At 35.5% G+C, this 144179-nt stretch overlaps 6 protein-coding genes and 2 non-coding genes across 12 annotated transcripts; 4 read left to right on the top strand and 4 right to left on the bottom strand.

Moving 5' to 3' along the window:
- Positions 1-8470: 8470 nt before the first annotated feature.
- On the bottom strand, positions 8471-14667 carry LOC108998094 (alpha/beta hydrolase domain-containing protein 17B-like). The gene is made up of 5 exons (XM_035685777.1): positions 13863-14667; positions 11233-11269; positions 10207-10443; positions 9951-9998; positions 8471-9160 (listed from the first exon to the last, which is right to left on the bottom strand). Exons 1-5 carry the CDS (start codon positions 14186-14188, stop codon positions 8633-8635), a joined length of 1176 nt encoding a protein of 391 aa, XP_035541670.1. The 5' UTR covers positions 14189-14667; the 3' UTR covers positions 8471-8632.
- Positions 14668-42595: 27928 nt separating this feature from the next.
- Positions 42596-77568, bottom strand: LOC108998102 (glycerol-3-phosphate acyltransferase ATS12, chloroplastic). 2 transcript variants are annotated; one of them, XM_018974548.2, is made up of 13 exons: positions 77123-77568; positions 70586-70683; positions 68641-68727; positions 68431-68528; positions 65552-65609; positions 64661-64762; positions 64513-64574; positions 64300-64410; positions 47376-47454; positions 46970-47089; positions 46780-46893; positions 43772-43926; positions 42596-43037 (listed from the first exon to the last, which is right to left on the bottom strand). In XM_018974548.2, exons 1-12 carry the CDS (start codon positions 77439-77441, stop codon positions 43786-43788), a joined length of 1389 nt encoding a protein of 462 aa, XP_018830093.2. In that variant the 5' UTR covers positions 77442-77568; the 3' UTR covers positions 42596-43037; positions 43772-43785. The 2 variants fall into 2 exon arrangements, with proteins under 2 accessions (XP_018830093.2, XP_018830095.2); XM_018974550.2 differs by having other exon boundaries at positions 42610-43037; positions 43772-43923.
- A 1887-nt stretch (positions 77569-79455) lies between these two features.
- Positions 79456-92696, bottom strand: LOC108998103 (dolichyl-diphosphooligosaccharide--protein glycosyltransferase subunit DAD1-like). Its single transcript, XM_018974551.2, has 5 exons — positions 92446-92696; positions 92322-92369; positions 82333-82420; positions 80444-80487; positions 79456-79716 (listed from the first exon to the last, which is right to left on the bottom strand). Exons 1-5 carry the CDS (start codon positions 92527-92529, stop codon positions 79633-79635), a joined length of 348 nt encoding a protein of 115 aa, XP_018830096.1. The 5' UTR covers positions 92530-92696; the 3' UTR covers positions 79456-79632.
- A 2156-nt stretch (positions 92697-94852) lies between these two features.
- On the top strand, positions 94853-100154 carry LOC108998091 (uncharacterized protein At1g32220, chloroplastic-like). Its single transcript, XM_018974539.2, has 8 exons — positions 94853-94895; positions 95826-95935; positions 96035-96132; positions 96280-96335; positions 97162-97308; positions 99044-99169; positions 99511-99785; positions 100026-100154. The coding sequence occupies exons 1-8, from the start codon at positions 94853-94855 to the stop codon at positions 100152-100154; spliced, it is 984 nt and encodes a 327-aa protein (XP_018830084.2).
- A 10497-nt stretch (positions 100155-110651) lies between these two features.
- On the top strand, positions 110652-124398 carry LOC108998096 (inactive poly [ADP-ribose] polymerase RCD1-like). Of its 4 annotated transcripts, none has more exons than XM_035687414.1 (8): positions 110652-110856; positions 112531-112646; positions 113719-114977; positions 116731-116972; positions 117370-117470; positions 120319-120504; positions 120629-120724; positions 124018-124398. In XM_035687414.1, the coding sequence occupies exons 3-8, from the start codon at positions 113836-113838 to the stop codon at positions 124066-124068; spliced, it is 1818 nt and encodes a 605-aa protein (XP_035543307.1). In that variant the 5' UTR covers positions 110652-110856; positions 112531-112646; positions 113719-113835; the 3' UTR covers positions 124069-124398. The 4 variants fall into 4 exon arrangements, with proteins under 4 accessions (XP_035543307.1, XP_035543308.1, XP_018830089.1 ...); XM_035687415.1 differs by having other exon boundaries at positions 110654-110856; positions 112537-112646; XM_018974544.1 differs by lacking the exon at positions 112531-112646 and having other exon boundaries at positions 110654-110856.
- LOC118347791 lies at positions 121759-121861 on the top strand. The gene has a single exon (XR_004800938.1). It is a non-coding gene; the product is annotated as a U6 spliceosomal RNA (small nuclear RNA).
- A 5650-nt stretch (positions 124399-130048) lies between the features above and the next one.
- Positions 130049-133720, bottom strand: LOC118347691. Its single transcript, XM_035687719.1, has 3 exons — positions 133397-133720; positions 132899-133288; positions 130049-132757 (listed from the first exon to the last, which is right to left on the bottom strand). Exons 1-3 carry the CDS (start codon positions 133718-133720, stop codon positions 130049-130051), a joined length of 3423 nt encoding a protein of 1140 aa, XP_035543612.1.
- A 70-nt stretch (positions 133721-133790) lies between these two features.
- On the top strand, positions 133791-133897 carry LOC118347810. The gene has a single exon (XR_004800957.1). It is a non-coding gene; the product is annotated as a small nucleolar RNA R71 (small nucleolar RNA).
- The last annotated feature ends 10282 nt before the right edge of the window (positions 133898-144179 follow it).

Genomic DNA, 144179 nt, shown 5'->3' with positions numbered 1-144179 from the left:
TATTTGAGAAAAAATTAAGATTCACCATTAAAAATAAGTTTTCTCATGTGGATCACAGATTTATTTATTTGAATGTGTGAGATTTACACTCTTAAACTGTACAAATAATTTCCTTAAAAAAAAAATCATAGTTGATAATGGTTAAACATTATTTATGATTGGTAAAAAATAAAGAAAGAAGGAACACTCTTGACTTGAGATTTGAAGTGGTGATTATCACCAATATTAGATCATAGTGATGATTTTGATCATGTGAGTGGTGAAAGATTAGTTAGTTCATTGGCTAGCCAAACGTGCAATATATAAAAAAGTTGTGAATTCCGGCCATACTGATAAGTTGAAATGATGTGAAGTGTGTTTGCTTTATTTTGAAATCTTGGCTTGAAATCATTGTAGCATTGAATTTTACGAGTATTTTAAATTTTTAATCTAATCATTATTAAAATATAAAAATTAATATAATTTTTATAAATTCTAAAATAAAAATTATATTCAAATAATTTTTTAATTTTTATCTATTCACTTTCACAAATTCTAATATAATATTTATTTTTAAAAATATTCTTATTCAATTTTTTTTTTAATTTAATAAAATATTTTTTTTTAAATTATTTCGCAAACTCTTGAGATGCTTAAAATACATCCAAACATCTCCTTAAGTTTGGTTGAACTGTTCAGTCCTTCACAGATGAATTGTGTCTCGTTATAAATGATCTGTTTTATATGGATTCGAGCATATGGATAATGAAGTATTTTTTGGCCTTCTGTGTTTCAAAGTCCGTACAAACATGTCCGAACACTTATGTTTTAAACAAGATGAGTTTGATATTTAAATCATGATCATGATACATGATGCAAGGCAACCAGGCTGCAGCCGACTGCCCACCAAAACTCCAACCCACAAAAGTATTTGGAAGTTTGTAATTGCAATTAATGTCTGTCGCTCCATGTTTAAAGCGATATGTGATGGACCAAAATCAGCCGCTTTTCCATCATTTTTCCTGGGGATGTCAACCTTAATGTAATGTGCAAAGCACTGTGTGGTGTGGTGCTTGGACGGTTGGGCCATGTGCTAGCTAAGCTAGCAGCTTTTAGCCGAATCAATTGCCGCCATAAAACATTAATAATACCAACCTTTTTAGTAGTGACTGTATATCCAACTTCTTTACCATCATTTTTAGCATTACTCATTGTGTCCCTAGTTTTACATGTCCATTATTAAGAGTGAGTTTTTTTTACATAATAATGTTAGATATAGGTATAGATTATATAAATGTCGCATATTTTTTTAAAAAAATAATGAAAATTAATTTTTTTTATATAAATTTTATATTAACTCATTTTTTTTCAAAAAGAGTTCATGATTCTTGCATATTTTATAACTATAAATATAATTTTCTTTTTACATGAGTTGCAAATTTACCTTTTAAAAAAAAAAAAAAAAGAATAAGCATATACAAATCGTTTCACTTTATTAAATGGGGTTGGGGTTTCAAGTTATTTTTCTGATATCGTAAATATTATTGCCAAAAAAGAGAGAATATTTATCACTTGCAATTGAGATCCACACGGAAAGTAAATATGGAAAAATATCATAAAATTGACAACCTGTTAATTTTTGTAAGATCTCATATTAAAAGAAAAAAAAAAAACCGAGTACTCGGTAAAGAAGAGTCATTGGATTCGCCCAGAAATAAATAAATAAATAAATGAGAAAATGAGAGCGATTGGATTATTAAATATTAATAAAAGAAGTAGAGAATTGAAGAGGCAAAAACAGCGGAGGGATGTCGCGAAGGGAATATCTTCTCTCTCAAAAGTTGCCGAGGTTGGACAGTGTGAATCCGAGGGAATACACGTGTGGGTCCCAGCAGACCGCGTGGGTCCCATCATGCTTCTTTTCACATTTGTGTCTCTCTCTTCTTCTAATGATGATGACTGCGTCCGTTGTTTGTTAACACACGAAAAAAAGATGCTTTTGTTGGTTGGCGTGGAGGAATTCGTCCGGCGTGAATGAAGGAAAATGAGACGTTGCGTAATTCCCCATTGTTAACTTTAAACTTTAAATACCAATACAAAGGATTTTTTTGTTTACTCATCATCTCAATAGAAGAATATTATTCATTATCTCATATTATATATTTTAATATTATTTTTTATTTTTATTATATTTTATGTTATTTTGTTCTTGTTAGATTAATTAAATTGTTTTATTTATTATATATACACCATATATTTGTTATAAAAAAAAATTAAAATAAATATAATGTGTGATATGTGTGGATGATAAATAGAATTATTATTTACATTAGACGCTGATTTGTTAAGCAGAAGAATTCTTTGAGTTTATCCTCTCTTGATTTGATATTGTGATCTAAATGGACTCCTACGTGTAAGTAGGACTCGTAGATGGTAACAACGAACTGTAAAAGGTTTAAATTTTAAATTTAATATTTTCTAATCTAAGATGGAGTTGTAGTTGTACTGCAAGAGTAGCTAATTGAAAAATGAAATTTTGATTATTAAGATGATTTGATATTATTTATTAATATTTAAGAGTTCATCTCATTCCATTTCATCTCATATCTTCTCTAAACATTACTCAAATACAAACACTTTTAAATTTTAAATTTTTAACTTTTTCAAACCTCAAAATAAAAATAATACAATATTTTATTTATATAATATTTTTATTTAATTTTTTTCTCTTATTTTTCAAAATCTTATAAAACATCATAATTCAAATCATTTTGTTATTATCATAAATTTTTTACCTCATCTCATTCTCAAAGCATCTCTTTAATAGTATTTAAATACAATATTTGTAGTTATCTCATTATTTTGAGTTATGAGCTATCCCTGAAGATTTTATTTCATTTAATAGTTCTTATAAGCCCATTTAAGAGGCTAAGATTTTATTAGTAAATATACTGAGAATGAATTATTAAGGGTGTCAATATGTGACACGAATTGTGAATCTAACACGAACATAACATAAAATTAGAGAGTTTGAATTTGATGTTAACGAGTTCGAGTTAAAACGGATTAACCCTTTGGTAGGGTTGCGATGACGGGCTGCCCCCAGGGTCAGCAGCTATGAAAGTTTTACACTACACACGACTTTCACTTAATCAACATGTGACTTTTTATTTTTGACATTCTATCTCAATGCTTAAATATGTACCTGTGCGTTATGACAAAAATAATAAATCACATGTTGATTAAGTGAAAGTCATGTGTGATGTAAAACTTCTTTAAAACATTTCTCTTATATTAATAAGACAGGATAATATTAATTTATAGTGTTTTTTGAATAAAACATATAAAATCTCACGAAAAAAAAAAAAAGAAAAAAAAAAAGCATTAATTAAACGGGCCTTAAATATCTTTTTTAAAGTAAGTAATATCTTTACTACTATTTAGATTTGCTTTCCTGACATTCAATTATATTTATGTTGTTAGTTGTACTTTATGGAAATTATCTGCATTTTCCCATTTTTCATTTTTTTGTACTCATTTTCATTTAATTAATACGATCGAGGACATAGCAAACATCAATTGATTCAATTCTTTGGTTCCCACATCCATGAAATCAATATTGCCCTCCTGGTCCAGATTTCCCACACCACCAAACCATGCATGCATGATTCAATGCGAGCAAATAAGAAGACAGACGCCAAGAAAAAAATAATAAGAAGAAGATCGAAGACAGACATCTTCTACATTTATAGCTAAATAGGAATAAGAAATTATAAAGATAATCTATACCAACAATGCATGGTGCTTGAATGCATATATAGCTTCCAACTTCCAAAATCTTGAGAAATTTAATTAGGTAGTACCTAACTACAACCATGAATCATGCCGTGATAGAAAAATATATCGTTTATATTTTATTATAAAAATCTTCCGAAGCGAGTTGTTAATCCGTGTGAATGGTGTCACATCCCCGTAGTTTATGTCACAATTTGCATGTAATGTCTCCAGAATTACACGTATTAAAATAAGCTTAAAGCAAGGTTAGCTAGCGTAAAATATTCGTAGTTTGCTCATGACACACATGTAATATCACTACAAGAGATTGGGCTTTTTGAGACAAAATTTAAGACTTCTTAAAGATTCAAAAAATCATTTTTAGAGATAAAATTGGACAAAACTAGTCAAAACTATTCTAATAGGACTTTTTTTTTAGATTAACCAATTTCGTCTCAAAAACCTATTCGAATGGAAATATTTCAGTTCGAATTGAACGAACAACTGACACGTTTGTTCGATTCGAACTAATAACCATATTTGATCATGTTCAAATGTTCAAACAAATTTTATGCGTTCGAACTAATACGTTTTTCAAATGACTTTTGTTCGAACATAAATTATGTTCGTTCGAACAAACATTTTATTTTGAAAAATTCTATTTGTTCGAATTGGATTTTGCATATTAATGTTGTTTGAATAAATATTTTATTGTTTGAACGAACGTACGGACTGTATTTTTTTGTTGTCGTTCAAATGAGTTAGTTTTTATTCAAATATGTCTATTTTTGTTCGAATGGATTTATAAATAATAATTTACCATTCGAACTGGTTGTTTACTGTTCGAACGGTATTAATCATACATAACAGAATTTAATTAAAAATACCATATTAATATTACACATATTGTAATTCTAACATCAATTGTTCAAATGTTTTGGAACATCATAATATAAAGGCAATTGAAAAAATAAATTTTAAGATTATAGTGGTGGCATAGAGTTTTGGGATATTACGATTGACTAGAACTATTCAAACATTTTTTTGTTATTTAATTGCAGCCTCTCTTCTAATCTTGCCTCTAAATCTGCTGCTTGATTTAATTAGGTCAGCAACTCTTTTTCCTTGGACCTCAATTGTTCTATCTCAAGTGTTGGCTCCTCCAATTCCTTAGTCTTGTTGTCATTCAATCTGGCTCGAGAATAGGATGATGATGTTGATGATGGCTTCACACAACGTCCTAGGCCCCTCAATATCCAGAACGTGATCCAAGAACTTGAGAAATGATCTGAGCATCATTCATAGATGATTCATCAGATAGATCCGTAGCAGTTTCCTTAAGAGATATCATTTTTTCCTACAAAAACAAAAATATTAAAGTTAGTTTAAATTTCTTTAATTCCATTCTCTAATAATATTTTGTTACTTATACTTATATAATTTGTCTTTACTTCGAGACTGGTCCAAAACACCATCACGGTTTTTATGTGCTTTAGCATATAATTGGATTAGATCATAGTCAATAGGACTTTCTTCTTCCTGTAAAAGGAAAATCTATATTAGAACTTAAATCAGAAAATTGTATTATATGTTAATATTAAACATGGACTAGAATAACTTTCTATTTTTTTAGACAAACGATGAAAATATCGAGAACCCGCATGATGGTGTATCGTTAATTTTGATCTATATGCTTGGTTCACAATATTCCGTTGCAAAAAACAAATATTATGTATGTTTAATACATTTATCATATACTATTAGAAAAAATAGCAGTAAAATTACCTAATAAGCAGGATGTTCAAAAGGAAAATATTGACTGTGGTAATGAATTGTTTAAAATCACTAAAGTCATTAATTAGCATTTAGACTCTGATGAAGATGGTTAGTTGGGCTGTCCCTCTATGTGCATGCTGCTTATGTTGAATACTATGTATTTTAAGACCAAGTAGATTGCTTGAATCATATATATATTTTTCCTAGGCAATTTGCCTTAATTATATGCTGAAAGTGTGAAAGTTTTGCCTTGGAAAATGTCAAAGAAAGACTACTCTCTATCTGTAAAGGTAAAGATATTGTCAATGCATATTTTAATATTTTTACATCTTCTTCAGACATTATATATATATATATATTAACAATTAGATCAACACTAGTTTTTTAAAATGATAAATTAAAGAATAGATAGATAATATCGAATCATCACAGTGTAATAAGAGTGGAACAAAAATGTAGTATATAGCATTTGAAATTGCTATAGATCATGAGTTTGAATGAATTTATAATGTCCACCTCCTCCTCAAGGTGGACAGTCAAAAATCTTCTTTAGTCACTAAAGAAGCAAGGCCCAGCTGATCCAGTAAGCCATTTTCAAGTTCTGGCCCAGTCTTATATCTATTTATTTCTATATGTTGTTATTAGTAATGGTGCTATGACCTTTGCGAGAGCTAAAAGGGTTGGCCCAATTCGTAATCTAAAGTTCTATGTATACCTTTTGGATCAATCATTGGGTTTTTGACAAATGGGCCTGTGCGATGCTCAGGAAATATAAAGGTCTCGTTTGTTTTCGCAGATGAAATGAGATGGGTTAAAATTAAAGTTAAATTGAATAAAATATTATTAAAATATATTTTTTAATATTATTTTTATTTTAGGATTTGAAAAAGTTAAATTATTTATTTTATTTTGTATTAGAAGTTGAAAAAGTTGTAATGATTAAATAAGATGAGATGAGATATTTTCTGAAAACAAACGAGTTAAATTAACTTCAATTGTCAAAGTTCTGAGTATATATGAAGTATATTACAAAGAGAATCAAACCTTAATTTTTCCCAGATAGTAAACTCGCCTTCTTGTTTGACTTGGGCTTAAAACGGCCGTACTCAAATGGACCATGTTCAGCCCAAACTACGGGAAGTTTATGCTGCTAATCAAAACCCACAAGTAATAACAATGTCTATAATATTTAGATTTATATTAGGTACAAGTCTTAAATAGACAAGTTCAGTATAAATTTTTTGTAAAAAAAGTGAATCCCATTAAAAAAGAACATTTTACATTTTTTTTAATGTGGGATCCACTATTTTACGAAGGGATTGTACAGGACTTGTACAAATCATTTCTCTAATATTTAATCCGAGTGATACTACTTATCATCCTTGATTTTATTATTCTTAATCACAATAGTTGATTTGATTTTATCTTTAAATGGTTTTATAAGTCAACAACCTAAATTTAAATTTACTTCAAATATGATACGTTGGTTGGTACGACTAAGAATGAGAAAATTCAAGATGAAGAAACAATATTTCTCTTTTTTTAAATGTGTCACTCTACCATTGTTTATATTATGCTACAAAATCATCAAAATATAATCGAGCAGATGAATTCCTTTTCCAACCAATATGGAGTTCAACAAAATAGTATGTGCAACAGGTTCAATATAGATCATATATCACATTAAATCACATCATTTTATAAATTATTTCTATATATACCAAAAATTTCTTTTCAATGTATTGAATTCCAAGGATAAGAACATGGTCGTGACCTTCATAGATATCTATGATTCAACCTTCCGATAATATTATTGGTTGAAGTAATCGTTGACATAGAAAATTATTTGTGCTCTTCAGTGGCTAGATATGTTTTTTTTTTTTTTTTTATATAAACGTGGGTGTCCGGACTAGCTTACACGCACCTCGACTAATCTCATGGGACCTTGAAGTTAACGACTAGGTAAACCTCTAGTGGCTCTAAGGGGACTCGAACCAGTGATCATTGAAGAGCAAAGCCAACGCCGAACCAGCTAAACTATCCCTCAGGGTTTAGATATGTGAGGCTAGGCTCGAGTTCATTTTTTATTTTTTATTTTTTGAAATAGCTAGGGCTCTTGAGTTGTAAAAGAAAATCAGAAATCTTGGATGGTGATGTTACACTTGCATGCTTTCTCTGCATCCATTTCATAAATAAAGGGGGGTTGGCTTAATCTCAACTTGTTCTTAAAATTTAAATTAATAGAAAAAATAAATTGTTATATTTATAATAATATATGTTAAATCATTACTTGTCACAAAAATTTATTTATAATATATATAAACACATTAAAAGCTACGATGAGCAATTAAATCAGGTTGTAAATACTAAACTTGAAAGGTCAGAGTTTCGGAATTATTCATCTAAGTTTGCACATTCAGAAATTAATGTCAAAAAGGTTTATCAGCAGAAATATATAAAGAATAAACCAGTATCAAGAAAAATATAGAATTATATCAAATTTCGCTCAGTATCCAACTAATTCCTCCTTTAATTCCGTAGGCAAATGCACAATATTATAGGGATGTTAGAGCATTCTCGATGGATTGATCAAATTCATTTTTAAAATTTAGCCAATATCACACTTTTTTACATTTATCTATTCTATTTAAATTCAATCTCCACATTAGATTAGCCATCCACTCTCTATATAATAATAAAATATTATTAAATTAATAATTTTTTATTTAATTTATTTGTATCACATTTTATAATCCTACCAATTTAATATTAATAATAATTATATTCTAATTAAATTAATATTAAAAAAATCATATTTTCAAATGTCATTTAATGCTAATAAAAAAATTGAGATTAAACTTAATTGGAATGAGAAATTATTATTTTAATGTTTGGTGAACCAATTATGTTCTCTATATTTGGCTAATCACTGTAGCAGAAATTCAAATTATTTTGGAGATTGTCAATTCAATGTAGAGTCTTTTTAGTACAAATTATGTAAATTTTAATTAATCTCATTTGACCAAGCCAACGAGAATGCTCTTAGAAAGTTACGGTAATATACAAGCACATAATCCCCATTAGCTATCCTCCTCGTTCACTCTTAGCCCACACTGTGTGTTCCCACACAACATAGCCACCGAAAACATTTCATGCAGCAGCCTAGTCTCAAACATTTTGGCCATTTTGGTCTCCAACAACATCTATTGCACCTCAGTCTCCAACATTCAGGACAGCTAGGACATTCTCCACACCTAGGTCTCCAACATTCTCTGCTGCAGCTAGGCTTCCAACATTCTAGGCATCTGGGCCGCCATGAACACTTTATGCAGCTTGGTCTTGAACAATGAGGCCATTTTGGTTGCCGGACTTTGATTCTACAGCACCTGTTAGCAGTAACTGTGGACCTTGTTTGTAGAAGAAACTGGCTCTGCCGAATCTTCTTAAGGCGGATTTCTGTGGTTATATTCTCCATCTCTTGGATAAATCTGCGAAGATGGCGGATGTAATCTGGGTAAAGCTCCAAGTTGCAGTGCCCACCTCCTTTAATCCACAGAGGAACGTATGATTCCCTTGCCATTTTCCACAGTCCATTGCCATGCAACACGTTGACAATATCATCTTCTGTCCCCTGTAAATTTATCCAACCCCATCTCAACACATGTCATGCATAGAAATTTGACAAAGATGGTTTCCTATAGGAGAATTATTAGTTAATTTCGGCATGGCACATGCATCACATAGCAGCACTTAACAAAACCATAGAGGTTCTTCAAAGGAATCTTCAACAGCAAAACTACAGAGTAAAAGAGCTGGCTCCTCTTCCATATTTGGTGATTGGAGAATGATACCAAGTTACCAACATCTCATTTGGTTGAGCCACTAAGGAAATCAATTTTTTTTTCCTTTTTCAGTCCGTAGAGAAAGCAAAGAAGAAGAGGGTAAATTAAAGTGTTTATTACTTGGTGAGAACACGGTAGTTGATGCAAAACCAAGACAGAAAAATACGATTTTTTTTTTCACCTGAGAAAAAAGACAATGGGGGATGGCTAGTTTGAAGGTTTTTTCCTGGAAAGAATTTAGAGTGCACAAATCACAAAGAACTTGTGCCGCTTGGTTTGTTGGGACACGAAATCAAGATGAGTCCCTATGGTGCAAAACCCAGAGAAACAGTTCACATGTTGTCTACACTTGAGGCGTGTTCCTTGAGTCGTGGGTATAAGTTTTAGATGATGCTAAACCCATTTTCTTATAACAGATTTGTTTGGATTATCTTGTGGTTTTTCCCTTTGTATTGGGACTGTAGGGCATACATACGGTTGTCTTCTCGAGTCACTAATTACAAACAATCATGAGAAGGGAGAAGAAACTACTGGGAAATGAAAGCTCTATACCTGTTAAAGTTGTCAAGAAACACTTACATGTATCACAAGCACAGGACACTTCACCTTCTCAATTTTGTTGATGTTCTGTGTAAAATAGGACGGTTACTATCTTGAAATGCAGCAGAAATAGCAATAAGCCAGTGCACAATACTCAATCTAGCATACTGGTGCTTGTAACATTCTAAGTTGACCAATGAAATGGATTGGAAGCACACTTTATACTGACATTCCATGGGCTTCTAATGATCATCTAATTCACATCTCTGTAATAAGAAACAAGAGACTTCCTTACCTTATAAATGTCAAAACAAAATGTGAACTTGACATGACAGAGCACACGAAGACCTGAAAGAATCGCACTGTGTAGAACTATGCCTCTGAGCCTTGGCAGTTTAGCTGCCAAGTGCAATGTTGGCCCACTTCCAACTGACTGCCCATACAAGATCAAGTCTTCCTGGCTAACTCCATACTCGGTCTCAAGGCACTCATAGACTGCTTCGATATCAGCATATGTATTGGATTCACTAGGCTGCATTTGATAACAACAGCACGATTAAGTACTTCAACATTGATCCACAAGGCTCACAGATTTTCTACAGTATCAAATCTGACAAGCAGAACCAAATAAAAAATAGTATGCATACTAGGAAGCATGTTTAGAGTGACGATATAGAAGGAAGATATGATCTCTAATGTCCATATCTACCAACTAAAAGTTAAAATGCCAACCTGATTAGATGATTCAACATTGTGTACAATGAATGGTACACGTATTTGGTCTAGATGATATCAGTATTGACTAACCAAATCAAGATCAGAATATCCTAATCTATCCACATTGTTGGTAATGTTCTGAAGTATACATACACAAAAAGAAAATCTAGATGCACCAGAACTTTTAATCGCATTACTCATTAGCTTACAAAGTGTTTTCAGACATCATCAATTCCAAACTTTTCATAAACCAGCTCCATATATGATATATGTTGATTGAGAATGTATGCCTCCTTCCACTTATGCATGTTTTTTTCTTGGTGAATTATACAAGACAAATTTCAACATTCCAATGTATTGCCCATTCCTCTCAAGCTACTCGCATAACTATTTGTATACGGTACTAATTGATCCAAAACCCAAAATTACTTCTATAATATTAATCAGGTCTCCTTATCTGAAGAGATATCTATTCCTCTAGTGCACCTCATAAATCAGCAAACCATTACCAAATGAAGTCAATGCGAACACGTAACAGAGTACGAATGAGGAGTATATTGATACTGCATAATATAGTACAACTCAGGACCAAATCATAGCCTACCTTACCAGCAGAGGCTCCATAGCCAGAATAGTCATATCTGCATCATAAAATCCAGATGGAATATCTTAAAATAAAGCCAATTGGCAGTTTAATGAATCACATTGTGCCGAAGATCAGTCCCACACACAAAGCAAATCAGTCGAAAACAAGATCATCAATTGATTCTTTTTGAAAAAACAAAAGGCCCTTTCAAACAGAAATCAAAGTATCAATTCATACTAGAAAAAAATAGAAAGAAATTTAGGCACTTCTAATATTTTCGTAAGTCACAGATTCACAAGAAAGTTAAAAAGTTAAAAAGATAAGATGATAAGAATTTTTAAAGATCTTAATTACGGTAAGATCATTCATCATCACTGTAGATAAAAAGTAGATCTTGGAAAGTTCTACGCCATTCGAGTTGGCCATTCACGCCACAAAACCTCACAGAGCCCCGGAAGCACAGAACTCCCCAAAAGAGTGGTATAAAGTCAGGTCTCCATAGATGGGGAAAATTGAAACCAAAAAGAGTCAAAAGAGAAGGAGAAAAAAGACATAGGACTAAGTACTAGTGACTATAAAAAGGAAACAATAAAACCGACCTTCTTTTGCTTTTTACCTTTTCATTCTAAAATACATTACCCATCAATACCTCAAGAAAAAAAGTCATATTAGACAGAAGAATATAGAACAAACTACTATCTTTACTAATAATAGATTTAACCCCAATGCACCAAAAAATAAAAAAATAAAAAATTTAAGAGCATTAGTAGTGGACTCAACAAAATTTGACCAAAATTTGACTAGAGAATTAACTTTTATAAATTTAACTAACCAATTTTCAACAACATCAAATAACAAACTCTCCAAATCTATCACTATTATATTAAAATATTGATTTTGACTTTTTCATTTATTTTAATTCTAATTATAATTTGAATATTTATTCGTTATTAAAAAAATACACATTAATTTTCTAATGTTCATATATTTTTTTTATAAGTACCTTTTGTATCCATACATACAAAATCTAATCACAGGTAATGTAAGTAATGCATCCCAACCTCCCATTTGATTAAAAAATTAGGAACAGTCTGGTTTGAACAAACCATTCCAGGTCAAACCAGACATACAATTAGGGCTGTACAGAAACCGACAGCACCGGCCGCCACCGACGCGAACCGACCGGCCGCGTCAGGAACCAGCCGGAACCGGTGAAGAACCGGTCGGCGTGCGGTGGAAATAGCTAGAAACCGATGTTCAGCGGTTCGGTCTCGGTTTGAAGCTGGACCGGACCGCTGAACCGACCGATATAATAAAATCCTTTTTTTTTTTAATATACCCTTATCAAAACGGCGTCGTTCCACTTAAGTTTAAGTGGAACGACGCCGTTTTAGTTAATAAGTACTGCAACTGATACTGGAAACGACGCCGTTTGGCATTAAACCAAACGTCATCGTTTTATTAAGGACGTAAGAAAAAAATAATAAGTCTGAAACGACGCCGTTCCACTTAAACTTAAGTGAAACAGCGTCGTTTCGTTAAGAGCTTTCTTCTTCCCCGATCTTCTTCTTCCCGAAAGTCTCTCCTCTGCAACCCTCTCTCTCTCTCTCTTCTGTAACTCTCTCTCTCTCCTATGCATCTCTCCCTCTCTCATTCTCTCTCATAATTATCTCACTAGAACTGCCAAAGAACCGACGCCGACCGAGAACCGGCAGAGAACTGCCTCGATCGGTGTCCTCCTCGCCATCGACCGGTTACGGTCGGCATCTCATCCACTTTTCCAGACGTCGGTCGGCGTCGGTTTTGCCCAAAAACCGCGCCGACGACGTCGGTTTTCACCCCTACATACAATTGCATCTCCACCACAAACTACATACTCCAACACACCTCTAAGCGCCCGTTTAAAATAATTGTTTATGGTGAAAATAATATTTAGCCAGTCTAAGGGATTGGCAAAATTTGGCCAGTGAATAAATCTTGGACTAAAATTACTACTCATTTATTAAGTTCATTATAGTGGATTTTTGTGCAACCACTAAATTTTGGTCAAAATTTGGCTAAGTTGAGTCCACTACTAGTGAGCCCAAGAAAACCGGCTAGCTCTAGAATATGTCTCTTGAGAAGAGAAATGGGTAGTGCTAGTGTGCTATCCAGTTTTGACCGTTGGGCATGCCTATTAGTACAAATTTCATTTTTTATTTTTTATTTTTTTTATTTTTATTTTTTTAACATATTTAAATATCTTTAAAAAATAAAAATATATATATATTAATATACTAATAGATACTTTCTTAATCAATAAGTAAAATAAAAAAAATTAAATATATGGTTGGTCAAAATAAAGAGACAAAATGAAGCGATATAATATCATTATTCAAGAGAAATATATGAAAAATCAACGTCAATCACACAAACCATCACATTTAAATAACAAACAATACAGGGGTGGAGAGGTGCAGAGCTCTTATACAGATTTTTCCTTATCAGAGCAGAGGTACAAAAATGTGAGATTTGTGAAGTGTAAACCCCATTAGATTAGATAGACAGCCATCCAAGACAGAGAAAACCTAATCTAAAATCTACCACATGAATAAGATAAACCATCATTATTACAAAAGAAGTGAATATTAAAAAAGAAAAACACTTACCCCACGAGATTAACTCTGAGATTGACTTTGAGCTGCACAAAGAGGTCATAGAGCTGGCCAAGGTCAGCAGCATTGCCATGAGAGTAAAGCAAAGTGAGCCGAGCCAATGGGTTCCTCAGATAAAAAGCAACGATCTTATAGCCACGCTTAGTGTCAATCAGCAAGACGTCCAAGGAATTGTCATCATACTGAATAATCGGCATCGACGGTGAAGACGATGACACCACGGTGAATTTGCCATCGTCGCGCTTCTTGATTTGGTACGTGGGTGGCGATGGCGGAAAGAACGCAAACTTGGCCGCCAGTTGAGAGACCATGCAACCCATTCACCCCCCGCCAAGATGGTGAGCAAAAGCCAAACTCATTAAAGGAGGAGCAATCTTGAGTGCATGCGTATACACACACAGTGCGTGGGGTTTCTAGCTTTGGTATGGAAGTGAGAATGCGTGACCGAATGACCTTTCGGCCTTTTGATTAAGGGGTTTTGGGAATGAGTTGGAATGGAGAGTGAGCTGGGTCTTGGTGGTGGAATAATGGGGAAGTGTACTAGATTTGGTGGATTGTTTTGGATGTGTGGTGGGATGGGAGAGAGAAGGAGAAAAGCAGAGAGTCGAATCGAAGGGTGGTAACGATGGGAAGCGTAATTGCAGCTAGTTTCTAGCTAGCTAGGGAACTGCTATGTGTTCGTGTCGCCGGATTTCTGTAAGATCAGCTTGGTTTTCATGGGTAAATGACATTGCACTATTGCAGAGCGGTGCGTTGGCGCTTGTGCATGAGATAGAGGACTCTGCAGCTGGGGCTATTGGTTTAGGAGCAGTGCTTGGGTGTAGCACGAGACGGGTCGATAAGGGTAAAATAGTTTTTTTAGTTTTTTTAATTTATTTATTTTATATCTTTAAATAGTTTTAAAAAAAATCACAATATTATATTTAATCACTAAATAAATAAAGAAAATGCTAGATATCCCGCTGAGGACTCTCGTTGGGCTCTAGTATTTTTTTATATGTATTTTTTTTTAATTTTTATTTTATATAGATATTTTTAATAATTTTAAATATTTAAAAAAAAGTAAAAATTATAATATTATTAAAAAAATATTTTCTTAATCACAAAGTAGAATAAAAAATAATATTTATTCTACTTCGTGATTAAAGAAGTATTTTTTAATATATTTTTTTTACTTTCTGATTAAGAAAGTATTTTTTAATGATATTTTAAATTTCTTTTATTTTTTAAAAATATTTAAAAGTGTAAAAAAATCTATATAAAAAATAAATTAAAAAAATACACATAAAAAAGTACATGTTAAGCCCAATGTGAGCCCCTAGCGGGGCTGTAGCATGACCATTTTAAATATTTAAAAAAATCATAATATTATTAAAAAATACTTTCTCAATCATGAAGTTAAAAAATTATAAAAAATATTTTTTTATAATTTTTTATTTTATTTCGTGATTAAAAAAGTATTTTTTAATATATATATTTTTTTTATTTTTTGATTAAGAAAGTATTTTCTTAATAATATTTTAAATTTATTTTATTTTTTAAAAATATTTAAAAATTTTAAAACATCTATATAAAAAATTATTTAAGCAAAACATATATAAAATAATACTATACTCCAACAGGTGCCCCCAGCGGCAATTGTAGCATCACCCAGTAAATAAATAAAAATTATTGAGACACAATCACCCAACTGTAGAGTAACATTTTTCGGGATTTAGTGTGGACTATAGAGTGAGTTGTAAAGTGTTGAGTGTAGAGTGAGGTGTTGACACGAGACAACCTAATGAACATGCTACTCCTTGATGACACTTTACCTTTTTTTTTTTTTTTAAGTAATGTTAGGTACAGTCTTTAAATAAAAATTATAATATAAGTCTAAGTTATTTTAATTTTAAAATTTTTTAAAATTATAAAATTATCTCTCTTAAAATAATATTTTTTTTTATTTAATAATGTGCATGCATATGCCGTCCTTACTTAAAAATTGCGAATAAAATTTCTCTTTTCTTTTTGTTTCTCTAATGTAAGTTTCAATTTTTCGAATTTTTCATTTTAAAAAGAAAAAATGAGGAACGTGTTTTTTCAACTCTGGAACCTTGAGTAGATATAAAGGAAGAATATAAGGATGTCATGGCACCCCTGATGATTTTTTTATTTTTTTATTTTGAAAGTAATTGATTTCTGCCTTGATTTCTAAGAAGTCATCAATTTCATGGTTGATTGATGAAGATGTCGGTCAGACATAATCATGCTAATCAGCTATTATTGATCCCAAAAAACGATAAGAAAAATAGTGATGCGGATAGATTTTAACACCAATAATTTTATATACAGTTGTAGAATGTATAAATATTATACAATTGTTTTAAAAAATAATAGAATTTATTATTAAAAATTAATTTCTTTTTACGTATATCTCATATTTTTTTTTTTAAAATAACTATATGACACTTGCACATTCACAATTATAAATATTATTTCTCTATTAACACATGGTGCGTACTTGCAATTGCATGCCTTCACAACACAGCAACTGGTTTTGGTTTTTGATGCAACTGTCCTTTACATATTTTAGTATTTAAGACTGACTACATCTCACCACATGCCCTTCTTTTTTTTATCCACCTCATTCATATCAATCCTATTCCTTTTTATTCTGAATTTCCAAAATACTGTGCCTTTATTTTCCTTTTATTTTCTTACCATAATACACACATATGTGTGTTGAGAATGTCAACCTTCTATTCAACACAAAAGAGAAGCTAGCAGCCAATTAAACTCAAGCAAGATGTGCTGAGGTGGCAGGAAAAAGCTTTTGTTTTCAATGTGCAACTTAGTTCAAATGAGAACTAAAAATACGTGAGATGTATTGTATTGTGGAGGCACGTGAATGAAAAGTTGAGAGAAAAATCATAGAGAGAAAAACAGAGCAAGGAGAGATCAAGTCTGAGAGAGGTTGACAGATTCTTGTTTAAGAATTGTGTAAACTAAAGAGAGGGATGATGATCTTGTAATCTGGAATTTGTGATTTTCAATCCTCAATAAAGCTCTTAGATTGTTCTTGCCGTGGATGTAGATCACTAGGATCGAACCACGTAATTTTCTTGGTGTTCTTTATATTGTTCCACCATTGCTTCCATAGTTCCTACACTCTTCTTGATAAGTTCTTGGCATTCAAGCACTAAGATTGATCACAAAGTAAACTCAGAATTCTAACAAGTGGCACTAAGGTCGATGGGGACAACCAAGTTTGAAGTCGAGAAGTTCACTGGAAAAAATAATTTTGGCTTATAGAGAATCAACATGCAAGCTCTTCTTGTTCAACAAGGTTTGCAGAATGCACTTCTTGGAGAAAAGAACATGGGTTCTTTACCAAATAAGGAGAAGACTGAGATCTTGCAGGAGGCTCATAGCACCATAATTTTGTCTCTTGGTGATATGGTCTTGAGAGAGGTTGCCAAGGACGAGACAGCAGTAGGTATATAGCTGAAACTGGAAAATCTTTATATGACCAAGTCCTTGGCAAATCGCTTGCACAATAAAACCAGATTCTACACATTCAAAATGATCACATGTATGTCTATGGAAGAGCATCTTGATGAATTTAACAAGATTATTTTAGATATTGCAAACATAGACATAACATAGATGATGAAGATCAAGCTATTCTTCTACTAAGTTCTTTAGACACTTCATATGCATATTTGAAGAAAACCATAATGTATGGTAGAGAAACATTAACCTTGGAGGAAGTACAATTTGTCTTGCACTCAAGGGAATTACAAAACATGGCAGAAAATAAACTAGAAACTGGGGAAGGTTTGACTGTAAGAGGAAGATCAGAGAAACATGTTCAAAAAGGGAAGAATAATAAAGTTAGATCAAAATCAAAGGGGAAGCAACTAAAATGTTTTGTATGCCACAAAGAGGGATATTTCAAAAGGGATTGCCCTAAAAAGAAAAATTTTACAAACAAATCTAAAGAGAAAGGGAATGTTGTTGTTGTATTAGATGGATACGACAGTGCTGAGGTGTTGAATATATTTGAGGTAGATTCAGGTAAAGAGTGGATCTTAGACTCAAGCTGCTCATTCCACATGTGCCCTACGAAGTCATGGTTTGAAACCTTCATTGAGTTAGATGGAGGGAATGTAATCTTAGGCAATGACAAGTCTTGTAAAATCCTGGGCATAGGGTCAGTCAGAATACTAAAGGAGGTGAGATACATACCTGAACTGGAGAGAAATTTAATTTCTCTCGGAATGTTGGATCAAATTAGGTGTACCTTTAAGTCAGAATCAAGGACATTGAGGGTTGCTAAGGGCTCTCTAACACTGATGAAGGGAGTAATCAAGAATGGCCTTTACACACTTACATGAAAAATAGTTATAGGTGAGGCATCAAATACACAGGCTAAAAGGGAAGACAATGATGTGTTATGGCACAGGAGAATGGGGCATGTCAGTCAAAGAGGCCTACAAGAACTTTAGAAACAAGGCCTATTGGGTGAGAAACATCTAGGAGAACTGCCATTTTGTGAAGATTGCAAAGTTGGAAAGTCTACAAGGGTCAGTTTTAAAGTTGCAATTCATCAGACTAAACATGCGTTGGACTAAATTCACTCAGACTTGTGGGGTCTTGCAAGGGTCAGTTCTCATGGTGGAAGAAATTATTTCTTATCCATCATAGATAATTACTCAAGAAATGTATGGATTTACATACTTAAAAATAAAAGTGACACTTTTAATAAGTTTAAGGAATGGAAAACCTTAGTTGAAAATCAAGTTGGGAGGAAGTTGAGAAAATTCAAAACATATAATGGGCTTGAGTTTCTATCAAATGAGTTTAATATGTTTTCTCAAAAAGAGGGAATAGCAAGGCACAAGACAGTAAGGAAAACCCCTCAACAAAATGGCCTTGCTGAGAGGATGAACATGACCGTTTTGGAGAGGGTAAGACGCCTACTGTCAAACTCAAGTTTACCAAAACAATTCTAGGCTAAAGCTGCTACCACATCAGTACATTTAATTAATAGAAGCCCCTCATCTGCAATAAGTTTCAAAACCCCACAAGAAATGTGGTCTGGAAAACCCTCAAAGTATGATTACTTAAGGGTGTTGGATGTGTAGCCTATGCACACTCAAAAAATGACAAGTTAGAACCTAGAGCACTTAAGTGCATCTTTGTGGGGGTTTCCTGAAAGGGTTAAAGGGTATAAACTATGGGTGGATGAACCTGGGAAACAAAAGTGCATAGTCAATAGGGATGTAACCTTCAATGAACTACAGATGGCTAGAGTACAGAAATTACAGACTAAACCTATACAAATGCTTACCTCAGAGAGATTGCAACTTGAGGTGGAGCAAGAAGAATGCTCACCACCTCAGCTGGAAGATCAAGTTGATAAAACAGAAAAAGCAACCTCAAAGAACAGAAATCAAGGTGATATCAATTCCTACAACTTGGTGAGGGACAGATAGAAAAGGGTAATTAGACCACCTCAGAGGTACGACCAAGCTGAGCTTACTGCCTTTGCACTAACAGTTGCAGAAGAGGTTGTCTATATGGAACTAAGGTCATATAAAGAGGCTATGGCAAGCAAAGAGGCTCATAAATAGATATTAGCCATGCTGGCATGATATCCTCGGGAAGAGTCTGGTTCTAGCGGCCTTGGTGATGACCCTGCGGGGAACGATCCCGCCTGTTGAGGGTGTACTTTCCGGGCAGATCTTCTTTCTCTCCAACACTATTATTGCCCGAAACCCCCACGGCCTTTGCTTGGTAGATCTCCTTGCCATTCCTCTATTGTTGGGGTCTCGTGCCCTTTCTTCTCGTTCTCGTTCTCGTCCTTTGCTTATTGTGCCTTACTCTTTCTTGTCCTTTTGCTTAAGGGGCTCGGCTTCAAAGCCATTCCCACCCGGCGTCTTCACTTCTTCCAATAGTTTCTTCTCCCTCTCCCTAGTTGGTGGATGGTTTTGGCTGGCTCCAGGGTGATGGTCATCACCGTACGACTCAATTAGTTGCCTCATTACATCCTTGTTGGTTCTTAGAGGTAACTTCAGGTGTTATTGACACGTCGTAATGATGGAGATCTAGGTCTATAGCTTGCATGGAATGTATAATTTGATTGAGCTCGGTTGTGGCGATCCCAACTTTCGTTCGGTAAGCGGTTCCCAACGTAGAAATAGGAAATGGAAACAAGACTTGGGAACTGGTTTCTAAACCAGAGAAGGTAAAACTGGTTGGATCTAAATGGATCTATAAAAAGAAGGAAGGCATACCAGGGGTAGAAGGCCTAGATATAAGGCAAGATTGATTGGTAAGGGATTTACTCAAAGTGAGGGGATAGATTTCAATGAAATCTTCTCCCCTGTAGTCAAACACAGCTCTATAAGGCTACTGCTATCCTTTACTGCCTATGAAGACTTACACTTGGAACAATTGGATGTAAAAATAGGCTTCTTGCATGGAGAACTCAATGAGGTCATATACAAGCAACCACCAGAAGGTTTCTCAAATGAAATCAGTAGCAGTTAAGTGTGTTTACTAAAGAAATCTTTATATGGACTTAAACAGTCCCTTAGGCAATGGTACAAAAGATTTGATTTACACATGATTGAAAATGGATTCAAGAGAAGCGGGTATGACAGTTGTGTGTATTACAAGCAATCTAGTGAAAATATGGTTTATCTACTGTTGTATGTAGATGACATGCTTGTTGCTTATAAGGACTTAAATCTGATTGAACAAGTCAAGTGTATACTAAAATCAGAGTTTGAAATGAAGGAATTAGAACCTGCTAAAAGAATTTTTGTAACCCCCATTCCCGAGGGTTCGGAGAGCTAACTCATGTTACCTGATAATCAACTCCAACAATGCTAATAGACTTCCAAACGCTCCAAATCAATTATAAACACTTCAAATTTAATTAACCGCACAAATTCATATATCAAATCCTCGATACAGTAATCCAAAAATATCAACTTCTGTACATGTCACTTAAACTCACATTTCAATAATATAATTATAGACTCCAAATTTCCAATATTATAAAGAAACTTTGATTTGAATTAATTTTCTCAATATAATCAATTCTTCAAAATGCCAAGTTGTCGGAACACAATGAAATTTCTTAACAAAAATACCAATACTCATCATAAACTTTCTATTCTTAATCCAATATTCTTAAGTCATCTCACCTAATGTTTCATAGTTTTGATCCTCAACTGAAATATCCAAAATCATCGGAAAAATCTAATGGAGATAAGGAGTTAGTTATCAACAACTCAGTAAGCAAAGAATATATACTAATATGTAAATATGAACATTTATCAAAATTTGGAATACTGAACAAAATATTTTTTTTCAGAATGAAGAGTCAGAATACTTGTTTTCAGAATGCAGAATCGAAACATGTTACCAAAAATATAAGAGCGAAACTCTCAAAAAACATTCTTATTTAAAACTCCCTTTGGTAAAGTATAACTGAACATCCTCGTCTTATCATATCATATCAAAATAGAGACCATGTTTAACCCCCGTGATAGTGTTGTGCATTATGCAGAAAACCATTGTATCCCGTGATTGGACTAAAAACAGAAAACCACTATTATATCTCGTGGTGGGCCAGATGTCACTATTGTATCCTGTGACAGGGCCAGATGTCACTATTATATCCTGTAACAAGGTCAGAGGTCACTATTGTATCCCGTGACAGGGCCAGAGGTCACTATTATATCTTGTAACAGGGCCAGAGGTCACTATTATATTCCATGATAGGGCCAGAGGTCACTATTATCTCTCATGACAGGGCCAAATGTCACTATTATATCTAGTGACAGGGCCATAGGTCACTATTATATCCCGTGACAAGACTAAAGGTCACTATTATCACTCATGATAGGGTCACATTTAAAAAAAAAATAGAATCAGAATTATATCAGAATCAGAGTCAAAACAGAATCAAAACATCATGCCAAAGGTTTTTCAGATGCAAAATCATTCCAAAACGGAGTACTGAACAAATTCAGATGACTCCACATTTTTCAAAACAGATTCAGAATATCTTCATGTCACATGCAAAAATTATAAATTTTCATATTCGCTCATATTTTTCTCAGTTCTAATACATAATGCCAAAAATAAGTTCATGTCTACATCAGTCATGCCAGAAAATACTTTATTCTTATACAGAATCTGATGAGCAATGCAGAATAAATAACTGAAGTTGTTTCACATTTCTTTTCATAACACAACATGCACATTTTCAAAATTATCTCAGCTCATTTTATTTTTATGCAAAGTCTAGCATATGAATCTCGCTTACCTGACTCTTACGGAGAGTTACTAGAGCCTTGAACTTGAACTCTATCAATGTCACGACAGTGCTAAGAGGCAATTTCTAAAAGATCAAGCACACAAACACCCGGTTTAACAAAGTGATATTTTTGGAATAAAAGGACAAATTAACTAAGATAAATCTAGAAGATAATGGCTGGAAGATGCAACTCACGGCAAGCACCAAAAATCACCAAGAAACCGAGTGCAGCTCACGGCTTTTATGGACAACACAGGGCACGGCAAAAAGGGCAAAACATAGCAATGGAAGACCAATCAAAAGGGAATGCAATGGGAATAAATCATAAGTATGAGCCACGAAATTAGTAAGGAAAAATTAAGAGAAAGTACAACAATGGAGTCTCACGGACAGACCTGTAAATGGAGAGAAAAATAGATGAAAAATAAATGCTAGAGAGGAAGAGATATGCATTGTTTTACAGCAAAAGAGAAACCGAAAATTAAAGAGATAGAAATGGAACCATTACCAGCCGAAAATTGATGAATGAGTGGTGGCGTTCATTGACTTGCAGAGGGTAAGAACTGAAACTAAGATGGGGAGGAAGAAGGAACGCAGCAGATGGCATCCCAATGAAAAACAGAGGAAAGAAACGACATAAAATGAAGAAGGAGAAGAAGAGAAGTAGCAGCCGCACGGATTGAAGAAAGAGATGAAAACTGAAACAGAAAGGAGGTGAAGAAGCAACGACGCGCAGGTGAAGAAAAGAATAGATGAAGAAGCCCTAAGGGCTTGACCAAACGACGCCTTTTTGGGGGATTTAGTGGGCTGGGTTGAAGGCTTATGGGTTGGGTTAGGGATTGAATAGGCTGGGCCCAAAAGAAAAATAAAACACACTCAAACAAGTCCAGTCTGAAAATAGAAGTGTTCAACAAAAGAAAAAGGCATAATAAAAATAAATAAGAGCCAAATAAAAACACTACAACTCAATATTAATAAAATAAAATAGTTAAAGTCCAACAATAAAATAAATTAAAGCAAAGAGCAATTTAAATGCAAACAATAATTAATATCAAGAAAGCACATCAAAATAAATTTCACAACTTAAAAATCATAAAACAAATCTAACAAGAAATCATATAAATTTAAAATAAGAGAATCAATATTTAAATTAATTAAAATAATCTTTCAATTAAAAAAAACTAAAATACGGGATATCACAATTTTGGGTATGGAAATACTAAGATATAGAAAGAACAGAATACTCTATCTATCTCAAAAGTCATACATCTCAAAAATTCTGTAAAGATTTGATATGGACCAACTGAAGTTAGTAAGTACACCCATGCGGCAACATTCAAAACTTTCAGTCACCCAAGCACCTCAAACAGAAGAAGAAAATGAGTTTATGCTTAAAATACCATATGCCAGTATGGTGGGAAGTATAATGTATGCAATGGTTTGCTCGAGACCTGACTTATGATGTTAGCAGAATCAGTAGATTCATGAGCAATCCTATAAAACCCCATTGGCATGCCATTAAGTGGGTATTTCAGTATTTGTCTAGTTCAAATTGCTTGGGACTAAAGTTTGGTGAAAATGTACAAAAGGGAAGTGAATTAAGAGGTTTTGTGGACTCAAATTATGCTAGGAACATAGACACCAGAAAATCCTTAACCAGCTTTGTGTTTACAGCTTTTGGATGAGCAATCAGTTGGAAGGCAAATCCACAATATGTGGTTGCCTTATCAACAACTGAGTTGAATACATTGCTATGGCTAAGGCAATCCAAGAAGCTATATGGTTAAGAGGTATATCAACTGAGTTAGGCATGTTTACAGGAAACATTACAGTTCACTATGATAATCAAAGCACTATCCACCTTGCAAAAAATCAGGTATACCATGAATGGTCAAAACATATAGACATAAGACTTCATTTTTTCAGGGACATCATAGCAGGTGGAGAAATTAAAGTGGAAAAAATTCCTATTGAAGAAAATCTATCTGATATGATGACCAAGTCATTGCCAACTATCAAGTTCAGACATTATCTAAATTTGATTAACATGGGAAACTGTTAAGTACCCCTCATAGGGGGAACAATGCAGGAACAGTCTTAAGAGGAGAGGAGCAACTTGCAAAGAATAAAAGCTTGCCAAGGTGGAGAATTTTTGTGAATGTCAATATTTTATTCAATACAGAAGAGAAGCTGGCAGCCAATTAAACTCAAGCAGGATGGGCTGAGGTGGCAGGAAAAGGCTTCTGTTTTCAGTGTGCAACTTAGTTCAAATGAGAACTATAAATATGTGAGATGTATTGTATTGCATGGCAGGTGAATGAAAAGTTGAGAGAAAAAACACAGAGAGAAAAACTGAGAAAGAATAGATCGAGTCTGAGAAAGGTTGACAGATTCTTGTTTAAGAATTGTGTAAACCAAAGAACGGATGATGATCTTGTAATCTGGAATTTGTGATTTTCAATCCTTAATAAAGCTTTTAGATTGTTCCTATCATGGATGTATATCACTAGGATCGAACCACGTAATTTTCTTGGTGTTCTTTATATTGTTTTACCATTGCTTCCAAAGTTCCTGCACTTTTCTCGATAAGTTCTTGGCATTCAAGCACTGAGTTTGATCACAAAGTAAACTCAAAATTCTAATGCATATACGTGTGATGTTTCAAATTTAATACAAAGCGATTTCGTGAATGAGATTTCATATTATTTGAGAGAAATTTGTTTGTAATTTATAATTTTAAAAAAATCAAAATTCTTTTAGGCCGTAAACTTATGATATTTTTTATTGAAAAAAATGAATAAATATGAGACACAAATGACAAATTTATTTTTTTAATAGTGAATATGGGTGTAAATTTCAACTGGAAAACCGGTCCGATTCCGGTTTCGTGGTTTCCGGGACTGGACTGGCCCGGTTGGAGAAAAAAAATATAAAAATTAATATTATATGTATAAATTTTATACAAAATTAATATTTTACAGAATATTTTTTATATATAAGTTTTATATATAATATATAATTATATATGAAATTTTAATATATAATATATATAATTACTAATTATATGTAATTATTAATTATATATCATGTATGAAATAATTTCATGTTATAATTTATAAATTATAACATAAAATGTTAATTTTAAATATGAACATTTTTAATTTGTTTGATCATATGTTATTAATATAATTATATATAAGATATTGTTATTATAATTTACAAAATAAAAGTTTAATCTTAAATATGAAAATTTAATTGATCATATGTTTTAAACATAAAATATATATTTAAATTATTAATAACATTTTATTTATAGCTGTACTAATATATAACTAATACTAATATATTATATATAGTTATAATAAATTAAACTCACTAATATAGACTATAGTTATACTTATACTAATATAGTTATACTAAATCACTATAACTAATACTAATATATAGCTATACTAATAGTCTAATATAAACTATAGTTATACTTATACTAATATAGTTATACTAAATCACTATAATTAATACTAATATATAGTATACTAACAGTGTAATATTAATACTATTATATAGTATAATATATTATATAGCTATAACTAATACTAATATTTATTTTAATACTAATAGTCTAATATAGACTATAATTATACTTATACAAAATTACTGGTATAGTTATAGACTTATAGTATAAGAGTTTAGTCTAATTAGACTATTAGTAATAATTTTGATATTATTACTAAACGGCGCCATTGCACCTCCAGTCTCCCAAACCCTAAGACCCGCCCCTCTCTTCCTCACTCTTTCACTCTACCTCTCTGCCTCATAGCCTCTCTGCATCTCTGCCCTCTCACGCGGCCACGGCCCACGCCTAAGCACTGTGCACATCTCCTCGTCGCCCCCTCAGCTTGAGTCCCCTCCCTCTTGCCGTTACCCCCTCAGAAACATAGACCAGTTCTCTCATAGTTGCACCTCCCCTCACGACCTCACCTCTCGAGTCGTTCCCATCGCACACACAACCCCTCGGCCCTTCTCTCAATGTTGTGTTGCCTTCTCTATCTCTCACCGTCTTGCGCAGCCCTCTCATCTCTCACGTAGCCAGTGGCCCCTCTCCCAAGTCTCTCTGTCTTCAACGGCAATTTTTCTTGGAACAATCTTGTGTGTGTATATCGTTTTTAATCTCCGTTGGTTTAATTGTTACGGGAACTTTAGACATCTTTGAGAATTTTCGTTTAGGTGTTGCTCGTTGGACTTAATTCCTATACAAATTTGTGCATCTTTCTTTGAGGTCATGATTGTTTAGACATATGCTCCCAGTTGTTAAAAGAAAGCATAACAGAGAAACTATTTTACTTTGGGTTGTCGATTTCAAACACAACACAGAAAGTCTAATACTTCCAAGTTGAGTGAGACTCTTACATCTGCAATGATATGGTTGGGTTGCAGACTTCCTAGGTTTTTTTTTCTAAGGACCACGTTAGCCTAAAATTCTGTTTGTTATGTTTGATTAAGCATTTGAGTTGAATGAAAGCTTTCAAGTGGCTTTGCTCCATTGCCTTCAGCCCATATCTCTTGTATGACTTCCAAATATAAAATCTCGCATTTCTACAAAGTCAAAAATGAAAAATAAAACATCTACTGAATTGTAAAAAAAACCTACTTACCAGTTGGATGCCCGTTTGAAAGATTTATTTTCTCTCATACATAGATTTTTTAAAAGTTAAAAAAAGAAGTTAAAATCATCTTCTTGAGGATCTTTGTTTGTCAAACGTAAATAGTGAAGATCATTATTTTTTATAAACTTACTCAATATATTATATTCTTTTCTAGGAATTTGTATTATAAATTTTTTAAAATGTTTGTGTTTCTTAAATTTACTATTATTATTCCTTTCTTAAATTATTTTTTATAAATTTACTAAACATATCATTTTTTTCAAAAGGTTTATGTAAATGTGGGGCAAATAACAGCCTTTTACCTCTTAAGATAGGATATATTCCCAAGCATTGTATTGGGCTCTCATCCATAAATGGTACTGTTCCCTAAGAGCACCTGCTTTCATATATAGTGATGAATCTGACCTGTAATAATATTCTAGCTAGGTATCCTTTTGATGCAGTTTCAGATTCCATGTATTTGTCTTCAGCTATTGGTCTCTCTCACACACATATATTTGTTCCAAGTTCTAGAGTGCTAGCTAGTTTCAATGCTTCTCTCTCTCTCTCTTACAAATCTCATGCATTCACTAAATTAAAATCGAAAAACCGGTCTAGAACCGGTAAAACTGGATGTACCGGTTTATGGGGGTAACCAGTGCGTAATCAATTTTTGAAAATAGAATACTGGTACATACCGGTTCGGTCCTAAATTTTGTCCATAACTGAACCGGTTACACCCTTAATAGTGATCCTATTTTTTTCAAAGAGAATGCACAGAAATTACACATTTCATTACTCTAAATATCATTTCTCCATATTGAGTGTCTAAATATCATTTCTCCATATTGAGTGTCAACAGAAAAGTAAATAGGTGAATGTTATTAACTTATCACTATAGATGATATAGAGCTTTTTGTTTGGGGGTTAGAGTTTAAGTTGATGAGAAAATGTAGATTTAATTATTTATATTTTATTCTTAATACTCCCATCAAGTATAGGCTAAACTCTCACTCAACGAGTGATCTAACACGTAGAATATTTAATTAAATAGGTAGAGTGTAGAGTCAGGTTTCAAATTTAGGATCTTTACTCTAATATCATATAAAATCACTACTTATCCAAATGTTTAAATTGATGAAAATAAATAAAATAAATTATTTATATTAAATTATTAACACAATTTTAATTAAAACTGATTCTGTGGACTTTTATTTGCACCATCAATCTCCAATAAATTGAGTCCTTGGAACCCGAAAGCTCTCTCTCGAACTCGTCTCTCTCAAAACTCCCGTTTACAGTTCTGACTCGAGGGGGTGGGAGCTTCAGCTCCTTCCCCCTCCCTCCCTCTCTCTCCACCCTCTGTAACCTCTGTGTAGTACTCTATTTTGTGTTTGTTGTGTTTTGCAGGCTAAATAAGTGAGAATCGCGGATCTAGATCCTCCAGCAACCATAGATCAGCACGCGCCTCTCCATGGCGTTGCCCAGTCGCCGATCTTCAAGACTATCGAAGGCGGCGCCAGACGGAGCGGCAAGTTGCTCTCACTCGCGGCCAAAATTTATCGAAGACGTTAGGCAAGTGACTTTCTCGCGCCGCCGGGAGGCCCTCTGCAGTCGTCACGCGCGGCGCCACTGGGTTCTGTGAGTCCGGATCCTCCAAGATCGGTCGACGATTTTCTCCCAGGGTGGTGCGCTTGGAGCAGTGTCCTTTTCCTTTGTTACAGTGCTTTTTCCATTGTATTTTATTTCATGTCTTTTTTTTTATTGAAAAATAAAAATCTAAAAAAATTTGTACCTTCCAACCTTGGTCCGATCGGTGTGATCTCCCCTCTCCGTTTAGGCGATGTACGGGGTTTGGTGCATCCTACTCTGTGTAGTAGAAGTATGGGTTTTGTCACCTGGTTACTATTACTCTGTCGGGGATAGAGATATACACGACAGATCCCTTCGACTTAGGTCTTTAGAGATCTGTCTTCTGGATTAGACCATGTCAACTACGAAAGTGTGCTTGGAAATTATTAATATTTGTAACTGACTTTTTTAAATCATATTTGTATGTTCTGTATTATGAATGAAATGTGATCCTTATTATAAAAAAAAAAAAAAATCAATCTCCAATAAATTATTTCCACTCATAAAATGGTCCCGGTTGGATAAAGTTGCACACACGTGACGATTTAGGATTATCATGAATGGTAATTTCCTATTAATTTGTCAACCTGTAAAATGCAATAATAAAATTTTTTTTTTGGAATAATATATATGTGTATATATCATTTCATTTGTTTGGATGAATGTGAGAGAAAATTAATACAATTTATTTATTTTGGGACGATGGTACAATGCCCGAGGATTTGTACCAACAGTTGTGACATATGCTTTTTCTTGTGTTTTGTTTTTCTTTTAATATTTAAAAAAAGCCAAACCACAACAAAAAGTCACAATCAGTCACAACTGTCGTCACAAAATTTCAGACAACATAGCGTTATTCTTTATTTTGTTAGCACACAAGTTTAAGTTTTCGAGTTACAATTTATGAAAGTGTAGTGTTTTCGCGTGAAGATTCACCATCCGTCCGAGGAAGAAGGGTGTAGGCACCCAATATTTTACTTTGAATCCAACGGTTAGGGTGCTACTCACACCTCCAAGGCAGAATTGCCCCCTTCCCTCACCCATTTTACTTTGAATCCAACGGTTAGGGTGCTACTCACACCTCCAAGGCAGAATTGCCCCCTTCCCTCACCCCAAAATCTACCGTATTCGGGGGGTGGGATCTATGGTCCGTCCATCCCCCAAGATGCTAGGGGTGTTAGGTTTAACTTAATCTCCTAAAACGACATCACTTCTCTTAAAAAAAATTATTATCAAAATGACACGTTGTTTTGATAACGAATTTTTTTTTTAAATACCTTATATTTATTTATATAATTATATATATTTCAGCTGGGCCTAAGCCCAAGCCCGACGGTGCTGGGCGGGGAGGGGGGTGGTCCTAGGCCTAGACCGCTTATACCCCTACTAGGTGTTTTGCTTGCAGGGTGCCCAGGCAATCGATGTGGGGTGACGGGGGACAGTGCCCTACCACCCACCCGTACAAACGGTAAGGGTGAAAATTGACATGATTTTTAGATTTATATAAACTTACTTCAAAATTAACATGTTAAAGATATAGTTAAATTAAATTAATCAGCTTAAGGTTGACTCATATCTAACTATTGTTTTTTTTCCTAAGCAAACATATTATAAATACTAGTAGTTGCTCAACATGCAAGGCACGTTTGCCCATTTGGAAGGAAAAAAAAATCAGAACACAAAAGTCATCTGTTGTAGAAGTAGAAAATAGCACAAATTGATTAAAAAATGTATTCATTACATACAACATAAAGGTATTGGTATTAAAGCTGTAATAGCTTAGAACATAACAAATTACTTCATTTCAGCATTCTGTGCAGGTAGATTTACATGCATATTATGCAACAGTTATCAGTCATCTTCAACTATAACAGACAACTAGTTCTTTTCTTTTTCGGGTTCTTCAAGTTTTCAACCATTTTCCCTTGATTTCTTAAAATTTTATAGCTATACAACATCCAAAAATGATTGCTAATGGATGCAGCAATACCAAGTATTTGGGAGTGTTGGAGTACTATCATTACTTCAAACTTCAAACCTTAAATCAATTATAGTCAAGCAGGTCACTAAAAGAGAAAAGAACAAAATCAAGTACTGTCTGAACCATTCACAAGCAAAAAAGTTAGTCGGTGATGGTCAACTAAGGGCAGACATGAAAGAATTAATTATCTAGCACTAAAGATCATTTTATTATAAGCAAATGAAGCACTCTTCACATAAAATTTTCATTTTCTTATTTTAAGCAAAAGAGTTAAAAAAAAAATGACTACCAAAGTCTATCATAACTTAACTTTATGAAGGAGATCTAGAATTTAATTATATGAAAACTTTTGCAAACATGCCATAAGTAGAGACGAAGTATCTTGACTTTTATTAATCATAAATTTTTATCAAACACATATGTGAATTCTACATCATGAATGGAAGATACAACATTCAGGCACTCAAAAATCTATTTTAATTTGCTAAAAGAAATATTGGAGGTATTACAAGCCTTAAGTCTTCAACCAAATGAACTAAAAACATTTAGGATAGAAACCCATAGAACCTCATGGCCATGCATCAAGAGAGAATTTTTCACCGGCTGTAGAGCTAAATTTGGGGCTGCTCTTACCATACTGGATAAGGTACTTGACAGTTACCCTTTCAGCTTATGAGGTGCAATCCCAAGATCATTGAAAGTCAAAGTTGTAGATCCAGTCATAGAAATCAAGAGATGATAGAATAAGGCAACCAGATGGGTAGACTGCTCAACTTATCAAAAAAAGGGAAGAATGATTAACCTAGAAAAAAAGGAGAGGTCATAAGACAACAAGCATGGAAAGAAGAATGAAAGGTCATGGGATAACATTTATTTGAAAACATTATTAGAACTCACCATTCTCCGACAGGACTATATTTGCAGTCAATGCAAGGGTCTGATCTAGGTTGAAATTTTCAGGATTGACTAATGGAAAAGGAACTTTTTTAAGAAGTATTTCTCGTGGCATTGCAAGAGCCTAAAAACATTTATGCATATAAAGTAATTAAGAAAGTTAGCATATAAAACACATGGTAAAACCACTCCAGCATCTAAGACCAAATGAAAAGCACACACAATCAGAGACACAAACATTGCCCATGGCCCAAAATATATGGCAACAAAAAAGGTGGATCATGGTTGATTGGAAAATAGCACTAATGAAGGGTTACTTGTACATCATGATATGTCAAGATGCTCAACAGAAACTTTTCATGTTTGATAACCTAATCACTTAAAGATATTCTGAATAAGGGTTGCTAAAGGCCAACAAACCCACACATATAAAGCAATAAAAACTAAAAATGAGTTAGTCAATGTCACTGAATGATAGTATTCAAAAGATGCATTCCCAATAGCCTAAATATATTGTCGTTTATCTATGTACCTTTGCAAGAGGGAAAGGAACTTTGACATAGCGAGGTCATGATTCCCAAATCATGTCATACATAAGTTCCGCCTACAGCGTGCCAAGATCTTGGTAAAAATCAGATCATATTAATGCAACAGGCAAAACAATTTATTTTATTAATAAAACTTTATTTTTGTCTATAAAAAAAGCCAGAACATTGAGGAAGAGAATTTTTACCAATTCATGTATAGTAGTCAAGACCCCTGGTGCACCAAGCTCATAAACTTTTCTCATGCTTGTGCCATCATCTTTTAAGGCTGCAATTGCACCAGGGTTTGATTCTGCAAAAAAACATTGCCAGGAAATTGTCAATAACTAATTTAAAAATAATATACAGCCACCATGAGTAGTAATGATTAGTTTTAAACTTCAACTAAAATAATTTATCACCAGATTGCAAATGATAGATTCAAGACATACTTGGTATATCCATCCCCAATGTGCAGAAGAAAGCCATATTGTTTTACAAAGTGTGCCCATTGATTCAAAATCCTATCCTCAATACCAATCATTGCAGCATGTCTCATAATTGTGGCATGTAGAGGAACTATATTCATTATTATCCATGTGACACGCCATGTGAGCATATTTCCGTTCAATTGGTCAACAAAAATCTAATGGAATGATCGTATTGAAAGAATTATCGAACCCAAGGAATAAAGATTCAACCCAATGAGTAAAAATATGAATGTGTAATTTAATACTTAACCTTAAATAACACATGAGTAGTAGGAAAGCCCTAATTTTGGTGTTCTCTTCCGGTCAAACATTCTCTTGTATCTTTTTCTTTCTCTCTTTCAACTATCTCCGCAAGTAATAATATATATATAGATTCTACAACCAACTGCCACCATTGAACCACAAATACATTACATTTTTGCTTGCAGTTGATATAAATTCATCTCATAAAATACATTACAAATCCACTATTCAGGTACACATAGAAATAAGTTTCGTGCCTATTTTTTTTTCCCGAAGGTGGGGTCCCGTGTGCCCCTAGCAATGGAGGGTTTTTTGGCTAATAATTTAACTGCTAATGCAATCTTCAACCTAGTTTCTGAGTTTAATTTCCAGTTTCTACTAATTGCAAGTCAGATCACAAAAACCCAAAAAACCATCAGATCACAAAAACCATCAAATCACAAGCAGATCAAACAAAAACCATAAAAAAAAATAGAGAGACAAGCTATGAGAGATATAAGAATACTTTTCAATAAGGAACAGATCCAAGAGTTGGCACTAGGATAGCTAAAAATAAAAGTTCATCTAAGCCTGATCTAAAATCCCAGCCTGATCTAAAATCCCAAACTCCAGATTTGCCCAAAACTTAACCTTGATCAATTATTGTCTATATATAGCAGTAAAAAGAATTACTCTTGAAGTAATTTTAACAAAAAAAAAAAAAAACAAATGCCCAAGACCCATGTACCTCCGAAAGAGCAGTGATATTTAGTTCTCCAGAGCCAGAAATAACAAACGCACACTTTTTGTGTCCTTGAGTGACTGGAAAAAATAGGAAAATAAAAAAAATAAGAGAAGCAAGTTAGCACCTCAGAAAAATCGAAGCAGAGAGAGTTGAGAGAAAGAGAGAGGAACTTGACACGAAGGTGGCTGGAACCTATACCCGTATAAAATAATATGAAAAACAATACAAATAGAAAAGAGAAAAAGGGAGAGTGAAAAACAGAAACCAAAGTCAGAACAGCCGATCTCAAAGTCCTCTCCATCTTCACTCGGAAGAGGAATCGCAGTGGTTTGAGAACCCCATGCGTTTCCTTAAAATCGTGCGTCGGTGCAACACGCCGCTTCGATTGGCTCCCAATCCGGTTGACTACAAGATCGGCGGGTGAGGCTTCTCCCAGTGGTGTGCGTGTTGGAAGATGGTCACCGGAGAAGCTCGAAATGGCTACCCCCTTTATTCGGTCAAAAACCTTTAAAAAAAAAAACCACTGGAGACGAAGGGCCGACAAGGAAATGGAGGAAAGGAAGAGGAAGAAGGAGTCGAAGCTCCCCTTCCCCCCAACTGGATTCGGATGAGCGAGTTTCTAGAGAGTGAGGGTCTGGTTTGGTCTCGTTTCTTTTAAAATCGAGAGAGAGGCTATAAAACGGAAAGCAATTAAAATTATTTTATCTCCTTTAAAACAAGAATTTATGTTTAATTGCAGTTTGATAGCCATTTATGTAATAGTAATAGATGTAAAATAGTTATAGGATACAGGAGACAACAGGGTGGGAGCCTCCAACATTCATTCCAAACTAGCTAGTACAACACATAAAAAAAAAAAAAAGAGAAATATGGGGCCAATGATTTGACCCTCACCCATTTCCCACGAGGAAAAGCCACCCTGAAGTGGTTTTGATATAGTTCGATAAACAAACCGTAATACTACTACTAGAAGCCCAGTGAATTGGTTTGTGCTGCTTGTCGCTATTCTGAATTGTCTAAAGGAAACTTTCACTACCTCTTTCCCACGATCCTTGGTTAGGAGAAGCGATAACATAGGAAGATGGCAACCGGAAGAAGCTTGAATCGCCAACAGATGACTATCTGAAACTGTGGAGGTGTGTGAAGACCATGTGCCACACTAGGAGAGTGGAGGTTGGTCGAATCTAAGAAATCCGAGGCCACTGACCCCGTTGAGCGTGGCGATGGCAAGCTCTCCCTAGTGAGGTGGCTCATAGATCTCATACTCGATCTGGGCCGCGCGTGAGACGCATACGCCACTCTTATCGAAGATCTGCTTCTATCGTCTAAAGGATCGACATTTAGGGAGTCTTGTAGTGCGGTGCATGGCAGTCGTGGGTAGCCTGAACGCATTATATTGGCGCTTCTTCATGCTATGGTTGGAAAATGAAGAAAAAACTTTAAAAAAAAACGTGGTAGGACAGTGTCGGGACTATACAGATGGAAGGAGGGTGGGTGGACAAAGAAGATGAGACTTTTGGATCTTAAGTAGAGAGCGTATTCACTAGAGAGAGAAATAGGAAAAAAAAAGCCTATTTTCTTCTTTTATTTACATATGTAAATAAAACTTGAGTTAACATAACTCGAACTCAATACCATCTCAACTTGAAATTAGTAAATTAGGATTGAGGGACTAATCCATTAAATTAAATGATTCAGTTATATTTAAATATAACTTAATACGACGTAAACTTAAGATGACTACCTGAATTGTCAATCTTTCTTTTTTTCTTTTTTATAGCAAAACATCACTTTATTCACCAGCTTTATTGGAAATCATATTACATAGCTAAAACAAGAACTATGCAACAGAAAATAGGAAAGCAGAAAAACAGATTACACAATTTCAAACTCCACGATTTGGGAAACAGATTCAAGGACATAATCCCACGAAACTGTAAGAGTACTAAGGAACCATGCATATTTGGCCAAACCATCTACAACTTCATTAGCCAGACGACTCACATGTTGAATTGAGACCTTAGGCATCTATTTCATCAATTCCTTAATAGCACTAACCAGGTCACCCTGCATAGACATAGGTTCATCTTGGCTCCATATTGCTTGCACACTCAATAAGGAATCTGTTTCCACTATCAATTCAGGAATCCCCATTGGAAAGCATAGTTGCATACCCCTTAAGATCGCAAGCAATTCAATTTTCATAGAATCCTGGACCTCATCTCTTCACCACTTGCTGACATTAAGACTCTGCCATGTAAATCTCTTAGAATCACTCTAATTCTTGAGCTAGATTGATCTGCAAATGTGGCTCCATCAATGTTCAACTTTAACACAGTAGCTGGTGGAGGATGCTATTTAAAGTTCATAGACAAAGATTGAGAAGAGATCCTCTAGGCTTCATCATTTTCCTTATAAAGAGATAGAGCATACTCTAAGGACACTACAGGACTTTGAGTAACTCCCTCATATAAGAATTTGTTTCTTCTATGCCAAAAAGACCAAGCAACTAGAAAGAATTTTTATAACCCTCCTGAAAAACCAGAGCTCAAAATCTGCTAAGATAACAACATTAAGGGTAGGTTTGGAGGGTGAGATGAGAATTTTGTGTTTTGTTTTGAAGTTTAAAATATTAAGTTTTAATATTATTATTGTTTTGGGATTTGAAAAATGTGTATTGGGATTTGAAAAAGTTGAATTGTTTATTATATTTTGTATGGAGATTTGAAAAAGGTGTAATGATGAGATGAGATAAGATGAGAATTTTGTGTTTTGTTTTAGCCCCCAAACCTTCCCTAAGTCTACCTGCTCACCATCCCAACATAGATAACTGAAAAGTTGCTTCCAATAGGGTCTTATCAGAGAACAATATACTAGTGCATGGCTAGTGTCCTCCAAGTGATCCTAAAAGATAAGCTTAACAGCCCTCCAAGCAAACACCTTTACTCTATTAGGAACTTGCAATTTCTAGATTTTCTTCCAAAGAAATTGTTGGGATTGAGCATTAGAACATTCCCCATCATTCTTGTTATTCCTTATTGAGTAAAAAAGTTTATAGGCACTTTTAACACTAAAGACCCCATTCTTCTCACAATTCCAAATAAGCTTATCCTCTCAAGTTCTAGGACCCAGATTTATTTTCAATACCTTAGCAGCTTCTTTGGGAGGCAACAAGCATCTCACAAAGTCCACATTTCGCCAATTAGTAACCCCACCTTCCACCAATTAGTAAAATCAAATTGTCAACAGTTTCCACATCTAGACTGCTACATATAGATTGAGGTTTAGGAATTGAAACTTGTTGAGGCAACCAGAAATTAGACCAAATGTTAATTGATTTCTCATTCCCTACCCTCCATTTGCAACCTTTCATCAAATAAGCTCTAGCATCCCAAATACCTCTCCAAGCAAAAGATGGGTTATTTCCAAGCTTAGAATCTTTAAACTCACATAAATGAAAGTATCTAGTTTTATAAATCTGATGCAATAAAGAATTCTTCTCATGCATAATACGCCAACCTTGTTTGGCAAGAAGAGCCACACTAAAAGTTTGAAGATCTTTGAACCCGAGCCCTCCCTCGGCCTTAGCTTCACACATTTTGCTCCAACTCACCCATCTAATCTTGTTTTCTTCCTTTTTCTAACCCTACCAGAACTTGGCCATCATGTTCTCTAATTCCACACACAAACTCCCAGGCAATTTAAAACAACTCATAGAGAGTGAGAATTGACAAGACAACAGCATTGATAAGAACTTCCTTACCCCCTTATGATAACAACTTTTCTTTCCACCTTTGTAATTTCTGCCAAATTTTATGCTTGATCTCAGCAAATGCCTTTTTCTTATTCCTACCCACCATAGCTGGCAGGCCAAGGTATTTTTCATATTGTTGGACCTGCTTTACCCCCCAAAAGGACAAAATCTCTTCTTGCTTATATGCCTCCACACTTTTGCTAAAGACCATGACTATCTTTTCTTTGTTCACTTTTTGGCCAGAATTTTCTCATAAACCTCAAGGATATGTTGAATATTCAGGTTTGCTTGCAAAGTTTCCCTACAAAAAAGTAAACTGTCATCTGCAAAAAGAAGATGGTTCAGTTTTGGAGATCCTTTACAAATCTGAATTCCTTCCACCTTTGTATCAGCTGCAGCTTGCTTTAATAAAGAAATGAGATCTTCCGTGCATAAGAGGAAGAGATAAGGGGATAGAGGATCCCCTTGTCTCAATCCCCTTGATGGAAAGATAGGTCCTTTAGGATCTCCATTCACCAACACTAAGAATGACACTGTCTGAACACACATCATGATCAAACTCCTCCACCTACCATCAAAACCCATATTTTCCATTAATATGTCCAAAAAGACCACTCCACTACGTCGTAGGCTTTGCTCATGTCAATCTTCAATGACATATAACCCTTTTCCCTTGTCTTTCTACTTGAGAAAACGAACCACTTCATGGGCCATTAAAATGTTGTCAATTATCAACTTTCCAAGCACAAAAGCTGATTGAGTCATAGAAATTATGCTTGGTAACACAGTTTTAAATCAATTTGTCAAAACTTTTGAAATCAATTTATAAACTACATTACACAAACTGATAGGTCTATAATCAGCCACAATTTCAGGTTTTGACTTCTTTGGAATCTGAAATATAAAAGTATGGTTAATGTCACTCACCATCTCCCCTGTATTAAAGGCATGAAGCACTACTGCAGTGACATCTCTTCCTGCCACCTCCCAATATTTTTTATAAAAGAGGGGGGACATTCCATCTGGACCAGGAGCTGTGGAATGATCCATCTGTTGTAGGGCTTCGGTAACTTCTTCAACTCTAAATTCTTTAAGCAATTCAACATTCATATCACCTGAAACCTTTCCATTTAATCCCTCTAGAAAGTCCATATTACCTTGCTGACTTGAAGTAGTAAGAAGAGTCTGAAAATAGTTTACAATCTCAGCATCTCTACCCTCTCCTGCGTGCCATATATTGTTTGCATCCTTAATATCTGAAATAAAGTTCCTTTTCCTCCTTTGTGTAGCCTTATTATAGAAGAATTTAGTATTTTTGTCACATTCCTTGAGCCATAAAGCCTTGGACCTTTGTCTCCACATTATCTCATCTCTCTCAAGCCGTTTGTTCATTTATGTTCTAACCTCCTTATGCAAAGTAGGATTTAAACATTGTGTGCTTAATAGACAATAAATTAATTGTATAAATATTCGTGCTTAATCAAAATAGGTTAATTTGTATAGAAAAAATGTTAAGATCAGCCACTATTTGGCTGCATCCCATCGCACACCTTACGTGTTGATTAATGATTGGGTTTCCCTCTATGACTCAATTCACAACAAACAACCTTGAAAATCTTTTCTTCCTCTCCCCCCTCCCGCATCGCCCAGCTCCCCTTCCTTCCTATCGCCCCCCACCCCCACCACCCGCATCGACATCCTCTCCCCCACCCCGACCCCACGTCAACATCCTCTCCCCACCCCCACGTCGCCCATTCTCTCTCTCATCACTCTCGCGTCGCCCATCCTCCCGGGATCTAAAAGGGGTGGTCGTGAGGAGGCTACAGTGAAGCTAGTGGTTCCGTCGACTATCGAGGTGGCAGTACGGTGGTCCGGTGGTGCAGATCTGGCCATGAGGGAGAGGGCATGTGAGGGAGAGAGGAAGGTCGTCGTGGGTTGGGGAAGGAGGATATGGCCGAGGGGTGAAGGTCCAGCGTGCTCGTGGGCGGCGACGCGCGGCTGTAGATGGTGGATCTGAGCCACGACCTGGGGAAACTGTGTAGAGAGAGAGGGCATGTGTGGAGGGAAGAGGGAGGAACTACGGGCCTCAAGCTGGGGGAAAAGGAAGGGCTCGATGGTGGTGTTCGGTGGCTGTGGTGGGAGGCCCAGTCGACGAAGGCGGTTGATCTGGGCTGCGAGGGGGACACGCGTGAGAAGAGAGAAACGAGAAGGAGAGGGAGAGGGGTTGTGAGGACCGACTTTAAAGAGAGGAAAAAAAAAAGGCAGCAACATGGAGTGTGCAATGTGTGCACAGTTACCGTGACTGCTCCCTAGTAAGAACTCATTTGTATATCAATATATTAAGTTTCATATATTCATTATGATATGAGCCATTGTTTATTTCAAAAGGTTTGTACAAGATAGAGAAAAGTTCCAACTCTTCCAAAATAAAAAAGAAGTTTTAAAAGAATCAATCTAGCAATACTTTATTGGCCTGCCCAATTCTAACATATATATTCAGAAATGAAAATTTCAATAAATTTGAGAAACATTAAATATATATAAAAATCAAATCAATGTAATTTAGAAAGAAAAAACACAAGTCAATAGTATTTGCTCAGATAAATGATGTATGTAAGTTTTACATATTACAAATTTTGTACAAATCTTTTATTAAAAAGTGGACTTTATCGTTAAAAAAAAAATTAAAAATTTCACTTTTTCTTAATTGAATCGACGTCCAAAATTTATATATTTAAGATTTATATATAACATTAATCTCCGGTCAATATCCTCGTGAACGTTCATTCTAACATCGAATGGATTACGAGACTAATGCGTTGATGAAATAATATTTATCGAATTGGAGTAGGCCCCACGCGCTGAATTGATGGGATGCTTCCAAGAAACAATCTAACGTGGGGCCCAAATTTTGCAACAACTCTACCTGTATTGTAGAACTCTATCGCCTTATGCTTCTTAGTGGTGGCGCGTGGAACACAATTCCCAATGTTTGCCATTGAGACAGTAGTTTCTGAATATTGATGATGGGGTCACGCTTCTACAGATTTGGGGACCCATCATGTATCGGATGCCGATGCCTCACCGAACTGAGATTTCGTACATCTGACGGCTGTGGGGTCCCTACTTTTCTTCCGCCCCTCTGGGTGCCACGTGTGGTCACGGGATACTTGGCAGAAGAAAAGGCTTCTTGTGGCAGGCACTGACTCGATGAACGTTTCCAATTATTTTATCATTTTTACAAAATTTTATAGAGTATGTTTTTTGAGATAATGGCAAATACAATTATAGGTGTAAATAATATATATTTTTTGAAATAAGATCTATTACTAAATAATTAATTTCTTTATCTCAATATTATATTTATTTATTTTTTATTTTTTTGGTAAGAGTGTTACCTGCATCATACAGTATGGGAGCACCCCCTCCCCACCTCCCATCCAGCATGGTGCAGGGCCCTCCGCCCCAATACTAGGGGTGGGACTGAAATTGCACTCCACCCTATTTCCACTCAACTCAATAATCCATTGAGTCATAAATCTTTTTTGAATTTAAATTATAATATAATTAAAATTTATATATTAAAAAATATAAACTCATTAGAATTGTATTTTTTTAAAAATCTATCATATCAATTACTAAACGATACTTTTTGCAATCTAAATAAAATAAAATTACAAAGATAAAGATAAAGAGAGCTAAATTCATCATGCCAGAAAGAGAGCCAAGCATGAATTAGGAATCGCTAGAAAAGCTGTTTAAGGGGAATTTTGAAAAGTGATTGGAATCTATTAAAATATGTTTGGATTGAGAAAGATATTTCAAAATAATTTTATTGCCGTTTAAAAAAAGCGGTGAGTGAAAATAATTTTTAGGAGATGTTTTTCAAGTTTTATGAAAATTTTCTCACGTCTTAATTGGGCCTGACCGTCTTTCCTCTAATATTTTTATTCTGGTCATGAGAGGTATAAACTTGGGCCGTGGAGGGATCCAAGCAACGGTAGTTAGTTGACTGCTCCACGACGGGCTTCCCTCATTCTTGGGCTCTGATCGCTCGTCTATGCACTGACCGAGGTTTTTTTGTTTTTTTGTTTTTTTGGGTATAAAGATACTTAAAAATGAGAGGTTTCCAACTTGCAAGACATGACCTTGACTCAAGAATTGGAAACTGAGTTGGAGTGAATCAAAATTTGTGCAAGTATACGCCTATCCATCTTTTGATTTAGGGTTTAATGGGTTGAAGTAATTTAGTTGAAACTTTAAAATCATAAGTTTGTCTTTAAAATCATATGTAAAATCCAAAAAAATGAGAAATTGGTAAACGCATACGGCACATTCCTCTTACCTTTTTTTATATATGGTGTACCAATTTGGGTATTATTTATGTAGACTATAAATTATAATACCAAGAAAAGAATGGCGTGAAAATAATAATAATAATAATAATAACATCTTGGAAAGAAATTTCCCGCAAGTGCACCTCGAATAATTCAAGAAAAAATTTCCGGTCGATTCATCATCAATTTTATCTGATCATGATTAATTGAAGCCAAATATGAACATATATCATTGATTTTTTAATAATTCCATTCCGAAGATTTTCATGATTACATCATTTAATTAGTATATATATATATATATATATATGTACGAGACGCATTTTATTCAGAAACAAATGATCATTGATCCATTTCAACTTAAATAAATAAATAATATCTATTTAACATAAAATATTAGACATTTTAATCATTTCTATTTATTTGAAATTAAGGCCTAGTTTGGTATCACAAATCGATCTTTCAAATTATTTTATCTTATCTCAATATTCAAATACTATTTAAATATAAATATTTTCAAATTTAGACTTTGAGAGAGCATACCACCATGATCAAGATTTTAACCACTCCTAGGGTTCCTACATGTAAGCTTTTATGAAAATAGCATAATCAGGTAAGCCAGAAGACATCTTCAAACAGCTTGAACCTTAAATGGTTTTGATAGCGACAAACACGACACTTTAATATCATACATATTGAATCTGATACGGCTAACACAGCAATTTACATTTTTTATTTTATTTTTTATAAGACCATCTATGAAGGCTCCAGTATACCTCTATTATTATTCACATGCAGGTTCAGAATGCTTTAAATTAGACAAATGCAGCATCACTACCGTATAACACAAATGAAGTTAATATATATAACTTGACACAACTTCCAGAGAACATATTTAAAGAGAATAACAGACATTGGAGATAACTATTAGTTGTTAAATTATCAATTTCTGTTAAGAATAATAATAAAAAACGAACGAGTTCCAATCAGGGCCAACTTCACATCTGGATAATTTTTTAACATCAGAATATGCCTAATGAAGATTAACCACGAGTTCCCTCTGTCATTTCCTTCCCCCTAAATCCCTTGTCCCACACCCTTCCATGAGAGAACTCTAACTCGAATTCTATTCATTACCAAATATTTAAACTTTATATATATATATATATATATATTGAAAAAGAATCAAATTTAGTTCGACTCATGTCTTCTAATTGATATTTTCAATCACTCCAGGTGTATGGCTTTATTGTGAAAAGATCTCTTAATACAAAGAGGAATTATAAAAATGTAACAGTACATATAATTAACTATAGCAACTGTCTCGAGTTTTTTTTTCCCTAAACAATGTGAAGCATGTCTATACAACAATAAATACCTGAACCTGCACTCCCCCTACTGCCTAATGCCGCAAAATTGAAATTCTGACCGTTCCAGATTCTGATGAATTCAGCTGTACTTGAACATACCCCAGAGAAAAAGACCAAGTGATAGATGGCAGAATTTCCATCGAGTCATCAACAGACATGGAGTGATAGGTTTCCTCTCACACTGTAGAGTTGTTTCAAAGGGCCGGCAGCCATTCGATTGAGCAGAAACGTTATGTTGAAACACCAAGGTCTCAGCCTGCAATACATAAACCGATTTAATTGAACTATAGCACAGCATGCAACAATGTATGGAAAATTAAGAATTACTCTCAACCTCTTCTCAATACTGAAGTGGAAAACAAAGCTTTTGCTACAATGTTAGTGTGAGAACACCATAGGGTGTATTAGGTGCTTAGATCTCAGTGTACAATCCACTTTCTATTCTGTATCATTGCTCTTACATTTTTTGTGGACATAAGCACTTGGCAGTAACTAGCTTAAACTGTCTTATAGTGCTTGCCATTTTATAGTTTTGTGTATTTGTCACTACAACGTCATCCACACTTTTATCTCCGTAGCACTCATGCATGTGGCTCACTTCTTTATGTATAGAGTGGTATCACTTCCAATAAATTTGTTTAGTTTTGACATCCCCTTATCATGTTGGGTTCGACAATACCAGAATGCAAAGTATATTTACTAAATTAAAAACTCATATAGAGAACGCTAATTGCTCACAAGTAATAAATTAAAGATGATAGACGCAACTGTTTAATTTGATGATAACAATTGTTATGCTAAACTAACCCACATTCATGGAAGTATTTGTGCTAGACAATAGCAATTGTTAATTTAACCAATTTTCAAACTTAAGAGCCAATTCATAAACTCTAAAACAGAAGTGTTTCTCTTGTATCCTACCTGTGTTTTGGGGCAATGCAGTTATCTTTCACTAAAGTCTTTTTGCTTATCCAAAAACAGAAAAGATACCTAATAGAAAAGATTCACGAATTCCATGGTTGTGACAAAGAGACATCCGGAATAGATGCCTGCAGTCCTTGTTTGCCATGTATAGCAGATTTTAGCACATTATATTGCTCGGTCACAGAATTATAGAGCGCTTGTGTGTATGCCTCCTTAGCCTGCTAAAGTGAACAGACACCTCAGTTAGAATGACTCGCAATAAATAATGTGCATGAAGATTTTGGGAACTAATAAGAAAATAAACAGGTGAAGCAACCATCTACACATGGCAATGACGGAATATGACTTGTCTAGAATTTCTTGTAATCTTTGTAACCCAAGGCAGAAAAAATATATGCCCGGAACAAGAACTAAGATAATTTGAAATATTAACAAACCAAATACCTTATGCATTGTGTCAGAAACAAGTTCAACAACTGAGTGGGGTGGATAACATTTTTTTATCAGTAAATAAGAGTTTTATTGATAATAGGTGAAGCCAAGTACATAGGACATATACAGGAGCCACACCTAGGCATGATTGTCGAAAGTGGAGTGGATAAAGAGTAATGCTACATTCAGTCGTGGAGTGCGCAAGGCCCATGTAATCAATTTGAAAAAGAGTGGGGCCCACTATTAAAAAATTAATTTTTTTTATGTGGGTCCCGTATGTACTCACTTTTTTCAAATAGATTGTGAGGCATTTGGGCACTTAACAACTGCAAATATCATTTCTCAAGATTAAATAAGGTGCAGTCATTTAGCATGGTCAATTATGCACCAGGGTCAATATGATTTTATAAGTGATAATTTCATCAAAGATCAAATAAGGTGTTGCTCAAAGTATACAGGTTGTATACTACTGCGGTGAAAATGTTTTTATATTAATACTTATAAGGGAAACGCTTCTAAACAGCCCATCTGGTTTTATAAGAAAACCAGCCCTCCAATCCTAATGCGACACGTAAGCAATTGTCGAATGAACACCATAGACCCAAACACAGGAGATCGAAAATAGAAAGAGGAGAAATCGTGTAGCCCACTGCACCGAAACCAGCAACCAGCTTCCCCACTGCACAGCTCCACACTCTAACAAAGGCTCATGGTTCAACTGCAAACTGATCAAGAATTTCCACATCGCTTCTGTTACCCTTTGATATTTGATTTCCAAAAATTGACCAACTTGATCACAGTCTTCACATGCTCATATGCAAGTGAATAAACCCAAAGACCGAAAGGAATAATGATATAAATACCCATCACAAAGTGGTGGGGTACAATGACAGAACAGATAAGCAAAACTAAAGCCCAGTAGTACTCCTCTCACTGGGTTCCAATATGTCAAAAGCAGTTCACCCGCACCCTATAAATATGCAGAAGGTGTTCAATGTTAGCAGTGTCTATATTCTCATCCTATGTTCTATATTCTCATTCATTGAATTTTCTAACAAATCCAAGGTTTAAGCTATACTTCAACTTGCCTTAAGGGAGCAGATGAAGCTTTTCTCTGGTCTGATTTCTAACCTTTTTTTTTTTTTATAAGTCTAAGCCAGTTAAAGATTTCTAACTAATAGAATACTACCATGATCACATCTAACTAAAAAACATGTCATCCTGGTCATCAAGAATAATGGGGTGAGATGCACCAATGATAGGTAATGAGCAGTGGCTGAAGGGCCTTTGAGACTTTTTTACAAACAGTTGGTATTCATGGAGTTAGATGAGTTATCAATCCATATGCCAAGATAATTTCCATAGCCTAGATTATAATCACTTCGAAATGACATCCAACTCCAATACAAGTTCTGTTAAGCATGAAAAGTTCAAAACATACATATTTTACTAGCTAATGAAAATGCGATTTCTTGCCGTTAGGGATGAGTAGGGTGTTGTCGAGCGCAAGCTACTTCAAAAGGCAGTTGCCGGTTCTCTACCATTGGGGATGATTGGGGTGTTGTCGAGTTTGGGTTGGGATGGAGTGGGGTGCCGTCGGCTGTGAGTTCTAATAGGAAGAAAGGGATCGATTTAGGGGGAATGAAGTGTGCTGTTTGGGTGTAGTGGGATGCATGGTAATGGTGCTAACATGCTAACATGTCGTATTCTGGTTAAGGGCTGGTTTTATGAGATAACCAGATGGGCTGGTTATAAGATTTTCTCTACTCATAATCATGCTATTTGTAGCCTTGTGCACAAATAAGGGTTGAACGTTCCTGAGACCAGTAGTGATGTGTTCTATTTTCTGGTGCACACAGGAATTTGCATTATTCTACCGCCTAGGTATATTTTTTAGTTAGATAAAATGGATCTCCATTTCCCAAGCTATCAAACAGACAGAAGTTGGTAAGGCAATGTAAATTGCTAATGCACTTAATGCATATTAACGACAGCATTTTTTAAAAGTAAAGTGAAACAGCTTCTCATTGCCCTATGTAAATTAGTTCAGCTAAATCTTTAAGGCATATAATTGCATAAAAATTTTCTAAGTTCCTGCACTTTATAAGTCAAAATTTAAAATTAGTTTTAAGCAGGAAACCCATGAACACTACCTCTAACGCTAATCCAGTTTACAGGTATTTCATGCATCACTCCATCAAAAACAACAGAGGTAGACTTCTGATAAAATCTTGTTTAGAGTACGTACTTCTGCATTTAGAATGATTAATAATAAGCAGTATGATGATATGCGCTATTTTGCAGTCATTTTCTTTGAAGGCTACTCCCCAATTTCATTTATCTGAGCAGAAGCTCAGCTCGGATCAGAACTGAACAAGATTGGTTATTTCATCTTTTTTTTTTTTTATAAGTAGTTATTTCATCTTTATAATGGTCATTGTATAACAACTGGCTTGGTAATAAACAATAAGTAAACATTGAAAATTAATTGGCACTGTTTAACAGTTCTATAACTCATAGTTCAGCAAAAGGGGAAATCAGATAAGAACAATCATGGAATCAAAAAATCAGTAGAAAAATGTATTACAGGAACTATATTATTAACCAGGCAATTGAAGACCACCATTCTATGTGGAACCAACCTCTTCAGGATTTTCACAGGCAGCAGAAATTTCAGAGAAGTTGATGCCCGGTGCCACTGATACACCAACTCCATGAAACGAGATGACTCTTTCCTCCCCAATCTCTTTTTCTACCTGGGAAGAATGTATTGGTCACAAGAGTGGAAAATAAGGAAAAATATAAAATGCCAAGTTAAAGACAAGGACATACATGGGGTGGCGGCGGCATTATGTCATGACACAATATTGCCAGTGGGTATATATGCCCTGGAGTACCAGAATGTTCAGCAAGCCTTCTCATATTGTCCACTGAAGAAGCATCAAAGGGTGCCTGACCCCCTTATATCAGTATGAAAGAACTTAATGGCATCATGAAAGTAGACATAAGAAGTCATACAAAAGCTTTTCATTTTTTAAAGATATAATGAACATTTTTTGTCAGATAAATAACATGTTGTACCGGATGAACTTTTTTCCCTAGCTAATGCCCTGATGTAAGAAGCAAGTTTGCCTTCCTTTTTTCATTATTGCAAGGCATTTTTACCTCAATACTTCTTAAATAAAAAGGACATGAGAAACAAACCAACACAACATATAGGGAAGTAGAAAAAACTTACTGGGTACCATTCTTGTGTTTGAGGATATGGTCGGTCCCTCCCACCACTTGGTGCAATCCATATAATTTGTGATCCACCCCTGCATCAGAGAAGAGCCAAGTGATAGAAGACAAAGATGGAGATGTTTTAGAGCTTTAGGAAAATAATACAGCCAAATATAGAGATGCAGATATGTTTTCAATCTTTAAACGAGCATGAATACATTAATATCTTAGGCAATCAACCAACTACAATCACCTACCAACTTTTTTTTTTATAGGTAATCAAGAATCTTAGGGGATGCTTGGGGAATGAGATGAGACGAGAAATCTGTGAATAGTAGTGAAATTGTTTGTGAATAATAGTGAAATAATTTGAGTTATGATATTTTATGGAGTTTTGAGAAATGAGAGAGAGAAAGTTGAATAAAAATATAATAAAGTTAAAATCCTGTTAAAATATATATATATATATATATATTTGGATTTGAAAATTTTGAATTGGTTTTTGTGTTTTGTTTGGAAATTTGAGAAAATTGTAATGATTAGGCAATTATTAGATGAAAATTTGAAGATTTGAAATTGAAAAGTGTTTGTGTTTTGAGTGATGTTTGGGAAGAAAATGAGATTAGATGTGATTGGATGAGATGAAACAATCCCATCTTCCAGACAACCCCATATTCATAAGAAAAGGAGGGACCAAACTTAGGCAACAACAGAAGACCATTGTGGGAAGAATTAGCTGGAGTACATAGCTGGTGGGACCTTCCATGGTGTATTTGTGGAGATTTTATTGTCATAATATTTCCAAGTGAATGTTCTGGAAATAGAAGACTACGACCAGCAATGACAAAATTCTCAGAATGCATCTTTGATTTAAACTTAGTGGATCTGCCACTAGCACGAGGTTCTTTCACGTGGTCTAATAATCAGACGTGGTCTTGAATGGATAGATTATTAATATCACTAGAATGGAAAAGTCATTTTCCGGATGTATGGCAAAAGAGAATGCTTTTGTCTTTGTTCGGATCATTGACCTATCATGCTGGATTGTGGTGGTCACCAAAGAAAGCGTCGGTATTTCAAATTTAAAAATATGTGGCTGAAATCTGAAGGCTTTGTGGACAGGGTTAGACAGTGGTGGTCCTCATATCAAATATAGGGTACCCCTAGCTTCACCTTTGCGGGTAAACTGAAAGTTCTAAAAAAGGTTTTAAAACTTTGGAACATGATGTCGTTTGGTGATATAGGGGAATACAAGAAAAGCAAGGAGATGGAGATCCAGGAGTTAGAGAGAATACAAAAGGATCGGACTCTTACACAAGAAGAATTAGCTCGGAAGACAGTGTCGGTCACAGATCTTGAGAGGATTATTTTATTAGAAGAGACTTCTTGGCGTCAAAAATCAAAAGTATTGTGGTTAAAGGATGGAGATCAAAGCACAAAGGTCTTCCACAGACTCTCATAGGAGAACCAACAACATTGAGATGCTGAAAATTGATGGTGTTGATTGTAGGGAAGAGCAGGTGATTCACAATCATGTAGTTGATTTCTTTGAGTAGTTACTTACCGAGTAGGTGGGATGGCGGCCTACGCTTGATGAGCTTGGTTTTTATTCCATTGGGCTACATGATGTTTGTCGGTTGGAGAGGCCTTTTGAGGAGGTGGAGGTTTACGAAGTAGTTGTCACCAAGATAGGATTTAATTAGAATTATCTCTAACACTAGTTGTAAATAGACATAAAGCCAGGGAACCTAAAGACATGAAACCAGGAAATACACCAGTAAACCTGGCACAATGGTGTAAACACTTTTCTATATAATATCATACAATCCCCATAGAAAGGGCATTCAGACCAACTTTGACATAGTATCAGAGCTCCTCTGATTTCTGTCGCGTTGGTCTTAATCACAGGGTGCGATTTTTTTTTCATCGCTATTCTTGGGAAATTTTTTTTTTTTATTCAGCAAGTTCTTTCTTGCTCTTAGTGGGTCTCAGTGCCTTCTGTAGGGTCAAACCTTGTGGGTTTGAGTTTTTTGGTGGCTGTCGGACCAGTTTCCTGGTCGAAACTCTCTGTCGGCATTTTCTGTGGGCGTCGACGTCGGCGTCTTTTGTGCACAACATAGTTATTTTTTTTTTCTTGCTCTTCAGCGTCGTCCATGGTGGCTGGGTGTCCATCGGCTTCCTCTATGGTTGTTGACTCCTTCTGTGGTGGCCATGTGGTGTTCATGGTTGAGAGAGGAGCTTTGTCGGCGTTGACCAGGGAGGTATTTCGTGCGCATTACCATTTCTGTCAGCATTTTTGGTTCCCAATTGTGTTCTGGGCTGTCAAAGTGTGGGCTCATCATCTTGGTGGCTATCGGCAGATTCTGTGTGGAGCTGAGTGGTGGTCGACCACTTATGGCTGGCTGGAGTGGTGATTGACGGCGTCTGTGGGTGGCTTTGAGGTTGTCGGCAGGTTTTGGGCAGATTCGTGGGTGGCTGCTGATGGGGAGGGTTCGTGGGTGGCTGCTGGACAATAGTGTTCCGTGAGTTTGTTCTGGGAAGGTATCCTGTATCACATTTGGGCTTGCTAGTATCTTTCAGTTACTTGGACTTCTTCTCATTAAGCTTGCTGTTTAAATTGTTGTTTACCTAGGCCCATCTGTTTGTCTTGCCGTGACTATCTGAGTCTATTTCGTTAGGTCTATTGAGAATATTTAACTTGCCCATCTATTTTCAGTCACTTTCATCATGTCTATTGAGAATATTATTGTTCGCTTCATTGGAAAGAATTTTCCTACATGGGAATTTCAATTTAAAATGCTTTTAAAAGGGAAAGAATTATCAAATCATATTGATAGTTCTGCTAAAATTCTCACTGATAAAAAGGAACTTGCACAATGAGAGGTTCAGGATGCTAAGGTGGTATCTTAGTTGTTGGGGACAATTGAGCCCCATCTTGTGACCAATCTTCGCTGTTTTACTACGGCCTAGGCTATGTGGGACCAATCTTCGTTGTTTTGATGATGTGTCCTCTTCTATTGAGCGATTTAAACCAGGTATGGTGTATCATCAACATCTTTCCCCTTCTTCAATGCCCCTTCCAGACATTGATCCGTCATCTGATTCTGCGATTCCTATACCTCGGCGCTCCACCCAGGTTACACATTCACCAAAAAGGTATGGTTTCCTCATACCACGCTTACTGCAACCCTTGACACTGTTTATGTTCCTCAATCTTATACCCAGGCAATCACCCAAGCATGTTGGCAGCAGGTCATGCAAAAAGAAATTCAAGCCCTTCAAGACAATCATACTTGGGATATTGTGACTTGTCCCTCTGGTGTCAAGCCTATTGGTTGTAAATGGGTGTACTCAGTCAAGTTTCGGTCTAATAGCTTACTGGATAGATATAAGGCCCATCTCATGGCTCTTGGGAATCGGCAGGAGTATAGTATTGATTATAAAGAGATTTGCACCTATTGCCAAAATGACTATTGTGAGGACTATCTTGGCACTTGCTACGTCGCAAGGGTGGTCTCTCCGGCAGATGAATGTAAATAATGTTTTACATGGGGATCTAAAGGAAGAGGTCTATATGTCTCCACCTCCCAGCATGTTTGCTAGACCTTCCTCAAAGGTTTGTCGACTACACCGATCCTTGTATGGATTGAAACAGGCTTGCATGGTTTGATAAATTTCGCTCTACCCTGCTTGTTTTTCATTTTCCTCAGAGTTAGTAGGATTCCTCTCTTTTTCTTCGCAAGACTTCTGCAAGAATTGTCTTGTGTCTGATATATGTTGATGACATTGTGATTACTGGCTCCGATACTGAATTATTTTAGCAATTACAACAGCATCTCAAGGCCTCTTTTCACATGAAAGATCTTGGTCCCCTGCAATACTTTCTTGGCCTTAAGGTGCAAATTACTCCGACTAGTACATTGTCACACCAGCACAAATACACGCAGGAGGTAATTTCATTGGCTGGTCTCCAATTGGGTCACTCTGTTCTTACTCCCTTTGAGGTAAATCTCAAGCTTCATCAGGCAGAAGGCGAGCTTCTCTCAGATCCTTGTATCAGCAACTTGTTGGGAGCTTGAACTACCTGACGATTACTCATCCTAACATTTCTTTTGTTGTGCAACAAGTCAGTCAATTTATGTAGGCCCCCCGACATCTTCATTTAGCTGTTGTCCGCCGTATTATCTAATATCTGAATGGCACTTCTACACACGGGTTATTCTTTCCTAAAGAATCGTCCTTACAGCTGGTGGGGTATTGTGATGCTGATTGGGCTGGCTGTGTGGATCCTCGTTGTTCTGTTACTGGCTGGTGCATGTTCTTAGGCAATACACTCATTTCTTGGAAGAGTAAGAAGTAAGAAAAAATTTCCAAGTCCTCCACTGAGTCTGAGTATCGTGCTATGTCTTCCGCTTGCTCTGAGATCACGACTTCGTGGATTATTGGGAGAACTTGGTTTTCTTCAGCTTCATTCTACTCCTCTCCATGCTGATAATACCAATGTCATCCAGATTGCTGCTAATCCTGTTTTCCATGAGCGCACGAAACACATCGAAGTTGATTGTCATTCAATCCGTGAAGCTTTTGACAAGCATGTGATTACTCTTCCACACATTTCCACCACACTTCAAACGGCTGACATCTTCACTAAAGCTCTTCCTCAGCATCAACATCAGTTCCTGATTGACAACTTGATGCTTCTAGATTTTCCAGCATCAATTTGAGGGGGCATGTCACTAAGATAGGATTTAATTAGAATTATCTCTAACACTAGTTGTAAATAGACATAAAGCCAACAAACCTGGAGACATGAAACCAGGAAATCACATAAAGCCAGGAAACCTAGAGACATGAAACCAGGAAATACGCCAGTAAACCTAGCACTATGGTGTAAACACTTTTCTATATAATAACATACAATCCCTATGGAAAGGGCATTCAGACCAACTTTGACAGTAGTGAGGAAAATGGTTAAAGACAAGGCACCAGGTCCTGACGGCCCATTAGCTTAGTAAATGGGGTATATAAGATAATTTTCAAGATGCTTGCAAATCGTCTAAGTGAGGTATTGAGGAAGATAATTACAAAACCCCAAAATGCTTTTGTAAATGGTAGACAAGTTTTAGACTCGGTTCTTATCGCCAATGCCTTGACAGTAGATTGAAAGCTAGCACTACAGGGATCATCTGCAAACTAGACATGGAGAAGGCGTATGATCACGTTAACTGGGATTTTCTTCTTTACCTTCTTGGAAGTGTGATTTTGGGGAGAGGTGGCGGTCATGGATCCGTTAATGCATATCAACGATGAAATTCTCAATTGTGATAAACGGAAGCCCAGCTGGCTTTTTTAATAGCACACAAGGATTAAGACAAGGAGACCCATTGTCTCCATTACATTTTGTTATTTTGATGGAGGCGCTAAGCAGAATAACCTTGGCACTGGTTACCAATGGTCTCATGACTAGCCTCTCGATTGGAACCCCGAAAGGAAAATTATTAATATTTCTCATTTGTTATTTGCAAATGACACACTTATCTTTTGTGAGGCAGATCATAACCAGGTTCGAGTAGGCCTGTTCATCTGGGCTGAATTTTTTACCGGCCGGGTCAAGAACCCTGATAACTGGGTTTCGGCCCGAAACAAATCCAGGCCGGTACCCACATAGAAAAACCTATGTACACCCGGTCCGGGTTCCGGGTTTTAAATCCGAATCCCGGGTTTTTTTTTCCCAGGTTTGAATGTTTTGATGTTTCTTCTTTTTTTTTTTTTTTTGTTCCTTTCTAGCAACTAAATGGACAGAAACTCAAAAGGAAAATGCATATTATGTCCAATGAACTTTCTTCTCCACATAGCTTTTTATTGGTGGTCAAGGAACATGTAGACTTTGATTTAAAAAATTAAATAAATAGAGTTTGAATGTTGCATCAACATTTTTTTCATGAAAAAATATTCATAACATGTAGACTTTGATTTTTGAAAAAAAAAAGGGGTTGCAACCCTGAACCCAGGTTTCAGGTTTTTTTTTTATAAGTAAAAGATAAATATTATATATATGAATGAAGTAGATATAGCCGTTGTACACAAGAAGTATACAGAAGAACCCCTAAATTCATTTTAAAAGCGATAAATTAAAGACAAGAAATCATGAGCATTATCCCCATGCCATACAATAGCGGAAAACCAACACATTAGAGTGTGGAGAAAAAAATTCTTCAACTCGGCCATTGTGCGTTCGTTATCTTCAAAGCATCGCGCATTCCTTTCTGTTCAAATGCACCACATAATGCACAACGGAATCATCTTCCACACTGCTGCCACTTGATGACAGCCTTGCGTCTTTCTCCAACAACCCAGCAAATCTACCACCCTCATAGGCATGATTCAAGCAACATCAACCCTTTGAAAGGTCTCATCCCACAACACCCTTGTTACCTCACAGTGTAGTAAGAGATAGTCCACAGATTCTCCATTCTTTTTACACATGTAACAAATCCATATAAATCCATGTATTCACAATGTTTTGAATACCGTATCGGATGGCGTACCGGTCAAGGCACTAGAACGAAATATTTCGGTACCAGTACCGTTTCGTGTACCGTTTCGGGATAGTCAATATATGAATAAATTATATATATAAATTATATTCCAAAACAATAGTCTATATATGAATAAATTATATATAAATACATATATATAAATTATAAATAGTCTAATCTGAATTGAGGGTCAAAAAATAAGCTTGTAGTTTAAAAAAATAATAAATAAATGCCGAAATACAAGCCGGTACGGCCGATATTTGGGCCGGTACAAAACACATATGATACCTGTACCGGCCGCTGGGCCGGTACGAAAAATTTCGGCTGTATAGGCCAGTACGGTATAAAATTAAAAACACTGCCCTTGTTACCTCGTAGTGTAGTAAGAGGTGGTCCACAGATTCTTCATTCTTTTTACAGATATAGCACCAATCCATCATTACACATCCTCTTCCTCAAATTGTTCATGATCAATATCTTCCCAAGCGCAACATTCCAAACAAAAAAAGCTACTTTAGAAGGCACACGAGTCCTCCAAATATTCTTCTAGGGGAACGAAGTATGATCTTGTGTTGTCAAGATGTTATAATACGCCTTAACTGTACATATCTTGTGATCATAAGACCTCCACTTCAATTTATCTCATTGTGCCATATGAGTCCCTATGGAATATAGCATGCTGAAAAAATCTGAAACAATAGATAATTCTCAGTCATGAAAATTCCTATTAAAAAGAATATTTCACTGGTGCGCACCATGAGAAAATAACCGCACATCCGCCACTAAAGTCTCCCTATTAACTACAATACGATATAAAGCCGGAAAAACCCTTTTCCAATGCATGATCTCCACACCACACGTCCTTCCAAAAACTGATTCGATTGCCCCTCACCAATTACAAAGCGAATTTGATTTGCAAAATAAGGTCACCCCTTCCTTATAACTTCCATACACCCACACCATAACCCCCCCTCTCACTTCGTTAACCCAGCCACCCCAAGCGACACCATATCTAGTATCAATAATTTCCTTCCACAATAATCCCTCCTCCAAATAATATCTCCAAAGCCATTTATTCAATAAAGCTTTATTAAAAGTTCTCAAATTACACACTCTCAACCCTCCATTCTCAACTGAGGCACATACTGTCTTCCATCTAACCAGATGGAATTTCTTCTCCTCTTCCATGCCTCCCCATAAGAACGCCCTAAAAATTTTCTCCATCTTATTCACCACCCTTACAGGTATAGGAAACAACGATAAAAAATATGTAGGGAGGTTAGTAAGAGTACTCTTGATGAGAGTGAGGTGGCCCCCTTTTGATAAATACACCCACACCATAACCCCCCCTCTCACTTCGTTAACCCAGCCACCCCAAGCGACACCATATCTAGCATTAATAATTTCCTTCCACAATAATCCCTCCTCCAAATAATATCTCCAAAGCCATTTATTCAATAAAGCTTTATTAAAAGTTCTCAAATTACACACTCAACCCTCCATTCTCAACTGAGGCACATATTGTCTTCCATCTAACCAGATGGAATTTCTTCTCCTCTTCCATGCCTCCCCATAAGAACGCCCTAAAAATTTTCTCCATCCTATTCACCACCCTTACAGGTATAGGAAACAACGATAAAAAATATGTAGGGAGGTTAGTAAGAGTACTCTTGATGAGAGTGAGGTGGCCCCCTTTTGATAAATACACCCGTTTCAAACCAGCCAATCTTTTCTCTACCTTCTCCACCACCCCATCCCATATAACTCTATTCTTGAAAATTGCTCCCAGGGAAGGCCTAGATATTTCATTGGAAAATAGGACACCTTACAATCCGGCAGGCTTGCTAGACTGAGAATATTAGAGACCTCACCCACAGGAACCATCTCAGACTTGTCAAGGTTCACCTTAAGCCTTAACACTACTTCAAAGCAAAGTAACAATGCTCGTAGAGTTTGGATCTGCTACCATTTGCTTCACAAAAGACTAAAATATCATCTGCAAAAAGAATGTGTGAGATGATAATAGGGCTACCAGAACTATTGCCCAACTGAAAACCAGATAAGAAACCTCTCCCAACAGCAGCCTGCACCATCTTACTTAAAAGATAAGAAACCTCTCCCAACAGCAGCCTGCACAATCTTACTTAAAGTCTCCATAACTATAACAAATAGAAGAGGAGATAGAGGATTTCCTTGCCGCAAATCCCGCGAACTATAAAAAAAACCAGTAGGTGTGCGGTTAACCAGAATTGAGAATCGAGCGGTTGAAATGCAATGACGCATCTATGAAATCCACATATCCCCAAAACCTCATTTCTCAAGCAGGTATAAGAGAAATTCCCAATTTACATGATTGTATGCATTCTCCATGTCAAGCTTACAAAGAATGCCTAAACCTCCCTCCCGTAATATGTGGTCCAAGCACTCATTTGCAATGAGTACCGAATCAAGAATTTGTCTTGCACGAATAAATGCGTTCTGGGACTTGGAAATAATATGTTCTATCACTGGGCTAAGTCGGTTGGCAAAAACCTTCGAAATAATCTTATATACACTATAACCAGGCTTATAGGACAAAAGTCTTCAATAGTCAAAGCTCCGCGTTTCTTGGGAATGAGAGCAATGAAGGTCGCATTAAGAGATTTTTCAAACTTTTAAAAAGAGTGAAATTCACTGAAAACTTGCATAACATCACCTTTCACAATGTCCCAACAAGTTTGAAAGAAACTCATTGTAAAACCATCCGGACCAAGCGCTTTATCCTTAGCCATACCAAATATGACCTTGTAAATCTCTTCTTCAATGAAAGGTCTCTCCAAAACACTCACCCTCTGTGAGTCAATTGCCTCAAAGGGCAAGGCATCAAGCTTTAGCCTCCAAGAATCCAATTCTGTGATAAGGGTCTCATAATAATGTACAATATGGTTTTCTAGCTCGGGAGGAGAAGATAGCACCTGAGGGCCTGATAGAATAGACTCAATAACATTGTTGCGCCGATGTGAATTAGCCACTTTGTGAAAGAACTTCGTACACTTATCACCTTCTTTCAACCAAAGGGCGCTGGATTTTTAACGCTATGAAGTCTCCTCTGACAACAAAACCCTATCCAAATTTGCCATAACCATGTCATTCCTCAATAACACCTCATCTGAGGTATCTCCCAATAATTTTTTACCCTCTAACTCTTGCAGTTCCTCCAACAGTGTAGACTTCTGATTGTCAATGTGACCAAAAACTTTCAAATTTCACTTCTTCAAGTCTTGTTTTAGTGCCTTTAGCTTGCCTGCAAGAATGTAACTTGGAGTACCAATAATTTGATATGAAGAACACCAAGCACGCACCATCTCTACAAACTCATCCGCTGTTAGCCACATATTTTCAAACTTAAAATACCGACGCCCCCTGTGAATACCCCCACAATCCAAAAGGATAGGGAAATGATCTGAACTGACTCGAGCTAACCGTTTCTGACTCACTTCCGGATAGTGAGCTTCCCACGAAGGAGATACAAGGAATCTATCCAATCTCAACCAAACCTGTCCGTTTGACCAAGTGTACTCACCTCCCACCAAGGGGAGATCCATGAGGTCCAGATCAAAGATGAACTCGGAGAATTCTTCCATGGCAACAGAATTTCGATAATGCCTTGAACGTTCGCTAGGAAAACAATTAATATTAAAATCACCCCACATACACCACGACACATCCTATACCCGCCAACTCCTCCATAACCTTTTCCTATCCCTGTCCACGTTAGGACCATAAGAGCCTGCAAAAGCTCATTCCCATCCATCAACCATATTTTTTAATAGAGTCGCAACCGAGAACTCTCAAATACACTCCTCAATTAACTCAATCACTCTTTTATCCCACATAAGTAACACTCCACTTGAGGCTCCAAAAGAGGCAAAATAAGTCCAACCCACATAAACTTCGCACAATTTTCCTATCAATGAATCACAACTTTGTTTCTTAAAAATACACTACATCACCCTTCCACATCCGCAATAATGATTTGATACGAATGCGTTTATTGCGATCATTGAGCCCCCGTACATTCCATGATAAAATCTTAGGCTTCATAAAAAACTATATTGCCCTTCCCTCTCGATCTATCCCTCTTGCCACTCCCTTCTTTCACATCATAATTAATGGAGCAAGTTAGCTTTTTAAGTTCCCTATTCCTCTTTGAAGCTGACTTCAATTGGCTAACCTCAAGTGCTACGAGGAAAGCCTTAAATTGTTCTTCGTAACCTCCAAACGAAATCCCAATGACAGCTTGAATCTCCTCTACTTTCTTGAAAACCCAATTTGACGAACAACTCCCATAATTAGAGCTGGGAGGGAGTGTACACAAAGGAGTTAGAATGGCCCCCTCCTCACCAGTACTGGCAGAAGCGAATAACGCCAATTCCGAGCCACACACCAACTCTGGTTCAACACTGGATTCCATTAATTTTTTGGAAATATGAATTCTTCCAGCCCATCCCCTAACTTATTCCCCTCAGAAACACCCATCTCCAGAGATAAAGTGCCTATCGAAGCCCTCAGTAACGAAAGCCTTTGCTCCGATGAGTTTGACTGCACAGGAAACACTGTTGTGCCTCCCTCCACCATGCACGGCTGATCCTATGCATTCTCCAACGACAACCCACGAGATGGCGACGAAAAATCAACGCTCAGAAGCCCATTCTCTACCGGCTCCTCTACCAACTTGCCCTCCTCAATATCCTCCCATCGAGTGACTGAGCCGGCACTGCTAACGGCGGTGCTTTCTATGCCGGTATGGAGTCCATCAAGATGCTTATTGGCATTGCAGGAGGTGGCACAACGCCTGGACCAAAATATCAGCAAGCAGCCGATTCGTTGCCCCCCAAGCCTTCTTTGGGACTACGGCCTAGCCCGGCCCATGTCCCTTCACCAGCCCAGCCTACAACACGTGACTACTCCCTTCCCTTAAGCCCATCTCCCTCTGGTCCGAAAGTTGGCCCAAAACATTAAAGTCCAAAACCTGGCCCAAGTCCATCACTTCCTTCCCCTTAACGCAGCGTTTAAGACCTAAGATTTCTTCCAATAACATCCCTACTTTTACCTCCATATCACCCAATACCCTTGGCAAATATTCTTCATTTGGCCCCAACAACTTACTGCCATCTCCCCCGCACCTCTGCACGACCTCAAACACAAAAGGCACCGCTCCACTCACGCCTCACTACCGTAGCTTCTGCGCTTGGAGCACCTCGTTGTACGACCTTGAGGCGTCTACCGTCAACAATGGAGCAACACCGTCTCCCCTAAACACCTTCAACTTGTCTGCCTGAGAGGACCATGGGATGCTAGCCACTATGTTTCTCACACTCAAAGCAGAGGAATGAGCCATGAGTTCCTTCAAAATGTCTCCAAGTTTCCTCCACCCCTCCCCCTTCCTACCTTCCAGTACCACTATCATACCTCTCTTTTCATGCCCAAACTCTAAAGGGGAGAAAAAACTGCCATTGAGGTTGCATCCCCTCTGCACCACTAACACGGAATTTCCTGTTCTATGTGTTCTAAGAACCAGAGAAGCAAAAAGTGTACAAAGAGAAAATATATAGCAAAGAAAAAAGCGATTTTTTTTTTTTTTTTTTGGACTTCTATATTGGGTTTCAGGTTTTTAAAAACCGGTTTCAATCCGGGTTTTACCCGAGCTAACCCGATCCGGGTTCGGGCCCAGTTTTGAAACCCGGATTCCTGTCAGGCTATACCCGAGTTCCTGGGCCAGAACCCGAATGAACAGTCCTAGGTTCAAGCATTGAAGGTCCTTCTCCTTTGTTTTGAAGCAGCGTCCGAGTTGAAAGTGAACTTTGACAAATAAGAGATGGTGTCAATTGGTAGTGTTCATCATATAAGACAGTTGACTAGTACTCGGGTGTAAGATTGCCTCTTTTCCTATGACTTACTTTGGACTCCCGTTGGGGGCTGCCTCGAGAGCGTCTTCATTATGGTACACAGTGATTGAGAAAGTAGAACGGAGACTGGTAGGATGGAAGAGAATGTACATGTTGAAAGGTGGTAGGATTACCTCGATCAAGAGTACATTATCTAATCTACCAACTTACTTTTTGTCCCGATTTCCTATCCCAGCAAATGTGGCGTTTCGAATTGAGAAACTTTAACGTGATTTCTTGTGGAGTGGAGTGGGTGAGGAGTTCAAATTCCACCTAGTCAAGTGGGAGAAGGTATGTTGCCCTATCTCCAATGGTGGTTTGGATATTAGAAATATGAGATTTTTTTTATATAAGTAAAAACATGAGAACTTTTAATCGGGCGTTACTTGGAAAGTGGTTATGGAGATACAATAAAGAATCAGAAGCCTTATGGAAGTTGGTGATTGAGAGCAAATGTGGAGGCTTATGAAGAAGAGGATGGGGGGTCTTTACTCGACACACAAGATTTCTATTGGGTGAGGGTTCCAGAATTAAATTATGGAGTGATATTTGGTGTGGTAACAATGCTCTAAAGGAATTTCGTTCACTTTTCCGGGTTGCAAGTGCCAAAGATGTTTCAGTGGCTGAAGTCATGGTGATATCGAGGGAGCAAATCCAATGGAATATCGATTTTAGTCGGGCGGCAGAATATTGGGAAATGAGCAGCTTTGAAGACTTTTTCAGCCTTTCGTACTCCATAAAACTGAGAAACTAGTAAGAAAATATGTTGTGGTAGATGCCTGCAGGTAAAGGTTCATTCTCAATTCGCTCTTTTTATAAGTCTCTCACACAAGAGCCCAATATTCAGTTTCCATAGAGAAGGCTTTGAAGACATAAGGCGCCTCCCAAAACAGCATTTTTTATGTGGACAGCTTCCTTGGGTAATATCCTCACAACCAACAATTTGAGGAAACATAAGGTGATCATCATAGATTGGTGTTGCACATGTAGGAATGGGGGCGAGTCTGTGGACCATCTCCTACTACACTATGAGACAGCTAGAGTGTTATGGAATGAGGTATTCAGTAAACTAGACTTGGCTTAGGTTATGACCGAGATAGTGGTGGTAGTTCTGGACAGCTGGACAAATCTAAGAGGCATTCAACATGTTAAAGTTGTGTGAAAGATGGTCCCTATATGCATCATGTGGTGTTTGTGGCAGGAGCACAATGATCAGACATTCAAAGACAATGAGAGATCGCTGGAGGAACTAAAAGCTTTATTTATTTGAACACTATGTACTTGGGCCATTGCTGTTGATTTTAGTGGCCTGGATCTACATGATTTTCTTGTCTCTATTGCGCCTACATAGTTAGGGCATACTTTTGTATTGTACCTGGCTATGCCTATTCATTGATTAATAAAATTTGTTTACTTATCGAAAAAAAAGAAAGAGGAAGGCAAATTCTCAACTCGGTTTTAGTTGCTAATGAATATGTGGACAGCAGAATTAATTCTAATGAATCTGATATTTTGATTAAATTGGACACAGAAAAAGCATATGACCATGTTAGTTGGTATTTTCTCTTGTATTTGCTTGGGAGATATGGTTTTGGGGAGTAATGGTGTAAGTGGATCAAACACTACATGTTGACGTCAACATTTTCCATTTCGGTGAATGGCACTCTGGTTGGGTTCTTTAATAGTTCACGTGGTTTGAGAAAAGCATATCTCCTTTTCTTTTTGTCCTTGTCATGGATGCGTTAAGTAGAATGTTGGAAGCGGCGGTTGAAGGAAGGCACTTGTTGGGTTTTGAGGTGGGAAATGAGGAAAGGAATAGCATTAAATTATCTCATCTTCTTTTTGCCGATGACACATTGATTTTCAACAAGCCCAACCAAGAACATATTCGATCTTTGAGAACACTGTTGTTATGTTTTAAAGCTATCTCGGGCCTAAGGATTAACTTAAACAAGTCTGAAATTGTTCCTGTAGGTGTTATGGCCAATATTTTAGATTTGGCTAATATTTTGGAGTGTAAGATATCTTCACTGCCGCTGAAGTATCTTGGTCTTCCATTGGGTGCTTCTCACAAATCTATTTTGATATGGGATGAGGTGATTGAGAAGATCGAGAAAATGTTGGCTGGATGGAAAAAGATATATTTGTCTAAAGGGGGAAGAATTACTTTGATAAAGAGTACATTGTCTAATCTTCTCACATATTTTCTTTCATTTTTCCCTTTGCCGGCTGAGGTTGCTAGGAGAATTGAGAATATTTATCGTAATTTCCTATGGGTAGGAAAATGAGAGGAAAAGAAGTTTCATTAGTTAGTTGGAACAAGATTTGTCAACCAGTTTTTGTGGAGGATTGGGGGTTAGAAATTTGAGGTTGTCTAATAAAACACTCTTTGGGAAATGGCTTTGGAGATATCATGAATAGAGAGATGCTCTATGGAAGAATGTTGTTGCTATTAAATATGGGAGTGGGTGGGGGAATTGCTATTCTAAAGAAGTTAGAGAAGCATATGGGGTGACTTTATGGAAGTTTATTAGGAAATATTGGGGGGAGTTTTCTAAACATATTAAATTTAAGGTGGGGGAAGGGAATAGGATTCTCTTTTGGCATGACATTTGGTGGAGGGAATCAGCTCTTAAATCAGATTTTCCATCTTTCAATAGGCTGGCAAGGGATCAAAATGTTGTTGTGGCAGATTATCTTCAATGTACAGACAATAATATTTTATGGAATGTTGACTTTATTAGAAATCCAAATGACTAGGAAGTTAATGTTGTTTCATATTTTTTGGGAAGGATTTATAATTCAAAAGTGATGCATGGAAGAGAGGATAGGCTATTGTGGGACTATGCTGGAAATTTCAGGCTTTCAGTCAGTTCTTATTATAAGGTGCTTATTGTCATCCTGGCTGTGTATTTCAAGCATTGGAGGGTGAAGGTACCTACTAAGGTGGCATTCTTTAGTTGGGTGGTTGCTCTAGGGAAAGTATTGACTACAGATAATCTTAGAAAACGTGGTTTGTGTATAGCCAATTGGTGTGTCATGTGCAAGAAGGATGGAGAATATGTAAATCATATGTTTTTACAGAATCTGTAAATCTCTCAATAGGCTGGCAAGGGATCAAAATGTTGTTGTGGCAGATTATCTTCAATGTACGGACAATAATATTTTATGGAATGTTGACTTTATTAGAAATCCAAATGACTAGGAAGTTAATGTTGTTTCAGATTTTTTGGGAAGGATTTATAATTCAAAAGTGATGCATGGAAGAGAGGATAGGCTATTGTGGGACTATGCTGGAAAGTTCAGACTTTCAGTCAGTTCTTATTATAAGGTGCTTAATTGTCATCCTGGCTGTGTATTTCAAGCATTGGAGGGTGAAGGTACCTACTAAGGTGGCGTTCTTTAGTTGGGTGGTTGCTCTAGGGAAAGTATTGACTACAGATAATCTTATAAAACGTGGTTTGTGTATAGCCAATTGGTGTGTCATGTGCAAGAAGGATGGAGAATCTGTAAATCATCTGTTTTTACATTGTGAGGTGGCAAACTCTTTGTGGTATGAGGTTATTGGTCAGACAAGTTTATTTTGGGTGATGCCTAAGGAAGTTGTGGAGCTTCTTGCATGTTGGCGTGGTTATGAGGTGAGGAAAGATGACGCTGCCTAAGATCTTTTCTACTTTGAGTTTGTGGGCTAAGATCTTTGAAAGGAATGATGAGAAAGTACTTAATCTGTTTCTGTTTTAGTTTTTCTGTTTTCTAGAGTGTAGTGGATATTTCATTTGTATACTTCCTGTGTACTTGGGCTATGCATATTCATGATAACAAAATTCTTATTAATTATAAAAATATATATATATATATTCCAAGCAGCTACAAATCCATATGGGGCAGAGTTGCACTTTATTGCTATCAGTTTTATTATAGCACCTACTGCTTTGGCTAATTATCCACGCAAGGGTGATTGTATGACCATGTCTAAGGACTTATTCATCCCCCTAATTCCCCTCATTGAACCCTAATCCAATGAAAGATCTGTCAAGTGCTTGCAAGTGTTATTGTGTACTCTCCAGAGGCATCACCAAACCACTCTGAACACCACATCAATCCAAACAAGAAGTGTCAGGCAAACTAGACATTTTTCCATTCTTGACTTTTGTCAGGCATCCGAACAGGGACTCTGCAAATAAAGTTCTACAGAAGACTATTCAATCAAGACCACTAAAATAAACTCTACACAATTCTTAAACGAATTCAAGGAAAAGACAGACAACAGATATGCAAATAGAAAAAGACCAAGAAAAAAAGCATAAGATCTAACAGTTCACCCTTTGAAGAAACAAATGAATGAATAAAAAGATACATGCCTAGAAAAAAAAACCCATGATAAAACAAGATATGACTTCCGATGGTATTTAATCCTCGTGCCATGGATATTTTATGGCCAAGACTTTGATCGGACTGACAGAAGTAAAGGTACCTTAAAAGCAAAGCCATTTCCTTCAAACTTCGCGTGTTTGCTTTTCTTTTCATCTCAACAAGTTTAGGGACATCATTCATGTGCTTTTTCGAGTATACACAGATAAGATTCCTAGCAAAACGCACAGAGGATAATATTATCATATTCATTGGACTTTGAATAGGCATATAAGAGCATAATTACAATATGATGCATCACAAATTTCAGAATCACCTTCCCATGCTGAAGGGCTTGCAAAGAGGATCTATCAAAACTCTATCACCTGCTACATAGGTCTGCAGCACATCAAGCACAAGTTTGTATTGTCAACATTTTCAAATGTGAAATGCCCTATGTTTGAAAGGGTTAAAACAAGTTTCACCATGCGCTCAGCAATACTTGGGTTTGTTGCTTCAAGCAACAATGCAATGACAGCCGGGTCTGCTTCAGTTTGGTGGTTTGACATCAAGACAATATTGTGACCCTATAATCAATTGCATAAGGTAAGTATTTTCACCAAAAATAGTCAATTAAAAATCAAGTATGTGAAGATCATAAATTGGTAAGAGTAAACAATGCTTTGAAACCATAAGAAGCGCATACGACATGCAAGCTATCCCAGTTACTTTTGGGCATTAGTTGAGCGAGATTGGATGGTAAAAATGCCCAGAGGTTTCTCTGTTATGCAAACTTCCAGCCCTAGCCTCTTAGACAAGAATGATAAAGGAAGCACAATGCAATAGGTTTATAATTATGAAAGTTCACCCATACAAATCAAACCAGTTGCTTCAGACAGGTTTAGCCTTACCAAATCCAAACTAACCAAGAATTGTTCTCAATTTCAGAACACAACCAACTCATGACTAAGTAGAACCAAAAAAAACCAGGCCATGAAAAGTTCATGCCAGTTCATTATGGAAGTAACTTGTTTAAAACCTTTCTACCTCAAATAAGCTATATGATAAAAGAAAGAATTTGCTACATATAAATTCTCTTCCATGTTTTCCAATCATTTGCTTATCCTACCTTCATTATACCTAACTACAACCCTTTAGCATTACATGTCAACTCTCTAGCCTATACAAACAAATAAACATAGACACACAAGTTTCAGCAGAGCACTTTGTAGAGTTGTATATGCACAACAAACGAGGATTTAATTACATTTTTTTTAACCCTGCGAGGAAGAGATAATTGAACAGACCTCAGGAATTAGCAGCATCGCTGAACAACACTGTAAATGAAAATAAATAAAAATACTGAAAATAGACACCTGCTGAAGCTTTTCTTCCATTTCATAGAACAGGGAAATGTTGCCAACATACGAATTTCTGCATTGAAGATTATAGGTTCAGTAATAAGATAACAAGAGGGAAGTGAGATATTGTGGCCTAATGAATTTCTTTCAATATGTATAGATCCAAACAGTAGCCACTAGTTTCAGAACTAAGACACATGCTAACTACTACAGTAATATTCAATCATTAGGAAAAGGACACAAACAGATTAGTTGAATTGGAAAGAAAACACTGAACTTCGTTGGCAACCATAATAGATAAGAAGCCATCGAGAACATTTCTGTGATGAAGTAGAAAATTCACTCTTTATCAGAGGACACCATCAATAGACAGATTCACTATTTCCGACTGAATCCATTATTGTGAACTTGGATCTATGTGACACCCATGCAAACTACAATAATCACTCCGATAAGTAGATGAGAACGCTGGACTGTAGGATACTCAGTTGGGGGCGCCCTTGAATATGAAGTAGACAATTCATTATTTATCAGAGGACACTATCTATAGACAGATTCACTATTTCTGACAGAATAAATTAGTGTGAACTTGGATCTATGTGACACCCATGCAAATTCCAATAGTTACTCCTATAAGTAGATGAGAAAGCTAGACTGGCGCCTACTTAGTTGGGGGCACCCTTTAAGGTGAAATCCATCTAGGATGGGTCTTGGAAAAGATGGAACATCGCTTGGCCGGGTGGAAGCAGCAATACTTATCCAAAGGTGAGAGGTTTACTTTTATCAAAAGTACCCTCTCTAGTCTTCCAACTTATTTCTTGTCTCTTTTCCCCTCCCTGTTGGTGTAGCTTTGTGTCTTGAGAAACTTTATCAAAGTTTCTTGTGAGGAATTGGAGATGAGCTCATGTTCAACCTAGTCAAGTGGTCACAGGTTAGAACCCCAGCTTCGTTACGTGGTTTATGGATAAGCTTTTATTCTATAACACTTTGACACCCCATCTGTTGAGTATAGTTAATTGAGTTGATGAAAAAAGATAATTGTTTCCTATTAAGGAAAAGTGTGATAAAATTTGAACTTTCTGAGATTCTCATTAAATTATTTACGAGCGGTGCCTAAATTGGAAATAGTAATCTTGAATATTGGTGCGTCAAAATTTTTATTTTGTCTAGGCATGTGCGATTATGAGTATACCTAATGGACTCAAAACTAAAGTCATGTTTGGGAACCAAAAGTTTCTCAAAATTTTTCTTAAAACATTCTACACTCGATCCAAACATCTTTATTCCAAAACAATCTTGATCATTAAAAAATAACCTCAACTTCCGTAACAAACAAAAACAAAACTTCCATTATAAAAAAATCATCATACAAATTTTCTTCACTTCATATTTTCAATAGGGTTGGAAACTTTTGGCATGACCATGAGCCCAACATGAACACAACATCCAATTATAGGATTATGACTGGGCATAATCAAGTTAGGGTCAATTAGGGTTGACCCAAATCTAACCTAATTAATAATCAGATCATGTTGGGTCAACTTGCGGTACCAAAGGTAACCCGACTAGCCAAAAAAGGGTTAATTACAAAATCAGTTCTTGAGTTTTCACAAATTTGTGAAACTACCTAAGTTTTTAATTTTAGCAATTAGCTCCTTGAGTTTACAATTTTTTGCATTTAAGTCACTCCTTACATCTTCCGTCAAAATGATTAACAGCATGGCATTGAAAAGCAAGTCAGTAAAACATCAATCATTTCTTTCTCGCCAAATACACTGCATTAAGACAAAATCATCTTTGACAATGTTACCCTTTTATTCAACAAGCAAATAGATCCACCACTCATCAAGACATGACTTATGAGTTATGTAATGGTGGAGTAAAAAAATTCCCCCACTTTTGTTGCACCTGCAACACCAACTAACCACCGTGAGATGTCGCTTCCTAAAGTATCAAGTGAGCACCTTCCCTAAAGCGGCCGTCCATGCAAAAAATGCCTCTTTGAAGGGAGCCTCATTCTATCAAATACACTTCTACGAGAAAGGAGTACTAATAAGGGGAGAAAAAGGACACTACAGAAAGATTTGATTTTAAACACCATTTCTAGAAAGGGGCCCAACAAATCTTGTCTTCCCCACCTCCTCTTCACCTGATGGAATACGACATATTAAAAGATGAAGTCAAGAAAATCCGTTTGATGGATAAGATTTACGTGCCATTGATGAGAGTCATGACAAAGCCGTAAATGATAGGCCACCAAAGAATCCTTTAAACTAGCAATATTAAATAACTCCGAAAAAGCTACATTAAATGTCTAATCCTCACACCACACATCCTGCCAAAATCTAGTCTTTGAATCATCATGCACCACAAATCTAATAAATATGGAAAATTCTCCCCAACCTCTCCTTATATAGAGAACCACCCACCCCCACATCTATCATTATTTAATATCCATTATTTATTTAACTACCATATTTCACACCCATTATGAACCCCCCCCCCCCAACAACACACGCACACACGCACAAAAAAGACGCGCTGTAACCACTTTCCCGAAAAAGACCCACAGAAGATTAAAGAGGAGGTAACTAATTACTTGGAAAGCCTACTCATTCTATGTGATAACTCTTCAAATAACAAGAACTGAACTGAGTTAAGATCTTCAGTACACCCAAATATTACTCCATTGACTAACATGATGTATAAGATTTTAAAGACTGCATCAACTTCATCAACAATACATATTCATCAGGAAAGGCATGCACATTAATTAGAGAAATGACATATTATACACCCAAACATGTGGAAAGATGTAAAGCAAGCCAGGTCATTAATTTTCAGGCACAATATCAGTCAATACAACAAGAAGAAGATGGAAGTTGTCATCTCACCTGAAATCAACTAAAGGACGAATGTAGTTTTGACCGAACAAGTAGTAGTCAAAAGGCTCTCTCAGTGCTTTGTGATATGGTGAGAAATCAAAAGGTTCCTGAAATATTTTACAAAAATCCTTAAAAGCTCATAACTCATATCCAATATATGCATACTGTAGATGAACATACTTTAGAGATATATAAATATAATGAAGAGTTAAAAAATACCTCAACATCAGAGAACATGCGATCCAGTGCAACAGTCATATTTGACAACACTATCTCATCAGCCCTTGGATTTCCACTTTCAAACACCTAAAATAATTTTTTTGATAAGTGACAATCATTTCATCAGAAACGCTAAAATGAGTATGCATATTACTGTCTTATTATTAATACTTTATTTGCTAATTTATAGATCCAGTGAGGCTTGAACTCACGACTTCACCTTACACTTGCACAGGGAGGAGGTGCAATTTGAGTTAAGAGCAAGGAGGTGGCCACCCTTGTTTTGTTTTTTTTTCCTTTTTTTTAAAAAAAATTATTTTCATAATATTAATGGGTTTTTTGTTTGCATTAATTTTTTTAGTTTAATATTTCTATATTTTAATTATTTCTATATTTTTTAATGAATATCTTGTATTTTTTTGTTATAATTTTTATTTTCTTTTTATAAGTTCTTTTTTTTATTTTTAGTTTTTTTATATAATTTTTTAAATTTTACTGCTAAATCATTTTTGTTTTTTATACTATTTTATAGTTTTTTAATGTTTTATACATGTGGCACACACTTTGCTTGTCAACAAGATCCTGACAGATGAACCAATTTTTCTTGCAATCACAAGGAGTGAACAGTTTAATTAAAATGCACTGGGAGCAATTTGACTTTAAGGCAATCCCCATGGACCATTTCTGTATTCAAGCTTCAAAATTAATTTGTGGATAGTATATAGATTTTTGGGAAAAATATAAAAGCTCCCCTCAAACTACCACTCAATCTATAATAACCCCAAAACAATCAATTTTGGCAATCACTCCCAAACTACCAAAAAATTACCCTTAAAAGATGAACTTACGACCAAAAATTCTAAAAGAAGACAGTAAATTAAAAATTGAATTTTTTATAATAATTGTTTTTCATAAAATATTTTTTTAGAAAATAAAAGTTTTTTTTCTCAAATTTAGTAGTTGAAGGGGGTGGTTTATTTTACCATAGATTTTTTTATATGTTCTAATTATGGAGAATAATGATTCTATTGAGCCCCAATCGAGTTCTAAAGAAGCACATGTCAAGGTAACTTAGTTGAACTATTAATGCTAAGATTGAACAATAAATTACAACCTATGTTTATATACTATAGTTGAACTGGATGAATTTTTTTTTAATTATTAAAAAAAAAGCTGAATGAATTTTTTTTATTAATTTTGTTTGTTATATTCTTTAACATTTTTAACAATTTGGTTTGCCAATTCTATCTTTAATTGTGCTCATATGAACAAAAATTCTAGATTTGTCGCTAATGATGTACTTAAGTAGTGCTAAATGTTTACCCACGCCAGGAGATAGAAAGAGAAAGATCAGGAGAAAGCCTCAAGCATTTAAGTTCAGGAATGGAGTATAAGACCAACAGATGAGTCACTTCAAATAATGAAGCGTGAGGAAGAATCATCTGACTACTTAAAGGTTTACAAAATCTACAAATATGCTATCAGAAATAATGACTCCATATGTAAAGGACCAACAGCAAAGGTCCTTTAATAGCTTATATAATTTCAAGAGACCAACATTTCTTGATACAGATAGTCAGATTTGCTTTAGAAAGTCAACAAATAGATTTAGTAATTTCAAAACAGCTATTTATATTAACTTATTAAGTCCCATAGTCAGTAGGAGTGGAAGCGTGATGATTATGCACTGGGTCCAGTTGTTTTGTTAAGTTATACTATCTGACTTTTTTAGGGAGACTTTATTTTCAGTTTCTTTGAAGTCCAGAACTTGTTATAAATGCTTGCTTTAGATATATACCACAGTATCTAACCCGCAGATTCCAAGTACAACTGCACAATTGTACACATATATACCTATGCATTGTACTTAAAGAAAAAAAAACAATGGCTCTCAAGTATAAAAGAATATATGCAGCAAAACTTGAGTGTATGCATATTTAGTTACCGCGGTTTTATAATTGTGGTACAATACTTCCATCCCTAAAGCAATAGTTGGAGGCAGTTTTCCTGCTTCTCTTTCCTTCCTGATTCCTGCCAGCAGCTCTGTGGAAAAATATTCAACATAGGCACATGAAAATGAAAAGAAGACAAGGTTTAATAACAATATTTTTTTTAATAAGTAGGTTTAATAAAAATATTATTAAACTAATGTAATGACAAAGAGACCAGTAAATTTAGAAATTAAAAACAAGAACCTTTAGTATCCACTTCAAACATCCCTTAACAAGAGGACTGCAGCAAGACTTGTTTAAGCAATAGCATGCTTCGCTCATTGCCCTCAAGCATCTAGCTATTGCCCATCTACCCAAATATACTAAACCAAGTACAAAGGAGCTGCCTTCCAAGCTCTCGGTTATCTCTACCATCAAATCTCACATTGCGACCAAAAAGGAAATTAACCGATTCATGCTATAAAAATAAGCAATGAAACCCAAAAAATAAGGCTAATCCCCACAACTCACATGCTATAAAAATACAACCGTATATGATTAACCGATGCATAAGTTTCTTTAAAATAAAAAAGATCTTCATCAACAAAGCCGCATTTAAAACAAGTCAAGGATGTCGCAACCATCTAAAACTACTGCCTATCATACACACAGTTGGTTTTGATATCGGTAAATCTTCTAAAAATGTAAAAGCATGATAGGACATATGTGTGTGCATATAAAGACCTATATATATATATATAGTCTAACAATTAATGCAACTAAATTTACTTTCCTTCTAATTTCTACAATTTTCTGAACATACTAATTTCTGGAGATTGTAATTGGATGGTCTTGTTAATTAGAGAAGTATGGTGTGCAGATTGGAGCCGACCATATTTACAAATAAGCTGGATATTGAATAACTAATCTCATCAAGAGAAGTTATCTAATAAATAGTGGATAGTATGGTATGAGCTTGACAACATACATGATAAAAAATAATTGACAGATAAACACATCCTTGATGATTATGATCTGAGTATTAAGTACCATCTTGTATGATTGAGTAAGCATTCTATTTTGCAAGTAAAATATTTTTTTCATTGGCACCGGGTGCAGTGTTTTAAATTTCGTACCGTACCGGCCAGTACGGCCGAAATTTTTCGTTTCGGCCATCCGGCCGGTACAAGTACTATATATGTCCCGTACCGGCTAAAATACCGGCCGTACCGGACTAAATTTCGGCCTATACCGGACTATATTTCGGCCGGTACAGGCCGATATTTCGGCCTGGGTGTTTTTTTTTTTTTTTTTTTTTTTTTCAAACTACAAACTTATTTTTTAACCCCTAATTCAGACTAGACTATTTATAATTTTTATATATATGTATTTATATATAATTTATTTATATATAGACTATTATTTTAGAATATAATTTATATATATATTTATATATATAATTTATTTATATATCGATTATCCCGAAACGTCATCCCGAAATGCTATCCCGAAACGGTACCGGTACCGAAATATTTCGTTCCAGTGCCTTAACCGGTACGACGTCCGGTACGGTATTCAACACATTGACCGGGTGTCTTGAACAAAGTCCCGACTAATGTCAAGTATGCACATGCCCTTGGCAAGGAGTTTCCCACAAGTGCACTTTGGGTATAATTTTTTTTTTTAATAGCCGTGGGTGTTTGGGCCAGCTTGCGTGCACCTTGACTAATCCCATGGGGCCCTGAAATTAACGATCAAGTAAACCTCCATCGGCCCCAAGGGGACTCAAATTGGTGACCACTGGGGAGCAAACCCAAGGCCGGACTAGCTGAGCTACTCCTCAGGGTTACTTTGGGTATAATTCAAGGGGAAATTACTTATCAAAAAGTAATTCAAGAGGAAATTCCCCAAGTCAAATGGACCCACAAAATCATTTGCACCCAGGGTTCGAACCTTAGACTTGGAAGGAGCATATCACCAAGATCAATGCTCTTACCACTTGAGCCAATCCCTAGGGGTTTTTTTTTTTTTTTTTATAAGTAAGAAATTTATTGAAACCACATAATTAGGCATAGCCCAAGTACACAATAAGTATACACAAGAAAACACCTAATTACAAGCTAAAACTGAAAAACAGCACGAAATTCATTGGGACTAAACCCATCCATTACAAAAACAGAAACCCAAAGCAACAAAGAGTGAAAAAAGAAAGCCCTAACCCCATCCACCGAGCGTTCTCTATTGTCAAAACAGCGATCATTCCTCTCATTCCAAATACACCACATAAGACAAAGAGGAACCATCTTCCAAACAGCTGCTATTTGATGATTTCCTTGAATCCCTTTCCAACAGGCCAAAAGATTCACCACACTCTTAGGCATCACCCAAGCAATGCCAAGCTTGGCAAAGACCTCATCCCACAAAACCCTCAACACTTCACAATGAAGAAGGAGATGATCTGCTAATTCTCCACACCTTTTGCACATAAAGCAACAATCCGTTACAACGGTACCGCGCTTTCTCAGCTTATCAATAATAAGGATTTTCCCATGAGAAGCCAACCACCCGAAGAAACGGACCATTAATGGCACTTTGCATCTCGAAATATATTTCCAACGGAAAACATCAATAGAAAGTATTTAATTTCTACTGATTCACCATATCTAACTGTACATCTCTCAAATCCATTGAAAAATGCAGGGTGAGACCTGGTTAGCAATTATGAGCCAAAATCCTGAAAACAGCTGGGTTCTTGAACCATTCTCAGCATTATTACTAAATCACATCCTCTTCATTCTACTTTTTCTACTCTTTCTTCAACAGTTCTCACTTTTACAAGTTAATTTTGAAAACTCTAATGAATTTTCCCTGTAAGCTCAAGTCAGACAATGAAAGAGAAGAAAAAAGAGCATGGACTTGCTTGGGGGCTTACGCATTTTAAAAGTTGCATCTTCTTTGAAGCAGTTGCAGCTACTTTGAGAAGCAACCAACTTCCTTGAGCTGCTTTCAAACATTGCCTAAAAAGACTAAGCCGCTTCATAAAATTGGCAGAAGGCTAAAACACCCTCGGTTATAAAACATTCTACAAGTAGCTTTTGGTTATTGAAAGCTGAATCATCCTTGGGGAAGCACCCAAACAGGGCAAAGATAATAGGGACTCTAATTAGTCTTGAAAAGCAAAAGCACGCGATCTCCTTCAGGCCTTGCACCAAGGTATCGATCAAAAAACTTACTACTTTATTAGGCGTTGCACCAAGGAATCGATCAAAAAACGTTAGGCATTGCACCAAGGTGACAGATATACTCTTTTTTCTTGATAAATATCAATGTGACAGATATATATATATATATATATGCCCAAACAAGTAATGTCAGGTCTATTTAAATAGCTCTAATTGTCCTAACTAATTTTTGTTAGTTATGACTCAAGCTGTCAATGCTTAGATATGTTAAGTTCTGCACTCCCATGACTCCTGCCCCGGAATGTCGAATGAAATAGGTGGCCTCACACTAGCAAGTTGTGCACATCACCAACTTTCCAGTAACATTACTAGATTCCTCGTACTCAAATTTCAACTAACAACGATATTACAGAATCTTCAATCATCCAACAATCTAGGCTCATGATGACAATAAACAATAACGTGGAATACAGAAAAATGTTCAATTTATTAAAGCATAAAATATAGCAATGCCAACCCTTAAAAAACCATGTGTAGAATTCCTCCCCCTTTGAGACCCTGCATAATATTCTCACAAGTGCAATTTCATCCCAAAACCCTCAGGAAAATTCCCTCACACAAAATGTAATTTCAAGCTTTGTCTCCCTCAATCTGTCACGTGAAACAGGATTCCAGAACCCATGACTCACTAGAAGTCCCTCTTACCCTAACAGCTTCAGACAATCAACAGATTGACAACTTTTTCATTCTTTATAAAGTTAAGTGCATGTTTGAGATTGCAGGGGTAATATAGCTTTTAGCTTAAGGCTTATAGTTGTAGAGCTTAAAGAAATAAGCACTATTATTAAAATAAAAACTTTTTCATTCTTTATAAAGTTAAGTGCATGTTTGAGATTGCAGGGGTAATATAGCTTTTAGCTTAAGGCTTATAGTTGTAGAGCTTAAAGAAATAAGCACTATTATTAAAAATTTATTTACTGTTTGGTAACCAAACGTCTAAAGCACTTTCAAACATATTACATTTGTTTGGAAACAAATTTAAAAACTGCTTTTTGAAGTTGAAATAAAATAAAAGGTCATTTGATTTTTCAAAGATGGAAAATGCTATCTATACTTATAATTTTATTTAGATAACCATATGTGCAGATGTGTCAGATACTGAAAACGATAAAAAATTTAAAATTTAAAATTTGAAATTCAAATTAAAGTAGAAAATACTGATAAAATGAGATTGTCACTCAATAAGATAAGAGAAGGGAAAATTTGTAATTATATGAAAGTTATATGGGTTTTTTTTTTTTTTTTTTATAAGTGAAGTTATATGGGTATTTTTGCCCTCTAACTTTTTTTTAAAAGTGTAACTGTGTGCCGCAAAAATTCGGAAAAGTACGTTTGAGGCTTGAAATGTACTTTTTAGCTTTTTTATATTAAAAAGTACTTTAATATGAATCAACCAAACAACCTAATTTTATCATTAAAGTATTTTTAAGACTATTTAAGCACTTTTTAAGACTCCTAACGCAACCTCAAATAGGCCCTAAGTAAAATCCATATGGGTGTGAAAACTCTACTCTTTCGAAACTACAGATTCATGGCTCAAATAATGTCGCTCGTTATCAGGAAACTCCCCATGGAAAAGTATAGAATTAATTGATCTTGGTGTGAAAATGAAATGAAGACCCTAATATTGGTTTGAGCATAAATTATTATCATAATCATAATCACGATTATACTTATAAAAATCGGAAACGCCACATACATTACTTTCTTTTATAAGTAATAAGAAAATTTTATTGACAAGTAAATAGGCATAGCCCAAATATACAGCAAGTATACAAGCGAAAACACCTAAATACAAGCTAGGAGATAGAATAAGCTAAAAGAAAATCATGGAAGATTGTCTCCATTCAAAACAAGAGCCTTCACCCAAATACACAAAGTACTAAAGAAAAACAAACTCTCTAAGTTCTCTCATTGAACGTTCTCTATCTTCAAAGCACCGTCCATTTCTTTCCAACCATAAACATCACATCGAACATAACTGGATCATCCTCCAAATAGCATCAATGCGATGATTCCCCTTAAAACCTTGACAACAAGCAAAGAGATCCACCACTAGCTTAGGCATCACCCAAGCAATACCCGTCCTACCAAAAATCTTATCCAAAAAGTCTTAGCCACCCCGCAATGAAGAAATTAGTGGTCAACAAATTCACCATCTTATTGCTTATTACCAACCTTAGAGAAACTTATCAAAAAAATCATGTTTATACTTATACAAAAAGGTGGAATTACTAAATTACAATTCTAAAATTCGTGACGATTATAAAACACACCCTAGCAATGTTTGGCTCCATGAGGTGAGTCTCTCTCAACATTTATAAACTAAAACACACCCTAGCAATAGTCCAAATAACTTCATTCCTTCCCCTTTCCTCACAATTTATCAGACAAGAAAAAGGAATGAGCATGTGACCTATCCAAAGATTTTTTTTTTATGCTAGTAAAGATGATTTTATTAAAGAGCACTACAGGCGCAACCCAAGTACACATAGAAGAATGCCGAGTTAAGGAATGGAAGAAGAGCAATAATTCAGAAAATTTTCCTCTCATGCAAAGATTTGAGCATAGAAGACTTTTAATTCTAGCAACGTTCTTGACATATATGCAACGCAACTGTGAAGATTGCGAGAGACTTATCAAAGATTCAAAAAATGCATAATAATAAAGAAGCAACTAAATAAATTTCAAGTGAGCTCATAAGAAAATACAGAAACAAAAATGCTCATAATTAAGAAAAATATCTGAAATTCTGTTGATTAAACTTGGCAGCGAATTATATGGGGGAAAAATCGGACAAAACAATATATATGGCAATCAATTATAAAGAAACTCACTATCTTTAGCATGCAAGCCAAGATGCGATATCATGTGAACTTTAATGGCGAGAGTGGGGGGAGGAAGAAATATTAAAAAGAAAAATATCTGAGTTTCAAAACGTCTGCTATACGCCAAAAATAAATGCAACAATTACGCTCACTTGAGATTATCTTCTTTTACAATATAGGGGAACCGAAATTTGGAATTGAAAAAGAAAAAAGAACAGCTTGGCTCGGCTAAGCCAAGTTTCCATACTATTGCAAAGTTAATGCTTCAGCATCGGAAGATTTATTCAGAATCGGACTTCCCATTTTATCTCCTCCAAATCTTTTTATCAAAGAAACTAGCAAACAGTGAATGCAGCACAAGATTCGATATTCAAAGCATGGTTCTCTCATCCACCCCCACCAAGATCTCTCAGAAACCACTAGAAAAAAAGTGAAAACACAAAACGTCGGAACAAAGAAGGAAACCGTCCCGAAACCGAACCTTCTTCGGAGCTGGCATGGAGAAAGGTGCGGGAGAGGCTCGGCTCGTTCCTCCTTTCTTCGGGCGAGGACGCCGCATGGGCGACATTCTTGTCAGTAGACTCCTTGTCCCGAACTATCTCCGCCATGGCTCTCATATTCAAACAGTGAGAAAGACACGGAAAAACAGGCCTCCGCACACCGAATCGCACAGAGAGCGAGCAAAGACTGGAAGCAGCAATATAAGAAGAACAAGAAGAAGAGAACGATAAAGAAACCCTATGTGCGGTGGCTGTGGAGATGGAAAATGTGGAGGATGGCGTAGCAGAGAGGATAAACATATTCAGAATATTATTTATGAGGAATTTCTTCCGTTGATTTTCCAAAGCGGAGAGCAGAGAAATTTGCCTTGCCCGTACGCTTTGGTTTTAGGCTGAGACTAGCTAGAGAGTCAGAGGGGACAATGAGTGTGTGATTAGAGAAGAGAGAGAAATCTGGGATTGGCGGGCGCACGTGCTTTATATCGCCCAGACAGACGACGTCGTCAGATCTGGGGAGGACGGTTTTGGATTGGGGCTGAGGGGGACACGTGGGACAGACTGGGGGTACAGGTAATGGCGGAGAGGTGATAGTGGAGACTGGTGGGTCCTCCTCTATGTGTTTATCTTCTCAGAGGGTGGTGGGGCCCGGTTCCTGTCCTCTTTCTGCTTCGCAGTTCGCAAACTTCGCATCCGTTTGTGTTTTTTTCATTTTCTTTTTTTTTTAAAACGTTGTCAAACTCTAAATAAAAGTTTAGTATAAAATTTTTAGGAGTTATCATCTAATCGGCCAAAATCCATACGGTATACACTACACAACAAATGTCTCGGTTTTTTCTGAATTTAAAATAAATTTTATATAATATTTATTATTTACATAAACTTTTTTAATAATAATAAATGTTTAATAAATATGGTATTAAACTCCGAAGGTGATCAGTAGTTCAAGACATCATTTTAAATCATGTGACGTGGTAAAAGAAATGAGTAATAATAGATGCAGTCGTAAAGTACATAAATATTGTATAATTTTTATGAAAAAAAATAAAATTTATTATTAAAAAATTAATTTTTTTATATAAATATTATATTTATCTATTTTTTTTAAATGGTTCTGCATACTTATGTATTTCATGACTGTAAATATAACTTCTTTAGAAAGAAAAAATTATTTACACGAATCCATAAAACAAATCTCTTAACGTTTGTAAACAACTTATCAATTCAAATACGCTAATACATAAAATCTAACATCCAAACTATGGTAGATATGGGCCAATTGTAAACATCATATAAGTCCTTGTTGTGTCGACGGTTCGTGCATTCTAAGATTAATCCAAATACTTGATGCTAATAAATAAATAAAAATTATCACACAAGTCTAATTTTTTTTAAGGTAAAATATACAAGTCTAGTTGGAACCTTTGAAATTTCGACTCTATTTAGATATATAAACAGTTTTATATCATCTCATCATTAAATTTTCTTAAATTTTTAAGTAAAATATAATAAATAATTCAAATTTTTTAATTTTAAAATAATAATAATATTAAAAAATAATATTTTAATAATATTTTATTTAAATTTTTATTTTTATTTAAAATTATTTAATATTATTTCATCCCACCTCATTAATTAATAGGAAATAAAAAATCTTCCATTAATCTTTTTGACTCATTGGCTAAATTGCAAGATCAATCAAATAACTTTATCATCAATATGTGGCTCCAATTCTTTGCCCTTTCTGATACGAAGGTCGATCGATCAATATCAATCAAATCACTAAAAATTGATAATAATATCAATCGATCGATCGACCGACCAATAAAGCCTGACAAACCAAGGATGACACTGACAAAAAGAAACCGAAGATGCTCAGTAAAAATTGACAAAAAGAAGAATTGTGCTACAGCCCCGCTGGGCTCCGGAGTTTAGTGTTATTTTATATATATATATACATATATATATATTTTAAAGTTATTTTTTATATAAATTTTTTAATATTTTTAAATATTTTAAAAAAATAAAATAAATTTAAAATATTATTAAAAAAATATTTTCTTAATCAAAAAGTTAAAAAAATTATTAAAAAATATTTTCTTAATCACGAAGTAAAATAAAAAATCATAAAAATATTTTTTAGTAATATTATGATTTTTTTTTAAATATTTAAAATTATTAAAAAAAATTATATAAAAAAACTTTTAAAAATACATAAAAATACACTTACTAGATCCCAACTAGAGCCCAGCGAGATATCTAACATTTTCCTTAGCATTTTTATTGTTTCTAGAGAGATGGGCTTGTAGAGCCAGCAGAGCATTATCTGTGATAATCCTTTATTTCTTTTGTTCTTCTTTTTTTAATCTCGAAAATAGTGTGCTCCAGAGATACAAACCAAGAAAACTTTGCTGTCACTGGAAGGTAATTACCTTATCCTAGTTATAATAAGTTCAAGGAAACAACATTACACAGAACTACCAAAGGTGGCAATTTATCCGAGGAAATTCATAATAACCAAATGGAGCACCAAATTGCAGAGAACAAAATCAGCAAAAGCACGCTCTGGGGCTAAATCCTACGAGTTCAAAAAGAAAGGTTGCATTAAAATTTACTGTACCAATAACCGAAGCACACTAAATTTAGATTCAAAAAATTGCTTGCATTCAAGTTTCCTTCTCTGCACATCTAACAGCATTCTTATTGGCTTGACCAAAATTGAAAGATGGCTAAAATTTAGATAATCTATGTCAAAAATGCCCCATATTGAATTGGGTATCTCTAAAACAATTTAGACTTCTGCTACAGTGGTTAGTCAAATATGAAGAACCACAATTGATTCACCAAACATTAAAATATTAATTTTTCACTCCAACCACTTGTAGATGTTTATGTAGGTGCAGATTTTTTATTAATATTGAAATGGGTATGTTACCAGATATTTGGTTAGTGAATAAGAAATTTAAATGAAATTTTAGATAAGTTTAATCTCAATTTTTGAAAATATGATTTTTTTAATATTAATTTAATTAGAATATAATTATTATTAATATTAAATTGATAGAATTATAAAATGTGATACAAATAAATAAAATAAATAAAATTATTAATTTAATAATATTTTATTATTATATATAGATTGAATGGCTAACCCCATGTGGAGATTAAATTTAAATGGAATGGACAAATGCAAAAAAGTGTGATATTAACATTGAATAAATTTTAAAGATGCATTTGACCAAGCCAATGAGAATGTTCTAAGAGAAACACAACAAGAAAAACTATCTAGGAGAGAAAAAGTTTACCTTGAATTCCTTGTTTTCTTTGTTCACTTGGATGCGGAGGCATACTGCAGTCAAGGAATAAAATTAGCATTGGAGCCCATCTAAAATAAGTTTAGATGTGTTTGATGTTAAGATGAGTTTAGTACTATTTATGAGAAATTGAAAAAAATTGTTGGTCCTACGTATAAAGATATGTTGAGTTGAAAAAGATTATAAATCCTACGTGTAAAAAAATTTTGAGTTGAAATGAGTTTAGTAATTTGATAATTTGGTATTTAGATGTTAGACTCTGTTTAAAATTAGACTAAACTGAATTGATCTCAGCTGAGTCTTGCAACCAAACATGACCTTATTTGAACTGTGTTGCCGTTGCCCCATTTCCTATTACTTCAGTTTCTGAATCTTTATAGTGGATCTTCCCACCATCTCCTTCCACCCATAAATTGCTCTACTTGAATATTAACCTTGGTGATTTGCAAATTCTAACGAAAACATCAAATTTCTTCCAACCCTTCCAATGATAAAAGATGAGGATTGCAAACTCTACAGAAAATATCAATTCAGTTTGTTAAAAACCATCCAACAGTCATTGTCATTTAAATCCTTATTATCGTGGCTTTTGACAATAAGGAGGATCGTTTATTGAGATAATCAACAAATTGAGATATTGATTAAAATAATAAAGTTTCAGTTCCTTCATCCAGTCATTTGATTATGGGATTAGGTTTTTTTTATTGGCACTGGATGTCCGAGAACAAAGTCTCGACCAATCCCAGAGATGCACAGGCCATCAGCAAAGAGTTTCCCGCAAGTGCACCTCGGATAATTTAAAGGGAAGCTCTCCCAATCTGATGGCCCCTAAAAATTGTTTGCATCCATGAGGATTAGTTCCACATCTTTTGGTTCTAGACAAGATATCTAAAGATATTTTTATTGGTAAACAAGATTTTATTGATCATTTTTTTTTATGTCGGGAAACCTCTCCAAGGCAAGACCCTTCGGACCCATCCTTGCAGAGTAAATCTCGGTCTCGTGCACCGCACCCTCATAAGTTTTCCTACACGAAACTGGTTAAATCGCTAATTTCTCACCAGGGGGTGTGGCTCCAAAAAATTGTTTGCACTCATGAGGTGTTAAACATTGGACCTTGAAGGGAATGATACTCCAAAATCAAGACATTCGCCACTTGAGTCAAACCTTTGGGGTTAGATTTTATTGATCATAAGAATTGGAAAGAGCCCAATATACGGGACATATACAAGTGCATCACCTATGCATGGATATCTTAGAAGGTCATTACTTATTAGCATTGGCTTAGCCTTTTTCCAGATAGAACTTCGTACCCATGTTTTTAAGAGTGGATTTTTTTTTTTTTATATGTAAAATTATGTTTTTAAGAGTGAATTACCAGACCAATTCTAGGGCTATCTTTTTAATGGTAAGTATCAAATCAACAAACCATGCAGATTGGATGTCATGAAATATAAATGAGCACAAAAGGGGAGCAGGCTTGGGAAAAATTAAAGCAGAAATATTTCAACAACACTCACACTATTTAAAATTATATGGGGGCATGGTAGTTTCAAAAGAAGATGAATCATGGTTCACCAGGGAGGTCCAGATGCCTTTATTGCAAGAAATTTCTTCTCTCTTTATGTGATCCACTCCTTACAAAATAACAAGTAAATTGGCCTGGTTTGTTTTTGCAGATGGGATGAGTTAAGATAAAAATTGAAAGTTAAATAAAATATTGTTAAAATATATTTTTTTAATATTATTTTTGTTTTGTGATTTGAAAAAGTTGAATTGTTTACTCTATTTTGTGTGGGAATTTGAGAAAATTGTAATAATTAGATTAGATGATATGAGAATAATTGTGAAAACAAACGAGGCCTAAATATTCTACTTACCAGCGAGGACTGCTGTCCCTATGCAAGAAAGTAGGCCGGAAAGAAATGAGTTGAATGGGAATGATCCAACAATAGCCATGTAAACCACCTGATTAGTAGCAAATAGAGGTAAAATGTCAGAACTGGACCTTGTTAAATTTCAAACCAGTTAAAATCATCAATGTCCTATCATTCACTCCAGCGGAAAGAATAAGGAGTAAACGGGGAATACAAAACAAATCTCTAACTGGCTACATTCCCAGTTGAGATTGATTTTTAAGGACTAAAGTCTAAAACCTTCCACAATTAATGTTAATTTTTGGAGGCAGATTCTTTCCGGTAGACTTTGACTGTGAAAAACAAAAAAAGGCTTCCCCAGCCACAAGTAACAGCAGTTATTGACAGATATTGCTGATCAATAAGAGAGCAGCGAGGAAATCTAAAAGACTATAATCTTCCAAAACAATATAAAACATATCTCAGTGTATCTAGCTACTCATAATAATTACTTAAATCATGGCAGTCATATCTCTTTTTCCCAGCATCAGGCAAGGCTCAATGGTGGACCTTGTGCAGAATGATATCTCTTTCCAGCTTTAGCAAGCAAAAACGTTTCTTGAGGAATTGTGGAGGAACTATTTCAAACCCATCTAGAAATGGAATGCCAAACAACTAAGATTTATTTTTAAACAAAAAAACAAGAAGGAAAAAGTGAAAAGTGGAAACAAAGCTGACTATTATTCCTAACATTTACATTGCTCAAACTTTAAGATCATTACAATCTTCTAGATTTAGAGAGAGAGAGAGAAAATCCTCTCCGTACACTTTGTTTGTTTGGCTGGTGATGCTCTTCATGGGAGGTTGAGTGACTGTTTACTGCAAGTATGAGTAGGAATACGAGCATGTTGAATGTTGTTGTTATCGATCGTAAGTTATTTGAGGTAGTTAGAGTTGGGCGATGGGTGAACATTACGTAGAGGGGCTGGAAGCTAGTGAGAAGTCTGCATTTGGAGGGCTTGTTGGTTCACAAAAGCTTTGGAGGACTGCTCAAAAGTGGGAAGAAGGGAGTTTTATTCGGTTCACAAAGAAGGGGACAAGGGCTACATAGCCCAGAGGTGGTGTCAACTCCCAATGGGCATTCATGGCGTTGGTGGAGTTCAGACAAGGGGGTCAGAGAAATAATCTTCTCATTCCTGAAGGGAGAGATGGGAGGGGGTGGAGTAAGCTGGTGGAAGTGTTGAGAGTGGCAGGAATGGCCGTGTAGCTGAGTCGTCTCCTCCATTGGTGGTAGCGGCGACGACAGTTCAACCCTCAACATCGTATCTGGAGGCCGTAAAAAAATCGAAGGTTGTTTACCCACCCTATCAACCTGTCAGTCAGAGAGGAGGTGTGTTGTTGCAGGCTAGAGACATCACTTCTTTAGTAAAGGTGCAGAAGAGGGAAGGGGTTGGCAGTGGAATTGTCGGACTTAATAAGGAAACTCTTTTGCGGGTTGTGATGGAAATGCAAAGGAAGATAGAAGATGTGCAGGCTGATTTATGTTTATTGAAACGGTGCGTTGAAGATGAAGCAGCAGTGGAAGTGGGTGTGGGCCAAGGTATTCAGAATGGGACATGGTCAATGGGCCAGCAGAATGGGCCCAGGAGTTTTATGCAGGCCTCAGGCAAAGGAATCGACGCTGGGCCTTGGGTTTTTCCAGCCGAAACAAAAGGCCCATGTGGAGGAGATGCGGGGCATCTGCATCAAGCCCTTCGGCAGGTGGGCCTCAGCCACCATTGCCGGCGAAGAGCCAGGTGGCCCTGGCGAAGGTGGCCACACCGCCGAATGAGGCTAGGTTGCCGAAATCTGCTTCGGCGAGAAATGGAGTGGGAGAAATGTATCGGGATCCTTCCGTGTGTGCGATAGATGCCGGTATTTCGTCGTCCACAGAACCGTCGGCAGCTTCTTTGCCGTCAGTAGAGGAGAGGTGCTTTGAGGCTTTTTCCTGCGAGGAGATGCCTGAGAAGGGGGGGTGTACAGAGAAGTCGTGGGATGGCTATCAAGTGGAGTTGGTGGTGCTACCGCCACCGTGTGACGCCGGTGTTGTTTCATGTACCCAGAAATCGCCGATAACCATGATGGGAGGGTCCTCTCCCTAAACAGAGGTCCAGTGTCATCCCGAGGACCATCTTGACTCCATCGTGGTGAGGAACTTCGGCTCTAAAGCTCAACTAGAGGCTGAGAAGGCAGGGGTGGAGGTGGTTCCCGAGACCCAATCTGGTTGTGAGGTGTTGATGGTCCCTGAGACCCCATCTCCCACTTGTAATGTTGTGGTTGAATGAGAGGGTAGGAATCTTTTTGGAGAGGAAGGAAGGGGGGCGATTCCAAAGCTGCAGTGGGCTTCTAGTGATGGGGACCCTATCCCATTGAATCGTTTGCTACCAAATGAATCGAAAGCTTCGGATTGGCTGGTTCATAAGGTGAAAGAAATGCAATATTGGATAGGAACGGAATGTGTGGGTTATGAAGAGCAGTTTCTACTTTTACTTTCTGCAATTGAAGCGGATCATACACAGTCAAAGAAATCGGCGTCGAAAAAACAGCGGGAGCTCAACCGCCTAACTTGGTCACTAAAGTATGAAGGAAACTCAAGTCGTAAAAAATCCAAAGGAAAGGGGCACACCTATTCTTTATGAAGCCGTAAATTGTATCTTGAAACATCTGTGGGTTAAATGAGGTAAATAAATGACTTCGTATAAAAAAATTTTTGCGGGAATGGAGGGCGGATATAGTATGCTTACAAGAAACTAAGTTGAAAAGTGTCTCTAGAAGGATCATCCGAAGTGTTTGGAGTTGTACTTATGCAGATTGGGCCCATCTAGCATCGAATGCGGCTTCAGGTGGAATCTTATTGATGTGGGATAAAAGAGTTGTTGAAAAAATAGAGGAGTTTGTGGGAGAGTACACAGTGGCATGCTCTTTTAAGAGTGTGGTAGATAATTTTGTCTAGGCTTTTGCAGGCGTATACGGTCCAAATGTAGACAACGAAAGACGCTTCTTATGGGAGGAATTGGCTGGATTACATAGTTGGTGGGAGATTTCTTAGTGTATAGGAGGGGATTTTAATGTCATCAGATTCCCTAGTGAACAATCTAGTGAGAGTAGGATGCGTCCAGCAATGACAGATTTCTCAAATTGTATTTTTGACTTAAACCTGATGGATATTTCTCTATTGGGGGGTTCCTTTACTTGGTCGAATAATCAGACTTGGTCCCGGTTAGACAAATTCCTAATTTCATCAGAGTGGGAGGGGCATTTTCCGAAAGTGAGCCACGTCTTTGCTCGAATCATTTTCCTATTCTGTTGGATTGTGGTGGTATTCGTAGCGGGCGTCATTACTTCAAGTTTGAAAACATATGGTTGAAAAGTGAAGGTTTTGTGGATAAGGTAAGGCAATGGTGGTCTTCTTACCAGCTCCATGGTAATCCCTCTTACATCCTAGCCTGTAAGTTAAAAGCTTTGAAAATTGACCTTAAGTTGTGGAATTCACAATCCTTTGGAGATATTGGGGAGCGAAAAAAATTCATGGTTGAGGAGTTGCAACAATTTGAGCGGATACTTGAGGCTGGAGCCCTTTTGCCGAAAGAGTTATTGCGCAAGACAGAGTTGGTTTCAGAATTAGAAAGAGAACTATCCTTTGAGGAGATTTCATGGCGCAAGAAGTCGAGAGCTTTGTGGTTGAAAGAGGGGGATCGGAGTACTAAATTCTTCCATAGAGTTGCTAATTCTCATAGAAGAATCAATGCCATTGAAATGCTAAACATTAATGGTATGGAGTGTAAGGAGGCCCCTTTGATCTGTGACCATGTGGTTGAGTTCTATGAACAATTGCTTCCAGAAGGTGAGGGATGGAGGCCAAAGCTGGATGGCCTCGCTTTTGACACTATTGAGCCCCAAGAAGCATCCTGGTTGGATAGGACTTTTGAAGAAGGGGTAGTGTTTGATGTAGTTAGATGTAATGGCAAGGATAAAGCTCCAGGCCCAGATGGTTTTACTATGGCCTTTTTCCAAGCTTGTTGGGAGGTGGTGAAAGAGGACATTATGAATGTATTCCAGGAAGTATCTTTAGTTGGCAAGTTTGAGAAACGTCTAAATACTACCACTTACCCAAAATCGTCCCCAATCTGCTAGCAAGAACCTTGGAAATAATTTTATACACCCCATTCACAAGGCTATTGGAGCGGTGGAGGTTAAGGACTTTCAACCCATTAGCCTTGTGAATGGGGTGTATAAAATTATTTCCAAGGTTCTTGCTAGCAGATTGGGGACGATTTTGGGTAAGATCATTTCAAAGCCACAAAATGCATTTGTTAAGGGACGACAAATTTTGGATTCAGTCCTCTTAGCGAACGAGGGACTGGATAGCAGATTAAAGGCGGGTTCCACTGGAATTATTTGCAAACTAGATATGGAGAAGGCCTATGACCACGTAAATTGGGATTTTCTCTTGTACTTGTTGGGGAGATCCGGCTTTGGGGCTAGGTGGCGTTCTTGGATTAGTTGGTGCATCTCTACAGCCAGATTCTCTATATTGATTAATGGTTGCCCTACCGGCTTTTTCAGCAGCTCTCGAGGTCTAAGGCAGGGAAATCCTTTGTCCCCACTTCTCTTCGTTATCATTATGGAAGCCTTGAGCAGGATGATATCGACAGTGGTTACGCATAGTTTTGTGACTGGTTTTTCAATTGGGGACCCCAATAGGGGCATTATTACTTTGTCTCATTTACTTTTTGCAGATGACACGCTCATATTCTGTGAGGCAGATAGAGACCAGTTGAGGGCAGTGAAAGCTTTGTTATTATGCTTTGAAGCTGCGTCAGGTCTGAAAGTTAATTTTGACAAGTTAGAGTTAGTGCCAGTGGGGAATGTGAGCAACACTAGGCAACTAGCTAGCATTCTTGGGTGCAATGTAGCTTCTCTCCCCATTACCTACTTGGGATTGCCATTGGGGGCTGCTGCAAGGGCTTCATCCATATGGGATTCAATCATAGAGAAGATAGGAAGGAAATTGGCAGGGTGGAAGAGACCGTATTTGTCGAAATGTGGCCGTTTGACTCTTATTAAGAGTACCCTCTCTAACTTACCGACATACTTCTTATCTTTGTTCCAATTGCCTGCCAAGGTAGCGGCTCGGATTGATAAACTGTATTGTGATTTCCTATGGGGTGGGATAGGGGATGAATTCAAATTTCACCTGATCAGCTGAGATAAAGTGTGTAGACCAATCTCGTCAAGTGGTCTGGGTATAAAAAATCTGAGAACATTCAATCAAGCCTTACTTGAAAAGTGGCTATGGAGGTATAACAAGGAGCCCGAAGCCCTTTGGAAACTGGCGATGGATTGTAAATATGGAAGCATGTGGGGGGGCTGGTGCACTGAAGAGATATCTGGGGTCAGCGGTGTGGCGGTTTGGAAACACATTAGGAAGGAGTGGGGGGCTTTTAGTAGCCATTTTATATTGGTGTTAGGGAGGGGTTCTCGCATTAAATTTTGGAGAGACATATGGTGTGGGAATGAGGCTCTAAATGATGCATTTCCAGCTATTTTCCGAGTTGCACGTAACCAGGATGCCTCAATAGAGGACCTTATGACTCTATCAAGAGACCAAGTGCAGTGGAATGTCATGTTTAGTAAAGCAGCGCAAGATTGGGAAGTAGACACCTTTGAGACTTTTTTTAGCCTTTTATATTCTGTGAAGCCCAATAGACTGCAAGGTGATAGGATGTGGTGGACTCCAGCGGGCAAGGGCATTTTCTCAGTTCGATCCTTTTATAAGTCTCTTTCCCAAGCCGCAAACATTCCCTTCCCATGGAGGAGAATTTGGAGAAATAAGGCGCCGCCTAAAGCGGTCTTCTTTACTTGGACAGCAACGTTGGGAAGGATCCTGACTACCGACAATCTGAGGAAGCGCCAGATAGTTATACTTGATTGGTATTGTATGTGTAAGAGATCTGGTGAAACAGTGGAACACCTCTTGTTACATTGTGAGACATCTAGAGCTTTGTGGGTGGAAGTCTTTAGCCGGATTGAACTATCTTTTGTTATGCTTGCTTCTGTAGTAGATCTCTTGGCCTGCTGGACACTTTCAAGTGGAGTTCAACAAATCAAGGCGGTGTGGAAAATGATTGGACTTTCGAAAACAAGGAGCGGTCTCAAGAGGAACTTCAATCCCTATTTTTCAGCACTTTATTTCTATGGGCCATTACTTTAGATTTTAATGGCCTGAATTTTCATGACTTTTTAGTTTCCCTTACTTCGACCTAGATAGGTCTTATCTCTTATATACCATCTTGTGTACTCGGGTTTTGCCTATCTTTATTAATATATTCTTGACTACTTATAAAAAAAAAACATTTACATTGCTCAGCTGCTAGGTAACGATAAAGAAAGTATTATGAAAACTAAAATCATCAGAAAAACGTTCAATAAGAAGATGAGCCAAAGCCTAAACGTCAGAAAGAAGCATCATAACTAAGGTGCTAGTACATGTAAAATAGCAATGTAGACATGGTAGAGGATAGACTAAGTTTGGATTGGGAAGAAAGGGAGAATTTAAATTTTAAACTACGCAAGCAACAAATATTGAAGATTTAGAAACAAGCAATAAATTCAAAAAAGCTAATTTTCCACAGGAGAAAGATAGCAATTTTCAAAACTAAAAGGGTTTTGTGAAAAAGGTGGTAAGATAATTATCTGAGAATCAATTTCACCTCACCACACAAGAAGATGTCAGGTTGGGTTCAAACACCCTGAATGCAACTATGATAAGGAGTTTATTGTTAGAAAATCGAACAAGGTATCTTTGGGTGCACCTCAGGGGTGTGGCGGGCACAGTTTCTGTCAACTGCATATCAAACTTGGCAAGGGCCAGGGCCCACAAGAAAAGCCTATTTCATATCAATATGAAAACGCTACTCACAATCGCCTTGCGTAAACGGCTGCTGATGCGGAAAATTAAAAACGACGGCGTTTAAATAAATAAATCTAATAAGGCCATTGTAATAACGCCACTACATTCCCTCTAAAATGTAAGTAAAACCCACAACGGTTTCAAAAAAGTAAAGTTGCTGCTGCGAATACTTCGACACCCAGAGATCCAACGAACCCAACTCTGCTCAAAACCGCACTGTTCTCCTTCGGCCTAGGAGCTTCCGAAGGTGTAGTAGCAATTGACACAAGAGGGCTCGCCGAAGCCTCAAGAGAAACAGGGGAAGGCGATGGCGGAAAAGTCACCACTGTCGGGGATAGAGCACTCATCGGTGGAGTCTTCACAGGAGACATCGCAGATGTGGGAGTCGTAGCTGCTGGAGACTACGTAGGAGCAGGGACTTTCGTTGGTGGACTCGCTAGTGGGAATTTGAGGGAGACGGCGCCGGGGGCTGTGCCATGGTGGAGGCCACAGAAAATGCTACCAGCATTGCCATTAATGAAGGAAAGCTTAAGCGAGCCATTACAGAAATTTGAGAGTGAGATGACTGACTATAAGAGTGTGAGTGAGAAGAGAACGAGTGCGTCTATGAAATGGGTTTAGTCTCTCTGTTTCTGGATGGACGATGAAATCTTGCGCAGCTAACTGCTAAGAATGTTTTGGTCTCAGAAGTGGGAAACGAAATGGGTTTAGTCTCTGTTTTTGTATTTGGCTTTTTTTTTTTACAGCTAATGACTGCACAGCATCTGCATGAGACGACTGTGCATAGAAGAACTGTATCAATATATAGTTATATTGCTTGGTGAGTAAAGGTGGAGATTAGTATACATAAGTGTTTGCAGACCATGGAAATCATGTTATTGATTGTTATCATCTTTGATCAATTAAACCTTGTGGTTTTGTTTTCAAGAGTTGCTTCACTCTTTTATCTCCTTCCTTCTGGATAATTCCTTGACACCCACTGATCAAAATTAAGTCTTAGGCCTGATCTAAATAGCAAAATCCTCCCAACTAATTTCATCTCATCTTATCTCAATATCCAAACAACACAAACACTTTTCAATTTCAAATTTTCAACTTTTTCATCTAATCATTACCTAATCATTACAACTTTCTCAAACTTCCAAACAAAACACAAAAAATAATTCAATTTTTCAAATACCAAAACAAAAATAATATTAAAAAATAATATTTTAACTCTATAATATTTGTATTCAACTTTTTCTCTCTTTTCTCAAAACCCCATAAAACATATTAACTCAAACAATTTCACAACTATTTATTCACAGATCATCTCATATCATCTCATCTCACACTATCCAAACCAGGTCTTACCCATATAGTCCTTCATGATATCAAGTGTATATCCAATCCTATACAAAATCCAAGGACAATTGATGTGAGTGACCCCAACTTCATACTTTGAAGTAGCATGGTTAGTCGTCAAAGATGGAACCAGAACTTCTTATTCCCCAAGGGGGAGGGAATGGATTTGAGACATGGAACTCATTATTCATTTCGATTGTAAAAATGAAGTAGGGATAGTGACTTGGATAAAAATGTTGTCTTTTGAGATGAGAGATGTCACGGGAAGGGTTGTTACAAAAGATATGCAATTTTCCTTTACAACTTACAAAACTTAAACAAAATTAACATGTCACTAAAGAGAACATAAAATATATATTCATATAAGCCGATTGAATCCAAACCTCTAAAAATCATAAATAAAATCAACCCACATGTAAGGCGTTTCAACATCATTGCATTAAGTAATAATCAGAACAAAACAACTAAACAGAATTGAAATTCATTTGAGCATTTTAAGAGACATAATAAGGAAGACTGTTCCATAGTCTACACTAGACTGATTCTTTTAATTTTTTTTTATGTATAAAAATAAATATTGTATGTTATATGTGTTGGATTTTTTAGCAATCAACTATATAAAGATGAATTATAATTTTGATAGGGCCAAGCTATTTTTTTCAATTATCGATATTTTTATACTTTAAATAAAAACCATACCCCCCCCCCCCCCAACCGGGGGGCGGTTCCCTCACTATTAATCATGGTGAAATCCCCATGGTAAATTGCCAGCCTGGCAAGGGTGATGCTCAAGTGGTGGCTTCTCACCATATTAACCAACCCAACATTGAAGAACTAGGTTAAGATGAGTCCAACAATGTTCGAAGCATCTGGCACATCTTCAAACTCACAATCACAATTATAAGCATTTTTGCTTGCTAAACCTTGGAAATTTCAATTGAGCTTTAAGCTTCCCAAAAGTGATCTGTAGCCTTGCATCAAAGGAGGCTTCGAAAGTTGGAGTATTCAAATTAATACTCTAGTCAATTGAACGAAGGCTTGAAAATCTCAACAAAGTGAAGATGAAGGATCAAAAAATGATTAAGAGGCTTCGAGCATCTTTAAAAATGCACTTATGAATAATAAAACATCTTTGTACATTTGTAGGAATGTCCTGATGGAGGCAGTGGTGTAGATTAAAATTATCCACCGATCCATGATCACTACTACCCGTGCAGAATTTTCCGTACGGAATGATTGTCAGAAAAAAAATGAGACTACTGCATAGAGCTCAATACAGACAAGGCGGGCCAATACCCACGCCTTGGATAAATCATTCTTTGTACAAGAGTGGAATACCATTGATCTTATTGTAGCCAACCAATTTCTCAAAAAAAAAATAATAAAGAAGAAAGAAAGAAAGATCTTGTCCTGGATTTGAAAAAGAGAATAATAGGTCATGATCTTGCGACTGATACGACAACCGATCCCAGATCCAGTAAAATTTTCACTAGCTTGAACAAAAGCAAAAGTAATAACCATAACTAACAAAACATAAGTCGCAAACTTGATATCCTTTTCCTGAATTTTAACAGGAATGCGACAAACTCAACAGTTCTCAACTACTGATGCATTGACCTTGGAGATATAAAAAAATTCCATACACATACATGGGCATTGACCTTGGAGATATAAAAAATTACATGCACATACATGGACATATTGAATCGTAGAGTACCTGGATCAGAGCAGTGAATACGGAGAAACCCACGTAGAGATCGATTATCTGCGGAGAGAACACAATCCGGGTTAAAATCTTAACTTTCAGAAAGATAAAGTGAGCGAGCGAGCGAGAGAGAGACTTTGAGATTAGTGGGGGTGGACGCATAAGCAGAACGGAGAGAGTGGAAAAGGACTTGGGCGTCTTTGCTCGTCGACTTCGCCATCGCAAAACCCTTCTCCTCCTCCTGCTCTACTCCTTACAAATTCAAACAGATGGGAACCAAAACAGTCAGCTGACCCGTTTCAGGGGTCGTCCAGCAAGTCTCGAGGCTAATATGGTCATTCAAAGAATCTGATGAGCCTAGCGTATAGCTGTTCAGCGTCAAGAAAATGGATGAAATGGTTTTTTATATATATATATATATATATATATATATTTAAAGATGATTGATGTGAATAAATTGAATAAAATATTATTAAAATATTATTTTTTAATATTATTATTATTTTAAAATTTTAAAAAATTAAATTATTTATTATATTTTATTTAAAAAAAATTTTAAAAATTATAATAATAATATAATATGAATTGAGTATATGAAAAAATAAATATAAATGATATTTTGTACCAACGTTACTATTTTGACATATTTTTTATGTTTTTAATTTATAAATTGTACTTTAATATGAACTTTCAAATATCAATTTCATCTGGGTTAATTGCAAAATCAATATTTGAGTTTTCATGCTTTTATAATTTAAGACTTTGATTCTCAATTTGCAAAATTAATATTTAAATTTCAAGAAATTCATAATTAGATACTTACATCAGTCTTCTATCATAAAATTAAAGGGATGATTATTGTGTGTCATCAATATGCCACGTTGGCCTTTGATTGGCTAATGTGGATATTGTTACTGGGTGTTAGACACTTAGGTTCCGTTTGGATAGTGAGATGAGATGAGATGATTTTAGATAAAAAAATAAAAGTTAAATAAAATATTATTAGAATAATATTTTTAATATTATTATTTTTTTAAGATTTAAAAAAGTTAAATTGTCTGTTATACTTTGTGTGGAAATTTAAAAAAATTATAACGATAAGACGATATGAAATGAAACCGTTTCTATATCCAAATGGGGCCTTAAAAGCTAACACATGGCCTCCTACTCGTTTTTTAATTGGAGATTGACCTAATTATCATTAGATGGACACAGTCACTAAATCATGATGTCTCGTGATTGCTCTTACTTGTTATAGTTGTTATTTGAGGCCTTTGGGGAGCTTGGATCTTGGCTAGATGGTTGAATATTCATTTTATTGTTTTTAGTTAATTTGATAGTCTGACAATCTAATATGAAGTTATGAGTATAGTATATCAAGAATGGCCTAAAAGGCCTATTGTATATATATTTTTGAGTAATGCTACATGTAGTGGTGGAGTGCACAAACGTCATGCAGTCGCTTTGAAAAAGAGTGGGGTCAACTATTAAAAAATTAATTTTTTTCATGTAGGTCCTATGTATATTTACTTTTTTCAAAGTGATTGCGTGGCATTTGTGCATTCATGACTACAACTATCATTTCTCTATATTTTTTTATTTCTTTAGGTTTTTATTTTTATTTTTTAGGTTTGCATAGCATATCAAATATTTTTAGTTATATTTTTGGTTTTTTCATATATAAAATCTGTTTTTTTTTTTTTTAATTCTTTTAATAAACATGAAACTTGAAAGCCCAAAAAAAATGATCTATAATACATAGACTTGTTTAAGAGTGGGTTAAACATGAAAAAAATCAAAATCCAACTTTGATAGTTCAATCCGATAAATTGGAGTCGGAGTTGGACCGGAGCCTATGTAAGTCAGAGTCAAATTTCCTATATACCGACTTTGTCTACCCACTCCATCTACCCACTTTGTCTATCAAGATAGTTTTCTTTTCTTAATTTTTCTTGTTTCCTTCAAGATTGAAAAATATATATCTACATTTTTTCGTCAACTTTCGAGAGACACCATCATCACAATAAGACTGTCGGGTTGCAAATCGTTCAAAGGATAGTGGCGATTTTGCGAAAATCACCGTGTGTGGTCCTCATGCACCGCTCACAACTGCACGTGGTCCTCACTTGTCACTCCTTTTTGTAGCTTTTCTCGCTACACACACCAGATCAATGGAATATCCACCATCATATCTTTCAGATATGACTTTTATGGCTGAAAAGAGACAAGCGTAGTGCCTTCATGCGCCATTATAGATTTCAAAGTCTATCGAAGTTGGTCCAAACTGTAATCTGTCATTTTTTGTATATATCTTACTGTTTTCCTTATTACTTAGTAAAAAAAAAAATCATCTCATATATGTTTGTCTATAGAGGTTGACACCTCTCTTTCTATGAAAGATGATGTTAAGCTCTGTTTAAGTAGAGTGTTGTCTCTTGGACGTTTGTCTGTAGAGAGTATCAGCAATAATGAAGATCAGACCAATCACAAAAGAAAATAGTGTACAGGTAGAACTACAAATGCATTAATTGGTTTATGAGGTAATGGTTAATATGAGGATATCTTTGCATATATATGATTATGGATGTAAGTTTCTCTTATAAATGAATGAAGACGCTTTTCCTTAAAAAAAATAATAAAAGTTACCATCGTTCTATTTCGATTATCTTTTTTTCATTGTGCATCATTTAAATGAAGCATGAATAAAACTGACAGGCAGAAAGAATGAGAAAAAAATAAAATAAAAGAGAATTTACGAGTGATAATGACATAAAAGGATAATCTACTATTTTCATTTTATTTCATTCAATCCTTCCAAACAAGCTACAAGAAAAGTGAGGTTTGAAGAGTGTTTGTTTACTCAACCGTATACTACTGAAATTATTTCATTTAGCCCTTCAAAATGGCGTCGTTCTTGTTATTTTCTGTTGTTCCTTCACTCCCTCGCTCTCACACTAGAACTTCTTTCCTTACTCGGCCCGCCTCGCAATTTCCCAACTTTTCTCTCCCTCTCTCTCTCTCTCTCTCTCTATCACTCTTTCTCCCTCGTGCTTAAATTTTCAGAAACTATACTTTTATTTATAAATAATTTTATTGATAAATACTTAGTTGCACGTGATTACCGATATTTATCTTTTTTATTTTTTCGAATTTTGTCTGTTTGACTTTTGTAAACTTCTTTATTATTAGTTAAATTCGTGGAACTTTTGAGCCATTAATTGAATGTTATTTTTCCTCTTCTACTAATTATGAATTGCTTTGGAGCCTTTGAACTTGTTGAAAAATGTTAAACTTTCTCCTGATTCCTCGAGTATAGTGTTAATCATTTGGTTATAGTCCTAATCTATCATGACGACGAAAAGGTCTGTGCTCGAATGAATTCGGCATATTATAACACACCCATCTTTGAAGATTTTTCCTTTTTTATAATATTATTATCTCATGTAGATTGAGTCTGTGTTGTGATTTTAAACTGAAGTTACTGATAGAAAATAGTAGTTATTTTTGGCTATGTAGATTATATTCTGTGCAGGTTTGGTGTCAGATGCAATTATGCTAAAGCAACTGCATGGGATGACTTCAAACCTGCTACAATAGATGTTGTAGCTGATGTTAATAATGAAAGGGTATGCAGGACAAATCCCAGTCCGGATATGCATTTGCAAATTTATGTTTTTGGTACTTATTAACAGATTTATTTCTCATTAAGATGCTTTCCATAGTAGGTTGTAGTCTTAGGAGGCAGCAGTTTTGTTGGCTCTGCTTTGCTATATGCAAGGCTGCATGCAGTAACAAAGGGCATAGAGGTCATAAGTCTAAGCAGGTAAATTGGAAAAAATGTTGTAATCCATTTTTCTTTTCCATCATGTATAAAAGTAAGACACTTTGGTCAAAGAAAGTTATTTGTTTTGCTCGACCTCTCCTTCCCAACTTATCTTCTTGCTATATGAAATCTTTATCAATTTTACAGGTCGGGTTGTCCTACTTATCCAAGTTCATGGGTAGATCAGGTAAATTGGATAGCAGGTACATGAAATTCTTTATGCCTGCAACCCCCTGGTATGGGTAGTCGTGACATAACTTAATCCAGTTTTTATTCGATGAATTGTTTTGGTTTTGGGATTTATTTCAGTACTTGTATAAGAGAATCACTGCCAGCAAAATAAAATAATGGCAATTTGGAATAGAACTTCAGAGAACAATTTTTTTTATTGGCACTAGGTGTCTGGGAACAACGTTCCGACTAATTCCAAAGGTGCACAGGTCCTTGGTAAGGAGTTTCCTACAAGTGCACATCGGGTAATTCAAGGAAAAAATCCCCTAGTTTGACATCCCCAAGCGATTGTTTGCACTTAAGGGGATTTGACCCTTAGACTTGGAGGGAACATACCTCAAGCATAAGGTCTTTACCACTTGAGCCAAGCCCTAAGGGTTTTAGGGAACAAACTTGATGTTTGCTTCAAAAACGAGTGTACCATTTTGTAATTTTGGTCAAATAAGTCACAAATATGGCATATATGTAAGGGTTCTTTCATTGTCAATGGTTTCTTTTGGAATGGTTATTGTTTTTTATATTTACTTTTTCTTTTAAATTAATATGAGAAGGGGATTTAATAACCTTGTATAGGCTATTGCTTTCTTGAATATTTTTTGTGCAAACTCCCTATCCCTTATTTGGTATTCTTTTGTAGTGGAGTGTTTTTAGTTACTTATTTTCAGGTACAATATGAAGAACTTTATTACAGGAATAGAATTACATATCCACTTATATTTTACTCTAATTTAGGCTTGGCAATTTTATGCTTACTTTTACATGATAGCGGGTTTTTCAAATGATCTTCATGTTATGGAGGAGATGTTTTCTATGTGAACTGGGATGAAGTGCTGGTTGGGGCTACTGCAGTGGTTTCAACCCTTCGAGGTTTTGGTAGTGAGGAACAGATAAAAAGGATTAATGGTGAGGCTAATGTTGTTGCTGTGAATGTTGCAAGGGATTATGGTAAGGAGATGTCCATTATGATTGGTTTCAATGAATTGTAATTAAGGACCTTAATGTTTCATTGTTGTTATTATTATTGTTGTATTCTTAATAAGCCTTAGTTGTTTTTTCCCTTTTTCACATATAAAAGGCAATAACTAATAAGAAATGATGTTTCTTAGGACAGACTTTGTTGACATTGCAAGTCTCTATAGGAGAAGCCTAAAGATGAAATAAATAAGTAGAACTCAATGCCCTATGCTGCAAAGAATCTTCTGTTGATCCCCCACACTAATCAATGTCACTTGTCTTTTCCTAAGATACGTAAGCACCTTTAAAGGGTCTGCTAGATCATAGTTGCGGTAGATGGCATCCGTAACATGGTATGCTGCCTGTTAGATCAAAATTAACTTTGAATGAGAATGGACACCACTCAAGGAATTAGAGAGAAATTTGGGAGAAGTCCCGAAGACTGTCAGCTTTGGGACATCTTGCACCATCCAGTACAGGAAAAGTGAGCAGTTTGATTCTTCAATGATGTTATATTCTTGGTGATCATGCATGCGGTTTTAGTTTCAATTGGAAAAGGATATGAAAGTCAAAAGTGTTGATTAATAATTTAAACATAAGCAATGACCTTTTGCTTACAAACCACAAAATATTTGGGGTTTAAGTTAAATGCATACGATTTTTTCTTTTGCAGTATCCTTGGCTGAGTTTATCTGAAAACTCTGCTAAATCTTTTTTTCTCCTAAAACTACAATCTTGTAAAACTTTTAAGTTCCTATGTATGAGTTTTGGTGATGTACAAGGCACCTCAAAGAAATCATGTCTTCATCTCATAATGTCAAGGGAGTACTGCTAAGTAGCCTAACAACTTGATTATATAAAAAAACACTAGTCTAAAAACTTAAAACCATGTTTAGCAATAATGAGATAATCATGTGTTGAGTTTTGTGGAGCATGACTCAGTCCACTCGAGCCCATCATTCAGATGGCTCATGCGAAAACGTTACAAAGAGTTCGCTCATGAGCCGCTCGACAGATGGCTCGAGCAAACGGCGAGCAGAAAATTTGCTCGATGCGCACTCGACAAGCCCCTTGAGCAAATATCGTAGATTATGACAAGTTAGGATTTCCGTCGTGTATTCCTATAAATATGTATTTTTAATACTATGGTCGTACATTGAGCACAGTAATTCGCCCCAAACACTGTACCTTGTGATTCTTCAAGTTAATTAAATTCATCTGCAACTCTGTGGATGTAGGCAAGTTATCGAACCATGTAAACTTTGTATCGTGTGATTAATTGATTTTTTTCTCTTTTACTTTCATTATTGTCATTGTTTTTCACAACACCATGGATATCAGCTAAAAAAAGAATTGAAGTAAATCATGAGTCTAGGCCATGATTACCCTCGAGCTTACTCGTTCATGCTTTAGCGAGGAAAGAAGATAGAAAAAATTTTTGCTCAAAATTGCTTGAATGCTTAGTTCAAGGGTTCTTTTCTACATATACCCAGATGCCATTACAACACCAACACAAACACACCTCTCTTTGTCTCTCTCTCTCTCTCTCAGTATGTGTGGTTCCCGTGTGTTATGATAGTCAAGTGACTTGGGCACAAGTTCAGAGAAAATTCTTTGACTGTATGAAAAAAATCTTGATTTAGACTGCAAAAGGAGCATCTTGATGTTTGTTAATATCTTGCTTAGAGGGTTATCAAGTCATGTTTTTTCCACTTTTTCCTTGCAGGGATTCCTAAGTTTGTCTTGATGTCAGTGCATGATTACAATTTACCATCATTTTTACTTTCATCTAGATACTTCACTGGAAAGAGGAAAGCAGAGTCAAAGGTTCTTTCCAAATATACCAATTTTGGTAATCAAACCATGCCTCTCTCTCATCCCTAAGTAGAAACTTGTTAGGCAAATATTTCTGACTAATTAGCACACAATCAATCATCCGTTTAGGATGATCAACATCTCCAAATTAACTAAATCAACGTGTTCAGTGAGAAGGTTGAGTTTGGTAGATGTTGCTAATTAACAACCTTACTCATTGATCTACTTAATTCGATGGTGATCAACTAATGGTAAAGAGTCTATCTAATTTTTCTATAGATGGAGATCAGTCCCACACTCACCATCTCCCAAAAGAAAAATATTTAAAATCCTCAAGTGCTGTAATTTCGTTAAGTTATAATGAAATTTGAATTTCAGGTGTTGTATCAAGACCGGGCTTCATTTATGGGAAAAGGAAGGTGGATGGCATCGAGATTCCTTTGGATTTGATCGAGGAACAACTGGAGATGATTCTACGTGCTGTCGAAAACTTAACTAAACTTTTGAGTTCTCTTCCAGCATCTGATTTGCTCTTGGCTCCACCTATTAGCATTGATGATGTTGCACCTACAGTTATCAATGCAATATCAGATGATGACTTCTTTGGCATTTTTACAATTGAACAAATCAAGGAAGTTGCAGAAAAAGTGAAGGTATGTGTTATGGTTTTGGATGTATTGTATTGATGAAAATGGAATGAGTTGCTGTAATGTGTTTGTGTGATGTAAGAACAGAATACTAAAAATGGAAAATAGACAGAATTCTTGTATTGCTACGGGATCTTCGAGGGTCCCTAACCTCCAAAATAGTAACAAAATAGTAAGTTTGACAATAACTTTTCAAAGATGGAAAATGTTCTAGCTCTCTTTCATCCCTATAGTAGTGGATGTCAGGGATTACAGAGGAATCCTGTAATTGCTTTTATTCTTTTTCAAGCTAAACGACAAACAGGGATGTGTAACAGATTCAACATAACAACCACTCCATTTCCGGCTAAAATGGCATCATTTCCTGGCTTCTAAGCTTCCCTTAAACACATCACCTCATTTAACTTCCTGAAACGCAGCACTTAACTCCTTCATTAAATGACACTGTATGTTCCCTAGTTCCACGACACCGTTTTGAGTTCAGCACCTCTAAACCTTGCAAGACACACAAACAACTTCAGACTTCACTTCTCTTCAACCTTCTGCTTTGTCCCAACGAAACCCTTCCTATCATGAACTGCCTAGACCACCTCCCACCATTCTTCTCCTAATCTGAGCTCATAACAATCCCCCTGCTTAAAGAACCTTGCCCACAAGGTGTGCGTAACGCTCTTGAAGCTTCCAAAGTAACTCTCATGTATTGTCTTCGAAATGAGCTCCCATCCACTTGACCAATACCTACGTCACGGCACAGTCCCCAAGCCTTTTTAGGTGTCGATCCACCACCTTCTCAGGCTCTGGTAAAATTTTTCTTTCTTTATTCGTGGGTGGTAGTGTTGGAATGGGCTGAATTTGAGATCCAAGTTTCTTCTTTAGACAAGAAATGTGGAATACGGGGTGTATGAGGGTTGATGCTGGAAGATCCAAGCGGTAAGCGACGATTCCAAGCCTCTGGAGAATCTTAAATGGTCCGAAGAACCTCAGGGACAATTTTAAATTCTGGCGTCTCACCATTGAGTTATGTCGATAGGGCTGCAAACGTAAGTACACCAACTCTCCAATCTCGAAACTTCTTTATGTTCTCCTTTGATCTGTAAAAAATCTCATACAGTTTGAGCCCATTCGAGATTTGCCTTTAACAGCTCCTTGATTTGTTCTCTTGTTCTCAAGAATCGATCCACCTCCTCTGTAGCTGAAGTGCTTGGTATATAGGACAAGAGACGAGGGGGAGAATACCTATACAGTGCTTCGAAAGGTGAGATTTTTGTTGAAGTATGATAAGAACTATTGTAGCTATACTCTGCCAAAGGAAGCCATTTACTCCATTGTTTCTGTTTAGTGCCTATGTAGCAACGTAGATAAGTTTCTAGACACTTATTAAGAGGCTCAGTCTGTCCATCAAACTGTGGGTGGTAAGCTGAGTTAAAACTCAGAGTAGACCCCTGTAACTCAAACAAGCACTTCCAAAAAGAACTTAAAAACACTGGGTCACGGTCTGAAACTATCGATTTAGGAAGTCCATGTAGCTTGAATACATGATCCAAAAAAATCTGAGCAACTCCTTGGGCAGTGTAAGGGTCTGATAAAGTGAGAAAATGACCATACTTAGTGTAGAGATCCATTACCACTAATATGATACTAACTCCATTAGATAATGGTAGCCCTTCGATAAAATCTAATGAAATATCAATCCAAGCTTGGATGTGAATTGGTAAGGGTTGTAGTAGACTCGGTGGGGGCACTGTTTCACTCTTGTTCACATGACAAACATCACACTCCCTTATCTTCCTTTTGATGTCACTTTTCATCCCCTTCCAAAAGAATTCTCGCTTAGCTCGTTGATAGGTTTTTAAAAAACCTGTATGACCAGCCTGCAGATCCACATGTAGATAATCCAACACCTTGTTTTTAAATGTGGAATCTGGAACTAACACAATCATGCCCTTCTTATGCATAATCCCTTGCTGGAAAGTGTAACCATGAGGGATTGAAATGTTGTACTGCAATTTATCTAGCAAATCTGCCATCTCAGTTGAAACCTTATAACTATTTCTTAAATCCTCAATTCATTCAACTGTGGGAAAGGTTATCAAGGCTAAGCAACCCTCTCCCTCTTCAATCCCTTCCATTTTCCTCGAAAGAATATTAGCGGCCTTATTTTCTTTCCCTTTTTATACTCAATAGAGAAATCAAACCCCATAAGCTTCGTAATCCATTTCTGCTGTGCAACCATACCCACCTTTTATTCAAGCAAGAACTTCAAAGCCTGTTGGTCAATCTTAACAACAAAGGACTGGCCCAATAATAAGGTCTCCAATGCTGCACTACTGTAACTAAGGCAAACAACTATTTTTCATAAGTGGACACAACAATGCCTTCCCTTTTAGAGCCTTACTCATATAAGCCAAGGGCCTACCTTTTTGCATTAAAACAGCCTCAATGCCCTTCCCACTGGCATCATACTCAATCACAAAGGATTTACCGAAATCATGTAGTTTAAGAACGAGGGGATGAGAGATAGCTTGTTTGAAGGCTGCAAATGCCTCGTTGGCCTCTAAGTTCTAAGAAAAAAAGTGTTTCTTGAGTAAGGAGGTGAGAGGATAGCAATAAACAAATAATTTTGGATGAATTTCCTGTAATAACCCGTGAGCCCTAAGAATCCTTGTAAGCCCTTCACATTTCTAGACTCGGGCCATTCTAACATAGCCTTAATATTTGAAGAATCTGTCATTACACCTTCGGAATTAATGATATGGCCTAAATAATCAACTTCATCCACGGCAAACCGACACTTGAATTTTTCTTTTGCATATAAATAGTTTTGTTTCAGCATGTTCAAAACCTCCCTCAAATGATTCAAATGCTCCTCTCGAGATTTACTATATACCAAAATGTCGTAAAAAAATACAAGCATGAATCTTCTCAAAAAGGGTTTGAATATATCGTTCATTAACCCTTGAAATGTGGTTGGAGCATTAGTGAGGCCAAAAGGCATCACTAAAAACTCATAATGTCCGTCATGGGTACGGAAAACTGTTTTAGGAATGTTACTAGGCACTACCCTCATTTGGTGATACCCCGATTGCAAATCGAGTTTAGAAAAATCATCGCCCCAAAGAGTTCATCCAGTAACTCATCTATAATTGGAATAAGAAATTTTGCCTTTACCGTTTTCTTATTGAGTGCCCTATAATCCACATAAAGCTATCAACTGTCGTCGGCTTTACGAACCAGCAAAACAGGAGAGGAAAAAGGGCTAAAGCTAGGCCTAATTACTCCCGACTTCAACAACTCAGCCACAATTTTTTCGATTTCTGTTTTCTGGTAGTAAGGGTATCGGTAGGGTCTATTTTTTATAGGTTGAGTGCCCTCTTTGAGGATTATATGATGGTCATGGTTATGAGGTGGTGGTAGCCCTTGGGGTTCATTGAAAACCTTTTTAAAATCCTCCAACAGTTCTAAAAATTGCCCATCCACATTCCCATACTCGAGTTCCCCACCCCCATCACACATAATTTGTAAGAGAATCCCCTTCCCCTTGGCCATAGTGGCCTTGAATGTTTTCTCACCATCCTCCACAACTGAAGGGTTCAATTTCAGCCCTTTCAATTCTATGGTCTTCCTTTCCCACATAAAGTTCATGAGCAACTTGGAAAAATCCCAAGTGATAGAGCCCAATGTTTCTAACCATTGAACTCCTAATACAATATCATAACCCGCTAGGTCTAATAAATGAAGAGGAGGTTGTAGTAAGTTACCTTGCACCTTCAATTGCACTGTTTTATACATCCCTTCATTGCTTAGGCCTTGACTATTAGCTACCCTAATTTTAAAATTTGCTAAGTAATCCACTGAAAGTTGCAATTTTGAGACCAAAGTAATATTTATAAAGTTGTGTGAGTTGCCTAAGTTTACTAGAATCTCAACTTGCTCCCCTTTAATACTTCCCATCAACCTCATAGTACGCACTGTAGGAGTTCCAGCTATGGCAGTCAAGGAAATCTCCAATTCATCTTTGTTGTTGGGCATAATTTCTATGTGCTTGTGTTCCTCCTCCTTCCCACCAGATTCCTTCTCTTCCTCATCTATCACTTCTTCATCCACTTGCAAAAAATAAATCCTGAAATTTTTGCAATTGTGTGTTGGGTTCTATTTTTCATCACAATGGTAGCACAACCCCTTTCGACGTTTCTCTTCCATATGCATTGAGGTCACAGGTTTAGTAAACCCCACTGGCTTCTTCCATTTATTGTAATTAGCATTGGAATAAGAACCATCTTCCATTGCGGTAGTGATATTTTCCCCCATCGGTTTACTGAATTTTCTTGTACTGCTATGGTATTCCTCTTGCATTTTTGTTAACTCATAAGTTGCATTTAAATTCATAGGATTCAATATGCGGACTGAAATGCGAATCTCGTCCTTCAAGCCACTGAGGAAACAACACAGCTTATGTAAATCCGAGAGGCCTCTCAAACGGTTGGATAATATTTCAAACTGTGCCATATATCCAGCCATTGAGCTGGTCTGTTTGAGCCTCGTCAACGCCTCCATGGGATCGTCATAGGCTGTCGGCCCAAAACGAAAGAGCAACAATTTGGAAAAGGCATCCCAATCACGGCAAAACCCTCATTCTGCAGCATTTTGGAACCATACAAGAGCATCTCCTTCCATGTAGTAAGAGGCCATCAACAACCTCTGAGGTAGTGGTGTTTGGTGAAATTCGAAGTAATGGGTGGCTTTGAACAACCAAGCAACAAGATTAACACCTTGGAATTGAAGGAAGTCTAGTTTGACCCCCTAGGATTGAACCTTCTTGGGTCTAGATTTTCCATTTATAGTGGTTGTTCTTAGTTTATGGGTGGAGGATTGAGTTGTTGGGTGAAAAGGGTGTGCAATATATCTTTTTTTTCTTGGATATCTATCTTAATTCAATGATCTCTTGTTGGTGATGGTCGATTTGGTGTTGCACTGCTTCTTGTTGTTGGTGTTTGGATCGGGTGTTTTCTGCCATGGTAGTGATTAACTGTTTGGTTGGTTGGTAATGGGTAGGTTGTATTGCTGGTTTGGGACAGGTGAAGCTGTTTGGTTGGTGATAGTGATGAAGTTGTTTGGTGTATTTCTGGGTTGAGAATGGTGAAGCTGTTTGGTTGGTTGGCTGGTGGTAGTGATGAAGCTGTTTGGCTGGGTTGAATAAACGTAAACAATGAAATTGTAGGGTGCTGTTTCGCTAGGATTGAGTAGGATCGACTACTTTGAATACCAATTATTATGGTTCTAGATGTATTGTATTGATGAAAATGGAATGAGTTGCTGTAATGTGTATGTGTGATGTAAGAACATAATGATGAAAATGGAAAATAAATTGAATTCTTGTAATGCTACTGGATCTTTGAGGGTCCCTAACCTCCAAAATAGTAACAAAATAGTAAGTTTGACAATAACTTTTCAAAGATGGAAAATGTACTAGCTCTCTTTCATCCCTATAGTAGTGGATGTCAGAGATTACAGAGGAATCCTGTAACTGTTTTTATTCTTTTTCAAGTTAAAGGACAAACAAGGTTGTTTAACAGATTTAGCATTGCAGCCACTCCCTTTCCAGATAAAACGACATTGTTTTCTGGCTTCTAAGCTTCCCTTAAACGCATCACTTCATTTAACTTCCTGAAACACATCACTTAACTCCTTCATTAAATGACACAATATGTTCCCTGGTTCTACAACACCGTTTTGAGTTTAGCACCTCTAAACCTTGCAAGACACACAAACAACTTCAGACTTCACTTCTCTTCAACCTTCTACTTTGTCCCAACGAAACCCTTCCTATCACGAACTACCTAGACCACCTCCCACCATTTTTCTCCTGATTTGAGCTCATAGCAGTGTGACTTTTCTACATGGAACCAAAGGTGCTAGAAATCTTCAAATCTGTGAGATCTTGTAGTTCTTGTTTCTACTTCTTTTCTTTTTCTTTTCTTTTACATGTACATAAAGTTTGGTTCTTTTTTTTTGTAAGTATTAGTTATCTAATCAATTAAAACAAAGTTTGCAAGCATGGCATATGGAATGACAAGTGGGAGTCTGGATTCAATTCACTTGTTATCATGGGGTCCAAAACCATTATATATTATTTACAGCAATTGAGATTCTCAAGAAGCAGATATTTTCCTTTATTCAGTTATATGAGAATCAACATAAATTTTTTATGGAACATTGGCCTGCAAACATATGAGCAGGTATAGGACGTTCTTGATAAATTATGAAAGATTACTAGTTTCCCCCACATCTATTGCACTATTTTTGTAAGATAGATTATCCGGATTCATAGCACAACCTCCTTTTTCTTGCTATCAGACTTTTGTTATAATTGTGGAACAATAATCTAGGAGTTAGTAAGGTTGAGAGTGTTTTGAAAACGATGACAATAAAATAAAAGTAAACAATAAAATAAACAAATAATGAATTACACGACACAAATTTACGTGGTTTGTTAACGTGCCTAAGTCCACAAACCTATAGAGGATTTTATTATGCTGAGGAATCACAAAATACACTTTGAGTGAAACTTTATTGTTCAGTCAGCTACATTGTTCATAATAAGCATATTTATAGGGTTACACGGTGCAAGCCTTAATTTTTACTTTTTCGTGATATTTGCTCGAGCGGAGTGTCAAGCACACATCGAGTGAACTTTTTGTTCGATGTTCACTCGAACTACCTATCAAGTGAAATTCAAGCGAACTCTCTACTTGAGTTTCGCTCAAACTACTTGTCGCGTAAACGTCAAACGAACTTTCTACCTAGCGCTTTCCAAGTAAAAAATAGTGCAAAAAAATTTAGCCTCATTGAAAATCCACCCAAAAACTGTAACGAGTCATTGTCGGGTCAGGTAATCAAGTTGGGCCACCACAATAATAAACCATATTCTACAAACCCAAAAGAGAGTAATAGTCCTAAAAAAACATAGTTTTCTGTTAGGGTTTTTCCAACATATAATACTTGTTAATCTCAAAATTGGTGGGTGGGGACTATAACAATACAAAGATAATATCAATAGCTTGATGTCATCTATCCATATAAGGTCACGCTCTTGTTGCCAAATTGTGCGAACTTGTGTTTGCACTACGGAATTAACTAGCTTTTTTTGTTCTTTTTTTTTTTTCCTTTATCTACAAGGAGATCCCTAACGGCTAACATGTCTTTACTCTGAAGATGCATTCTCCCATCAGCTTGTCTCATACACTATCTCCTCCCTTTCACAATGGAAAATACACACCAACCCTTTCTTTTATAATTAATATGTAATATTATACGTTGCTTAACTTATATTTGCTTAAAAAAAAGTATCAACAGTCAACCTTTGATATCCATATTATGAAAACAATGGCAAAAAAGTAAAAGTAAATAAGAAAATAAACAAACAATGAATCACAAGATACAAATTTAACTGGTTTGACAATGTGTCTATGTCTACGGAGCTGCATAGAATTTTATTATGTCAATGAATCACAAAATACAATTTGGGACATAATTTCACTATTTAGTTGGCCACACTGTTCATAATAAGTATATTTATAGAGTTACATGATGAAGTCATCATTTTTAATTTTCTTCGATATTCACTTGAGCAAATTCTCTATTTGAGCTTTGTTCAAAGCTATCTGTAGAGTTAATGTCGAGCGAACTTTTTGTCTTGCGCTTCTCAAGTAAAAAACAATGCTAACATTTTTTTCGGAATCGTTGCTCTGGATCTATACGTGTTTATAATTTGAGTAGATTTATTAAATTTGTTAACGGGAATTTTATTTATTAAGATAAGAAACCTAAAGACCAAAAAAAAAAGGGGGAAGTTTAAGGTTATTTTTCAACTCGTCTCTAAACTCAAGAATTAATCATTAAATTTCCTCTATCAAAGAGAAAAGGAGATTTTTAGCACAAGTACATTTGGTGGGGGTAAATCATAAGAATGGTTGGGCACCAGACTTGGAGTGCATCTCAAGAGTGCCCCTCGTGTCTGTCACTGTTGATCCATCTCAAGAGTGCATCGCAAGTCTGCCATCATACATTACTTCGAAATTCGCTCAATTGTGGCCTACTTACCACCCATTTTGGCATCCCTTCGAAAACTTTGCTTCCTCTTTTTAGGGTAAATTTATATTCTTTCTCTTTTGCTAAAAATAGATATTTATTTTTGCTTCTCCTCTATCTGGGTATGTGGAGGATGAGAGCGTACAAAGTTTCGCCGATGCTATGAAACTATTAATTTGATAGAAAAGTAATGCTAAATAGAATAATAAAATATGTAAATTCCGTATACTTATTTAAAAAAGTAAGATTTATTATTAAAAAATAATTTTTTATGTGGATTCAATATTTATCTATTTTTTTTTAAATAATATGTGAAACTTGTATATTATAAAATTATAAATATAATTTCTCTTAATAGAAATAATCTTATGCGGCGGTATCAGGTTATTTGTAGCTCCATTTCCCCTTTTATATTTTTCTTTAATTTAAAAAAATGTTGCTCTTATGATTATTTTTCTCTGACAATTCATTGAAATTGCTCGAGATTATCTAAGCAAGAATTGTGTATTTCTCATTCTTTTGTTTGTTGGCATGTTACGAGCTATAACCAAACAAACACACTTTCACATAGATGTACATGTTAATTTGTGAATTTATTTTTATAAAATATCTTTTTATTAAAACAATTATTTAAGCTGCGTTTAGTTATAAGACTTAGTTGAATTCAATTAAGTTCAGTCTAATTTTAAGCTAAGTCTAACATCTAAATATCTAACTCTCAAATTTTTTAACTTAACACATTTTTATATGTGAGACTTACAATATTTTTTAAATTTTTATAAAAAATATTAAATTCATCTTAACATCAAAATATATTTTAAAATTAATTTAGATGTATTTACATAATTTTCTCCACTATTATTTATAAAGAATTGAAGCCAGCTCCGTAGCTTTATCTTACTACCTATGTATCTACCTTGCTGATTTCGCTTTGGTCTTTCAGATTATTTCTCAAAATCTCTTGTAGCAGGAATCATTTCTCATTTATTTTTTCTTGGCATGAATTATTTGGGCCAATTGCATAAGGTCATAGTTGTTGGGCGTATTCATATGGCGTGGCCAATTATTCTTGGCTTTAACACCTTTCAATTGGCTTTAATGATTCTAAACAATCCCTTTCATTTTTTTATTCTTTTTCCTCTCGATTTCGCTGAATTGCTGTGCAAGAAAAGACCGTCACCTATCTTTAAATAGTCTTCTTTGATTTTCTTGACAATATTATATACAAGTGCGAAAACTTTATGTATTTCTTTTTAAAAAAAATTGAGATTTATTATAATAGAAATGATATTTACAATCGTGAATATATAAATGCTATACAATCATTTTAAAATAAAAATAAATTAATTTTTTAATAATAGATTCTACTCTTTTTCAAAATGACTGCACGATATTTGTACATTCTACGATTATATGTAGCATTATTCTTATTACAAAGAATAATATTATTTTCACAAAAATAAATTTATAAATTAATATATTTTATATAATATGTTAAATTTATTTTATAATAAAAATAATTTTAAATTCAAAATATCATATCAAATTATATCAATTTATAATTTTATCAATATTGACGTCTGATAATAATATTCCAACTAATTTTGAAATTGCACAAGCCTTTTGATAAAGAATTTTTTACAAATGCACTTGGAATAATTTAGGAGACGTTTGGATTCGAAGATGACTTGAGATGAGTTGAGATATATTGTGAATAGTAATGAGATGAGTTGTGAATAGTAGTAAGATTTGTGAGTTAAAATTGTTAAATAGTAGTGAGATGAGTTGAGATGAGCTGAGATATCCTGCGAATCCTTAATTTATCGCGTGGACTATATACATTTAAATAAATACATAAACGTACGAACGAACTAAATTATTGAAGATTTCTATTCAACACATGACAAAGAAAGAGAATAGGAAATTTCCCCTAGGCTTAAAGACAAATTATACAACGTGGGCCCTAACTCATCCCTAAATAATTACACAGATTTTTTTAGATAAATGATTTGTATAAATTTTAAATAGATAATTTATGTAAATTCTTATGAAAAAATAGATCTTATTTTAAAAAAATATAAAAAATTATTTTTTATTAATAAAATTATAATTTATATAAAATTTATTTATTTAAAACTTGTATATAATATTACTTATTTTTTTAATGGGATATAAACTATTCCTCGCTCCTGATCACTCATCTCCTACCAATAAAATGCCATCAGCCAACCAATTCCCACTTACCAATCAATTTCAGTCACGATAGCATAAGGATTGAATAGTGAGTTGAAAAGAAATAAATTAAAAATTAAATAAAATATTATTTTTAATATTATTATTATTTTAAAATTTAAAAAGATTAAATTATTTATTATGAGATATTTTTTGTATTTAAATTTTGTCTTAAACAATCAATTTATTCGGTTGACATGATATCACGTAATTTATTAAAAAAAGAAAAGAAAATATATTCAAAATTAAATAACATATGAAAAAGGAAGGAAGATAGAAATCCTTGATTTTCTATCATTTTTATGTTTGTGCTACTATATCAATTGAACAAAACGAACTATACAACTAACGCGGAATAATAGCATTTCTAAAATCTCTAGTCATATTATTTTTAACTTATATTTTAAATATAATTTATTATTTTCAATAATTTTATTAAATTTATGAATTAACGTGATTTAAGGTGAAACGTGAGATCTACTTTTTGAATAAAAATTACCTTCCTAAAATCTAATACAATATATCTGAATCTTCGTGAGTGGGCGAGAGCTTGCGTTTCGGCCAAGCAAAAGAGAAAGAGATAGGGAGCGGCCAAAAACATCTTCTTTTTAAAGGCTGGGAGTCAGTCCCCTTTCTATTATACGGTGTCGTATCAATCCGATCGCCTTCCGTTTCCTTGAGTTAGGGTTTTCATTCTCCGCCTCCGAACCCTTCTCCTGAAAAAATCAAACCCTGACTAACTTTTCATCTATCGTAGGTAATTTCTTTCTTTGTTTTGTTTTTCTCTGCCCTTATCGTTATTTCTAGGTGTTTTTAACTCTGTTGAACTACTTTTGTTTCTGTTGTGAAGGATCTGGCTCTGTTATTCATGTTTGATCTGTATGCTCTTTGTTTCCGGAGTCTAATTTTGGGCTCAAACCGGACAGATCGGAGCCGGATCTGGCTGAATCGAAGTTTTATACTCAATTTTTTTAAAAAAACTTGTGTCGGTTCAGAACTTCTCGTTGAGATCTTGGTAATTCTTTTAAAAGTTTTGTGTTTGTGTTTTTGGCACAAAAATTCTGATTTAAAAACTAGTGCGTTTCACTTAAGCATATGCATGTTTGTAGATCAATTCATTCTTTGATCTTTATACATGAATTTTCGTTTGGCGTATTAATTTAAATGGGAGTTTTTTTTATTAAGCAAAGGGAATACAAATTTTGAAATTTTTATCGGTAAATTCTTGTTGTTTGGCTGCTTAGAAACTTAATGAAAAGTAAGCGAGTTGAATTTTACATCTTGCAGTCCTCTGCTCTTGTAGCTTAAAGCTAGATAATGCTGAGGAGGTACAAGCTCGGTGCAAGTCTTTGAAAATAAAGTAGATCTTATCCGAAAAAAATTACTTTTTTATGGTGGATCCCATTTTTTTAAAGGTGTCCATTTTTTGCACGCTGGTCGTTTGAGTTCCGCTGGTCCCTGTTTTGGGAAATAATCAACATTTTTGCTGCCAAATTCTTGTTTTCTATTTGAAGTAAAAATTGGTTTTGTATAAATTTTGTAGTTTCATGTTTTTCATTTAATGTCTGAGAAATGAAATTATTGTTTTAGTGAAATTATGATGACAACCCTCTGCCCTTTTGTTTTTGACTTTAGAAACCGAGTTTTCAATTTGGAAAAGTTAAGACCCGAGTTTTATCACATATGAAGTTTAAAATCTCTCTCTGTTGACAGGCTGACATGTAAATTTTTTTCACAGCAAAAATGATACAAAATAAAATTTTTAAAAATCTGTAAAATAGAAAAAGATGGAAAGCCCTCCTCGACTGACACCAGCCCCACACGAATAGCTCCCATGGCTGAGTACAGTCTTGGGGAACTTCCTCTCCATTGGGTGCGAGTAGGGATCTTGGAGAATTTCCTTCCCCTTCACTGCCTGTGAGTGGGAATCCCTCTTGTGCAATGGATGATGAATGGGGAACCCCCCATCCACCACCCATTGAGGGGGTGGGGGGGGGGATTTCCCTCTTTTTTAAAATTTATTTTCTTTATGCTTTAATGTTCTTTTTAAAATTTTATTTTTTTTCTTTTGTTTTTTGTACAACATGCCGCTATAGCCCACATCGGCCTTTTTTGTTGAGAAATTGATGGAAAATGAGACAGTGGTCTTCAATTTCGCGGTGTCCCTTTTTCTATATCTATTTAGGTGTTCCTCTTGTATACTTTGAGTGTACTTGGGCTGCTCCGGCTAAGCTTTGCGCTATTCAATAAAAATTTCAATTACCTATTAAAAAGTATACTTGGGCTTATGCCTTTTTCATATTTTAAAAAAATTTTCAATTCCGTGTCAAAAAAATATTCAAATGTGGTATAATCTCTAGTCCCTTAAATTGTTCATTTGTATTGGGATTTAGGTTTTTGATACTTGTTATTGGATGGATACTTTTCTTAGGAGCAGATCTGGTTCAAGCTTTAGAGTAAATAGGAAAGGGGCTTTTCTTCGTTGAGTTTCGTTGAGGTATCGGAGAAGAGGAACATGTACATCATGAATGCTAACACAAGTGCTAGGTATGCATTGTTCCTGCGGCCAATATTAAAGTTGTGCATGATCTCTATATAAGAGCTTGTTGTTCATGCTATCGTGATTTTTCCATCTTCGTACCATTCTTAGTTGTGGTTGGTAATCACTTTGGGTTTATATTTACTTTCTATATTACTTAAAAAAAGAAATTATCATAAAAATACCACTTACAAAAATTTTTACTTTTCATACTGGCTGGGAAAATTACATGTAGCCTGGACAATATTACTCAAGCAGGAATATCCTATTTATGTAATGTGAAGAAACCTTTAATGAGACCACACATTCCATAGTTCTAGTGCATTGGAATAAGATGTCTTTTCATAATCTGAACATAATTTATGGCTGGAGGAATGTGCTATGCTTGTGTTTTGCTGTTTATAAATTTTTCCCTCTTCTTATGAACGGGAGGTTTTGCTGGGAAAAAATGCACTGTCTTCGGTTGACTGGACTTGGCAACAATGTTGTGGGAAGTTCTTTACTTCTATATGGTTGTTTGTGGCATAGTATTTATCTCAAAATACAACCATGCAAAGAAAAACTTTTGGGGCTTGAAGAGTAGTTGTTGATAAATTGAATTTTGAATCACGTTGCACTGGTAGTGGAGCAAATTGGGCTTGCTTCAAACTTGTTCTAGATGACTGCATTTTGCAGTTTTTGATGAACAACTAATCTGTAACTTGGAAATGGTTTTAGTTGTTATTTAAAAAAATCTACACCCAGAAAGTTGCTCAATGCTCACACTTCGTGCTTCTGCCACCTCCAGATCACTGCACTTCCCATAACACTCCACCCCCCTTGCTTCCCTTGTTGATGTAGCACCATTAATTCAGAGCCACTGTACCAAGGCCTCTCTGTGAGCACACACTTGTCCTGTGTCTTTTGATTTCAGGTGTATTTATTGGAAGTGCCATTGATTTACAGATCCTCTAGTATTTTTCTTGGTGATATAGTCCATGTAGTTGGTTTATGTTGGCATTCATTTGTATGTCGTTTTTTTTTTTTTTTTTTAAATTTTAAAAACATGATTCTATATGTGATCACAGTTCTACTTTCCAGGGTTTGCCATAATGGTGCAGTTTTTGCAAGAATAGATAGAGCTAGAGTTGTACTTTTCTTGTATAGTTGAGCTTTTAGATTTAGAATTGTGGATAGATATTGGTCAAGTAGATATAAATGGAAGCAAAAATCGTAAAGGCATCGGATAGAATTCGGAAAGTTTTGCTTGACTCAAAAAGAAAGCGGGCAAGCAAGTTTACTTCATATTTGAATGGAGTTAACCAACAAATGTTACCCCAGTTGCCCACTTTGCATTGGTTGCAAGATAAGCCTGGCAAGCGAAGGAAATTGGATGGTTGCAAAAGCAAGCACATGAGTTATGGGTCTAAATTTGGGAGATCTTTACTCAAATATTATTCAAATTATGTGAAAACTGAGACACCAAAGCGTCTAATGTTATATCAGAATGGCGAATGGATTGATTTTCCCCAGGGTATTGTTGATATGGTCAGGGAAGTTTTCCAGGTAAAGAAGGCTACTATGGAGATTGAGTTAAATGGCCATCGTTTTGTCCTTGATTTTTTGCATATGTTTCAAATGGACTTGAAAACAGGTTTACAGAAACCAATTGCTTGGATCGATGAAGCAGGTAGCTGCTTCTTTCCAGAAATTTTTGCAGATGATGACGAACTTTTTGATTTCCATCAACCTAAAAGTGGGAAATATCAAAATCCTGGGGTTGAGGAGCCTTCTGGGTCTCATGGGATCAAGCTGCTGCTGGAAATTGAAATAAATGGAGTGGAGGAATCTGCATTGAAGGAATGTAGTGGGGAGTCAAATTCCCTAGCTAAGCAGATTCAAATCAATCATAAACCTGCAAGCAATCACCACAATGTACATGCCGAAGATAGTTGCAATTTTGAACCTGATGCAAAACATGATGAAGCTGCTCAGGAAAATAAACAGATGAATATAGATTTGGTCTCCATGCCTGAATCTGAAAATGCAGAATATGATCCTAATGCTGTTCAGAAGATGTTTGTTAAGGGTATTAGTGCTTTTGGGGGTGCTGAAATTGTTGAGATAAGCTATTGCTCAAGTGCTTTGACGCAAGCTCGCTTTGAGCTTTTCCAGACACAGGTAGAACTAACCAGAAAGTGTCGTGGGGATGCGAATGTTCGATATGCTTGGATTGCTTCTTCTAAAGCGGAGCTTCCTACAGTAATGACATATGGGCTTGGACATTGTGGACCTTCCACAATTAAGTCCATGTATGGCATTGGTGTTCATCTCTCAGCTGCCAACAGCTCTCACATCAGGTCGGGATTTTTTTTTCATTCTATTAATTAAAATCTACAATTGAAATGTTTGGTTTTGTATTGTCTGCAAAAAATGAGGGGAACTTTGTTCCATAAAAGGAGAATTTGAGCATTTTCTGCGACCTATAGGAGTGTTATCCCTTTTCTTTTTCATATACAACTGAACACCTCTTTTTCTGGCAGTGCTCGTATTCTTATCCTTTAAAAATAAAGAAATAAATAATTTTCGCGTTCCTTCATGTTACGTTGGTTTTTCTTTGACTAATGAGTCAATTGCCACTCTAGGACTTGGACCTGGTTGTTGATACCCACTAACTATCAGTAGCAAGGTGCTATAATAACTCTTGTGTTTGTTGGACTATTCATTTTTTGTGCTCCTCTTTGCTCTTTGGCTTAACTCTGTTGCTTTGAGGATAAAAAAATTCATCTCATGACTCTCATTATCATCCATCATTTATCGAAGCTATCATTATTCTTTACGTCCCTTAGCCGATGAAAGGTTATGAAAGAAGCATTTTGTTAAAGGGGAAAAAGACTCTTTTAAATTACACTCCCAAAATTTCTTATACCTTCATTCCCAAACATCACTTAAACACAAAGTACTTCCCTATTTCAAATTTTAAACTTTTCACCTAATCATTACTCAAACACAAAAATCGGTACAACTTTTACAAACTTAAAAACAAAAATATTATTAAAACAATTATATTTAAACAACTTTTTAACTTTTATCTATTTACTTTCACAATCTCTAATACAATACTTATTTGAAAGAATATTTTTATTCAATTTTTTCTCATTTCTCAAACCAATAAAACATTGTCTTTCAAACCATTTCACTAGGGGTGAAAACCAACATCGTCGGTGCGGTTTCAGTCCAAAACCGACGCTGCACTGACGTGTTTTATAGATGTTAGAACTGGCCGAACTGGCTGATTAGGGTGAGCAAAATGGCAGCCTCGGTGTTGGCATGATTCTGGTTCGATTCTTTGGTTTCCCCCGTCGGTGGCACTGTGAAGGAGGAGGGGCGCGGAGGGTTGTGGCGCTACGTGTGAGAGAGGAGAGGAATTTTGAAGAAAGAAGAAGAAGAGGGAGGGGAGGGGGCGGGGTTATTAAGCCTTACGTCGAAACGGCACCACAACCCTCAGGGTTATTAGGGCTGTACAAAAACCGACCACACCGGCCGACACCTACAGGGAACCGGTTGGCTGCCGGCAACAAAGTAAGAAAACCGACGTCGGCCGATTCGGTCCCGATTTGAACTTGGTTCAAACCTACATTTTATTACTATTCACAAAATCTTGAGATACTTTAAGCCTCCAAACATGCCCTTAGATGAACCAGAAACAAGAAGGATGTATTTTGAAAAAAAAAAAAAACCAATTTGATAAAGGCGGGTCCAAATTAAAATGTCATATGGGAAGTTAAAAGGATAAATGCATTCTTTTTTTTTTTTAAACTTTCATCTATTTTGGGACCGCTAAAAAATCATCTATTGTCTTTGCAAAGTGAATAAACTACACGATTTTCCTAGAGAAATGTTTGGGATGCATCATTGTGGGTGGTTATTATTTCGTCTTATTGTCCTGTATTAATAAAACTGTGTTTACTGGTTAAAAAAAATTATTTCATCTTACTAGTTCCAAACAATGAAAAATGCTTCTCTGTGGTCATTGTCCACATTATCATGTTACAGTTTACATTTGAGTTTATTAGTCGTTAGACAAGGATTGAACATTTTATTTAATTACAGTGCAAGTCATTGTGATGTTGACGAAAACGGGGTACGACACATGTTTTTTTGTCGAGTGATAATGGGAAATATGGAGGCTGTTTGTCCTGGCACTAGACAATACCGTCCCAGTTGCAAGGACTATGACAGTGGAGTGGATGATCTTGAAAATCCGCGATTTTATATAATCTGGACTATGAATATGAATACTCACATCTACCCAGAATTTGTTGTCCGTTTCAAGATCTCTTCCAAAGCTGAAGGTGAAATATCACTCCTTTCGTGCGCTCTTTTGTTTCATGGTTATCTCATTTTTCCATGAAATTGCATTAAAACTTGTGTTCTCACATTTTACAATTTGATATTCATGCTAGTTCTTCATTTATCAGAAATAAACTAGTGATCAATTGCCCCGTTTCTGTTTCAAACTTTTATGGAGAATCTTTAGAAGTATTTTAAGAAACAGGCTTCAGCCATGGATCATAGATATCTTCTCTTGGTTGGGTTTTGATACATTCAAGAGATGATTCATCACTGCAACTACTGTCCAGTGAGATGGCCAGCTGTGTCTTCGGCGGATGCTGTATGGATTACATGGATTTTTTTTCTAGGAGTTTTTCGAAAACTTGAGCATTTGGTACCATATGTTGTTCCCTACAGGGCCTTTGGTTGGAAATGAGACTAAGCACGATGTTTCAGGGATTACTACATCTTTTCAGATACCTCAGGGCCAACGTTTAGAGTCTTCTCCTGTTGATATAGTAAGCATCTTAAATTATTATATGGTGCTTGAATTCATGTATTCTTGATTTCCTTTTTCTTTTTATTAATGTTGTTAGATGCATTTTTCAAGAATTTGCAATAAGGATGCATAAAAAATCCAAGGCCAACATTAAAGTTTTTCCCCTTTAATTTTTAAGGTTTGATTTTTTTAAAAAAATTGTAAGTGTTCTTTTTAAAATTTAGCTGATTTTCAAATTATATTTATTTTAATTATAGTTTTTTTTAACAGTTATTTTCTAGTTTTGAGGATTTTTTGGACATGGCAATCAGAGCATTTTTTAAAAGGCTTCTTCCTTGGTTTTTTTGACACGCTTATGCATCTGGTGTTCGTGTGGTGAATGCCATGTCAACATTTCCTTTCAATAAGTTAGCAAGAAGTTGGGTGGGATCCCCTCCGAATATGGTACATACATACAAATTTTTTTTCTTTAAAATTGTACCCTATGGACCAATGCAAATGGATGAAATGACCAAAAAAAAAGGAGAAAAGAAGAATCATACTCATTTATTTGCAATGTTGGCTGGATATTTGCACATATGGTCCTAGGGCTGTTACCTACCCTATTATAATGGGGCAGGTAACTACCTGAACCCGAACCCCGTCCCACCTAGGCAGGGTGGCAATATGCCCCTTGCCCATAGTTTTGAATTCCGTTCTGTGGCCAGGATTTTCCGTTTCGGTGTAGTACTTGGTATACTGAGTAATTTTACTCATCAGCCACTATTCACTCCCACATCCCACCACTACAACTTTTTTTTTTTTTTCATAGGGTGTGGGGTAGTGAATAGTGGCTGATGAGAAGAATTTTTCGTATACTATACATCCTCATTCCGTTCCATTTCAAATTTTGGCCCATTCTGGTAAATTTCAGACTGCATTACATTTCGAACCGTTTTAATAGAAAATTTCAAATTTTTTTGAGTTTGGATGTCATTTTTGTAAATTTTTAATCTAGATGGTATTCATGGGATCCCCTCCGAATATTTTTTTTCTTTAAAATTGTACCCTATGGACCAATGTAAATGGATGAAATGACCAAAAAAAAAAAAAAAAAAAAGAGAGAAGAAGAATCATACTCATTTATTTGCAATGTTGGCTGGATATTTGCACATATGGTCCTAGGGCGGCTACCTACCCTATTATAATGGGGCGGGTAGCTACCCGAATCCCGTCCCCACCTAGGCAGGGTGGCAATATGCCCCTTGCCCATAGAATTCCGTTCCGTGGCCAGGATTTTCCGTTTCGAGGTAGTACCTGGTTATACTATGAGAAATTTTACTCATCAGCCACTATTCACTCCCACATCCCACACTTTATTTTCTTTTTTCATAGGGTGTGGGGGGTGGGGTGTGAATAGTGGCTGATGAGAAAATTTTTTCGTATACTATACATCTTAATTCCGTTCCATTCCAAATTTCGGCCCATTTTGGTAAATTTCGGACTGCATTCCATTCCGAACTGTTTTAATGGAAAATTTGCAATTTTTTTGAGTTTGGATGTCATTTTTTTTAAATTTTTAATCTAGATGGTATTCATGTAATCTAAAAATCATTTATATTATTTTTATTTTTATTAACTTTAAATATGTCCGATCACTCTTTCTTTTTAAATCTCTTTACTTTTAATAATTTTTTGGCTCTTTTATTTTTTTTCTTTGTTCTTTTTTGTCAACTCAAGTTTATGATTTTATAAATTGTCAATTCTTCCATATCTATATATGGACACACACAATTACATACATGATACACACATATATGTCTTTATTTTACTAATTATCAGTTTATATGTTTAAATATATATAAATATATATAGCTAATCCCGAAACGGTACACCGGAATGCATATATATCAAAATATTCTGTTCCAGTGTTTTAATTGGAATGACTACTGGAACGGAATTTAAAATATTGCCCCTGCAACCCTGATCCCAGCCCCTGCCTGCCCGTATCTGTTGAACTGGTGGGCTGATTTTCCTTTGTTACCACCCATAAATCTGCCCAACATGAAATATGCAAGAAAAAAATTCAAAGAAACATACAGATTCGCATATATCAAAAGATCTGCAACAATTACGTTCAGATTTTAAAAACAATCTCCAGTAGAACAATGGAGAAGGAAATAAAAATGGTAGGGTTTTCTTTGTTTACATGAGGGTATGCCAGGCAAATGGGTGGGGCTGCCCGCCCATTAAATTTTTAAAACTCAGCCCGGGATAACGGGTGCGGGCAGGCACATTGCCATACGGGCCAGGTAGGATTGGCATGCTGGCCACATAGCAGGCCCTCGCTACCCAGCCCTACATATGGGCTGTTCATTGCTAGCTGTTCTCTCTTCTTGGCTGATTATAAAGTATATGTTTCTTTAATTATTACTTTCGACTATTCTTTATTCATTTATTATTCGGTTGAGGTTTTCAGATTCGAGCAGTTGTTTGATTAAAAGTTGTGTTGTACTATTGGAGTCCCTTTGATTATAGTTCCTTCCAGAACTTATTTTGGTTTCTTTATTGTTATGGCTGTCATTCATATTGGTGGCCAGATGCGTTTTCTTTTTATTCTAGTATCCTAATAATTGTAGCATGCACCTACTTTTAATATTACATATATATATATATATATGTTGTCAAAATCAGATATATATTTGGAGCGTGCACTTTTGATTAAATTGGAGAGTGCATGCATTCTGATTCTTTCAACCATTATTAGAGAACCCAATCATCTTTGCTTGCAGTCACAAACTTCATGATGGAGTTGTTTTCTTGGTGGTTACGATTGTTTGCACAGATGTCAAGAACTGTTTTGAACATTTAAATTTGTTCTCTTTTAGGAGAGCATAAGTCAACCAATTTCAGATTCTGGGAGATCTGAGGGGAAAGCTGCTAGCCTAGGCTCAAGCAGCACTAGAGCTCCTAAATCTGCTTGGATGCCTTTTCCCATGTTATTTGATGCTATCTCAAATAAAGTTTCTCCCAAGGCTATGGAAGAAATTAATATGCATTATCGCTTGTTCAGGGTATGTTTTGTATTTTCTGTTTTGCTTAACTACCCCCGCCCAACCCTATACCTCCCAATATTTTGTTCTTGATTGAATTGTTTTTTATTCTTCCTATATAATTTTCTTTTTGGATATTTATCAGGCAAAAAATATAGAACGGGATGAATTTATCAGAAGGTTGAGATTGACAGTCGGAGATACTTTGTTAAGGTCTACAATCACAAATCTTCAATGCAAGGTATGATTCATTGTTCTGAAGATTAGTTGGTGTGAAAAGTTCTTTGTGCTCTTGGGCTGTCGGTGGTAACTTATTGCAAGGAGTAATTTCATTACATGCATCAAAAGTGCGTGCTGCTATGAAGTGGAGTGTAGAAATGTTTATATTTACAGTTGTGGAAATGTTCTAATCATTTAACTTATCAAAAAAAGAAAAGAAACGTTCTAATCATTTATTCAGTGGCAAATTTATTTGTTTTGATTTTTATTATCCTGCTAGGTCAGCTGCTAGTACTTTTTGGTGGTGGTTGTAGGTTCATTTTGGTTTTGAGAATGGTTGTACCCAGCGTTGGTGAAAACGCTAGGCACACTAAGCGCAAACATGGTCTAGAGCTTAGTCGCAGAGAACAAACGCGGCTGATTGAGTAAAGCGCATAATTTTAAAATTGATGTATTTATTTACAAAATACAATAAAAAGGTTTAAAAACAGGATCATAATATATTTAGCAGTCAGAATTCACTCAATTTGTTTAGAGTATTATGCAACATTAAAATTAAATAGGAAATGATACTTAGTCTCGAGGATTTGCCCCCTCAAAGAAAATGAAAAAAAAAAGTACAATTTGCACTAGTGGTAATTTTGAGGGGGCAAATCCACGGGGCTAAGTAGCTGCATCCAATTAAATAATAAAATTAATATATATTTAACTAGGGGAATTTTGGTCATACACCCTTTTGTCATGGGGTACTTAGGTTTCGATCTTGTAATTTTTTTAGAAATAACCACCCTTAGTATTGTGAATATCCCATTCTGACAAGTGATAAAGGTAGACGGTGTATGAAATCTCACATTGTTTGGGAATGATAAGTTTTTGCTATTTGTAACGCCTCAATGGAAGGTCCAAGTCACATGACTTATACTCCAAAAGAATTGGTTGATTATACAATTAGAGTTCCGTTGGAACATTATAAAGAGCAAGAGTTTTTCCTTCTCAAGCAATGGTAGAACACATTGCTTGGAAATGAAAAGTTCTTATTCTTTCTAATTTTAAAATGTCCATTCAGGGACATCTGATAAAATTGGAACGATATGGAGAAGATTAGCATGAGCTCTGCACAAGGATTACATGCACAAATTGAGAAATGGTATTAGAGCATATTCTAACTAGAAATGTGGGACTTGAGTCGTGTCACCTACGACGGACTGGCCAGACTAGATCGTCAGGAATATAAGGGAAAGTTTGTGTTATCCCATTTTGATTAGTGATTAGAGTATGTGGTGTATGAGATCTCACATAACTTTAGAAAGAGAAGTTCTTGCTCTTTATAATGTTCTATTGTAGCTCTAATTGTATCATTGACTATTTATTTTAGAGTGTAGATCTTGTGACTTGGGCCTTCCATTGTGGCGTTACAAGTATGAGTTAATTAGAAAGAGGATTGTCAGTATTTTTGGTATTTTTGTCCATCTATGTTAATCGAAAATTAATAAGTTTCATAGATTGCAATGTGTCAAATTTAATTTTGTAAAATAATTAAATTAATATTTTTTTTAAAAAATAATAATTATTTTATTTATTTTAAAATAATAATAATAAAAAGTAAAACATATTTTATAATTAAAAATATCAAACTTAAAAAAGTGGAACAGTCCCATGGGGTGGTATGGCCTTGTTTGGATTTTGGAACATATTGAGATCAACTCAGTTCAGTCTAATTTTAAGTTGAGTCTAACATCTAAACATGCAACTCTAAAATTACTGAATATCACTCAACTCAAAACCTCTTTACATATGGGACCCACAACCTTTTTCAGCTTAATATCTCTTTACACGCGGAACCTACAACATTTTTTAACTTTCCATAAATACATCTAAATTCATTTTGACATCCAAACACATTTAAACTCATCTTAGGTGGGCCTCACAAAACTCATTCCAATATCTCAACTCACTATTATTTATAAAAAAATTCAATTCATCTCAACTCAGCCTAACATTCAAATGGGCCTAAGACTAGGCCTCTCATGTGGTGGCTGAACTTTACTTGAACATATTCTATAAAATTCTCTTGTACATAGTATATACATATATGACACTTGATGGCCACTCATAAAAAGATATTGAATAGCCATAATTGAATTAAAGTACATAGTTGGAACAAAATATAACAAAAAAGGCCATGACCATAAAAGCTCAAGATTTGCAGGTATTGACTTTATGCTAACATAAGCCATCAAATATTAATCAATCTAGAAAGCCAACCTGGACTTTTATATCAGAGTTCAAAGGTTATACATCACATATGACGAGGTGCCATGGTACGTTAAGAAAAGAAGTTTACATCATTTTCTAGGTCTTGAAATGTTAAATTCATAAATGTTTTTTAAAAAATTACAAATGCGTGTTTTTTTGTGCATTAAGCTCACACAAAATGCAGGCTTAAAGCATGCTTTTGTGAATGCACTTCACATTTGGTAAGCAAAGTCCTTGGCACTTTGCACTTTACGCTTAAGCTTGCTTTTACTAACACTGGTTGTACTGGAATTTATATTTAATTGGGTGTTAGTAAATGTAGTCCCAGTTTAGTCAAGAATATGGGGCTTCGACAAAGTCTAGCCATTCTGGTCACAAAATTATGGAGTTAATTTTTCATATATTGGAAATAGACAAAAAGTGACTGCAGGTATATGATAGTAAATGTTGCTATTCTGGCTTGCAGTTGAAGTATGAGGGGAATATGTAACCCAAGGATGGGATTTACCGCAACAATTTATCCAATCAAAAATGTTTTAGCTATGACATTAAAAGAATTACATTCGTGTAATTGAACTCGGTTGGTTTATGTTGTGAAGTTGTATAGACTTACTCAAAAGTGTTAGTTAAAATGATTTTACGTAGAATGCTTAGCAAAATATAATCCTAGTCTTAGGTGAGACGTTTGAAACTGACTGGTTGTAGGCGGTCACACAATGAGGGTTGCCCCTTATAAAATCCCATTTGCCCAGGAAGTACACTGAGCCTGTTTCGACTTGTCCTAGGGTCATCTTTTATAGATGTGCTCCTTGTATATTCTACATGATTGAATTGACCTGGCATCAATGTCGTTGAAAGGTTTTCTCTGTCAGTATAGTAGCAAAGCACGACTATATTTACAGGATAAGTTTGTTTGGTATTTAAGGTGTTGGGTCATTTCGGCACTTTCTTCGTGTCTCAAATGCTGCCTTTGAGTTACAGTTCAAGGTACACGGATCTAAATTTAATCTACTGCGTGAGGGTGATTCCAATTTAATTTAATCTTACTGGCTGATGCAGGTACCAGTGAAATCTAAATTTGATCCGGAAGTGCCGAAGCCTAACATATAAAAAGGTTCGAGATGCCGTTAATAAACTGTGGCACATTTCAGCGTTTGAATATGGTGGTGCTTGAGGAGTTAAGATCTTGGACTTTGCATGCTGTAAATGCGTCGACTTCAAAGTTGTGAATATTATTAGAACTGCTAGTAGTTTTACTTTTTTTTTTTTTTTTAAATTTATTCGTGATCTAATTTTATGAAGTGGAAGTTGGAACATGGGATTTACTCCGTACTTGTGGGTTTTAATTTTTCTTTGTCCGTTGACTTTGCTAGACTTTGATGCTTGTGTTTGAACGAGCAATATTTTAAATATTATTTCAGTGAGTTCTTATTGTCTTTCCTTTGTCGACCTCACGATATTTTATTGGTGAGACTCTACGGGTGTTAAATCTTAAGTTCAAGGGTCTAGAAACTTGGATCCGCTATTTTTAACCATTTGGAGTTGGAGTTGGAGTTTCCTTCATTTTACCTTGCTACAGGTGTGAAAAATAATGTGGAAACTAAAGACAAGCGGACAAAAAAAAAGCATATCCGATTGTCATTACTTTTGGGAAATAGGATCTTCTACGGATTAGAGGCCATAGCACGTGGATTTTAATAAAACATTGCTTTGCTGTTGTTTTTGACATGTAACAAGAATTTTTAGGCTTGCTTATGTTTTTTTAAAGCGTGGATTAAATGTGGTTTTCCATGTTCAAGAGCAACTTTCTATGGAATGGGTTGTGACCTCACGAGGAAATTTCGATTGTGGAGATGCTACCATGCTTCCTTGTTGCTGGTCTACATGGAATCAGGAGAAATTGATGTTGATCTCTGATAGATATCCTTTCCTTGGACTGCTGGCCACGACAACCGAAATGGATTGAGTTCATGTGCCTCGTAAGTACTTTGCGAACCATATACTATACTGTACTCATCTTATTTTTTATTTTACTGTGTAAACGTAGCACTTTTTTTCGTTTTAAAGTCACGATTACAACGTCAGGTGCCATGACTTAAGCCTTTGCTGAGAGAGAACTTTATATCTCTATTTGGATTACAGGGGCAGCGCCCCTCTATTTTTCTGTCTCCCTCGCCTACCACAAGGACTGCCATGGCATCCGGGTATGATTCTTTGTCCGTTCATTGTTTTGCAAAATTTCACGATGCCTTCTTTGGTTTCCGTTTTTTTCAATGATTCTTTCTCAAAGTTCTATCTTTTATCTTTTTCGAACTCCACGATTACCCTGTTTCATATAATATATATATATATATATATATATATATATGGGACATTTACCTTTGCAACTACTCGGTCCTTTTCCTTTCTTGAACAACGCTTTACTTTCAAGAAAAAAAAGAAAAGATTATTTCATTCTCCAAGGTATTGTTTTGGTTATGCCTAAGGGTGTCAAATCGTGTTTTCAGATCGTGTTCGTGTTGTGTTAAAGTCATGAACATTTGACTATATAGGTCAATCGTCAACCTGAACCCAACTTGTTAAACCAAACGTGTCAAACTTTCAACTCTTAATCCAACCCATTTAGATAACGAGTCATGTCGTTTAACTCGTTTTTATCCGTTTAATATTAATTAGAAATATTTTAGCACGATACAACCTAAACCCGTTTGTTTAATGTAAATGGGCTGAACTAGAACACATAACTCATTTGACCAGATTAACATAATTTTACATAAAAGTTCAAATTTCATTTATTAATAACCACAATATCTTAAAAAATATTTATCAATATTTATCAAATTTTAAAATATAATAAAACCAATATTACAAACCATGCAATAACAAATATGAGCATAGGTCTAAAGTTACAATCTCAACAATAAAAACATAAGCATACTGAGAAATATCGATATTACAACTTAACAATAATAAAATTTTAATTTTAAACTCAATTCTAAACGGGTTGATTTGTGTTTAACCAGGTTGACCCGTTTATAAATTGTATCTTAATGGGTCAACCCGTTTTGATCTAAACTTGTTAACATCAAACTCAAATCTGTTAATTTTGTGTCGTGTTTGTGTTGGGTTTACAGATCATGTCACGTATTGCCACCCTTAGTTAAGAGAACGAGGGTCATAGAAAAAGAAAAAAATACTAGCTTTTTTGCTTCCTAAGTTGGTTGACAGTGAGACTCTAATTAACAAATATTGCTTCTCCTTTTATATGGGAAAGATGCATCTTGCATTGACCTTTCTTCTTGATCAGCTTTTAATTTTGACTTCCAAGCGTAGAAGCTGTCAAAGTAATACAAGGGTAAATCCCAAGATCGAATTCACAGGGACAATGAGAATTTAGCAAACATTTCATATTCGCAAGACAACATATTACCGTTTGTGGTGACAATAAATTTTGCAATGATAAAAAAATAGTAAACTAAATGAGCTAACAATGAACAAAAATAATAAGAAAAGAGATAAGTTTTAGAAATTAACCACTAACTATATCAACACCAAAATGGAGCTATTTACTAAGGGAGTGTGGAATGAATTAAGAGTGAAATTGTTAGGAAGTTCCCGCATGAGTGAAGTTAAAAATAAAAGTGAATCTATTTTTCTAAAATTGCTAAAAATCAAGAGATTTAAAGAAAACGTGCGGAAGTTAACTTAAACTTGTAAGAAACAATTAAACAAACACTTGGGATGCAATTTTCGCCCACTAATTTGGTGATGAATTTACTTCTCTTTTCATTTTCTCTCAACCATTCTCTCATTCCTTGAAATCATGGTCGGATAATATAGCAATGTACCACAATTTTTAATCTAATAAAATTACTTGACAAATTATATGACAATCATAGAAAAGTGAAAGAAAAACATCAAAGTCATGTTACTTGTTCAAGTATCAATTGTGCCTTTACGTCTACAATTGATCTAAACCAAGAACAAAGAACTCTAATCTTTTCTAGATGCACATTGAAATATAATCCATCAAGTTAATCATCAAAAGCACTAAATAATGAAGAAATCCATTCCCAAATAGTCATGAGTTACTCATTAAATCCTAAGTTAAATATCTAGCCTATCATCTCTAGATTAACAAAATATTCAAAAGTATTAAATTTAAACATCTTTAACTACTGCACTGAACGAAAATTGCAGGGAAAGAAAAATGCTGTAATCTCAAAAGGAGTTGAAATTCCAACCACCAAAGAAGAAGAAACAGCCGAAGGAAATAAAATCCGAAAAGAAAAAAATGTCTCAGAGTAAAAATGCGGAAGAAAAAAAATCGACGAAAACTAAAAAGAACGAGATGGCGCACGAAAATTCTTTTTCTTTTTATACTCTATTTTGCGTCTAAGCCTTCTCAGCTGTGTGTTTCATCTCAGCCCAGCACCATGCCGTTTCGCATCCATTTTCGTGCGTTTTGACGTGTGGTCCAGGTTCGCGTGAGTGGTCTCCACCCGTGCGTCTTCCAGTCCCTACGTTTTGAGGTGAGGCCTTCCCTCTGCAATGCGCCTTCTGCCCGTCCTTTCATCGCGCGAGTGCCCTGCACCATTTCTCTGCAGTGCGCTCGTCCCTCTTTCATTTCTTTTCTTTGTTTTGTTTCCAATCCCTAGCTGCTGTGTATTTCTTTTGTTGCTGCCATGCTAATTGGGTACTTCCAATAATACCCATATATTTTTAACATCTTTCCCACAATGCCCTGCAACATTAGTAAAATATCATAATAAAATTTGGGATATTAAATAGAATTGAACATTGAGTCAAGCATTAAACTTTACTATATAATTAAGTGCTTAATTCATTTTTTTGGTTAAACAAATCATTTATTTAGCAACTTAATCATGTAATTTTTAACACTTTATCACACCCCCCAACTAGCTTTTTGCTAGTCTCTAGCAAATAATGCGATAAAAATATTTTAAGATCCAAGAGTGAGCTACTAAACTCAAAAATCTCTACAAAAGATCAAGCATATTGAAATCTTGGGCATAAGAATGTAGTCAAGTCAGGTTTTAGTTTAACACCAAAAGCTTATAAAATTCTCAAGAGCTCAAACAAGGGAAATGTACTTAAGCTGAAGATCTTGAGTGCACCAAGTGTGTGACAGATTTCCATTTGTTAGTTTCAAGATTTCTCACAATAGTTTCACCCTAACAACTTTTTCAAGAAAAACCAAAAGGTATTCACTCCAATTCAAAACCATTACATTAGTGGCTTTCACGCTATCACTCTTTGAAAGACCCTTTTTTTTTTTTTTTATAGATCCCGGTGATAGGCAGCCTTTTCCAATGTACTTGCACCATTTTTTTATTTTGTGCATGATCTCTAGCCTGCCCCTTTTCTCATGTACTTTTACAACTACTCTTTTTTTTTTGTATCACACTTTTCCTAGGCCATTAAGATATGATTCATTGTAGTTCTTGAGTTGCTTAGAAAAAACCACTGGTTGTCATCAAACAAACTACAAAAAGTATCTGTTTGTGTCAATTAAGGTCATCAATCAATAGTTTTGAAGTAAATTTCCCAAGTTTGAGTTGCTAAGACCTATCATAAGGTCAAGTGTCGAACTTAAAACTAACCAATGTGAATTAGTGTAGCCCAAAACTGCAACTATCTGATCTTAAGTAGAGAAGTGTGAAAATAGTAGCTTGGTAGCAACAAAAATTCAGACTCCACAATAATTAATCCTGAGAGACTAATGGTAGAAGGCTCTCCTTACCCCCTAACTAAAAATGGGCAGTGTCCTCAATGCAAATCATGAATAAAACAAGGCATGAAAGAAAATAGGACCGAAGGAAAATACCTGAGATGGCTGAAAGGATTGTGAACGTAAAAATGAAACCATAAAAGAATAAACAGTGCTGAATCTGAAAAGATATACTAAAGAAAAAGAAAAAGAAAGAACAAAACATAGAACTGAAACAAATAAAAGCAGAAAAATAAAAGGAAAAGAAAGAGAAAAAAAAAATTAAAACAAAACAAAAATGAGCTAAGGACCATGAGAATAAGTGGGATTTTCCAAAGGAATGGAAGTATCCTCATGTGAAAGTTTTGCCAAAAAATGTTTATGTCGTTGGCCATTAACTTTGAAAGTATTTCCATTTTGAGGATTAGTAATCTCAACAGCTCCATATGGAAACACAGTCTTAACTACATAAGGCCCACTCCACCTCGATCTTAATTTGCCTGGAAATAGATGGAAGCGGGAATTGTAAAGTAAGACTTGCACATTGGGCTCAAAATTTTTTATTTGGATGTGCTTGTCATGTAATATCTTCATGCGTTCCTTTGACAATTTAGAATTGTCATATGCATCTCGTCTAAGCTCATCCAATTCTGAAATCTGAAATTTTCTCACAGAACCAGCATGGTCAATAGAAAAATTAAATTGTTTAACAGCCCAATATGCCTTATGTTCAAGCTCAACGGGAAGGTGACATGCCTTTCCATATACCAAGCGATAAGGGGACATGTTAAGAGAGGTTTTAAAGGCTGTCCTATAAGCCCAAAGTGCATCAGTAAGCCTTAAAGACCAATCTTTTCTGTTGGGGTTGACTGTTTTTTTTTAAGATGTGCTTAAGTTCCCTATTAGCTAATTCAGCTTGCCCATTCGTTTGCGGGTGATATGGAGTGGAAACCTTATGGTGTATACCATATTTTTTCATGAGGGCAGCAAATGGTTTGTTGCAAAAATGGGTTCCATTATCACTAATGATAGCTCTAGGCATGCCAAATCTAGCAAAAATCTTTTCTTTCAAGAACTTAAGCATAATCTTATGGTCATTTATTTTACATGGAATGGCTTCAACCCACTTAGACACATAATCAACAGCCACGAGGATATACAAATAACCAAAAGAAGATGGAAATGGCCCCATAAAATCAATCCCCTAACAATCAAAAATCTCAATGACCAAAATGGGTTGTAAAGGCATCATATTTCTCTTAGTGACTGTGCCTAGTTTTTGACATGGCTCACAAGTTTTGCAAAAATTATACGCATCCTTAAACATATGTGGCCAATAAAACCCACTTTGTAAAATTTTTACAATGGTTTTATTTGCAGAAAAATGCCCCCCACAAGCCTCATTATGACAAAAAGAAAGACAGCTTGTATCTCATGATCAGGCACACATTTCCTTATGATTTGGTCAGAACAATATTTAAACAAGTAAGGATTATCATAGAAGAATGACTTTACCTCATGCTTGAATTTTCGTATGTCTTGAGCACTCCAATGGGGTGGAGTTTGTCCTGTCACCAAAAAATTAACTATGTCAGCAAACCAAGGCAAATTTTCAACTGACATTAATTGTTCATCAGGAAAAGAGTCAAGGATAAGGATAGTGTGATCCTTTTCAGCAAATGTAAGCCGAGACAAGTGGTCGGCAACTACATTTTCAGCACCCTTCTTGTCTCTGATGATAAGGTCGAATTCTTGGAGAAGAAGAATCCATCGGATTAAATGTGGTTTAGCATCCTTTTTCGACAATAAGTACTTTAACCCTGCATGGTCAGTGAAAACAACCACAGGAGAACCAAGAATATAAGTTCGAAACTTGTCTAATGCAAAAACTATAGCAAGCAATTCATTTTCTGTGGTAGAATAATTTCTTTGGGCTCCATTTAAAGTTCTACTTGCATAAGAAATGACATGTGAGAACTTATTTCTACGCTGTCCAAGAACAGCTCCTATGGCTACATCACTAGCATCACACATTATCTCAAAAAGAATAGACCAAACAGGGGGCTGCATGATAGGGGCTGTGGTGAGCAAAATTTTCAGCTTATCAAAAGCATCTTGACAAGAAGAGGTCCATTCAAAAGCAACATCATGCATAAGTAACTCACACAAGGGCTTAGAGATAGAACTAAAATTTTGAATGAATCGCCTATAAAACCCAGCATGCCTAAGAAATGATCTGATTTCTTTTACTGTTTTGGGTATAGGAAGCTTGGAGATAAGTTCAATCTTAGTTTTATCGATCTCAATACCTCGTGATGAGACTATGTGACCAAGAACTATGCATTGTTGAACCATGAAATGACACTTTTCCCAATTGAGAAGCAAATGCTTCTCCTCACACCTGGCTAAAACAACTTGTAAGTTAGTCAAACATGTATCGAAAGAACTGTCAAACACTGAAAAATCATCCATGAATATTTCCAAACAGTTTTCAATCATGTCGTTGAAAATACTAAGCATACATCTTTGGAAAGTAGCTGGTGCATTACATAGTCCAAAAGGCATTCTTCTAAATGCAAAAGTGCCAAACGGGCAAGTAAAAGTTGTTTTCTCTTGATCTTCAGGCGCTATTTCTATTTGGTAAAAACCAGAATATCCATCAAGAAAGCAATAGAAATCATGGCCCGCAACTTTTTCTAATACTTGATCAAGAAATGGCAAAGGGAAATGATCTTTCCTAGTGGCGGCATTCAACTTCCTATAATCTATACACATTCGCCAACCAGTAGAAATCCTAGTAGGAATCAGTTCATCTTTATCATTTTTCACAATGGTAAGCCCAGATTTTTTTGGAATTACATGAATGAGACTTACCCACTTGCTGTCCGCAATAGGGTAGATGATTCCCACGTCAAGTAATTTTAAAATCTCTGTTTTTACCACCTCTTTCATGGTAGGATTTAATCTCCTTTGCATCTCCCTAGAGACTTTAGCATTTTCTTCTAAATAAATCCTATGAGTGCACACAAGAGGATTTATACCTTTTATATCTACGATTGTCCACCCAATGGCACCTTTGTGTTGCTTTAAGACTTCCATCAATTTCCCTTCTTGATCATGAGAGAGTTGGGCTGAAATCACCACTGGGAATGTGCTGTCCGGTCCCAGAAATGCATATTTCAAGTCATTTGGCAATGACTTCAGCTCTAGTGTTGGGATTTCATTTGCTGAAGGTTTCAAACTTGCTGTCAACGGTGGGAGTTGCTCAATTTTTGGCCTCCATTTAGTCTCAAATTTATTTTCTGCATTAAAAACATGAGAAACATCAATGGGGGTGTCATCAGTGAGGAGTTCACGAATATTTTCTAACTCAAACAGCAGGTTAGTGGGCTGGTATGCCAAATAAGTCTCCTCTTCAAGGATGCTTTCCAACAAATTTACTTCTTGTACATCTTCCAAGTCTTGAGGTTGCCTACAAATATTGAAAATGTTTAATTCAAGGGTCATGTTCCCAAAACTCAGCTTTAAAACACCACTCCTACAATTTATTAATGCATTTGAAGTAGCAAGAAAAGGTCTCCCAAGAATCACAGGTGCTTGAAAAGAAGATTTTGGTGTCAAGTGAACATCCAGCACAACAAAATCAACGGGATAAAAGAATTTATCCACTTGAACCAAGACATCCTCAACAACTACTCTTGACATTTTAATAGACCTATTCGCTAGTTGTAAAATGATAGGAGTTGGTTTTAATTCCCCCAAACCAAGTTGCTCATAAACATTATAAGGCAGTAAATTCACACTTGAACCTAGATCTAACAATGCTTGACCAATTTTTGAACTTCCTATAACACAAGCAATTGTTGGTGAACCGGGGTCTTTATATTTTGGTGGGGTATTGCTCTGAATTATGGCACTGACCTGCTCAGTAAGAAAAGCTTTCTTTTGCACATTTAACTTCCTTTTAACCATATACAAATCTTTTAGAAACTTAGCATATGTAGGAATTTGTTGAATGGCATCCAACAAAGGGATATTAATCCTAACTTGCTTGAATATTTCTAAAATTTCAGATTGGTGTTTGTCTTTGTGCAGAGGAACCAATCTTTGAGGAAAAGGAGCAGGTACAGGACATGAAATCTTTTCAGTTTCAGTTTCATTTTGTTCAAACTCACCATTTTCAGCCTCATTTTGTACAAGTTTAGAGACCTTACCAGCCTTGTCTGAACCTTGAGCTGGAATGCTCACCACCCTACCATTTCTCAAAGTAGTGACCGCCTTCCTTTGCCTCACATTTGAACTCTCAACCGCTCCTTGTGATGGCTGACTTTGTGGATTGGGTTGTGGTTGTGTAGGAAGTTTTCCTTTCTCTTGAGAGCTCCATGCCGTAGTCATCTTTGTAAGTGTGCTCCGAATGTCATTTATCGCTTGAGAGTTTTGATTGTTGATTGTTGCTTGACCTTGCATAAACTGCTGCAAGGTGTTTGACAATTGATGCATCGTCTCCTCAACTCCCTTCTTTTGCATTGGAGGTGCTTGAATTGCGAGTTGAGAGGGTCTTGGAGCCAAGGCTGCTGGAGCTAATTGCTGGTCATTCCTCTACCCAAAATTTGGGTGGTTTCTCCATCCTGGATTATAAGAATTATAGTAAGGACTAGAATATGGTTTTTGTATCATATTTACAGCATTAGATTGGTCCAACAATACCTCTTTGAATGCGGGGATCGTGGGACACTCATTAGTTGAATGCCCATGATCCTCACATATGCTACACTTCTCTGAATTCTTATGGACAGCATGCACTTCATTTACCTTTTTCAATTCCATAGCTTCTATTTTTCTAGACAACAAGGTTAATTTAGCACGCAAATCATCATCTTCTTTTAAAGTATATTTTCCATGACCAGACTCAACTTGCCTAGACCTATCATGCACATCAGTTGTGTCCCAAGATTGAGCATTTTCAGCAAGGTAATCAAAATATTCAAATGCTTCCTCAGGCTCTTTGTCAAAAAATTCTCCATTACACATGGTTTGTACAAATTGGCACATTTTAGGTGTCAAACTTTCATAAAAAAAACTTATCAAACGCCAATTTTCATAACCATGATGAGGACAAGCATTTAAAAGATCATTGAACCTTTCCCAACTTTGATAAAAAGTTTCAGAATCTTTTTGGGTAAAGTTCATGATTTGTCTTTTAAGTGCATTTGTCCTATTGGAAAAAATTTCTTCAAAAATTCAGTTTGCATTTCCTACCATGTGCCTATAGATCTGGGTCTTAATGCATTTAGCCACGTTTTAGCCTTATCTTTCAAGGAAAATGGAAACAACTTTAATCTAATAACCTCCTCAGTGCATGTTCGGTCCATGAATGTAGAACAAACCTCTTCAAATTCTTTGATATGAAGGTACGGATTCTCGGAATCCATTCAATGAAAATGTGGAATTAATGGAATCATTCCAGGTTTGAAATTAAAGACATTTGCATTCAAATGTAGGATTATGCATGAGGGTGTGCTAGTCCTGACAGGTTGTAAATAATCTCTAAGTGTCCTATTCTGATTCACTACTTCTCGATCATGATTCTCATTTTCAGCCATGGTACTATTAGTGTCAGAAGATGACTTAAGAGAAAGCGATGCTGAGGTAAAAGATGCTTGTGATTCTGTCCTAACCAACCGAGAAGTTTGGTCCCTAGTCCAACCAGTCATACAAACAAGAACAGAAAATAAAAGAATATGCAAGGCAAACAAAACAAAAAAAAAAAAAGTAAAATAAAGTTAAGAAAAATGTCACCCAAGCTGTGAAGAGGTTCACAGCGCTACAAACATCTTCTCAATAATATGAGGATGCTTTGCTAAACACCAGTTGTCCCAGCAACGGCGCCAATAACTTGATCAGCTTTTAATTTTGACTTCCAAGCGTAGAAGCTGTCAAAGTAATACAAGGGTAAATCCCAAGATCGAATTCATAGGGACAATGAGAATTTAGCAAACATTTCATATTCGCAAGACAACATATTACCGTTTGTGGTGACAATAAATTTTGCAATGATAAAAAAACAGTAAACTAAATGAGCTAACAATGAACAAAAATAATAAGAAAAGAGAAATAAGTTTTAGAAATTAACCACTAACTATATCAACACCAAAATGGAGCTATTTACTAAGGGAGTGTGGAATGAATTAAGAGTGAAATTGTTAGGAAGTTCCCGCATGAGTGAAGCTAAAAATAAAAGTGAATCTATTTTTCTAAAATTGCTAAAAATCAAGAGATTTAAAGAAAACGTGCGGAAGTTAACTTAAACTTGTAAGAAACAATTAAACAAACACTTGGGATGCAATTTTCGCCCACTAATTTGGTGATGGATTTACTTCTCTTTTCATTTTCTCTCAACCATTCTCTCATTCCTAGAAATCATGGTCGGATAATATAGCAATGTACCACAATTTTTAATCTAATAAAACTACTTGACAAATTATATGATAATCATAGAAAAGTGAAAGAAAAACATCAAAGTCATGTTACTTGTTCAAGTATCAATTGTGCCTTTACGTCTACAATTGATCTAAACCAAGAACAAAGAACTCTAATCTTTTCTAGATGCACATTGAAATATAATCCATCAAGTTAATCATCAAAAGCACTAAATAATGAAGAAATCCATTCCCAAATAGTCATGAGTTACTCATTGAATCCCAAGTTAAATATCTAGCCTATCATCTCTAGATTAATAAAATATTCAAAAGTATTAAATTTAAACATCTTTAACTACTGCATTGAATGAAAATTGCAGGGAAAGAAAAATGCTGTAATCTCAAAAGGAGCTGAAATTCCAACCACCGAAGAAGAAGAAACAGCCGAAGGAAATAAAATCCGAAAAGAAAAAAATGTCTCAGAGTAAAAATGCGGAAGAAAAAAAACCGACGAAAACTAAAAAGAACGAGACGGCGCACGAAAATTCTTTTTCTTTTTATACTCTCTGTTTTGCGTCTAAGCTTTCTCAGCTGCACGTTTCATCTCAGCCTAGCACCATGCCGTTTCGCATCCATTTTCGTGCGTTTTGACGTGCGGTCCAGGTTCGCGTGAGTGGTCTCCACCCGTGCGTCTTCCAGCCCCTACGTTTTGAGGTGAGGCCTTCCCTCTGCAATGCGCCTTCTGCCCGTCCTTTCATCGCGCGAGTGCCCTGCACCATTTCTCTGCAGTGCGCTCGTCCCTCTTTCATTTCTTTTCTTTGTTTTGTTTCCAATCCCTAGCTGCTGTATATTTCTTTTGTTGATGCCATGCTAATTGGGTACTTCCAATAATATCCATATATTTTTAACATCTTTCCCACAATGCCCCGCAACATTAGTAAAATATCATAATAAAATTTGGGATATTAAATAGAATTTAATATTGAGTCAAGCATTAAACTTTACTATATAATTAAGTGCTTAATTCATTTTTTTGGTTAAACAAATCATTTATTTAGCAACTTAATCATGTAATTTTTAACACTTTATCACTTCTCTTTTTTTTCTTTTTTCTTTTTTTTTTTTAAAAAAAAAACATAGAATAAGAAGTCTTTACTTTTTGAGGGCTTTGTGTTGGGGTGAGACGCATATTCACGGGTCGTGTTTGTGTTATGTCAAATCATGAACATTCGGTTATAGAGTCAATCAAAACACAATCCGTTAAGCTAATCGAGTCAGACTTTCAAACCTTAACACAACTTATTTAAATAGTGGGTTGTGTCGTGTCATCTATTTAATAATTAATTAAAAATGAGTCAACATGACACGACTCATTTTAACCTATTTCATGTAAATGGGTTGAATTTATTCACATAATTCATTTGACCCGATTAATATAATTATATATCAAATTGAAAATCTATATTTTTTAGTAGCTACAATATCTAAACAAAAACAATAATACTATTTACGAACAAAAAATATCAATATTTTCAGATTTTAACCTATAATAAAACTAATATTACAAACCCAGCAATGACAAATATGAATATAGGTCTAGAATTATAATTTCAACAATAAAATCATAAGCATATTGAGAAATACCAATGTTACAACTCAACAATAATAAAACTATAATTTTGAAATAAAATTTCAACAGATTATTGTGGGTTGACCATTTTATTAATTATCTTAACAAATTAATCCGTTTTGATCTGAACTTATTTATATCAAATTCATACTGCTAATTTTGTGTCGTGTGAGTTCACAGGTCATGCCAAGACTTTACCACTCCTTGAATCGCACTTGCCTCTTTCAACCTAAATCAATTAGTTATTTATTAAAATTAAAAAAAAAAAAAACCTATTTGCAAGCTATACAACTCGTCTTTTACACTACTGACATGTTAGATTGGAAAAGTGGAAATGACTCTTATTTTCAAAAGCTCTATTCATTCTCTCCAAAACAGTTTCTTTGCTCTCCTTTCATTCCTCTCTAAAAGAAGGGGTTTCACACTCCCTATTTTCTCCTACTTCTACGTAAAGAAAGGCGTGACTTAGGAGTGTAATCGGTTTGGTTCAGTTTTAGACATTTTAAAACCAAACTGATATTTACGGATTTTGAGATTTAAAGAACCAATACTACACCAGTTATACCTCTAAACCGGTATATCCGGTTTTACCGGTTTCGGTCCAGTTCGGTCCAATTTTTTCAATATATTATATAGTATATATAATATAGTATATTATAGTACATAATAATATAATGATTATATATTGTAGTATATTATAATATATATTATAATTGTATTATAGACTATATATAGTGATACATTATAATATATAATATAGTGATACATTATAGTCTATTATAAAATATAGTGATATAATATTAATATAACTATTAATACAATAGACTATAGTGATAATATATATTTATTTATCTAGGATTTTAAAATTTAAAATTATATTAATTAGTTATTTATCATATAATACAAAATTACTTTATATATAATTTTATATAAAAATTGTATATAATATAAAAAATCATATAAAAAATTAAAATATATATATGAACTGGTTCGGTCCGGTCCGGTTTGGTGTTAGAAAAAGGAAAACTGAAACTGTACCAATTTTAACCCGTTTCAAGAAAAATGAAATCCGATACTAGACCAAACCCACCAGTTTGGTCCTATCCGGTGTGGTTTACTGGTTCACCGATTTTTTTTTCACCCATAGTGTAGCTCCTTAAAGCATTTACATTGGGATGATCAAATATTTTTTCAAATTTTATATACTTATTTTTCCAAAACCTTACATCAAGCTCTCTATTCTTTCTCCATTCTATTAAAATAATTTTTTTAATTCTTTTTTTATTATCTTTTTTAATTAATTTCCTTTTACAATTTAACTTCTCAATTTTTTTTTTTTTTTTTTTTTTTTTTTTATGTTTGGAATTATTGATCTCTAGCGAATATTTTAAACAAAAATTTTAATTATGTCTTTCTCGAATATGATAATATTTTCAAAAGTGATCCGTTTATAAGAATAATAATTTTTTTTTTCAAAATTCTTCTTTTCCAAATTGATAAGATCTCGTTGAAAATCAAGATCATCTCAACGGGGATATTTTTGAACGATTTCAACGGTCATATTTTAAAATTTTGTCAGTCTTCTAACAATTAGATTTTCAACAGTAATAATTGTTGTCCTTGAATCCTCTTGGATGCAAACAATCTCTACCCGCCATCGGACTTTAGGATTTTTTTGTTGAATTATCCGGAATTAGTTGGGACATTGTTCTTGGACACTCAGTGCCAATAAACAACGAGATTAAGGTTGCATTTGGATAGTGAGGTATTCTCAAGTATTCTGTGAATAGTAATGAAAAAATAATGATTGTATATTGAATAGTAGTGAAAAGTATGTAAGAAATAATAATAAAATAATGAATAGTAATGAGATATTCTGAAAATACCTGAGATGTTCTCAGTACCTAAACTAGGCCTAAGACGTTTATTAATCATGTCTTAATGAGTCAATCTATTTTGACCTGAACTCATTTATATCAAATTTAACCTGCTAATTTCTTGTTGTGTGGATTCACGAGTCGTGTAAGATATTATCATCCCTATCGAGACCTTTCTACGCCTTGTATCGCACTTGCCTCTTCCAACCTGAACCAATTAGTTATTTATTAAAATTAAAAGAAAAAGATAAAAAAAAAAGTCTATTTGCTAGCTATTCAACTACTCTTGTAAGCTGCTGACATGATTGAAAACATGGGAATGACTCTTATTTTCAAAAGTCCTATACATTCTCTCCAAAATAACCTCTTTGCTCTACCCCTTCATTCTTCTCTAAAGAAGGGGCTTCACGACCCCTCTTTTCTCCTATTTCTCCCTAAAGGAAGGTGAAACTCTTTAGAGTATTCACATTGGGATGACCAAATATTTTGTCAAGTTTTACTTAAAAATTATCTTTCCCTATTTTAAATATTCATCTTTTCAAAACCTCTTATATCTCACTCTCTTTTCTTTCTTTATTATTTTTTAATTCATTTCCTTTTACAATTTAACTACTCAATTTTTTTTCCTTCTGTTTTGAATTATTGATCTCTAGCGAATATTTTAAACAAAAATTTGAATTATTTTTTCTTGTGGACGATAATATTTTCAAAAGTGATATGTTTTTAAGAATAATTTTTTTTTTCTCAAAATTCGTCTTTTCCAAGTTGATAAGATCTCATTTAAAATCAAAATAATCTTAATGGAGATATTTTGAATGATTTCAACCGTCATATTTAAAATTTTGTTAGTCTTCTAACATTAGATTTTCAAAGGTAGTAATTGTTGTCCTCAAATCCTCTTGGGTGCAAACAATTTCTAGGGGCCATCAAATTTTAGAATTCTTCACTTGAATTATTAGGATTAGTCGGGATATTGTTCTTGGACACCCGGTGCCAATAAAAAAATTATCATTTTCCTAATGCATATATTTTTAAATAGTAATATTTTAGTGTATAAGTAAGAGCACTTGCTCTTTCATTGACATTTACATAAATTTAGGTTTCATTTGAGATTAGAATTTTCATTCTGGCCTCATTCTTCACTTTATTCTTTCTATGGCATATTTTTTCTTTCGCAAATTGCTTCTTCACTTAGATGATGAAGATGAGTTGGAGATAGTTCTGAACGAAGATGGAGGATCACCATCTACTCATGGTGGTACTCATCAACGTCATAAGTTCATTAGGTGTGATCATATACATGGTGTTAAAAATATAATACAAATAATTAAATCTACATCTTCCCATCAGGTTAACTTTTTAGGACAAGTAATGATTTCACACAAGGGTACGAATGGTTTTTTTGCAACTATTTTGTAAAATCATCAGTATATCCCCCCAATATATTTCGAAGAAGATTCATATGGGTCGTTCTTTTTTTTTTTCATATTTAGTATGAGGTTGAGGTTTACAAGCCTTACTTCATTCAAAGAAAAGATAATGGTGGAAGACTCGGTTTATCTTTACTGCAAAAGATAACTGCTGCACTTTATATGCTTGCGTATGGAGTAACTACCGATTTCATGGATGAATACATACGAATTGGAGAAATCACCGTAATGGAGAGCTTGAGAAAACTTGTGGAAGTGGTCGTTCATATTTTTTCTAATGAAATTACGTGTTATTATACTTTATGAAATTCCCAATGTACCCCTGTATAGTCACAAGATTGTGTGGCAATTCACTTGAACAACTTGGTTAGTTCTCAATTTTGTAATTATTTAAACAATCAAAATACTTGAGGTAGATAAATACTTTTGCATAAGAAAACGATTGGTAATGAAGGGAAACTCTTTAAAGAATTCTTTAAAGGCAAAACACTACAGGGCAGCTAAACCCCAAAAAGACAATTTTATTATTTGAAAATTAATTTACAAATAAGTTCTTAATTACAAAATATTTGTATTGACTCTCCTACTTGAACAGACAAACGACACATTTGTCTTCTACTACAGTAGCAGTCAGAACCTCTAGCGATCTTCAAATATTGCATTTTCTCTTGGAATTCCGGTGGCTGAAAACCAATCAACGACCCTCCAAACTTTGGAGCACGATCACACTCAATGAGAGATGAAAAATAAGATGAAAATTCTCAAGTGAATTTTCACTCTCAAGCACTTAGAATATACTCTCAATAATTCTTGGCTAAAACTCCTTAATCAATTATTAAACCGAATCCTTTTAATTAAAGGGTTTGGAAAAGAGTCACATTTGAGGTAGAACTCTGCTAACGGATCAAGTCTTCCGCGAGAACGTCTCCTGACGGGTTATTGATATTTTACGATAACTCTTCACTGTAACTTCTGATTTCAGCTGTATCTTTTGTTCTGGATAAGTGCAGATCCTTATGGACGTGATTTACTCATAACTGACCTATCTAAACAACCTCTAAGACTTATAGATAAACTCAATGTTTGTTGTAGATAAAGTCAATAATTATTTTACATTCATCCAAAAATACAAATATAATGATAGGATAGACTCTATAATTTAGTCACCTAGTCCTAGCCAACGTTTTGCATTTACACTTTAGTAAATTAGTATCATGTGTCACGAGCTTCTTATACTACTAGACTAATCAGTTATTTTTATACTAGTGTTTAATTTATTTCTATACAAGACTTATATTATAGTGTCTAATTACATGTATTATATATTAGTATTACATATTATTATACTTTAGTAAATTAATATTATGGGTTATTAACTTATTATACTAGACTTATTTCAATACTAGTGTCTATATTGATTATGTATGATAGTAATACTATGATGTTTACATATATTAAGCTATTATTAGTCTATTTATATTAGAGTGTAAATATATTCTTTTATAATAATTAGCTTATACTAGTATATTATTGAATTTAACTATGTAAATTATAATTATATAACTATATAACTATACCTAGTATATATGATAAAAATATAGATAAATACAAATTTTTCTAACATATGTACAATATTGAAGTCGGAGTTGGTCCAACAACACCTTCGACTGAAAAATTAAAAAAAAATCTGACTCCGACTCCGTGTTATTGGAGTTGGAGTGGAGTCGAATTTAGAGTTGGATTTTTGCTCAGCCCTAATATGTATCCAAAGTTGTCAACATTTGTGAAATCGATCTCATCTCCACAAGAAAATAAGAAGAAATATTTTGCAGCAGCATAGGAATCAACAAGAAAGGACCAGTTCAATGTTCAAAACCAGTGATCTAAAAAACATTATTAAAGCATGCGTAATTCTATATAATATGATTATCGAAGACGAACGAGAAGATAATGGAGTCTTCAACTTTTATTACAAACAATTTGATGATAGTCCTTCTTAACTCTCGCGCAATCATACAAGCCAACTTATGGAGTTCATTCAACGTCATCATCAAATTAGACACACTTAAAATCATTCTCAGCTGCAGTCAGATCTAATTTAGCATTAATGACAATTATATAGCCAGCAGTAGAAAATGCAAATGTAGTATTACGTATATTGTCAATTATGTTTTTCCATTCATATCTACAATTTCATTTCATGAATTAATATTGGTCATGATTTGTGCTACTTTTTTTTGTTCTCGCATTATCTAACCTTTTAAAAACAATTTGCTTGAACGACTTTTAGTACACTATACAAACATCTAACATCACAAACGCTGTCCTAAAGTCCAACGGTAAAAAAAAAGTTAATTTTTTACAAAATTATAATAGCCCAGCAATATAATTTTCAAAAAATTTACTCATCATTCCTACATGACCACACATGACCACACATCACATGATTTTTTATTTTTTTCATTACCAAATGTGTGGTGTATGGATGATGAGTAGAAAAATTCATTTAGTTTAGAAGGAATAAAATAAAGTGTGGTATGTAGTATAAGGATGATAAGTAGAAGGACTCGGTAAGACGTTGACATAGATAAACATAATTCGCTCCTCCTTTTCTTGCCGCTCTCTCTTGGCTTTCTCCTCGACTTATAACCATGGAAATTGAAATCTGTTTATTTCCAACTTGATTCTCTCCTCCTCTTGGCATATTCTATACTCCTCCATTTCTTGATTGAAATGTAGTTTTTGTTCCTTAAAACGAAAATACTCTCTCTTGAAGGCGTGACTCCTTAAAAAGAGTATATGTCATCCTCGAGATCTCGACAAGGTCCTCAGTTGGCCTATTTAAGGTCTTTCGTTTCGTTTTCTCTACTTTCCTTTCCACTTGCCTCTCTAAGTCAACAACATCATTATCTATGAAATTGTTCCCCATGGCTTCATTTAGTGAATCATGAGCACAAGATGTATGAGTTAGGGTCGGCAACATATGGGATCTTCTCCTTGCTTGGTCCTTGGAGGAACACTCAAACCATTTTGGTTGGTCCTTCAACAGATGCCAGCAACGCTAGAATAAAATTTGAGTTTTCTCCACTGATTGGTACATAATCTTCACTTTGTCAAGCTTGCAAAACTTAAACAAACATAACAAATATTAATGTGTATGTAATGGTTTAAAACCATAAAAATGATGTATAGACAATAACATAAAAAGCTAGTAGATGGATATACCTTGTCTTGATTGGTCAAACCACTTTGATTTAACCTTCTCACTTGGGCTAGCTTCTCATAGAACTTATTGGTATTTTTTTGAATAGTCTACTACTGATGCATTAAAGACCCAATTGTTCGCTCGTTCATACTTAGCTTATACTCATCGAAATATAAAAGCTGGATATATTCTTTTTATCTATCCCGTGTATCTCTAAACTAGTAAAAGACCTCAAGTGACTTTGGGAGAGTTGGAAGGGGTCTTGTGGGATGCGAAATCTCAATTGAAGGGAGTTATGGATTATGTAATAGATCTAATGATTAAGGTGGATAAGGGGCTGGACCTAGTCGTGGGTACAAGTGTGCCGGAAAGTGTGCAGGCAAAGGGTGTGTCAACGATAAAGTCGTTGGATGCTGGCATCTTTGTTTATGCTAGTGTCACTATGTCTTCTGAGGGAGCTGTAGGGTCTCATGCACCAGTTACAGATGTAGTTGGTCCTTCTATCCTGGGTTCATTTGTAGTTAAAGACGGGGGGTCCCTCCAAGGTCTTGAGTATTTTGGAAGAAACAGTCAAGCCTCTTTTAGAAGATGCAATCGGGGTAACAAATGGTAGTGCTTCCCTTCTTGAGGAAGCAGTAGGGTCAGACAAAGTGGCACGACAAGGATCGTCGAGGGGTGGAGCATATACACAAAATGTTGATGGAGGGGAAAACAACCATATACCTGTCAAGCAACCATTTGGCGAGAAGGAAATTATTGATTTGTCATTGGTGCCTCATGTAGGGGAAGGTTTAGAGTTGGAAGTGCAATTGGGTACTGTGGTTGGGGATAATGTCGTTCCCCTGTTTCTCTTCCTCCGATTAACGATATAGCTGGTTCAACAGCGGATTGGATTCTGAATAAAGATAATGAGTTTCTACAAACCCTGG

The sequence above is a fragment of the Juglans regia genome, chromosome 2 (assembly GCF_001411555.2).
Source record: "Juglans regia cultivar Chandler chromosome 2, Walnut 2.0, whole genome shotgun sequence".
In the NCBI taxonomy this organism is placed as follows: Eukaryota; Viridiplantae; Streptophyta; class Magnoliopsida; order Fagales; family Juglandaceae; genus Juglans; species Juglans regia.
The sequence above is the reverse complement of the archived record's forward strand: the minus strand, read 5'-3'. Positions and strand labels throughout refer to the sequence as shown.

Excerpts from the sequence above, each read along its gene's own strand:
- LOC108998094 (XM_035685777.1), bottom strand. The coding sequence starts at position 14,188 with ATGGGTTGCATGGTCTCTCAACTGGCGGCCAAGTTTGCGTTCTTTCCG. Across the intron at positions 11,270-13,862 it reads CTCAGAGTTAATCTCGTGGG|ATATGACTATTCTGGCTATG; the intron begins GTAAGTGTTTTT and ends TTTATGATGCAG. Across the intron at positions 9,161-9,950 it reads GTCCTGTGCTTGTGATACAT|GGGACAGAAGATGATATTGT; the intron begins GTAAGTGTTTCT and ends ATAAATTTACAG.
- LOC108998091 (XM_018974539.2), top strand. The coding sequence starts at position 94,853 with ATGGTTAATATGAGGATATCTTTGCATATATATGATTATGGAT. Across the intron at positions 94,896-95,825 it reads GCATATATATGATTATGGAT|ATTATATTCTGTGCAGGTTT; the intron begins GTAAGTTTCTCT and ends TTGGCTATGTAG. Across the intron at positions 99,170-99,510 it reads TTCCAAATATACCAATTTTG|GTGTTGTATCAAGACCGGGC; the intron begins GTAATCAAACCA and ends TTTGAATTTCAG.
- LOC108998096 (XM_035687414.1), top strand. The coding sequence starts at position 113,836 with ATGGAAGCAAAAATCGTAAAGGCATCGGATAGAATTCGGAAAGTTTTG. Across the intron at positions 114,978-116,730 it reads GCCAACAGCTCTCACATCAG|TGCAAGTCATTGTGATGTTG; the intron begins GTCGGGATTTTT and ends ATTTAATTACAG. Across the intron at positions 120,505-120,628 it reads TGCATTATCGCTTGTTCAGG|GCAAAAAATATAGAACGGGA; the intron begins GTATGTTTTGTA and ends GATATTTATCAG.
- LOC108998103 (XM_018974551.2), bottom strand. The coding sequence starts at position 92,529 with ATGGCGAAGTCGACGAGCAAAGACGCCCAAGTCCTTTTCCACTCTCTC. Across the intron at positions 82,421-92,321 it reads TATTCACTGCTCTGATCCAG|GTGGTTTACATGGCTATTGT; the intron begins GTACTCTACGAT and ends GCTACTAATCAG. Across the intron at positions 80,488-82,332 it reads AGGGACAGCAGTCCTCGCTG|TATGCCTCCGCATCCAAGTG; the intron begins GTAAGTAGAATA and ends CCTTGACTGCAG.
- LOC108998102 (XM_018974548.2), bottom strand. The coding sequence starts at position 77,441 with ATGTTTATCCTCTCTGCTACGCCATCCTCCACATTTTCCATCTCCACA. Across the intron at positions 65,610-68,430 it reads CGTCCTTTAGTTGATTTCAG|AAATTCGTATGTTGGCAACA; the intron begins GTGAGATGACAA and ends TCTTCAATGCAG. Across the intron at positions 64,763-65,551 it reads TGGAAGAAAAGCTTCAGCAG|GGTCACAATATTGTCTTGAT; the intron begins GTGTCTATTTTC and ends AATTGATTATAG.
- LOC118347691 (XM_035687719.1), bottom strand. The coding sequence starts at position 133,720 with ATGTGTAATGGAGAATTTTTTGACAAAGAGCCTGAGGAAGCATTTGAA. Across the intron at positions 133,289-133,396 it reads CGATCCCCGCATTCAAAGAG|AGGAATGACCAGCAATTAGC; the intron begins GTATTGTTGGAC and ends AATTTTGGGTAG. Across the intron at positions 132,758-132,898 it reads GTTCAGACAAGGCTGGTAAG|ATTTTAGAAATATTCAAGCA; the intron begins GTCTCTAAACTT and ends CACCAATCTGAA.